General features: G+C 43.3%; 3 protein-coding genes across 4 annotated transcripts in view; 1 reads left to right on the forward strand and 2 right to left on the reverse strand.

The window, feature by feature from the left end:
* Positions 1 to 2740, forward strand: part of LOC124133720 (kinesin-II 95 kDa subunit-like) — a 32672-nt gene extending 29932 nt beyond the window's left edge. Inside the window, exon 24 of the mRNA XM_048387660.1 lies at positions 635 to 2740. Within this exon, the coding sequence (XP_048243617.1) occupies positions 635 to 705 (71 nt within the window). The 3' untranslated portion in view covers positions 706 to 2740. The remainder of the gene's footprint in view (positions 1 to 634) is intronic.
* Positions 2741 to 3268: 528 nt separating this feature from the next.
* On the reverse strand, positions 3269 to 10869 carry LOC124133721 (malignant T-cell-amplified sequence 1 homolog). Its single transcript, XM_046498216.2, has 6 exons — positions 10732 to 10869; positions 8731 to 8883; positions 6501 to 6601; positions 5555 to 5688; positions 4619 to 4686; positions 3269 to 3432 (listed from the first exon to the last, which is right to left on the reverse strand). Exons 1-6 carry the CDS (start codon positions 10740 to 10742, stop codon positions 3351 to 3353), a joined length of 549 nt encoding a protein of 182 aa, XP_046354172.1. The 5' UTR covers positions 10743 to 10869; the 3' UTR covers positions 3269 to 3350.
* An 11712-nt stretch (positions 10870 to 22581) lies between these two features.
* Positions 22582 to 120273, reverse strand: LOC124133722 (transmembrane protein KIAA1109-like). Of its 2 annotated transcripts, none has more exons than XM_048387409.1 (65): positions 120196 to 120273; positions 117199 to 117491; positions 114820 to 114963; positions 113237 to 113393; positions 111376 to 111454; positions 110346 to 110539; positions 108910 to 108989; positions 107542 to 107683; positions 106531 to 106687; positions 104634 to 104804; positions 102508 to 102625; positions 101317 to 101472; positions 100746 to 100843; positions 99841 to 100007; positions 99130 to 99445; positions 98817 to 99020; positions 92266 to 92403; positions 91261 to 91437; positions 88708 to 88953; positions 85539 to 87267; positions 84079 to 84196; positions 82651 to 82900; positions 80313 to 81226; positions 78972 to 79152; positions 76130 to 78392; positions 74225 to 74374; positions 72323 to 72416; positions 71510 to 71725; positions 69973 to 70198; positions 69111 to 69200; positions 68240 to 68479; positions 67432 to 67560; positions 66152 to 66272; positions 65822 to 65895; positions 64501 to 64584; positions 63607 to 63703; positions 62740 to 62813; positions 62500 to 62649; positions 58806 to 58929; positions 57565 to 57711; positions 56897 to 57108; positions 55889 to 56031; positions 54073 to 54196; positions 53767 to 53861; positions 53216 to 53368; positions 52428 to 52589; positions 51060 to 51239; positions 49254 to 49428; positions 45737 to 45994; positions 44524 to 44608; positions 42226 to 42483; positions 41648 to 41830; positions 39501 to 39689; positions 39023 to 39172; positions 36888 to 37085; positions 34382 to 34625; positions 33142 to 33299; positions 32383 to 32581; positions 30888 to 31099; positions 28867 to 29121; positions 28271 to 28471; positions 27708 to 27884; positions 26511 to 26639; positions 24842 to 24986; positions 22582 to 24243 (listed from the first exon to the last, which is right to left on the reverse strand). In XM_048387409.1, exons 2-65 carry the CDS (start codon positions 117413 to 117415, stop codon positions 24030 to 24032), a joined length of 14931 nt encoding a protein of 4976 aa, XP_048243366.1. In that variant the 5' UTR covers positions 117416 to 117491; positions 120196 to 120273; the 3' UTR covers positions 22582 to 24029. The 2 variants fall into 2 exon arrangements, with proteins under 2 accessions (XP_048243366.1, XP_048243365.1); XM_048387408.1 differs by having other exon boundaries at positions 30882 to 31099.
* Positions 120274 to 121896: the final 1623 nt, after the last annotated feature.

Here is a 121896-nt window from a genome sequence, read left to right on the forward strand (position 1 = left end):
CTCGTCACACAGACCCAGCAACTCCGACAGTGTAAGTCATCTCTACCTGTACTACCGTAGTTACTGTAAAAACAACACCACGCTTGTCACAGAGAACCAGCAGCTCCGACAGTGTAAGTCATACCTACCTGTACTACCGTAGTTACTGTAAAAACAACACCGAGCTCGTCACACAGACCCAGCAACTCCGACAGTGTAAGTCATACCTACCTGTACTACCGTAGTTACTGTAAAAACAACACCGAGCTCGTCACTGAGAACCAGCAGCTCCGACAGTGTAAGTCATCTCTACCTGTACTACTGTAGTTACTGTAAAAACAACACCGAGCTCGTCACACAGACCCAGCAACTCCGACAGTGTAAGTCATACCTACCTGTACTACCGTAGTTACTGTAAAAACAACACCGAGCTCGTCACACAGACCCAGCAAATTTGACAGTGTAAGTCATACCTACCTGTACTACCGTAGTTGCTGTTGTCAGAACACTGAGCTCATCACAGGGAACCAGCAGCTCTGACAGTGTAACTTATATGTAAGTTTACTACCGTAGTTACTGTTATAAAAAAGCATACTGACCTCCTGTCATCCATGTCACCGAGGGCTGATGAAGTGTTGTGTGTCTGATGTTACAGATATCGGAGGACTCAAGGATGCTGTGACCAAGTCAGGGGGCAGAATCCCCCCCTCGGATATCATGCTCTAGGTTAAGGATCTGGGATTGAGGAATTCCACTCAAGTATTAAGCAACCAAGATCAAAAATGACCTTTTTAAGCCAAGAATCTTTTTTAATATTTATTACATTTCTGCAACTCATGATAGTGGCCATCCTTAAATAATTGCATATAATTCACACGCCTGTGACTGGCTGGAAAAACAGACCACTCGTTCCTATAAAAATATTTTCAAACATTTAAGTATATTAAAATGCAGCACTTGTGTAGAATTTGATAATCTTTTAATTATTTGTTGATAAATGGGTCTAAAAATCAAAATATTTCACTGATTGCTGTAAGCTTTTGACCTATTAAGATATATACAATGCTTAAATGTAACTAGTGCATATTGTGAACAAGGCCCACAGCAAGACAGCCCGTATTGTCTGGTCGTACACATGGCTGAATGATGACAGAGGAATATAGTTTTACTGCTTATATAATTTTGTGACACTGACATGAATATGTCATGGGAGTGGGCTATTTTTGTTTTTATTTATTTTCATACCTTAGCTTTATATGAATCTTTGCACAATGAATATCAAAATGGTGTTGGGAGAAGATACCAATATATATGCATTTATTGTTTATCAAAGTTCTACTTTGCCAATTTTACAGTCTGTGATATTGAACAGAGGACATTATATATGATCATATGCACAGATTCAGATTTATCACATATGTTCATTCTGTTTTGACACAATTGCATGTCTAGTCTGCCTCTTCTTTGTTAAATATATCTATTATAAACAGAAATATTCCAACTTAAATTTGTATCCACCCCTGCGTATTTTGGGGGATACAGCTACATGTATGAGGACTTGTTCAATATTTTCTAACTTTGTATATATCTGAAGCCAGAGCGTGTTTGTGTTTTGAGAAGATACCTTCAGAAAACTTTAGTATCATGCATATGATCTTTTCAATTTTCACCCCAAATAAAAAATAAAATATTGTTTCAGAAAAATTATCAAACCCATTTAAGAGTTAGTTTCAAAATATTAAAGCATGCATTGTTTTGTTGTGAGCCTTCATAATTCTGAAATTAGGAAGTCAAATCGTAGCATTTTGGGTGAGGGAGTATAAACTGAAAATGTGTTGTGATTAATGTTGGATTGAGGAGACAATGTCATGGCTATACTATATCTCATGTTTGTTATCGCATGCATATGTAGAATTCAAAGAGTTTAAATTTCTACAATTGCAGTCAGTGTCATTGGCTGTCTGTGTGTATTAATGGGATGCGGACAGCATCATGTTCTGTCCCTGATCTCTGGTTCATGAAGAATGCTCATGGTGACACGTTTGGTGATTTCTAACAACCGCTGGCGGTTGTCAATTGCAATAATTTCATTTTGTGATAGTATTATAGTTTACCATATTCTGATGAAATTGAAATTCTAAACATATTGTTCTGAATATGTATGATTTTAATACTCAGATTTGAAATAATATATATTTTATTGTTAAAATTAGTTATGTACCATTGCAGCATTTGTGTGAACAATCAAATTTTGTAACACTTATATATTCGATAGGATGGGCAAACCAGGCGTCACTCATCAATGTAAATACATGAACAATTAGAGAATAACTATGATGAAATATCATCCTACAGGGAAACTTCACAGACTTCATGTTAATCTTCTGATGACCTAGCCTTGTTAATATTTGAAATTATGAATAATGGGGGAGTATAACATCATATTGATTCAACTGCCTAATCAGTTTTGAGACCTGCTCACATTACATCTGCAAATATCAGAAAAATATTTTCACTATTAAAAAGCAAGAATCTCCAGAGTCTGGCCTCATCCCACAAAGCAGATGCCATTTTCAGTCTTGGTCTACAGACATAACAAGCATCATTCCAGTGATATGCATTGTACAATAGGTGTGAAAGATAGACAAAGTGGTGTTTGAACAATTTAAAAAAAATACTGGTTGGGCAATGAATCGACAACCAAAATTGTACTGTGTATTCCGTCCAATTATTGTTATCAAATAAACTTTTTTTTATCTTTTGTTGAGTACTTTTTCTTAGTACAGCTGAATGGAACAGCTCTTGCATATAACGCAAACGGTGTCTTCGGGGAAACTTGCTGCAAAGGGAGACAACTCTATCCAGGCAGTAATAGCTTTACACCCCTTCCTCTGAGTAACTGATTCTACACACTTTACCCATATTGGATATCAAACCCAGGCCTTGTGCTTCAAGTCTTTATTGAAATACACCCAGTATACACATGATAATTTCATTTCAAAATCTTTTGTTTGAGACTACTACCCTGAACTTAGCTCAGTATTATTATGTTTATGATTATTATTAGACTGAACATAATAGACTCAGGCTTTGGACTTGTGGCTAAAGTCGCAGACTGTATATGACCAAGGTTGGTGACAAAGTCGAATTTGAATCCTGCAGAACTGCGAGGTTATTCCCACACTCTATCCTGCCCTGGTCGCTGATGTCACAGATGAAGATGACTGCCCCAACTGGAGCATGCCACAGTCTGGTGAATTGTCCTTCCAGAAATATAATAGCCACACTGTTACTGGCACATATTTATTTTCAGTAAAGTACAGAAAATAAAGGAGACATGGAAAGAAAACAATCTAGTATTTGATTAAAGGTCACTTTACACTTTTCATATTCCATAGACCGTCGTTCAAGAAGTGAATGTTGTCCACGCCGATACCCTTGTTCTTTTGTAATCTGAAACACAAGCGCTGCAGCAGTGAGGGAGTGAGTGAGGGAGTTGGGGTTAAGGCTGCTTTGACCATGTTATGGTGCTGACAAACCTAAAAACAATCCGGGTGAATCTGGGATTTGAACCAACAATCGTAAGTTCTGGCGTGTGATAGGATTCTGCAAGGTGAATTTCAGTACCTTTGACAACGGGGTCACCTGTGCCGCCTAAGAGACATATATAACATCACACATCTTTTGGAAACAACAGTCCATGTTATGGAATGACACAAGCAGACTATTTTCCTGGTCTTAGTGAGTTGAGTGACGTGCTGTGTATTTATATCACATGTCTGGGACTGGGAGAAAACCTGAAAGTGACTATAAAAGTCCAGTTTTCACCCTTGTCCATCTAGCCAGAATTTTGGAGTTATGTTTTGGCTGGACTAACGAGTCTATGCATAGTCAAATCAAAATCGCGGAACAAAATCATCATCCTGTTCGTAAACTGCCGTGCAGATTTAGTTCGATTGCAGGATTTACAAAGCATTTGGACTGTCAACTCGGCGTCTACAGATATTTTTCAAATCTTTTCATGTTTCAAATCAAGGCGTTCAAGTAATTTGATGCATTTTGCGAGGTAAGACTCGTTTTTCAACAATATAGATCTTAATTTTCGATCAAACTGTCTTGGCTGGACGCCACCATTTTGTTTGATACAAATGCACGTATGATTGGTCAATAGGACTTGTAATAGCCACTGGTGATGCTACACTTGAGGCACAGAATTCCAACCTAGTTCGGCAAGTTTGGAAACTGCACTTTTAAGACAGTTAACTCCCTTGCCTCGGGGAAATGTCCTGTTCTTGGTATTTACCACTTCAGTGAGGCCCAGGGGCATATAATTAAACAAAGCTAGAACTGTATTTAATTTGTTTATTGAACAATACTGATTGCTATTGTGTTGGGGTACAATGAATACTATCAACCAAGTCACCAAGCCTGGCCACCTGATCCATTAACTAATGACCAGCACAGGTTGCTGGGGACCTATTCTAACCTAAAATACCCACGGAGTGGACTAGCATAAGTTGCTGGGGACCTATTCTAATATTGAATCCCCATGGAGTGGACCAGCGAACATAAGTGACTTGCAGTGTAAAGATAGATTATTATTGTCATTACATAATATATCACATGACCATCCACTTACATTTCATCTGTGGCCATCTTTGTGAGACCAATGGCTAGTGCATGCTCCTTTCCCTCGGCCATGATCGCCTGTAGAAGCTAAGGATGATTGCTACACAGACACACAGTTGGAAATAATCAGTATTCAGCAATGCCAGTGGGCATGATGGAAAGTGCTGCTTGGTGAAATGTTTTACCCTACATGAGCATGATCAGTGCAGTAAAATACCGTAAATCTATGAATAGAGGCTCACCATTGCTCTTGACCTGACTTCTCTGTGAGGCCAGACTTTATTTGAGGCAAGTTTCAATAACCTTAAATTCGTCTACTACATCCTTAGAACAGCATTAAAGTGAGTGAGTGGGGTCAGTGAGTGAGCATGGTTTTACACCTGCTTTTAGCAATACAATATTGCAGGGGTGGTCGGGCTGCCTGATCATGAAAGCGTTCGCTTGTCCCGCTGAAAGCCTGGGTTCAATTCCCCACATGGTTACAATGTGTAAAGCCCATTTCTGGTGTCATCTGCTGTGATATTATCGACATATTGCTATAAGTGGTGTAAAACCATGCTCACTCACTCACCAGCAATATTGCAGCAATATCATGGCAGAGGGAAACCAGATATGGGCTTCAGACATTGTATCACTGGGAACTGAACCCAGGTCTTCGGTGCGACAAGCCAATGCTTATAGGATAGCCCACCGCTCCACCAAATAGAAGTTTGTATTTGCTATATGGTATATCTAAAACACTGTAATATTTTGGACCTGGGCCCATTTTCACAAAACGATCTTATGACTAGTCTGTTAGCTATAGTGTATGGGAGTAACGTGTACCCTGGCCTCTCAGTGTGGCTGCCTGTTTTCATTGCTTTGATAGACCTTGTCTGTATTAAAGAATTAACAGTAGATTTTAGCTGGGCACCTCTGTGTATACGACGCAGTTCCCAAAGGATACAACAACGGAATCTTTGTCTACTCTCGTCATCCTGGCGCCCGGCGACGTCAGCCCGGGGCACATGATGTTGGCACCGCTCAGTACAAAGCGGATTGCACCCTTGTCCACTTGCATGAGGGGAAGCAGGAAGGGGTCTGTTCATCGAGAAACAATATCAACTGTAATGACTAATAGTAATAATGTAGACTAACCCACGCGAAACGATGACCGTAATTTTTTTATGTTTTCATTGGACTATTACAAAATGAGCTTACTAGACCGGACAGAATGTTACTAGACTCAGGCTTCAGACGAGTGGCTAAAGTCACAGACTGAAACACTTGTACACACTGATCATAATAAAGACAAAACTGAGACATCTCCATGACCATTGTACCAGTAATCACGAAAAGAAATGTCCCTACATTGGCCATAGGCTACAGCTACATAACCCTAGCAACCAACACATTGTGGAGAGGTTAGGACATATTGATATATGGCACAGGTAGTAATGATAAAGCTACATCACTATGACAAGAAGGAACTTGACCTGGGCCAGTAGCGTTGTTTGTTTGTTTCTGTGTCAGCGGTCATAAGCTCACACTCTTTAAATAATCGAGTCTGCACCAGAGAATTAAGGGATTGACATCATGAGCATCGATCTTCGCAATTGGGATGCGATGACATGCCAAGTCAGTGAGTCTGACCACTCAATCCCATTAGTCAGCTTTTCTACACGCATGGGTTGCTGAAGATCAATTAAACCCGAATCTTCACAGGTCACAGACAAGATTGTACTTGAGCTTGGACCCATGGTAAATAGCATGAGCAAATATGATCCATCAAAACTCTGACACAACCAAGCCTATTATAGTCGCCTCTTATGACAAGCATCTGATTGCAAGGGACCACTTCAGCCCCAGGGAGGACAATTCCAGTGATTGACACATGGGCAGGGAATACTTACATTTGTGAATGAGCCTGAGTGTCGGACAGTACGGGCCATCTCTTTGTCGGAAGAACAGGAGGTCACCTGTCTGATTGGCTAGAATTTCTATATGTTCATGACTGTAAACAAACAAAATCTTATTAACCATGTCAACAGACTTATGTCTTTACGTTATGCTGACATTTTTATTACGAGTCATGATAACAATGTTTTGGAACTTATTACACAAGCAGGTAGAGACACCATGAGTATAATTCAACTAGTCCACTGCACAAAATGGACTGGTGGTTTGTGTAATATGAATAGATCTTGCAAGAAAACAACTAGTCCTTCGAGATGACAGACTTGTGCTCATGTGAGTGAGTGAGTGAGTGAGTGAAAGAGTATGGTTTTACGCCGCTTTTAGCAATATTCCAGCAATATCACGGCGGGGGACACCAGAAATGGGAATCGAACCCGGGTCTTCAGCGTGACGAGCGAACGCTTTAACCACTAGACCGCCCCTACGTCTACCACACATACTCCAATGAATTTTCAGCAACAGATCAGGGCCCCAATCCATAAATGATTGTAGCGCAACGACAGTTGTAAGTCTATGTTAAAGTATGGGAGTTTCGATAACCTTAGTGCTATGATAGCTTTGAGGAACTGACCCCAGATTCTTGTATGAAACTTTATATACCTTGTCGATGTAAAACATATTTACCGACCTGACAGCAATATTCCTGCTTTACAATGGCGGCCTGCAAATAACTGAGTCTGGGCCAAATTATTTTTGATATTATGAGCAACCATACACGCTGACGGTGTAGGATGATACGGCATCAACCAAATCACGGAGTCGGACCACTTCATCATGTTGATCTAGTCATCTCTTTTGACCAGGAAAGGTTGCTTAGTAACACTAACCTGTTATCCCCTCTTGAACTTAATTATATCTTCCGGTGTAAACAGGTAAAGGTAAAACAAGCTTGGGTACCTACGAGGGGTGTTCATTAAAGATTTCCCCTAAATCACTTAGGGTTATCATATTTGGTTGAAATTTCACATGTGTAATGATACATGTATCTATGGGTTATGTCTGAATTTGCAGCACTATTAATAAAACTGTTCGCCAGTTAGCACAAGATGTCAAGATCAGTGTAGGGTCTGTGGAAAAAATCATCCATGACAATTTGAACATGCATAAGGTGTCTGCACGATGGATTCCCAGGTTGCTCACACCTTTCCAAAAGCAGGAACGAGTCAATTACTCAAAGGATCTTTTGGACATGTGCCAAAAAAAACAGGCAAACTTTTTTGACAGACTTATCACACAGGATGAAACATGGGTCCATCACTATGATCCTGAGACTAAAGTTCAGTCGATGCAATGGAAGCATGTGGAGTCACCACCCCCAAAGAAGGCACGTGTCCAACCCTCTGCAGGCAAGGTCATGCTCACGGTGTTTTGGGACCAGCACGGAGTAGTGATGATGGATTTCTTGGCAAAGGGTACCACAATTACAGGAGCTTATTATGCTTCACTGCTGCGGAAATTGCGGGACGCTATCAAGCTTAAGAGGCATGGCATGCTGACCAAGGGTGTCCGTCTCCTGCAAGACAATGCTCCAGTGCAACTCTCATGTTGCCCAGACAGAAGCGCGGTCCTGTGGCTATGAAATCCTTCCACATCCTCCTTACTCTCCTGACCTTGCACCATCTGACTTCCACCTCTTTCCAACCATGAAGTCATTTTTGAAGGGAAAACGTTTCACAGATGATGAAACACTGATTTCTGAAGTCAAGTCCTGGTTTGAGACGCAAAATGAGGGCTTTTACAAGCGAGGTCTCCATAGTTGCATAAAACGATGGGAGAAGTGTGTAACTCTTGGTGGTTCCTATGTGGAGAAAGACTAAAACCTATGCCAAGTTTCATTCCACTAGGTCCATCGGAAGTGGGTCAGGGGAAATCTTTATGGAACACCCCTCGTACTTGTTACACTTAGAGGTTCATAACTATACATTTATTACCTACTACATTCCTTCAGTGTGAGAGCTGTTTTCTAAATGACTTATTGTTTACAATCTTTAACTGCTAAATAACAGCATGTAGTAAAATACTGAACCCAAAACATTTGAGCTCATGAATAATTTTGGGGATATTTTTTGTAGTCATGACCTAGCACACAACTTCTAAAATGTCTATAAATATTCACGATCATTAACGATCCCTGTTCTGTTCAATATGTATTAAAACAGATCTCACCATTTGACAACTTTAAGTGGCTCCTTCTTGGGTAAAATCTCATCAATGTAGGATCTGATGTGTGGGAACTGCTCTAGTACTGCGTTGCGGATGCCTTTCTGTACTGAGGATTTGGCATTGTTCACGTTCGATACTGCATCCTTACTATCAAACCTGGCACCGAAATGGAAGACATTTGAAACTATTAATGAGCATAATCACAAAGCTTTGAGATCAGATCATAGTGCTCAGTACTGCTACACAAAGCTTTGAGATCAGATCTTAGTGCTTGCTACTGCTACACAAAGCTTTGAGATCAGATCATAGTGCTCGCTACTGCTACACAAAGCTTTGAGATCAGATCATAGTGCTCGCTACTGCTACACAAAGCTTTGAGATCAGATCTCAGTGCTTGCTACTGCTACACAAAGCTTTGAGATCAGATCTCTCAGAGTTCTGAGAATTGTTAAGCGAAGCCTGCTAAAGTTGCATACAATCATTCACCTGAATGAAACTGTCCAGAATCAGTTCAAAGTTATGCGTGTTCAGAAGAATCAGGGTGTGAACTGCTATGAATTTGTGCCTAAAGAAGTGCTCCAGAAGGCCCAGAAAGCATGTTCTGTGAACATCAATACGGAAAACTGAACTTTGTGGTACTAAGCCATTGTACATTGATAGATTATGTGACTGTTTAACATTTAAATTTCATTGTATGTACAAGGTGATTATGAGTGAGTGTGAAATTTAATATGTATAATGAATATGACAGTATGAATGCAGATTTTATGTTTATTAGAAATGATTATTATTGATGTAAATAATAAAGTGAGAGTGCTATTTATACTAGGGCTGGGAGGAGTCCAAATCTGCTACCCAGGTACCCAACCCCCTATTACCTGACAGTGACACTAACTAGGTTGCCCCTGCAGATCACAAGAGTTGGATACAAAATGTCCGTTTCGGATTTGTTTTACTGGAGCCTTGGCAAAAACGTTTTAGACAGACTCATAAAATGATCTGATCATACATACACTGGAGTTGACTGAAGCTTTATCTTGACACAAAAATAGAAAAGTTTGAAAGAATGTGTGCATTATCAGAGAGAAACACAAATATCAGTAACTCAATTGAGATGTAACCATGGAGTTTTATTGCTATTGTCATTAAACTATATATCATGTGACTAACCACGGTTGTGGGTAGTCCTGTTAGTAACCGGGTCCTCCTCAGTGCCACCTGAGCCGTGTTACCCGTCCCAGCACTAATTTAAATATAATATTTTGTCATTTGTTCTTATAATAAATTCTCACTGAAAGAGTAGTAAGTTGGTTGGTTGGTTTGTTGTTTTACGCCACACTCAGCAATATTAGAGCTATATGTTGGCCGTCTGTAAATAATCGAGTCTGGACCAGACAATCCAGTGATTAATATCATGATCATCGATCCACGCAATTGGGATCAATGACATACATCAACCATGTCGAGTAGAAAGTAGTACTATAGTATAAAAAACAAAGGAGGAAGTCCTCCATTATGTGTTCATTTGAGACATTGTATTCAGAAAATTATAAAAGAAATCTGCCTTTTGTGAACAAAGAATGAGATATTATTCATTCCGAATACAATACTGTCAATAGGTAAGTTTTGACTTAATCTTTCATTACAAACCACAAATATGCAGATGTGATTGATTGTAATTTTTGGGTAAATATCGTATGTCGTATGGACGTTTTTTCACAAAATCACTTTCATTTTTTCGGATTTTGCATACACTACATTAGAAAATTAAGATTATGATATACCGCGTCATGTAGACATAACGATTATCTCGTCTCGTCAGATGGGTCACAGCGACCGGCAAGTGCTGTTTTCCCGGTGTCAAGCAAACATGCCCCAATCAACGTCTATTTCACTGCGATTGCTTCGCTTTTCGGCGATTTCGCAATACGAAACATGATCAGAACATCGTAACAGATAAAGAACAGTTTTGACACGATTCCGTGATAAGTCATATTGACTTACTTCTTAAACATGTTGTAATATTTTGGTTCTTCTGATCAAAGCATGCTCGGCAGAAGTTGTACTCCGTTTTGGGTTTTGTATTCCGTTAGCGTTATGTCTTTGCTCCAATGGTAATAAAACTTCATTGGTATTTACTGAAAGATCCGATATGTACCGTAAATAGAGCATACGCAATCCCGAATCGGCATGAACCCAAACTTGTAAAATTCCGATGTGATAAAATGCGACCATTTTGAAATACATTATTCTAAGGCTATCGTGGGTAGCTAATTTCAAATGATTACAAAGTTATTCTGTCAATATGTTTACTCTCTGTGCTATTTTCTGTGCATACTTTTGCAGCGACAGACCATTGCTCATAGTATCAACCATCGGTTTACCTGGACCATTTGAATAAAAGCTTTGAGGTAAATTTAAGTATGGCGGAATTTAGTCAGGTTTTTTTAAATTATTTGGACCGATATCTCGACTCACTTTGGATGCTCCGACTGTGTCATCAGTGTCTCCTTTGAAACGTATTTTGTGGCTCTATTTCCGAAAGTGTTTATGAATGAACGTATGTTGTGCCCTGTACACCAGTGCACGATCAGATCACTCAAAGTTGGTTGGTTTGTTGTTTACGTCGCACTCAGCAATATTCCAGCTATATGACGGCAGTCTGTAAATAATCGAGTCTGAACCAGACAATCCAGTGATTAATATCATGAGCATCGATCCACGCAATTGGGATCGATGACATCCATCGACCAAGTCAGCGAGCCTGACCACCCGATCCCGTTAGTCGCCTTTTACGACAAGCATAGTCGCCTTTTACGGCAAGCGTGGGTTGCTGAAGACCTATTCTACCCCGGAATCTTCACGGGTCTCAATCAAAGTGAACAGTCCCGATACAAATCATTCGAAAACTCCGTGGAGGTGTGCCTGACTTCTTATCTTGTTATCAAACATTAAACGGACAAAATAGTTTTTTTTAAAAACTGACTTCATTTCGCCAGGCTAAACATTTACATTGAATCAAATTCGCGAAGGTGGTCGGGTGCATCACGTTCATAGGGACCACGATCTGTCTGTCGTCGTACATAGCAAATGGATATAGCTAGATTATTAAATGTCTCTAGTAGCTCTATGCATAACTATTCTAGAATGCAAAACGAATTTGATGGTGTTACTATCTTGTTTGGTTAAGTGTTTGTAAATGTTTTCATGAGATTCCTTCAGTAGTTGTCTTGCAGTTTTGTAGTGGTTTGTTGTTGTTTATCTTTGGTTGTTCCTTTTTGTTTGTTTTTTATTTGATTGTTGCTGGTTTCATTGTTTTGTTCTTTGTTATATTTTGTCTTTATATTGTTTCATTGTTTGGGCATTTTTTGTTGTTGTTGAATGTTTGCTTTGTCGTTTTGCTGTTTGTTTGGTTGGTTGTATGGTTAGTTTGTTGATTGTTTGTTTTCCCGATTGCTTGTTTTGCCTGCCCCAAGAAACCCAAGAAAGAAAGAAAGAAAGAACCAAACAAACCCCCAAAACAAAGAAAAACAAAATTAAAACCCAACAAAGAGGCAACCGACCAAACTACAAATACAACAAGACAAATAACAAAACATCGAAACAACAGCCATTCAAACCTAAGAAAGAAGAAAAAAAAGCAAGAACAAACAAAATAACCAACAAAACAGCCAACAAACAAACAGCTAAACAAATATAGGAAGACCATGCATTACCTATGTGAAACACACACACACACACACACACACACACACACACACACACACACACACACACACACACAAAAAAAGTCCAAACAAACAAGAAAACCAACAAACAAATAACAACATAAGCAATCTAAAAAAACGAAGAACGCAACCAATAAAAGAACAAACCATAAATGAAATGATAAAAAACAACCAAGGAGGCAAACAGCCAGTGTCACAATCAGCCGACCCAACAAACCACAAAAAAAAACCCAAAAACAACAAAACGTGCAGGGAAACGAATAATTAATCAACCATCTGACCAACCCAAAATACCAAAACACGACCTGATATAGAAACAAACGAACACACTGAAACACAAAAAATCAACTAAGCTATGAACCTACCAACCAACCAAATAAACACACAAACAAAAAGAATAACAAACCAATCAAACAAGCAAAGAAAGAAAGAAACAACAAAAGAAACGACATAACAAACAACCAAACAAATCAAATTAGCGAAAAGAACAAGTAAACAAACAAACAATGAAACAAGAAAACAGCCACCCCCCTCCCCCTCCACCACACACACACACACACACACACACATACACCATCAGACTGCACTTGTGGGTATCACTTTGAAGACGCAATTTTTCTTTTACCTGTCAAAAATACCATAATATCAGAAACACTATGTATTCTACACACGTGGGTATAATTCAAAAACGATATTACATTGCAGTAGTTCAGTCAGCAGTTCTACAAACATGACTATTCTTCAATCAGTTCACGATTTCATTGTCAAAAGCAAAGCATTTGAGTAGCTTAATTTTATGCATGTAGTAATGGAAAACTGCTATATCTTATTTCACAGACACCACTTGTATTGGATTCATATATTTCATTTGTGCATTTAGTATGTTCATGTTTAGCACTATCTTACATATAATCTGATATATAACCAGCTGTTGTAAAGTTATTACCTGGAGAGGTATTTACATAAGCAAGTTTTGCTTGTTTACCGATCCAGATTTAAAAAAAAATAAATATATGTTTAAACCACATACACCATAAATTAGGAGAAAGAAACAATAAAAGAAAGCAACCTTCGTATCATACAAAAACAGGAAACTAACCATACAAGCAATCAAACAGTGAAACGAACGAAGCAATAAAAAAACCCGAAACAGGTAAAAAACAGCAAAGAAACAGAAAATTACTAATCAACCAAACAAGAAATAGTGAGTGAGTGAGTGAGTTGGGTTTAACACCGCTTTTAACAGTATTCCAGTCATATCACGGCGTGTCAGCTTAATGTGGGAGGAAAGCCCGAAGTGATGTAGGTCTCAGACGTTTATCACTTCGGTGAAACCCACGAGCACGGGTATGGTGCTGACAAACCTAGAAACATAATCGGGGCGAACCGGGATTCGAACCCACAATCATAGGTTTCTGACGTGCCTAAGGGACGCAACTCTGCAAAGCGAAGTAAAGAGATCGGGATGGTGGGAGACGTAGAGAGAAAGGGCAGAGGGAGAAGTAGGGACGATGGAGGGGAAGTAGGAAGAGAAGATGGAGAAGTATGGAGGATGTTGGAGACATAGGGAGTGTAGAGGGGGTAGTACGGAGAATGGACGGAGAAGTAGTGAGTGTGGAGGGGCCAAACGTTTAGGGATAAAGAAACAGAGAGGGAAGTAAGGTAGATGGAGGGGACAGTAAGGGCGATGTATTAGCATTGGTGGGGTGGGGGTGGTTGGACAGGGGTAGGTGCAGGTGAGGAAATATGGGGCATGGAGACGGAGAGCAGGGTGTGTGTATTGTGGTGGGACGGAGGTGGGAACAGGAAGGAGAGTCTTGGCTATGGGAGACGGGATAGTGAGTGAGTGAGTGAGTGAGTTGGGTTTAACGCCTCTTTTAACAGTATTCCAGTTATATCACGGCGTGTCAGTTTAATGTGGGAGGAAAGTCCGAAGTGATGCAGGTCTCAGACGTTTACCACTTCGGTGAAACCCACGAGCACGGGTATGGTGCTGACAAACCTAGAAACATAATCGGGGCGAACCCACAATCATAGGTTTCTGGCGTTCAAGGGACGCAACTCTGCACATCTAATCGCGGCGCCTTAGACGACTGGGCCACCCGTGCCCCCGAGACGGGAAAGAGGATGTTGGGACGAAGGTAGGGCACGTTGGGAAATGGGGGATGTGGGAGGAAAAGAGGAGGGAAGTATTGAGGTGGGATGGCGGTAGGGGCAAGCATAGTCGCCTCTTACGATAGGCATGGGTTGCTGAAGAACCGTGACTACAGATATACAGTGAGGTATCGAGTGGTGGTAATGGATGAATAAGAAAAAGGAAGGGAGGCCTATTAATGCCTACAGTGACGAATGCCTACAGTGACTAATGCCTACAAAAGTTGTTGTTTTAGTGTACACACTGTTTCACGCACCCCTGCACTCAAGTGGTCAACTCTGCTTAGTGTTCACTAATGCCTTCACTGTAAATACAGACTAATTAATGCCTTAGAAATGTTACTGGGATTGTGAAAATATTTGACCTTTGTATAAATTTATTTTCTTAGATGGTATTGTACTTTGATAACCGGAGCAGGAAATACGGATTTTCTGTAAAATGAGAGTAGAAGAATAATGTAATTGATGATAAACTTTGAGAAGGAAATTTTCCAGTATAAAATATAGTTATCGAAGATTGGCATCTATTTCTGAGAGATGGACAGCTACTCGAACGTATGTAAACAGAGCAGCCAAGGATAAAAATGAAATCATATCAATATAAGAAAATAGAAATCATATCAATACAAAAACAGAAATTATGTGAACACCGAACTCACAATAGATATGTGTACCCTTCTCACACAGGAGTCCCAAAGAGGGACAGGTCAGCCGAAATTGCCTAGGCAGAAGGCGACCTCTTAAACACTTAATGCAACAACAACAACATTGGCATGTTAGAGATCTAGACATGGCAGACCCGAAGAAGGTCCAGTATCATTTGTCACAAAAAAGGTGGTCAGCAAGTCCTACTAGATGGCTACAGGACTTAACAACCGTAGGCTAACGTGTGTGCACTGGAAATGTGTACAACGTGGGTGCTTAGGGAAATGCACAACAGTTGGCCAGTTTGTGAGGAATCAGTCACCTCATAATCATCAACCAGACGACCTTGTAGCATTGCAGACTGTAAGCACACTTCGACAGAGAGTTCAAGCAGAGACAACTCCGTTCCAGAAGATTACGACGAGGAAGTTGCCCGACTCGACGTTCAGGATGCTGCTGTCTTCCCGGCTTACCACAGCAAGAAGAGTGGCCTCTACAAACAGAGAAGAAAGACGATTCCCCCACCTCCACAGTCCATGAGTGAAGTAGATCTTCCTGATATCTACAAGCAGACAACCGATGGAGAGCCCTTTCTCTGTATAGATGACGGAAATGAAGACAAGATTCTGTGTTTTGCCACCAGTGACCGCCTTCACCTACTCCAAGAGATAGACACTCTGTACATGGATGGGGCATTCTACAGCTGCCCTCCTCTTTGGGATCAGTTGTATGTCATTCATGGACTCGTAGGTACCAAGATGACACAGATAGTGTTCTGCCTTCTTCCAAAATCGCCAGCGCCAGACTTACGAGCGTCTGTTCCGTCTTCTCAAGGATGCTGTCCACCAGTCAACAGGTTCCCCACTACAGCCCCAAATAACCCAGACGGACTTTGAAGTTGCAGCTATTAAGGCAATAGAGACATTGTTTCCAGACTGTGATGTTAGAGGGTGCTTCTTTCATTACTCCCAGGCCCTTTGGAGGAAAGTGCAGAGACTAGATTTCAGTGCTCTCTATCAACAGAATCCTGAAGTCAACGCCTGGGTCACTGTGCAGCCGCACTTCCACCTCTTCCTTTCAACCTGGTGCAGGATACATTCATAGATGTCATGGACAGTGCTCCAGAGATCCCACAAACAGTGCAGTTCCATGACTACATGACCAACACCTGGATTGATGACCATGCTCAGTTTCGGTTGGGATTGTGGAATCATCACGACAACATTGGCCCCAGAACCAGCAATCATCTAGAAGGGTGGCATTGTCATCTTAACAAGGTCGTCCAGAGAGCCCATCCGAACATTTTTGCCTTCAAGTGATCCAGAGACTAGAGAAGACGGAAAGAAACAAGCATGCTCAGTATCCACCCCACAAGAGAATCTACCTAGAGATCAACCAGAGACTAGAAAGGCTACAGGAGCAGCTTCGACTGGGTATCAAGTTCCCTCTCCAGTTCCTTGATGCAGCTGGATGTGTTGTTAAACTGGGCTCCTCTCCAGTTCCTTGATGCAGCTGGATGTGTTGTAAAACTGGGCTAACAAAGCAACTAGTTTGTGCAACTCTGTGACACATGAAATATGAGAAATGAAAATGAATGATACATATGGATGATGTATGAGATGATATATGATGAATGTAAGTCTGATATGTATATAATGTACATGGAATATGATAAATGAAACTGAATGAAATGTATATATGGATAATGTAAGATGTGTGATAAAATGGGAGTGTGAATGTGATGTTTGAATCATAATGTACATGAAATATGATAAATGAAACTATGGATGATGTATGATGTATGAAATATCAGAAGAAATGTATGAATAAAGAAAAACCACTAAATATCATTTGCTAGTGTTTGTCATTTGTCACTGTAGGCAATAGTAGACTAAAATGGGCCAGTTCAACTCTGCAGAGAGGTAGCAGGGTATCACATGTAAAACCACTGAAGCATATAAATGTTTGTTTTAGACTGTAGGCATTTGTCACTGTAGGCATTAGTGGACTCCCCGGCAGGACGGAGGTTGGGGCAGGTGGGGGAATGGGGGACAAGGTAGCAGGGAGGAGGGGACAATAGCAGGAGGAAGGAGGAAGGAGCAGGTCGAAACATTGGGGATCCTAATGGGAGGACGGGGATATGTGCTGGGGCACATGGGGAAGATGGGAGCATGAGAGGGAAAGAAGCTACAATGGTAGAACGGAGACAGGGAAGGCAGAGAAGATGGGAAGAAAAGTAGGGTGGAGGTAGGGGCAGGTGGGGACCATGTGAAGTTTTTTTGTTTTCCAAGCAAAGGAGGGAAATGTGTAGTAGTACAGTGTATGTGATTATGTGTATTGTCAAGTGTATTTCAGCTTCTATTTCAATTACTAAGTCTTAGGGACCCGTGAAGATTCCGGGGTAGAATAGGTCTTCAGCAACCCATGCTTGCCGTAATAGGCGACTATGCTTGTCATAAAAGGCGACTAATGGGGTCGGGTGGTCAGTCTCGCTGACTTGGTTGATGCATGTCATCGATTCCAATTGCGTGGATTGATGTTCATGATGTAAATCACTGGATTGTCTGGTCCAGGCTCGATTATTTACAGACTGCCGTCATATAGCTGGAATATTGCTGAGTGCGGCGTAAAACAACAAACCAAACCAAAACCAAAACTAAGTCTTAGTTCCAGTTCAAGCTGCACTATGACAATTTCACATTCACCTCTGCTTGCTTGCTCTATTGTTTCTCTGGCGTTCGACTGTCTTGCCCAGCTTGTTATATTCAGTGATAAAGTGTCAGCTGACTTTCACACTTACATTGCATGCTGTCATGGGTGCAAGTCAGTGTTTACATCACTGCATATATTTAATTTTATGACAGGTTAGTGTTTACAAACCTGAGGTAGTGTATTCAAACCCGTGAAGTTTTGACAATGTATTCACGGGTGGTGGGCTGGTATTTGACGACAATAACAACACTTTTGAGATATTCTATGCATATTTTATTCAATGGAAAATCATATCAAGTAAATTCATCAATCGTGTGCATTTCTATCTATCAATAAGCATGTTGGTGGACACAAGTTAACACTTTACATGATGGAACCAGACAGGGCATGCTTGTACATTGTTAGGCTGAAACCTTTTAAAACTATAGAAAAATATGCCATTTTGCCACATCAAATTTTCAAAAGTACCAGAACCAATTATTTATATTTGAGCTTATTGAACATTATCTGTTCATACTAATCTTTCAATACTTGAAACAGAATCAACTCAAATTGTAATGATATGTCATAATCAATGTATACAACACAAAAGATTTATAGTAGTAATATTAAAAAATCGGGTGTTATTCAATTTTTGAGGATTATATAGGTCTATCCTCCTTTTGTCAGAACAAAATACTGTATTTCCTAAACAGTTCAACTAAAATGTATTATGAAATGGAAATATAATTCATTGAAAAAATGTGAAAGAAACAAATAATATAAACTTACTGGAAATGTAAATTACATAATCACCAAGCAGTACTGAAACTACATCCAACACTCCAGCCTGAAGCTGCTCATGTCAACACAACTCACAGTTTTCACCATTGATAAAATAAATATCTAGCTGTGGAATCATAGCAATGGACTTCTCTGCTTTTATTATCGGACACCCATCAGACAGTAAAGCTGAGCAGTACATAGCTAGGATTTCACAGCTACCAGATATCACATTATTCAAACACTGCATGTGATTCCATATGGGTTTCACAGACGTCATTACACTTGCCCACAAATCATCAAAACAATTGCAATGTACATTGTAACGCTACATTCAGGTTGGCAACATTTTCTCACTGAGTGATTATTGATTAACGCTGCATATCAGCAATCTTGCAGCTATTTGCAGCGAGACAGAACTCTGTCATCAACAACACACACAGGTTATACACTATATACATGCGTACAGTACATGGCAATATTCTAACAAAAAAATTGTTGGTAGAGATGTTTAATTTCATTTAAATTACACAAAAAGTCTAAAATAGGTGAATATTGTGGATTCTCATAACAAGTGCCACCCTGTGCCCCCCACACAGACCCCGCCCCCATCAGGTGGGTGAATGTTAGTTGCTGCAGTCCGTAGTACCAAATGCTTGGTATTATTAAGCATATTGAGTGTAAACATATTACAACACTATAACAAATTTCGTGATGTTATCAAAATTACTTGACTACATGATCAAATTGCCCCAATAAATGCACCCCTCCTCTTCCAAAAAGCTGTATCTGCAATTAGTATCCATCAGTGATACACGTCTCTAATTCTGTACTTCCTATATACAATCACATAAAGACGTCCAACTTTTATGGATAACTACTTTATTGTTTGTAACAATGTTTCAAGGCTACTTCTTGACCCTTGATCAGGTGAATACTGAGTTAACATGTTGGATTAATATATATATACATATAAAGGTAGATAAAAGTAAGATCTACATGTTTCTCGTTCATGACTAAAACCCTGTAACATCTGTTGTACATATCACTCATAACACTCCATCTTCTGTTGCCATGACAACAGCTCCTGACACTGTACTGAATGTCATATCGATCATGCAGGTCAGCTTTAGAGCAATAATATAAGAATTTTATTCAGTATATAATGTTAGCTTAAAGCTTTTCCATGCATCTATGTACAAAATGGTCTTATTTACAATTACTCATTATAAAACTGATTTTAAACATCAGCTCTGCAATAGAACCTTGTAATGAATATGAGGTGCAGTTATTCTGTCTGCATATCAAAGTTTCTGGAACTAAAGCATATCACAGAGCCTGACGGCAAACTTCATCAAATTCAAAACAAAATGATTACTCATAGAGCTCTGCCAACTTTCCCAAATTACATTCAGTATTTTGTTACATTCTGGTCAAGACACCAAAGCCTTAATGTACAATACACGCATGTGATTCCCATCAACTTTATACCAGCCGTTAAATAAGCAAACAGAGTATGGCTAAATATTGACCCTCTCTTTAAGATGTCTATGAAAATGTTGTTCTTGTTATTTTGTTCTAGTAGATTGGCATGTCATTCATATGAAATAAGGAAGAAATCTTATTTTCATATTTTAGTAGTACATTTGTAACAAAAAAAAAAAAATCAGGACAGTTGGCAACAATGACTCCGCCACCCCTCATTAGGAAATCCAAATCCAAATATATCTTACAACAATTAGAACTACAAATACAATATGTTCAAATATGAACTTAAAAAATAATTATCACACTTAAGTTTAAATACAGATTCAAAGATATAAAAATATTATTACATTGAATGACAAAATGAAAATAGAACTAATTAAAAATCCAACCCAAAACTGAAATCTTTTACATATTATTTAACCCCTTAGTTTTGTCCTTGAAACAATTAAGAAAAAGACACAAAAAAACATTGTCTCGTGAAAGAGGTAAAGAAATTAAATAATATATATATATATATACAAAATCAACAATGGAATGAAAACATCTTCCTGGCCATCCCCAAGCTACACAATATTATATTATATAACTGAGTATGAAATGTAACCATAGGTCATAAAGAATAATGTGTAAGAACATCTCAACAAAATTTGTAAATCATAAAACAATGAAAATTATTAACTGAGCTAAGAATAACTGGGAATAACCCAGATGGGACCAAGTTAAACACATTCCTGAGAAAACAGGATTACAGTATTCCTAGCTAATTCACTTTATGAACAATATTCATCTAAACTTTTGCCTTAATTTTTTCATCAAATATATTAATAGGGGCTGATATTGTGAAAGACCCAGAAGTATACATGTACTAAAACACATGTACTCCATGAATTCCATGCCAGGAACACAGATGAAAGCTGGGAAAGGAAGCTGTGAAATCAGGAACCGATTCAAGAGAGTATTACACCCAGTTACAGAGTGTATGGTTTGGTTATTGTCAGAGTGAGTGTACGCCACTTGGCAATGTTACAGCCAGATCATGGCAAGCGACACCATGAATGAGCTGTATATGCATGGTAACCATGTGGGCATCTGTGTCTGGGACCTTGGCTTCACGGGTGAACACTTCAACCACAAGTAATTGATTGTGCAGATGTGATGAAACGATGTACCTGGCTGATGTGTGAAAGTATGCATGCAGTCTGTCGGACATGTCTTTGAAGTAACTGATTGTGTAGATGACACGTCCCTGTCTGATGTGTGAATGTCTTGATTTAACGTGAATGTTCTTATTCAATGTGAATGTAGCAGTGACCTTCACTGCATGTGTGCACCCTACTGCCCCCTCAATGTGTAAATATCCGGATGTAGTTTTGACCATGTCAGTCTGTATGTGTGAAAATATCCCAATACAAATGTAAACCTTTCCATATAAATATTTTTTCATAGCCGCTTATAGCAATAAGAAAGTAATATAACGACAGGAGACACCAGAAGAGGGTTGTACACCTAGTCTGTCGTCCCCCCACCCCCATACCACCTCCACCCCGAACAAGTGTACATTACCATCCACAAAACCCATGGAATTCTGCAGAAAACAACAGCATTCATAACTGACAAAATGGATTTAGTCAGGACAGGGCTACCCTACAGCTGTGGTGAGTCTTAAACTTGAACATATCCCAAGCTTTACCCCAAGCTTATTTAAACAACTGACTTCAGCATTATGGAATGTCATGATGTTGATGGAAACAAATCAGCACTATAAATCTCTATCTAGAACAAGCTACTTCACACGGCACTCGGAAACACCAGGTCTGACTGTGAGGAATACATTCAACTTTCAACATCTACACGTTGTTGGATTATAATTCAAGATCACACGGATATTGATGAGATTTCACCTCCTCGCGAGTATTTGATTGTCATCTAATGCTAGTACATTGCTTATGGATAGTCACATTATCACAGGACCAATTAAATACTGATATGTTCGCATTCAACAATATAGGGTCCTGTTTCACGAAGCAATTGTTGCGCTACAACTGTCGTAAGTCTATGTTAAACTATGAGAGATACGACAATCATAGCGCTTTGACTGCTGTAAGTCTATGTTAAACTATGAGAGATACGACAATCATAGCGCCTTGACTGCTGTAAGTCTATGTTAAACTATGAGAGATACGACAATCATAGCGCTTTGACTGCTGTAAGTCTATGTTAAACTATGAGAGATACGACAATCATAGCGCTTTGACTGCTGTAAGTCTATGTTAAACTATGAGAGATACGACAATCATAGCGCTTTGACTGCTGTAAGTCTATGTTAAACTATGAGAGATACGACAATCATAGCGCTTTGACTGCTGTAAGTCTATGTTAAACTATGAGAGATACGACAATCATAGCGCTTTGACTGCTGTAAGTCTATGTTAAACCATTAAACAGTTGCAGCTCTTTGTGGAAACAGGCTATGTCGTCATCTGCTCAGAGCCCCTGTTACAAAACATGTCGTTAGACCCATAATAACCAACACTAAGTGTTACATCAGGGTGTCTTGACACACAATATGATACAATGTAATTCTCTCTTCTTCTAAGTATATGGAATTGTAAAGTAGGATAGTTAATACAAGTACCGTATTCACCATATTAAGGGCCCCACTCCAATAAACGCCTCTGACCAACTTCCAGACCAGTCTGTAAACAATATTTCTAAGCATCAAGTAATAAGCCGCACGTTTACACGACAGTCCATATATTATTGTTTACACGACAGTCCATATATTATTGTGTATATATAATTGTTAAGTAATCATTAATGAAAAAGTTTAGTTTCATTGACGTTTGAACTAAATTTGTTCTTTACCGCTTGACCTCTGACAATAAACTTAACTTGTGTATGATATTAATCAACACTCAATAATGTTTTAAAGCACCGAGGGAACTTATTACAGTTAATATTGTATATCTTGGTTACACACAAGAGAGAAACTTAAGATATACTCCTATATTTTCAGATCTAATGTTCAATTTCAGATCATGATTAGTATAATATCATGAAGTCAGTGGCTAGAAGCAGGTCTATCTGGACACCCCCATGTGCCATAAGGCTAGTTTGTGCAGGGAGGGCTTGTAGTTTCTATAATGGTATTGACATTGAGTAACAGTAGAAAGTTTACAAAACCTTCTATGTCTCTACCACTGCTGTTGGGGTCTCTACTGACAGACAATTAACTGAAGTTCACACTGGTTATCAAGCTGACAGATCCCAAGGAGAACCTCCAAATAACCAAACTATTCCTTCCCAGAGGAATCTGTGTAGGTTATGGATTAATATTCAATACCGGGACATGCTCCGATACCGGGTCACACTCCGATACCGGGTCATGCTTCGATACCGGGTCATGCTCCGATACCGGGTCATGCTCCGATACCGGGTCATGCTTCGATACCGGGTCACACTCCGATACCGGGTCATGCTTCGATACCGGGTCATGCTCCGATACCGGGTCATGCTTCGATACCGGGTCATGCTTCGATACCGGGTCATGCTTCGATACCGGGTCATGCTCCGATACCGGGTCATGCTCCGATACCGGGTCATGCTCGAGTGTTCAACACAAGGTCACAGTCAACACTGATCCAAAGATCCTGATCCTGCTGGTCCTCGAGTGCACCCACAGCATGGTTTAGGCAATATCCATGGGATTCAACATTCTCCAGGCTCCAGGCTCGACAATATCTCAGTCTTGCTGATCTGTCAGAGCCACCATAAGGCTGTTCCCCAGCATAGACGTGATACAACACCCCTCTCTCAGTCTACATCGTCCACAACATCCCGATCCTGCTGGTCCTTTAGCGCCACCACAAGGCTGTTGACGAGCATGGACAGAATCTTGTCAAGGGGGTCCATCACTCCCCTCTGCATCCACTTGGGGATGGTCACCCTGGCGTGAGAGAAGCCTAGCTTCTGCAGAACAAAGTCCACACCGACTGGGTCGATCTGCTTGCTGGCCCAGTGCAGTAGTCTGAAAACAAAATTTATTTGAAATTTTAGTATCATGTATACACATGTAATTCTAATTTGAGGTCAGATCAATGTTATTTTCTGGTTCTTCTGATAACCCTGTTCTACATTAAGCAAAGTAAATTTGTTCTACAGTGTTTGATTGAAAATATGGTATCTTGTTATTCTGAACATCTTATTCCTTGAAGTTTATAGTCAAGTAATAATTTCCAGAGTTGTATAAAAGATAGTAACTTAAAATAAGACATTTACATTCTTCACAAGTGCCTGCTACATATTGAGATATTGACCAAGAACATCCATAAAAACAAGAAAAAACATGGGTCTTGCACAAGCAGTATTTCTGCCACGGAGCTATCAAGATGTCTTATTCTATTAAGTATCTTGTCCAGGACCATGTCCCACAAAGTGATCTTAGTGCTACGTGGATCGTAAGCCTATGATAAAGTATGGGAGTTATGACCAACTTAGCACTAAGATCACTTTGTGGAACAGGTTCCTGGGCACAAAAAACTTGCCCTGAATTACAACACAACAGTGACCACATCCAACTACCAAACATGGGACCAAAGTGTGAAGAGTTTGCGTGATCTGCTTACCGAACTGTTGGCTCGAGCTGCCAGGTCTTGCAGTGGAAGTCTCGGTAGTCCTGCTTCAAGGCTTCTGTTGGGTCTGTTAACTTCTTCTTGTCCAAGTCAGTGGCCTTGGCGGCCTTAGATGCCTGACCATAGGATGACCGGGCACCTGTGACCGACAAGAAATAGTGAGTGAGTGAGTAAGTATGGTTTTACGCCGCTTTTAGCAATATTCCAGCAATATCACGGCGGGGGACACCAGAAATGGGTTCACACATTGTACCCATGTCGGGAATCGAACCCGGGTCTTCAGTGTGACGAGCGAACGCTTTAACCACTAGGCTACCCGACCGCCCCTCCGACAAGAAATACTCATAAGAGAGTTGAAGACAGGCATCTCATACCGTAGTGAAACATGGTCATAACAAACTCCTAGCACCTGTTGAAATTAGTTCGATATATCTGAAGCGTGTCTTTTACGAAACCTTACCTGCCATTTTGGATTCGCAAACTATATATTAAAGTGCAAATTCTGGTACTTTTGTGGGTGGTGTCCCATCCGGAATTCGAACCAACACTTTCAGAGTAAGGCACCTAATCATCTCCAGCACACAAAGTCAGCGATCTAAACCCACTCAGCCACTGAGGCTTCCACAAAAATGGAACTCCAACAACTGGTAGTCTAGATCACGTACTTGGTGTACCCCTCTGACAAGTGACAATTGGCCAAAGCTATGAATAGACAAAGATTTTTAGAAAGTGGTCAAAAGTAACAAATGTTATATTTAGGATCAGACTTTCCTAGTAAAGTACAAATTCTTGTACTTTTGGGGGGTGATGTCCTAACGGGATTCAAACTCCATACTTATTCTTCACAGTGGAAGAACTTGTGGTCATCTTTTGTAACTAAATTCACTGGTAGTATTTTAAATAATTACAGAATAGCTTTGGCAATCAAAGAAACATGTAAAATCTAGATATTTTTTATATTTGTATACTTATCATGCATTACTCCTTAATGCATTTACTGCTGGTTTTTTTACAGAAAGACAAAGCTGTGTGAGGCCCAGCTGAAGAAGAAGTTGTTCTCACTAGTTGTGCAGCCAATCCCATCACATAGTGCCCATTTGACCATGGAAGAGATGACGTCATGGTCATCACATTACCGACTTTATGTGGCAGAAATCAGGGCAAAGGCAAGCAGTAGGGAAACTACCAACCTCCCCGTGACCGACTCCAAGGCAGAGGTGGTGACCACAAGGAGTAATGCAGGATAAGTTACAAAATTAAATATTACTGTGCTAGAATTCAGTTATTTAATTCACTGCTGATGTTGACTAACACTGTTTGTTTGTTGTTAAACGCAGCACACAGCAATATTCCAGCTATATGACGGCGGCCTGTAAATAATCCAGTCTGAACCAGACAATCCAGTGACTGACATCATGAGCATCGATCCATACATTTGGGATACGATGACATGCATCAACCAAGTCAGCGAGCCTGACCACCCGATCCTGTTAGTCACCTCTTACGACAAGCATAGTTGCCTTTTACGGCAAGCATGGGTTGCTGAAGACCTATTCTATCCCGGATCTTCACGGGTCTGACTGACACTGGCTGACACTGGCACAGACAGATGACCTAGCACAGTGGCCAGGTGGCAGGGACTGGGATCACTGACTGTACAAACCTTTGTCCTTTTCCTTGATGTACGAGGACACAAGGTCGTGGAGGAAGAGGATGACCTCGGCATCCATGGCGACGAAGATGTGGTCATAGAACTCGGTCACAAAGCTGCTTTCAACCACCGGCTGGGGATCTGCAATGTGTCCATCTGGATGGTCATCTCTTACAGTGACACACATATCTAACCAGGTAAACTGTTTATCTTATATCCCATGGTGAGAGGAAGACAATGAAGCAGATTGTAGCATCAGGTAATGGGGTTTAATGTTGCGTCCAAGATTATTGCACTTATATAGCGATGTGCATGCACGTGTGTGTGTGGCTGCTTGTATTAGTCTGGACTAATAGTGAGGTGAAATGGGGTTGCAAGTTTGTGTGGCTGCTTGTACAAGTCCTGACTAATGGTGAGATGACATGGGGTTGAATGTCACATCCATGATTATTGCACTTATATAGCGATGTGCATGCATGTGTGTGTGTGTGTGGCTGCTTGTACTAGTCTGGAGTAATGGTCAGGTGAAATGGGGTTCAATGTCACGTCCAAGATTATTGCACTAAAAAAGTGACGTGCATGCATGTGTGTGTGTATGGCTGCTTGTACTAGTACGGACTTATGCCGATGTTATAGTCCTAGCCCACTGAGATACCATGCCGCAGTTTAAAATGAATATCCCACTAAGACACAGTATACTGACTCCGATCCAACCAGTCCTTGTTTAATCCCTTTAATGCTGAGCACCTAGGTAGGGTAACAACAAGTACCATATTTTAACGTCTTTCGGTATGACACAGACGGGGACAATCTCTGCAGGTTGTAACTTCAAGTAGCATTGACAGCATAATTTTTCTTGTTCTCTTTATTACACTACCGAAAGCCCATGTCCACAAAAAAGTATAGTTTTGTTTCAACCCAAGTTCTTTCAGTTAAAAATGTCAATATTGTAATTCAAGGAAAAACATTAGCACCTATAAGTGTGTCTCTGTCCCTTAATGTAAGTGTCCCAAGGAGTAGAAAATCCTGCCACACTGAGATTAACCACATCGCAGTGATGACAATAACAGAAACATATCAGTTGAACAGCTTAGGATCTGGGAGTTTACATTATATAAGCAACATGTTCACAGATTGCACCAAACTGGCTTTCAATTCAGTGGAAGACAGTCCCTCTGATACCCTGTGTAGCCCATCCCCTGTACTCACCATCATTCTGGGGCTCGTGCTCCCCCTGGTAGTGGAAAGTCTTGAGGTTCATGTACAGCGAGGGGAAGGCAAAGATCATCTCGGACTCATGGTTGTAGGCCTGGGGCTTGCGAGACTTGCGGTGCTCAGTCGGACTCTCACAGTGTTCACGTCGTACACTCGGGAAGGAATCTATGTCTGCAAAGAGGAACCAGTGAGTTTGATGTGACATTGCTTCGGGCTTTACGTCACTTGTTTCAAGGAGTGAATGAGTGAGTTGGGTTTAACGCTGCTTTGAACAGTATTCCAGTTATATCACAGCATGTCAGCTTAATGTGGGAAGAAAGCCCGAAGTGATGGAGGTCTCAGGTGTTTACCACTTTGGTGAAACCCACGAGAACAGTTATAGTGCAAGAAACATTATCGGGACAAAGTGGAATGCAAACCCACAATCATCGGTTTGTGGCGTGCCCAAGGGACACAACTCTGCACAGCCAACTGAGGCACATTCGATGACTTGGCTACCAGTGCCCCATGTCATGGAAACAATATCTGAAGTAAATCATAATTCAAGTGGAGCATACCTTTCATGTCGGAGGAGGAGAATGCGTAGTTGAACCACTCCTGGACACTGGTGAACTGTTGAGGAACGTAGTGACCCCGCGACACTTTGCAGATGGTTGCCATGTGGGGGGCGGAGCTGTTGGGGGGCGGCTGGCTGGACGTGCCTCCCTTCGTCAACTTGTGGCCGATGATGAAGGTGAGATCCTGGACTACATGGGTACCTGCAGCCAACAGAGTGAGTGAGTGAGTGAGTGAGTGAGTGAGTGAGTGAGTGAGTTGGGCTCAACACGACGAAAGTCTGAGAGTGCTTTCAAGCCACATGCATAGATAGTACTAAGAAGTGTATAAATGTATTTATTGAAGAAACATCATTTCTGAAAAGTACTTAAATCTGAAATTGTACCACAGATAAGGGCAGATCCAGCATTTTAAAAGGGAGGGGTCCAAAATATCAAATCCTCTCTCAGTCAATTTTAGTGCCTACAACATACTACATTTGGTTTTGAAAAGGGGGTGGGTCCGGACCCCGAGGACCCCCTCTCTGGATCCACATATGACATGTGTTGACAATATAATCAAAGTCAGAGCATGTCATCTTACAGAGAATCCTTCCTACCTCTGTCTGGTGTTTTTTGCGCCTCCGTGGAGAAATAGATGTACGGCTCTCGGATATTGAAGATGGCCCAGGACTTGGATCTGAAGTTGATGCCGTGGAATGAGGCAAGTGACAGGTTCTCCCCCTGCAGCGTGACGGTGCCCCCGAGGATCATCCCCTCGCTTGGCAGTATCTGCGGCAGCATGCGGAAGTTGCACCCCACCAGCTGCTCCAGCGCCCCCTGCCAGTGTCGGTGGTGCCGCAGCTCGGATAAAACTGTAACAAGGGGGACAGACATGACATGATACCCGTGAAGACCTGGGGTAGAACAGGTCTTCAGCAACCCATGCTTGCTGTAAAAGGCGACTATGCTCGTCGTAAGAGGTGACTAACAGGATTGGGTGGTCAGGCTCTCTGACTTGGTTGATGCATGTCATCGTATCTCAGTTGCGTAAATCGATGCTCATGATGGCAATCACTGGATTGTCTGGTCCAGACTAGTTCATTTACAGACCACTGTCACATAGCTGGAATATTGTTGAGTGCGGCATTAAACAACCAACCAACCAACCAACCAACCAACCAACCAATCAACCAACCAACCAACCAACCAAACAAACAAACAATCAACCAAACAAACATGACATGAACAGTGGGGGAGTATGGTTTCACACCATTTTTAGCACTATTCCAGCAATATCACAACGGGTGACCCCAGACATGGCCTTCACAGTGTATCCATGTGGGGTGTGTGACGAGTACATGCTTTAGCCATTAGGTGACCTCATTGCCGCCATGAAGTGGTACTTTTAGTTGCAGTATCACCATCTGGAAACTTGACCAAAATTTACAACTCATCTTACCCAAGGTAGTATTTGTCCACCAAGAGGATCCGAATATATTCCTCATAATAAAATCAAGAAACAAAACCTATTTGTGAATGTCTTCAAGAGTATATGTGTGGGAGCTCCTAATCCCCTTACAATACAGTAAACTTAAATGCATCTTTTTCAAACTTGTGTGCATACATGTCACAATGTTGTATGATTTGAGACTCCAGTTACAAGCTATCCACCAACTAATTGTTGTTGCTACATTTTGGGTAAGGTGCATATGTACCAGATGAATCCTAGATTGAAATGTGTCTGAAATTTGCCATTCCACATCCGCAGTTAGACAGACATGTTTCTATATTCCCTACACACATACAGACATGTTTCTATATCCCCTACACACATACAGACATGTTTCTATATTCCCTACACACACAGACATGTTTCTATATCCCCTACACACATACAGACATGTTTCTATATCCCCTATACACACAGACTTGTTTCTATATCCCCTACACACACAGACATGTTTCTATATCCCCTATACACACAGACATGTTTCTATATCCCCTATACACAGAGACATGTTTCTATATCCCCTACACACAGAGACATGTTTCTATATCCCCTATACACACAGACATGTTTCTATATCCCCTATACACAGAGACATGTTTCTATATCCCCTACACACACAGACATGTTTCTATATCCCTTACACACACAGACATGTTTCTATATCCCCTACACACACAGACATGTTTTTATATCCCTTACACACACAGACATGTTTTTATATCCCTTACACACACAGACATGTTTTTATATCCCTTACACACACAGACATGTTTTTATATCCCTTACACACACAGACATGTTTTTATATCCCATACACACACAGACATGTTTCTATATCCCCTACACACAAAGACATGTTTCTATATTCCCTACACACACAGACATGTTTCTATATCTCCTACACACACAGACATGTTTCTATATCTCCTACACACACAGACATGTGTCTATATTCCCTAAACATACAGACATGTTTCTATATCCCCTACACACTTACAGACATGTTTCTATATCCCCTACATCACTGTACATACACAGACATGTTTCTATATCCCCTACACACACAGACATGTTTCTATATCCCCTACACGGAATGTCCGTAGTTTTCTGCCTCAAGCTTACACTCACTGTCTTCTGACAACTTCCTCTGCGACGTGGTCCGGTTCCGGGGCGGGATGGGTCCAAACGCGGATAGGACCCTCTTACTGCTGGTCAGCTGCTGTGTGAAGAACTCGTCCAGCTTGGCCACCAGCTTGATGAGGTCAGGCGTCGTGGACCTCGAGATCATGAGATGGAACTGTTCCCAGTGCAGGTCACCATTCACAAACAAGTAGGCCGATCTGGAAAATAATGTCCCCTGTATGTACCATCTGTTGACAAACAAGTAGGTCGATCTGGAAAATATTGTTCCCTGTATGTACCATCTGTTGACAAACAAGTAGGCCGATCTGGAAAATAATGTCCCCTGTTTGTACCATCTGTTGACAAACAAGTAGGCCGATCTGGAAATATTGTTCCCTGTATGTACCATCTGTTGACAAACAAGTAGGCCGATCTGGAAAATAATGTCCCCTGTTTGTACCATCTGTTGACAAACAAGTAGGCGGATCTGGAAAATATTGTCCCCTGTTTGTACCATCTGTTGACAAACAAGTAGGCCGATCTGGAAAATATTTTGCCCTGTATGTACCATCTGTTGACAAACAAGTAGGCGGATCTGGAAAATAATGTGCCCTGTATGTACCATCTGTTGACAAACAAGTAGGCGGATCTGGAAAATAATGTCCCCTGTTTGTACCATCTGTTGACAAACAAGTAGGCGGATCTGGAAAATGATGTCCCCTGTTTGTACCATCTGTTGACAAACAAGTAGGCGGATCTGGAAAATGATGTCCCCTGTTTGTACCATCTGTTGACAAACAAGTAGGGGGATCTGGAAAATGATGTCCCCTGTTTGTACCATCTGTTGACAAACAAGTAGGCGGATCTGGAAAATAATGTCACGTATACCTGCCAAACTGCTCATCAATATACTCCTGACTACACAAACAACACCCATCAAAAGTTAGAAGTTTTACTAACATCAAGGACAACTTTAACATTTGGTATAATTGTTGGGCTCTCCCTCGCACAGTGGTAAAACTTCTAATGCAGATAACCATCAAAGAAATTTTGTGTTATGTTTGTTGAAAGTATATCACAAAATGAGTTATTGGTAATGGTGTTTCAGATATGTTGATACTTGTATAACTAATCACATTTTGAATGTCTTATTTAGAATTGACTTCACTAACGTTTGCATTTATGGAGGTGTACACGCAAAAACCAGTGTGCACATTGTGTAAATACGTGTAGCACAGCAACACTGCTGAGGTCGGATTCTATTGAGGGAGTCATCATTATTAAAGTACATTATCATCATCATCCTTAGAGAGGCTGTACATAATGTTGATATCTTGTATAAGAAAAAAACGACTGCACCCCTCATGCTTTATTCTCCCTGCAGTGTTTTATTTACGATAAACAACTCCGACTCATCGTTTAATTATTAAATAAACTCTTAAGATGCTTTCAAAAGGGTGATGCACCCCTGTACCCACACTGTGGATGTACAGTCACTAACCTCTTGGTGGCCAGTGGTGTGTCGCTGTGTGTGTCGGACTCCACGTGCCACTCGTCTCGCAGCAGCAGGTCCAGGAGGCTGAGCCGGGTCATCAGGACGCTGCTCCCCATGTAGTCCACACGACCCTCGATGGCCTCCAGGGTCAGTCCTGCACGGTGGTCCGGATCCTTGCCCAGTTCAGGGTCCTCCGTTACGTGGACTGGACATCATGGAAATGTATGTGAGCGTTATGGTGGTAATATAGCTGTGAAGATTTGTTTTGTAGTGGGTTGCACAGTTTATAACCGAGTTATCTCCCTTTGTTAATGGTTATGTTTCATAAGCTGGTGCTTCCTTAGTTTCTGCATCTGGGCTTTTACAGCTCTCAAAGACTTTCCACAAAATCAACTTTTCCGAATTTTTGCAATTAAAGGCAATATAAAATAGCTCTGATCATCAACATATTTTTACGATGATCAGTGTATCCATCGATAGAAAAATAAGTATTTGGGGCATTGATGAAACTTGGGGCTATATGTTAACAGAATTAATTCAATGGTACTATGTATTGTGGTTCTACTTTCTGCAGGAATGCTTTCATAACAATTAAGTTTTTTTAGGATGGGAATGTTTATCTCCAATCTTAATTAATTTTCTTTATCCCACATCAAATGTCTGAACTGCCCCCCTCTCACAGCTTCGTTACAAACAGTTCTCATTATGACTTCTTGGTTCTACAATAAGCTGATTCTTTTCTTCAGGTCCATGACGACTACTCACAGAATGTCTGCAGACTAAGTAGATCGATGGCGCCACCTACAACTCCTCCTCGAGACTCGAAGGATGATCCACCCAGTCCTCCAGTAATCTTGAGGTTCTTGTGTCCACTGCTGTCTATAGACAGGCGGCCATGACTCTTCAGCTCCCTGGTGCTCCATCTGCATAGCAGACGGACAAGCGTGAACAGAGAAGACAGACAAGAGTGAACACAGAAGACAGACAAGCGTGAACAGAGAAGACAGACAAGTGTGAACACAGAAGACAGACAAGTGTGAACACAGAAGACAGACAAGTGTGAAAAAAACACAGAAGACAGACAAGTGTGAACACAGAAGACAGACAAGCATGAACACAGAAGACAGACAAGTGTGAACACTGAAGACAGACGAGTGAACACAGAAGACAGACAAGCATGAACACAGAAGACAGACAAGTGTGAACACTGAAGACAGACAAGAGTGAACACAGAAGACAGACAAGTGTGAACACTGAAGACAGACAAGTGTGAACACAGAAGACAGACAAGTGTGAACACTGAAGACAGACAAGTGTGAACACAGGAGACAGACAAGTGTGAACACAGGAGACAGACAAGTGTGAACACAGAAGACAGACAAGAGTGAACACAGAAGACAGACAAGTGTGAACACAGAAGACAGACGAGTGAACACAGAAGACAGACAAGAGTGAACACAGAAGACAGACAAGAGTGAACACAGAAGACAGACAAGTGTGAACACAGAAGACAGACAAGAGTGAACACAGAAGACAGACAAGTGTGAACACAGAAGACAGACAAGAGTGAACACAAGACAAACAAGAGTGAACACAGAAGACAGACAAGTGTGAACACAGAAGACAGACAAGAGTGAACACAGAAGACAGACAAGTGTGAACACAGAAGACAGACAAGAGTGAACACAGAAGACAAACAAGCATGAACACAGAAGACAGACAAGTGTGAACACTGAAGACAGACAAGTGTGAACACAGAAGACAGACAAGTGTGAACACTGAAGACAGACAAGAGTGAACACAGAAGACAGAGAAGCATGAACACAGAAGACAGACAAGTGTGAACACAGAAGACAGACAAGAGTGAACACAGAAGACAGACAAAAGTGAAGACAAATGGTTATAATAAGCTTCTTACAGTGAATATGGTAATTAACTGATTTGTGTTTGATAACATCTAGGGTTACAGTGTTGACCTGAGTAACTCCAACAAGAAATGACTTACAGGGTGTTTCCCATGACGTTGCTCATGTTGACGTCGACATCGAGCCGGGACAGGTTGACAGCAAACAACACAAGGGTCTCCCACTTGCTGGAGCGGCTGGTGGGTGCTGGCGGTGCCGATGACGACCGATGGCGACCTGTATCTGGGGATGAGTAGGCACGAGACTTGCGTGCCCCGGGCGCGCCCAGCTTGGGGGTGACATTGCTACCTCCTCCCTCTGTTGGGGACTGGGGGACTGAGGAACCTGGACACAACAAGCAGAGGATGCTGGACATGTGTAGTTCAGTGTAGTCAGTGGGAAACAGTTGGAATCACACTGAGGCCTTGCCCCACCTGTGCCCCCTATTTGTGTAAGAACAATAAAGTATAGGGTTATTTGTGCTGACAATGTTTCACTGTATCAGGTAAGTGTCAAATCCTGAGTGTCAAATCAACACCAGCTTGAAGCACTTATAAAATTAGGCATGCAAATAAGATGGTAAATTCAAGATGAGAGAAATGTTTTGAAATAAAAGGAAGAAGAATAAAAATTGTAATAGAGAAATATTTAAAATGAATTAAAGTCAAACTATACCCAAAAAACATGAAGATTCAGATATAGAAAAATGTACAAAAATATATCTATTTTATACTACCATCAGTGACAATGAGACAAGTGACAGGTCACATCGAATACAGGACATGGTGGTTAGCATGCTACTTGGTAGGTTTGTTGTTTATCGCCGCACTCAGCAATATTCCAGCTATATGACGGCGGTCTGTAAATAATCGAGCCTGGACCAGACAATCTAGTGAACACAGAAGAGTTAAGTGTGAACACAGAAGACAGACATCATGAGCATCAATCCACGCATTTGGGATCGATGACATGCATCAACCAACTCAGTGAGCCTGATCCCGTTAGTCGCCTTTTACGCATGCTACTTGGGGCGTGGATGTGATCTCCACACAAACACAGGGCTAAACGGTTGGTTGTCACTGTACTTAGGACATACAGATCAACATGAAGGACCATCTCACTACATTGTCGGGGACAATAATGGAAATAGGAATACATGCCATATTTTATGGATAACAACTTCTTTATTTTTGTAACAATGTTTCAGGGATACTTCTTGCCCCTATGTGAATACTGAGCTAGTGTATGAGTAATGAATGAGTAATGTTAATGTGTGACCTGTAAAGAGATTGGTTGACAACATGCAACAATTAACTGAGTCTGTGGTGACTTACAAATGTTCTATTCCCGCTAAGCTGTTACTGAGGTCCTCTCACACACAAAGTGATGTTGTCGAGTCCTACCCTGCCCTACTGACCTCAGGGCTGTCATTATCACATCTGGATGACTTATCAACTGGTACAAATTCTTACCCTGCCTTTAATCAATTCCTGGCACCTTTACCAGTAACTGCACATACTGGTACACAATACCAACTCCAAGTTTCCTGTGCCTCCAATACACCTCATCACAATTCCAGGATTTTGAACAACACCATATTTACGATTACTGATTTATTGCACTCCGGTTACCTGTTGTGTGGATAATTTTTTTCTATTTGGCATTAAGTTTTTTGGGTTTTTGGTTTAATGGAAAAAAAAAATATGCTAATTCTGTTTATTTGATTAGGCTGTTATTAGACGCAGTGGTCAAAGACCCAGTAATACATGGTATATAACCCCAGTAATACATGGCATATAATCCCATTGAGACATGGTATATATCCTTAGTAATACATGGTATATAGCCCCAGTAATACATGGTATAAAACCCCTGTTATACATGGCATATAACCCCAGTAACATAGCATTCATAACCCCAGTAATAAATGGCATATAACCCCAGGAATACATGGTATATAACCTCAGTAACATGGTATCCATAACCCCAGTAATACATGGCATATACCTCAGTAATACATGGCAAAGAAACCCAGTAATATATGGTATATAACCCCAGTAACATGGTATCCATAACCCCAGTAATACATGGCATATAACCCCAGTAATATATGGCTTATATTCCCAGCAATACATGGCATATAATCCCAGTAACATGGATCTATAACCCCAGTAACACAAGGCATTTAACCCCAGTAATACATGGCATATAATCCCAGTAACATGGGATATAACCCCAGTAACACATGGCATATAATCCCAGCAACATGGTATTATAACCCCAGTAATACATGGCATATAAACCCAGCAACATGGTATTATAACCCCAGTAACACATGGCATATAATCTCAGTAACATGGTATTATAACCCCAGTAACACATGGCATATAAACCCAGTAACATGGTATTATAACCCCAGTAACACATGGCATATAATCCCAGTAACATGGTATTATAACCCCAGTAATACATGGCATATAATCCCAGTAACATGGTATTATAACCCCAGTAATACATGGCATATAAACCCAGTAACATGGTATTATAACCCCAGTAATACATGGCATATTACAAGTACTTTCTGAAGTCTAATATCTGTAACCACACCTCTCCTGGATGATTTCTGGTATATTTCATTCTTCAAGTCAGAACTGATCTGGATTTTAACTTTATCTCCCGAGGAAACCCTTCGATGATGAGTTAGCCGGAAGGGTTCATTCTCTTCTACTACGGTAAGGGAAGGGAATGAAAGAGAGGCTTGTGTGGACAAAGTCGGACGGTTTGAAGACAAGGTGGCATCTACTTCTGGAAACAAAGCAACAACACACAGCAAATAATTAAAAGTAAATCGCACAGAAACCACGAGGCTTACAACATTTGAGAAACAATATTTCAGTGCATAAACAATGGCTGAATTTGTAAGGTACTTTCTTGAGCTGAAAAGTGGCCATGCAACAGAGGGTCAAGAAACAGGCCTTTTTTAATATAAAACATAGGAGACAAATTAAGAAAAAAAACATTCATAAACACTCAAATATCACACAATTAACAGGTTAGGCACTGAATAGTGGAAATATACTGACAGAAACAAATAAAGGAACAATGAAAAATATAGGGAAATAAGCTTACTGTCAGAACAATGGAAATACAGTAAACTACGGTTATAACCAACTCAAAGGGACCACCAATTTTAGTTTGTTATAACCGTAGTTCGTTATAAGCATATATACAGCATATATATATATACAGCATATATACATCAAATGGCCGGGACTAAAAAATAAGTTCGTTATAACGGTCAGTTTGTTATAAGTGTGTTCGTTATAACCGTAGTTTACTGTAGTGCGCATACAAATTCAACACATATCAGAATCAGATGTTGAGATGTGTTTGTGTGCATTGTTTCCAATGCGTATTGGGTAGACAAGACTGGGAACCCATGAGAGCATATCATTTAACTGTGTCTAAATGTGAGTGTACCCTTATTTATTTCCATCAGTATACAAAATAACGATAATGTGACATTTATTATATAATGTTGAAAAATAAATCAGCTGGTTCTCAGGCAATGTTTTTTAATCATTTTTTAATCATGTTATCAAGTACATCAATATAATCAACACCAAAAGAAACGTGAACCATAAAAACATATAGAAAAGTATGTACATTGTGAAAAGATATTTCTAATGTGTAGCACTTTATGACAAAACAAGTGTCTCCACAGTGTCTTTATTCATATTATGATATGCAACAAACTTTTCCAAACTTTACACGCTAATCCTGCATGAGACAAATGGTGCATCTCGAGTCACATGTGATGCAATCATGAGCATCGGTTCACACAACATACCAGTATGATCGTTTGTGCATCGAACCAATCTAATATCTTCTTCATATATTAACCAACATGTATGATATTCGCGTTTCTTTTGGGGGTAAGTATAGATAAATGGAGTATGAGAAAACCAAGGTTTTATTCTTCAGCCTTAGAATTATAAGGAATTATCCAACACAAAGAAAATTAAATTGATCACAAAAATAATAAAACAGACATTTATCAGTAAGCAACATTTATGACAATGATCCTTCTAACAAAAACGTGTTCAGATACACCACTGCCCATGATACTAAATCTACACTTCTGATCTTGTTTGATCAAAAACAAAACAAAATAAGACTGAGAAAAAAACAACCACAGAGAAAAAAGTGCAAGCACTGAAATACACCCCAGACAAATGATGAAACAGGAACACTGTGACAGTGAGGAGGATAATTATCAAATTATTGGGATCAACGAAATATTTAAGTGAATCTCTCATATATACCGGTACAACTCCACATTTGATAAAGATATTTTTATCTTTCCATGGCACACAAAACTGATTCTCCTAATATGTCAAGTGTATATATAAATATATCTGACATAACTAATTATCACTTACTGATCCAGGTTACATAAAGACAGTAGGAACTATCACTTTATATTATTGTGCCAAATTGTTCATTCTAATGTCTTGTAGACAGTCAGGATACACATCTCCATGACCACTAACTACCAACTCATGATTTGTTGCTTAGTGATTTTGATTAGCAGAACATGAATGAAGCAATCCCATAAAACTCATGGACATATATTTAATGATTCAGTGTTGATCAAATTGTTTGAGGAACTTGACATTCTTGTTACAAAACCATGCAACACAGCTAGATGCAACATGCTACAGCCTCCATCTGCCTCCTACCTGCATCAGCCCCCGTGTGCACGATGCTCTCGTCTCCCAGGAACAGGCGGCGGGCCAGGTTTCTTCGGTACCAGGCCTTAGGCAGAGACAGTATCTCGGACAAACGTCTCATGTCGTACTTGAAGCTGGCTGTGCCAATGTCACAGATGGCTGAAAGAAGAAGATGGGAATAGCTTGCGACTAGAATTCATCCTGTGAGATGAGTCAAGGTCAAGGTGAAATCGTGTTGGGTGAGGTCAAGATCAAATTCTGCTGAATGAACATCAATTAAGGCTGGATGTCAAGGTCATATATATCTGCTGGATGTGGTCAAGGTCATATCTGCTGGATGAGGTCAATGTCATATCCTGCTGGATGAGGTCAAGGTCATATGCTGTCTAATGAGGTCAAGGTCAAATGCTGTCTAATGAGGTCAAGGTCAAATGCTGTCTAATGAGGTCAAGGTCAAATGCTGTCTAATTAGTTAGTTAGTACTCACCTGAGAACCTGACCACATTGGACTTCATCTGGGCCTCCTTGTTGCCTGACAGGGAGTTCTCTGAGGCTCCCCGCAACTCCATCTTCCGACTCCTTGAGATGTTCACCTTGATGAACTCCACATTGAGGCTGAGTGAGTCCTTGCGAGACATCTCCAGCACCCCTCCGCCTGCATGCTCCTGTATGCTGCCTATAGAATACAGATCGGTGCATCAACATCATTGCTGCTACAGGTCTTAAAGAATTGGGCAAGTCACAATGTAAATAAGTATTTCTTGTAGTTATCTCCCCCGAAACTTTATCCTTATCTCTCTGGGTGACAGAGTCTGTGATATTTTGAAAAAATACAATTGAACCTGGAATAAAAAAATCAGAACTACCAAGAGGTTTCCTTTCCATAGTCTTAAAGAGGTATGCAAAGTCACATTAATCACTAAGATATATATGGCAATATATGGTAGCATGTAAATAGTATCATTATATAGAGAATCTCACCCGAGTGTCTTTTGATATCAAATATATCAACGAGTGTTGATATATTTGATATCAAAAGACACGAGGGTGAGATTTTATGTATCATCCAATATCATTCTTCCAACTTTTTCAATTTGTAGACAGTAATAAGCAGTGTCTTAAGTGTAGAAAGTACTGCTAACAGCTTCAGCAGCAGAGCCATTAGTGATGTCATTTGATTGTGACGTCATGGTAACCAGTGATGTCACAATGGTCTGCAAAGCATTGTGATGTAATTTCATTGCAGCGATATCTACAATGTTGATATCGCTTGATCTCATCCAAGGATATCTCCTGTGGGAGCCAGTTTTGGATGATAAAACGTTTTTGGACAATAGCATAAGTATTTTACAGAAGAATAAAAATGCTTATTTTTTCCAAATTCTCTATTTGACATCAGCGTCCATGTTAATGTCCAGTCAGTGTAAGTATGGTTGTACACAGTGAGTGAGCATGGGTTAATGCCTCTTTTAGCAATACCGTATTCAACGTAATAAGCGCCCAGGGCGCTCTCAAAATAAGAAATAGGGGGCGCTTATTAGAATATTATTTTGAGTTGAAAGATTGTAAATTTCGTTGTTTATGCCAACAGCCTGAAGTGTTTACATACGAAAGATATATTTTTCAAGAATTTAATTGCCCATAATTAACACACGAGTGCGTATTACACACGAATAAATACGTCCTGTGTACATTGATCAATCGGAAGGGGTGCTGATTGGGATTGTTTACTAGCCAATATATTAGCAAATATCGCCGTGGGCGCTTATTAGAGCGGGGCGCTTATTACGTCGAATATGGTATTCCAGCAATATTCCACCAATATGGCAGGGGACTCCAGAAGGGCTTCAAACACTGTAACCCCTGTAGCGAACTGAACCTGGGCCCTCTGTGTGACGACCTCTATACTTCTATAGGTAGAGGGTCCCGCCCAGAGGAGGAAGGTCCGGGGTTCGATCCCGGCCACATCATACCCAAAGATGGTACTTGTTGTTACCCTGCCCGGCGCTCGGCATTAAGGGGCACAAACAAGGACAGGTCGGCTTGGAGTCTGTATACTGTGTCTGAGTGGGGTGTTCATATTAAACTGCAGCACGGTATCTCAGTGGGCTAGCACTATAAAATCAGCATTAGTAAGACAAGTACAAGCAGACACACACACACACTAGTGCAATAATCTTGGACGCAACATTAAACCCCATTTCACCATACCTCTGTGTGACGAGTGAACACTTTAACCACAAGGCTACCCCTCCCAGAGATGCCAACCTTACTAAAGCTCTGGAGTAATGAGTTGGGTAAAATACCGTATTCGACGTAATAAGCGCCCAGGGTGCATATAACACACGAGTGCGTATTATACGCGAATAAATGTCTTGTGTACATTGATCAATCGGAAGGGGTGCTAATTGGGATTGTTCACTAGCCAATATCTTAGCAAATGACCTTATTAGAGCGGGGCGCTTATTACGCCGAATACGGTAAGTGTAATTTTAGGCTCAAACTCACAGATACTATGCCCAAATCGTAATGGTTGGCCTCCCTGCTCCTCACCCCTAAACGTTGCAGTAAATAATGACAGTGTTATGTTTCTCCTCTATGATTCTAAAGACATGACAGAGTGGAGTGACCTACCTAGCCGTCTCTGCCCCCCTCCGTACGGGTGGAAGACATAGAGTGAGAAGTCCGAGAGGCAGCCGGTGACACTCAGGCCCCCGGAGTGGGTGGAGGAGGAGGAGCATTCGGAGAGGGTGCTGCCCAGTCGGCTCCGTGATGATGTAGAGTTGCTGGGCAACCACTCATGGCTTCGTTTTGGGACTGGGAAACAACACAGTTATATAATAATACATCCATTTAAGGCACCGAATTCCATTCACTAAGTAAGTCTTCATGGGCTTCACTATTACCCAGGTCAATGGATCAGAGCGCACTCCATTTTCATTCTCAGCTCCCTGGGGAGTATACAACCTAGGTTGCCAAGGCTGTGAGGCGCTAGAAAGTTAACAGTCACATTACCATCTCATCTTACTGGATAGGATATTCATGCAGTTGATATGCGTTTTCTTAATGTCTGTCTATCTCAAGGCATCTGTTACAATACAAAATAGTTTCAGCAATGATATTAGTATTTAAAATCCTGTTCTTCAGGTTACTTGGATTATTTTCACATAAGCAAAGTAGAGCTTATTCTTTGTCTCTGGCTGGCAACTTACTCTTTGCCTTCATCGGCGGCGTTCCTTCAGCAATGGAGCCGTCCAGGTCGGACTTCTTTGTGGAAAATACAAGCTCCAGAGAGGGCACCTGGAGCAGACACTCCACACGGGATATGGGTCGGCAGTTGAAGCGGATGACGGAAGGCTCCACCTTGATGTAGACCACCACGTCCACGGGGAAGGAGGCCATGCTGACTGGTGACCCGAGCGAGGCCTGGGATGCATCCAGATCCATGTTCAGGACACTGCCCATCAGGTCTGCAGGGACCAAGTGGGTGAGTGAGTAAGTGATGCCTATATTATGTCAACCATCTTACTTTGGGCATCTTCCCGAGGCAAGTGAGTTAACTGACTATAAAAGTCCAGTTTCCACCCTTGCCGAACTAGGCTGGTATTATGGATTTACATTTTGGCTGGACTAACGAGTCTATGCATAGTCCAATCAAAATCGCACACCGAAATCGAAATCCTGTTCGTAAAGTGTCATGCAGATTTCGGTCGACTGCAGGATTTGCAAAGCATGTGCACCGCTAACTCGTTGTCAACAGATATTTTCTAAATCTTTTCATGTTTTTAATCAAGGTGCTCACGTGATTTGATGCACTTCGCTTAGTAAGACTCGTTTTATCACAATATAGATCTTCATTATCGATCAGACCGTCTTGACTGGGCGCCACCCTTTTGTTTGAAGCAAATGCAAGTGATACGAGAGGTTGAATCTGATTGGTCAATAGGAGAGGCATAGAAAGGACATAACTTGTAATAGCCACTGGTGCCGCTACGATCGAGCCCAGGAATTCCAGCCTAGTTCGGCAAGGGTGGAAACTGGACTTTTAAAGTCAGTTAACTCTCTTGCCTCGGGAAGATGACTTTGGGAGGAATGCCAAGTCATGAAAGTGATGCAGGGTGCTGTCAAGCTGAAGATCATAATCACATCATCTGGGATTCAAAACCACAGATCCATGCAGCTAGGGGACACAACTGTGGGTCTTCAGCATGACGAGCTTACCATCAGGCATATGTTGGAAGGGAGGGAGTAAATAGGGTTTAACCCCACTTTGAACAGTTTTTTGGTTTTGGTTTGGTTTGTTGTTTAACGCCACACCCAGCAATATTCCAGCTATATGACAGCGGTCTGTAAATAATCAAGTCTGGACCAGACAATCCAGTGATTGATGTCATGAGCATCGATTTACGCAATTGGGATACGATGACATGCATCAAACAAGACGAGCATCAACAGTGACCACGTTAGTCACCTTTTACGACAAGCATAGTTGCCTTTTACGGACCTATTCCACCCCGGATCTTCCAGTTATATCACTGTGTGTCAGTTTAATGTGATGAGGAAAGCCCGAAGTGATGCAGGCCTTAGTTCACCACTTTACAATTTGGTACTGACAAGCCTAGAAACATAATAGGATGAACCAGCATTCAAACCCAAGATCATAGGTTTCTGGTGTGACTAAGGGATGCAACTCTGCACAGTGAATTGCAGTGCCTTTGACGGGCTACTAACATGGGCTTAAAGGACTGAGTGAGTGTTACCCTGCCTTTGCATGTGTTTGTGATGGGTGCCACCAATTGGACAGGATATGCACACCTTTCAGCAAACACCTAGTATCATCAGTAATTGTTAGTGATTCATAAACACATGCTCATGATACAGTCGTACAATGGACTCTACCTTCAGGAGCAATTTCTTATGAATATGGAAATGGTTTTTGACGCTATTATTTAGCATCAGCTGAGTCATATCACAGTGGAAGATATAAAGAATGGGCTTCACACATTGTGACCATGTTGGGAATCAAACTCAGGTCTTGTGTGTGACGAACCAAAAGCTTTGACGGCTGGACTACCACTCCAGCCTCTTATTGGGCACACAGTCAAGGGTTCCTACTCCTTGTTACACATACTGTATTTGACGTAATAAGCGCTCAGGGCGCTCTCAAAATTAGATATAGGGGGGCTCTTATTAGAATATTATTTTGGTGAAAACAAACAAACAAGGACTTGAGTTGAAAGATAAATTTTGTGGTTTATGTTGACAGCCTGAAGTGTTTATGTACGACAGATATATTTTTCTAGAATTTAATTGCCCATAAATAAGGGTGCATATAACACATGAGTGCGTATTATACGCGAATAAATAAGTCTTTGCACATTGATCAATCAGAAGGGGTGCTAATTGGGATTGTTCACTAGCCAATATATTAGCAAATGTCGCCGTGGGCGCTTATTAGAGCGGGGCGCTTATTACGTCAAATACGGTATGTCATGCTCCGTGCATCTCACCTTTCTTGTGTAAGGGGGCAGAGAATGGGAGAGGCTCCAGAGCTTGTTCCAGGAAGTCTAGCAGGCAAGGACTGATGATCATCTCCTGTGGAGCATTAGCAGTGATCGAACATGGTTCCACATTATCATGACAAATACCTTGGACCTACCTGCTTCATTTTGGAAATCGCAATCGCTCTGATAACGAGACCGCCTCTGGGGTCTAGAGGTAGAGCATCCACCCATATAGCGCAAGTCCCAGAGTTCGATCACCAGTTGTGTCACACCAAAAGTTGTTAGAAAATGGCACTTGTTGTTACCCTGACTGCCGCCAGGCATTAAGGGCCAAAACAAGGACTGGTCGGCTCGGAGTCAGTATATTGTGTCTGAGTGCGGTATTCATGTTAAACTGCGGCATGGTACCTCAGTGGGGTAGCACTCTCAAATCGGCATCAGTCCAGACTAGTACAAGCAGCCATTCACCATTTCACCTCACCTCTTATAATGAACTTTGCACAAAATTTCTCTCGCTCACGAGTATAATTTGTTTGGACGGTTAATTTTTAGAGTTACATAATTTGGTTTCAGCTCAAATAAAAGCTAATAAAGTGAATAGGTACAGGTATTGATCATAATAAATGGAAATGTAATATGTGGGATAACCGAGTGTGGCCCTTCCCTTACATATTATTGAAGTTTACCCATCAAACAGGAGAACTATTGTATCTGATATTACAATAAAGTCAACGAAGCAAATGGTCTTAAATATTTCATTCCTTTGATGAATCAGTCTATGTCTAAACCTGATTTTAATAGTACAATTTTGTACAACACAAATTATTTATTTTGGTTCAAAATTATTTCTTTATTTATTTATCAAACAAATGTAAAATACTTCACTGATGACGATTTTTGTAACATGAATACCCCACTCAGACACAGTATACTGACTCTGACCCAACCAGTCCTTGTTTTAGCCCCTTTATGCCAAGCGTCGGGCAGGGTTACAACAAGTACCATCTTTTAACGTCTTTTTAATGATGCTCTAGGGGCAGATGATCTACCACAAGACCATGGAGGCGGTTTTTGATTTCAGCATTTGCCTGGTCAAATTACAATTTGCCCCAAATAACCCATGCCCATAAAAAAATTAAAATCATTTGCAGACATTGTTTCAATCCAAGACCATTACTGTTTGGTTATATGTTTGAAAGACTCCAATGTCCTGACTTACCTCTGGCAGTTTCTGTAATGACAGCCATGCATACAGGTTGGCCTTCTTGACTGCCCCTCTACGACTGAGGATGGACACGTTGGAGCAGTTGTCGACGCTGTCCCAGTTGCCATCGGACTGTGTGGTAAACACATCGGTGGACGCCTGTGCCGTGAGATCGGGTCGGTCGACGCTGGAGGAGAACATCCTCTCCCCATCAGAGATGCTGCCGGTGCTGTGGACCAGCTCGGCCAGGGTGGTCTTGGAGTAGTAGTGAACCTGAATCGGGACGGAAAGGGTGAGTCAAGCTTCATGATGCAATATTACAGCAACATCCTATTGGAGGCACCAGAAACAGGCTTCATACTGGAATTAAAGCTGTACAGGACGGATAATCTGAAATTCCTTATAACTCAAGCTGTACAGGACAGATAATTTGAAATTCCTCACAGCTCGAGCTGTACAGGACAGATAATCCGAAGTTCTTTACAGCTCGAACTGTACAGGACAGATAATCTGAAATTCCTTATAACTCGAGCGGTACAGGACAGATAATCCAAAATTCCTTATAACTCCAGCTGTACAGGACAGATAATTTGAAATTCCTCACAGCTCGAGCTGTACAGGACAGATAATCCGAAGTTCTTTTCAGCTCGGACTGTACAGGACAGATAATCTGAAATTCCTTATAACTCAAGCTGTACAGGACAGATAATCCTAAATTCCTCATAACTCGAGCTGTACAGGTCAGATAATCCTAAATTCCTTATAACTCGAGCTGTACAGGTCAGATAATCTGAAATTCCTTATAAATCAAGCTGTACAGGACAGATAATCTGAAATTCCACACAGCTTGAGCTGTACAAGACAGATAATCCGAAGTTCTTTACAGCTCGAGCTGTGCAGGACAGATAATCCTAAATTCCTTATAACTCGTGCTGTACAGGACAGATAATCCTAAATTCCTTATAACTCAAGCTGTACAGGTCAGATAATCTGAAATTCCTTATAAATCAAGCTGTACAGGACAGATAATCTGAAATTCCACACAGCTTGAGCTCTACAAGACATATAATCCGAAGTTCTTTACAGCTCGAGCTGTACAGGACAGATAATCCAAAATTCCTCATAACTCGAGCTGTACAGGTCAGATAATCCTAAATTCCTCATAACTCGAGCTGTACAGTTCAGATAATCCTAAATTCCTTATAACTCAAGCTGTACAGGTCAGATAATCTGAAATTCCTTATAAATCAAGCTGTACAGGACAGATAATCTGAAATTCCACACAGCTTGAGCTGTACAAGACAGATAATCCGAAGTTCTTTACAGCTCGAGCTGTACAGGACAGATAATCCGAAATTCCTCATAACTCGAGCTGTACAGGTCAGATAATCCTAAATTCCTTATAACTCGAGCTGTACAGGTCAGATAATCCTAAATTCCTTATAACTCGAGATGTACAGGTCAGATAATCCTAAATTCCTCATAACTCGAGCTGTACAGGTCAGATAATCCTAAATTCCTCATAACTCGAGCTGTACAGGTCAGATAATCCTAAATTCCTTATAACTCGAGCTGTACAGGTCAGATAATCCTAAATTCCTTATAACTTGAGCTGTACAGGACAGATAATCCTAAATTCCTCATAACTCGAGCTGTACAGGTCAGATAATCCTAAATTCCTTATAACTCGAGCTGTACAGGTCAGATAATCCTAAATTCCTTATAACTCGAGCTGTACAGGACAGATTATCCTAAATTCCTCATAACTCGAGCTGGACAGGACAGATAATCCTAAATTCCCCACAGCTTGAGCTGTACAGGACAGATAATCCTAAATTCCTTATAACTCAAACTGTACAGGACAGATAATCCTAAATTCCTCACAGCTTGAGCTGTACAGGACAGATAATCCTAAATTCCTTATAACTCGAGCTGTACAGGACAGATAATCCTAAATTCCTTATAACTCGAACTGTACAGGACAGATAATCCTAAATTCCTCACAGCTTGAGCTGTACAGGACAGATAATCCTAAATTCCTTATAACTCGAGCTGTACAGGACAGATAATCCTAAATTCCTTATAACTCGAACTGTACAGGACAGATAATCCTAAATTCCTCACAGCTCGAGCTGTACAGGACAGATAATCCAAAATTCCTCATAACTCGAGCTGTACAGGTCAGATAATCCTAAATTCCTCATAACTCGAGCTGTACAGTTCAGATAATCCTAAATTCCTTATAACTCAAGCTGTACAGGTCAGATAATCTGAAATTCCTTATAAATCAAGCTGTACAGGACAGATAATCTGAAATTCCACACAGCTTGAGCTGTACAAGACAGATAATCCGAAGTTCTTTACAGCTCGAGCTGTACAGGACAGATAATCCGAAATTCCTCATAACTCGAGCTGTACAGGTCAGATAATCCTAAATTCCTTATAACTCGAGCTGTACAGGTCAGATAATCCTAAATTCCTTATAACTCGAGATGTACAGGTCAGATAATCCTAAATTCCTCATAACTCGAGCTGTACAGGTCAGATAATCCTAAATTCCTCATAACTCGAGCTGTACAGGTCAGATAATCCTAAATTCCTTATAACTCGAGCTGTACAGGTCAGATAATCCTAAATTCCTTATAACTTGAGCTGTACAGGACAGATAATCCTAAATTCCTCATAACTCGAGCTGTACAGGTCAGATAATCCTAAATTCCTTATAACTCGAGCTGTACAGGTCAGATAATCCTAAATTCCTTATAACTCGAGCTGTACAGGACAGATTATCCTAAATTCCTCATAACTCGAGCTGGACAGGACAGATAATCCTAAATTCCCCACAGCTTGAGCTGTACAGGACAGATAATCCTAAATTCCTTATAACTCAAACTGTACAGGACAGATAATCCTAAATTCCTCACAGCTTGAGCTGTACAGGACAGATAATCCTAAATTCCTTATAACTCGAGCTGTACAGGACAGATAATCCTAAATTCCTTATAACTCGAACTGTACAGGACAGATAATCCTAAATTCCTCACAGCTTGAGCTGTACAGGACAGATAATCCTAAATTCCTTATAACTCAAACTGTACAGGACAGATAATCCTAAATTCCTCACAGCTTGAGCTGTACAGGACAGATAATCCTAAATTCCTTATAACTCGAGCTGTACAGGACAGATAATCCGAAATTCCTTATAACTCGAGCTGTACAGGACGGATAATCCGAAATTCCTTATAACTCAAGCTGTACAGGACAGATAATCTGAAATTCCTTATAACTCAAGCTGTACAGGACAGAATTTCAGATTATCTGTCTCGAGGGAATGACTGGTGTAAGCCCCAAGCTTTTGGCGAGGGACTTGCAGAATTCATTTACAAGGGACAGATAATATGTAACAATACATCACACTTTTTTCATTTTCAAAATGTTCCGGTCCTAATGTTACCTCATCCTTGGCACTTTTATTACTAATTCTATGCTTTGTGTTCATTACAACTGAGGACATTTTCCACCATCATTTTACCTTGACATCAACACTAGGTAGATAGAAGACGGTGGTTACCACGGGGACCTGAGGTGGTACAATGCTCTTCTTGGCCTGTAGCAGGGTGGAGGATGACTCCTGTCTCTTCAGCTTCCGTCTCATCACCGGCGATGCCGTCTGCTCTCCTGACAGGTTTCTCTCCCTCTTCTGTTGTCTACAACACAGCATGGAGCGAGTGAGTTTGTGAGTTAAAGTTAAGTCACGGTGACAAGAAGTTATACATTAATAATAAATGCATTAAGACTTTACAAAAACCTGTCGACAATGGACAGTAAAACAACTAGAGTGTCACAGATTTGTATCAAAACTAGCAAGAAACCATTAAAAGATAAGACGACACAATACATTATATAAACAGGCCCAGATCACCAGCAACCAAAGTTAGGCCACCATACTAGGGACTATGAGGACTTGCTATAAATCTGATATCTGCATGGCTCCCTGGCAAGATTTACACCATCCCTTTAGTCCCTAGTGATTATATGACTGAGACACTGGCAGACATAAAAATACTTTGGAATACTAGGGCTTACGTACCCTCACAGTACAACAGTTTTACACTAACACGGCAAGGAAGGAGGATTGTAAAAAGGTTTTGATGCATTGAAGGCAGACATCTTTGGTGAGATATCCAATTGTTTCAGCATGGTAGGAGAGGCCAAGTGAGGCTGGTCATGTGTACCATGCTGGAGGAACCAATGATAATCAGGATGAATCTGAGAATTGAACCCAGGTCAAGCCTATCCTGACACTACCAAGGGACACAACTCTCCACATCAAATTGTGGTGCCTTAGAGTTGGTCTGTTCATCAAAGAACAACTTAAACTTTGCCTCCATAACCCGTGACCACTTGATGTCCACTTAATCGGAGGATCAGGTACTGAGGACACTTCTGCCGAAACTGAAATTTTCACAGGGGTTCTTGATTTGTAATCCTGACTTCATAACTGATTTTCATGTGAGAAAGTGAATGATATATTATGCTGCAGTACATCTAAATCACAGAAACTGTAAACAGTCAAACCTGTATTAGGGAAACCAGTAGTTGACAGCATGAGCACCTTTCCCAACTGTCAGCCAGGTCTCACCCTGTGACTACACTACTCTTTTGGCACGGTCACACTGTCACTACCCGATTCCATCTTCCAGAGGCAAGGGAAATAACTGACTATAAAAGTCCAGATTCGACCCTTGCCGAACTAGACTGGAATAATGGAGTTACATTTTGGCTGGACTGACAAGTCTATGCATAGTCCAATCACAATCGTGTAATGACATCGACATTTGGTTGGTGAAATGCCGATTTGAGGATTTGCAAAACATGTGTACCACCGACTTGGTGTCAACGGATATTTTCCAAATATTTTCATGTTTAATCAAGGTGCTCAAGTCATTTCAGGCACTTCGTGAAGTAAGACCCGTTTTATCATAATACAGATTTTGTTTATCAATAAGGTCATCTTGATTGGGCGCCACTATTTTGTTTGAAGCAAATGAAGGTGATGTTAGAGGTAGAATCTGATTGGTCAATAGGAGGGACATTACTCGTAATAGCCACTGGTGGCCCTGCTACCTAACCCAGAAATTCCAGCCCAGTTAGGCAAGGATGGAAACTGGACATACATAGTCTGTTAATTCCCTTGCAATGGTAAGATGCCGGATTCTCACTGACGATGGTTATAAGGACACTATATATTGGCACAAACACACTTTGACTACATGATCCTAATTGATGATGATTAGGACCGACACAAATCTGGCATGCCGGTGTGTAGCGACCTCACCTCTTGACCTCCTCATCCCTGGCTTCTTTAGGATACAGCACACACTTGCCGCTGTCGATGAACACCTTCACATCCAGCTCAAAGTCGATGTTGGGTTCTGCAGCAGAGGTCTTGGAAGCGATGCCGCTGCCGATGCTGGGGTTGGAGCTTGTCTTCAGCTTCCTCTTCGTCCTGGATGGTCTGGGAGTAGGGGGGTACAGTGTCACACATCAAACTCACCCCGTAACTGTATCACAATGGTGCTTACAAAAACGCTTAGCGCTGTGTAATGGCCCAAATTGTTTTGCTATATATTGCAGGTATCTGTATTGCAATATATTGGGAGCTAAAGTGTTGGACAGTGATTGACACTGATTGTACATTTGTATTCCTAAAGACTGACTGACTGAGTATGGTTTAACGCCGCTTTTAGCAATATTCCAGCAAAATCACGGCGGGGGACACCAGAAATGGGCTTCACACATTGTACCGATGTCGGAAATCGAACCCGGGTCTTTGGCGTGACGAGCGAACGCTTTAACCACTAGGCTACCCGACCGCCCCGTATTCCTAAAGAAGTATTACTCAGCATGGTCTGTTGCCACCATTTTGTAGTCATCAGGGGAGATAACACATGAGAGAAAAATCACTTTCTTCTTGTCAATCAATTTCAAGGGGAAACATCATTTGTGAAGGAAGTTTTGTTTAGATTTCAGGTAAAAAAATACAAATAATAACAAAACTTGTTGCATTATTCTTGACCATTATAATGGAAGAGAGAAAAAATATTTCAATATGTATCAGGGTGCTTTGTTTTAAAAAATTATTGATGTGGTATTGTAATTATGAACAGCAATAAGTCATCCTTATTTGGAAACAGTTTACATTCTACATGTTATATTGTTTGTTTGTTATTTAACGCTGGACTCATCAATATCCAAATTTTAGATGGTGGTCTGTAAATAATCGAGTCTGGACCAGCGAATCCAGTGATTGACGTCATGAGAATCAACCTACAAAATTACGATGACATGCATTACCAAGTCAGCGAGTCTGACAACCCGATATCGTTAGTCGCCTCTTATGGCAAGCATTGGTTGCTGAAGACCAATTCTAACCCGGGTCTTCACGGGCACTGTATGTCCAAATGACATGATTCCTGAGACAATAAATCAGCATGCAACAATCAAGAGATTTTAATCTCAATAGTGGCCTAGGAGCTATCAAATATTTGGCAATTAATAAAGTACAAAAACATAATTATGATCTCCTTTTCGCACCATCTATGATAATACATGATTACAAAATATTCGCATCACTATTTCCCTTAGATACATGCATCACTAGACACCATGGTTGAGTGACTTCCTACATCATTACATCGCTCACCTTCGTCGGAACACTGTGTCCAGGTTGATCTGCGAGTCCGGCGTGTCCGAGTCTGTGGATGATGGCAGATCGGAGTCGGATGTGAGGTCCTGCAGTGACACACTCTCTGGCAGCAACGGCAGGTCAGTCTCGTCAAAACTTGAGGTCATCGCATCTGGGGTTCTGTTGCAAACATCCGTGGCATGAGTAACGAAAATAGATTATGATTGGTTGGTAAGGCTTTGAGATGGTGAGGTGAAATGGGGTTTAACGTCGCATCCAACATTATTGCACTTATATAGCAACGTGCATGTGCATGTGTGTATGCTTGTACTAATCCAGACTGATGCCGATTAAAAGTGCTATCACACTGAGATACCATGCTGGAGTTTAACATGAATACCCCACTCCGACACAGTATACTGAGTCCGAGCTGACCAGTCCTTGTTTTAGTCCCTTAATGCCGAGCGCCAGACAGGGTAACAACAAGTACCATCTTTTAACACCTTTTCGTATGACGCGGCCGAGGATCTCCGGGCAGACGCTCTAGACCACGGAGGCAGTCTGTAAGGCTATGATGCTCTGTGTGTCATTAGGGCTTAACAAATCCCGAAGAGCCAAAGGCACCAGTTCATGGCCAGACTGACATCTGTGCAAAGTGTAATCAACAAATAGTGAATGGCATTTGAGCCACGCCCCAGAAACAAAACTGAGGAAGGACTGACAGCACCCAGTCCTATGTCCCTCTGCCACTTTGTACAGGGGGGATTACTTTGAGAGGAGGGATCCCGTGACTGTTTGGAACTCACCCTGGGGGAGTGTACGTGTTGGACCTGGTGGCCCCGAACTGCACCCTGGCCACATGCCCTGAAGGGGATATTGCAGCCAGGTCGATGGAGTGAGTGCGAGCCTGTCGCCTGGGATCCATGGTGTACGAAGTGACACGGCTGCTCTCGCCTTGACTGCAACAAGAGGAATACTTAGTGCAATCTTAGCTTTCATTCAACTAGACTTCATGTTAACTTTCATTTCAATTATTCCAGATTCAGCATTAATGTCAAAGGGTAAGTATTCAGAAGATTAAAAAGGGTCTCAAATACTATAAAGGTAACACTGAAGGATCCAAGGAACTCCTTTAGTTTCTAAGACTGCATCTTTAGAGCTATTTTCAGTGTGAATCAGAGAATCAGCATAAAGTCCAAGACATCAACATGTCTGGAATTGGATTTTGTCTAAATGTTGGCTATGTCTCTGATTCATTACGTGTCACCAGTACCGTCTCATCTTTGCTCTTCTTTCAAATTTGAAAAACAAAAACATCGCTTTCTTCCCAGTATTCACAGACAAGAGTGACACTCACTGATCCTTGCGTTTTCCATGGTGTCCCCCATAGGACTTAGAACGGCTGTGTGCTGGTTTCGGGTTTAATCCAAGCTTGTCCCTTATCGCGGATGCCTGGCAAACAAATAATACATACATCAATTTGACATTAAAACATTACAAATGTTATGAAAACATTACAGGATGAAAACAGCTGCTGAAACACTTCAATCCTAACCTCCAAACCACAACTATGGCACTTATATCGAATATATAACTATTGAATAACTATCAATCATGGGTGAATAATTTCTGTTCTAAATCCCTTCAAATGATCTGGACTCACCCGTTCACTCTGTTTCTTCAGCTTGTTGAAGACGTCTCGGCGGAAATCGTGGAAGAGGATAGCCTGCAGCTCCTCAAGCTTTCTTCTCTCGGCCTCGATAATGGACAGGGTGGCGCCGAGTTGTCTGCAACAGGTTGGTTAGATACAACAACTGTCTATTGTACCTGCCTATTTTCTTCACCTGGAGCAGACGCTATGTTCCAGTTGAACGTTAAGAATAGTAGTGGGATCATACACCGATGCATCAGTGGATCGCGATTTTTTACTTCTCGACACAAGTATCGATCATAATCGTACACTGAGTAAAAAGTATCGATTAATACATTAAATATATTTTGTAATAAATGTTACACCAAACACTAATTACTAGTGAAAATGAGTAGTGAAAATGTAAATATTTTCATCCATTGCAGCATACTTGACACTGCCAACTGTGAATCATTAGTGTGCCAGGTATTTGGCCATCCTGTCTCTGATCTGAAATAGATGGCTTTACGCACCACAGATAAGAGCACATGCATGTAGGTAAGCAAGGTATCAGATCACTCAGTTGGTGTATCTAGCCAGCCCCAGTAAATAAGTCAGGAATTCTGAGGGATGTTGTCATCCCTTGAACAAATAAAGGCAAGATGAGGGAGGTTGTCATACATTAAAGTCATAAATGCCATAATATGAACATCTCCCTCACAAATCATTTTAAGAATATCAGTCACATAAGGCTAAAAAAAATAATAGTCTTGGTTCTCGGGCACCGCCCGCATCTTGATAAAGTCTGCCGCAAGTTTCGATTTTATTTCCATTATCAAAAAATAAAAGAATCATAATACTTAAAAACAATGCGATCCAATATAGATAGAAGTTACATCCTTTTACATGCGCGCTGCTTTACTGCACATCTTGAGTTATGGTCATGGCAGCAATCAAGAGTTTTATGTTTGTGTATGTACGGAGGCCCTTTCCAAGGTTGATGGTACACAACTGTTTATTTTGTTACATACTAGTTTGAACAACAAAACACACACCATCCGCCCACACTATATTACCTGAGGACCAACTCTTTTATTTTCTAAAGCCTAATTATCCTTTTTAATATATGACTACTGTATAGGGAGGAGATTGGTGGCCCTTTACGAAGCATTTATGAAGTTGCATGGCTGGAAAACTACCATGAACATGATGAACTTGGCTGGACAATAAGAAACTGTTTTGGGCTAATATATTGAGTTGTCTGCCACTAAGATTTTCCACATGCCCATCTTATAACATCATTTCATCCCAGAGCTCCAGATAAGCTTTTGGTGTTGTGGGTATTTTACCCATGCATTTTAAAATCATTGGGTATCAGTAATTCTATCTGGGTATTCAAATTTCTGTTACCCACTTGTTTTTACACATGTGGGTATTTAAGTTAAATATTTAAAAACACTATTCATCCAGTCCCTGCAAACTGGTGTCGTGAGGGTTCGAAAGCTTTATAGGACTCAAACATACCACGATATATACTTCCACAAGAAAGTGTGATGGCAAATGATCGTGATGTAACTGTCATCGTGGAGTTTGGCAAGGTTGGCGGAATGCCTGTTTATAATTTCAAAATAAGTTGCTGATTTGCTAATCGAATACGCAGGGTTACTTCACAATATTTTGATGATACACACAAGTTTTATTTTTGTAGCGTTTCTGTAATGTTCGTTGCATATTTGATACGCTTGGATTTTATTTTAGTGCATATTTCTGCATTTCTGATGTGTATTTTACACAGATACGCAGCTTATCTGGATCTCTGCATCCTTATTAACCCCACTCTGCTGCTTACTTGAGGTCCTGCACCACCTTAGCCTGTTCATTCATCTCCCGTTCAATCTGTCTCGCTCTCTCCTTGGGGTCCAGGTCTTGACTGAGGAGCTCCTCGGGGAGAATGTCGGACACAAGACTCGGGCGTCGCACGGGGTCATCAATCTGCAGAAACAAGGTCGTGTAATTCCCGTGTGCCTTGGCAGAGGGGCTCCCCATTGTGACGACTGTTTCAATACACATGCTTCATGGTTCAGAGACTGCTAATTACTACCTATCTCCCCTGTTTCTAGGTGAAGAAACCTATCAGGTTTCTCAGTAAGGTACTCTCTGTGATTGTTGTCATAATAAAGAATAAAAGAACAAAGAATTTAACAAAAGAACGAAGAAGTATTTTACATGACATACAGCTTTTCCAATGGACGAGAGGTCGGTCACATGACAGCGAAAGTGATGTTCATAAGAGTATGAATGATACAATTTGACACCGATCTTTTTCACGAGACCGTATTCTTGAAATGACGTAACCACTGATGGACTACTTACACACTCCTGGGTGGACTCCTGGAAATTCCCTCGCACAAATACATACAGAAGCGTAATTTCTGATCATTTAGACCCTTTAATCTTGAAGTCAGTGATTTAGCATACATTGAGAAATGTCAGAGAGTTTGACAGTATGATCATTAACGAATATGCTCGCTGCGACTCATCCCAGTGATCAAAACGAAGAAATGCACATCCAAACTATTGTAGTATCAACTCGATCCGACAGTGACAGTCTAAAGCAGTCTATGAATTTACCTGAAGCTTCATGATTTACCATCCTCTCTTTTTTGTGCTATTTAATGTATATTTTGTTTGGGGATAAACAGAAATTAAATTTAAAACAACAATGCCATTGTCTTACTTATAAATTTTGAACCTCATTTTAACACTTAAACATTATAGTCTATTAGGTATCAAATGTACAATAACATACTGAAATGTCAAACATCATATATCTCCTTCCAAAGTCACAGAAACTGACCTCCGTGTCCGTGGCCTCATTATCCAAGCCATCCGTCTCGTCTTCCTGCATCCCGAATCCCGTCCCAAACCCAGCCTCAGCCTCCCCAGCCAGAGCAGTGAGGTTGTGGCCCAAGGCCGTCAGGCGCTTGCCGATGTTGGTGTCGAGGTGGACATCAATGCCCTGCATCTGCCACTGGACGTTCAGGATCCACTTGGCGTTACTCCTTGGATCTGCAACACAAACAGGGGCACTGTATGCTGGTCAGTCCGGCTACTTGCATTGTCAATACCCCCTTCATCACTATATCGTCATGGAAACCAGTGGTAGGATGCATGTCTAAAAATATTGTTTGTTTGTTGTTTAACGCCACACTCAGCAATATTGCAGCTATATGACGGCGGTCGGTAAATAATTGAGTCTGGACCAGACAATCCAATGATTGACATTATGACCATCGATCCACGCAACTGGGATACGATGACATGCATCAACCAAGTCAGCGAGCCTGACCACCCGATCCCTTTGTCGCCTCTTACGACAAGCATAGTCGCCTTTTATGGCAAGTCTAAAAATATTGAATAATATTAAAGCAGTATTAATAAATTCTTCAGTTCGGTGAATTTTCGTTATGTTTATCGCTCTTGACCTTCCCTTTCGTGTCAAGGTGTGATGCAATGTGAGCCCACCTGAGGCCTGTTTGTTGATGGTCCTGGAGCACACTTCGTACGTGCCCTCGGGCACACAGCAGATGTTCATGTTCGGCTCCTCTTTCCCATTGGGTTTCCAATCATCCCACGAAGTCTCGAAGTCATCGGCAAACCGGAAACTGAACCCTGAACAACAGAGATTACATGCTGACAACTGGATATCACAGCTGGATGTTTCTGGTATGTTTATTTGTTTGATGTTCGGGGCCACATGCAACCATATTCCAGCTGAATTACAACAGCCTGTAATAATGAGGTATGGACCAGACAATCCAGTGATTGACATCATGCGTAATAGAAATAGGGGCACGATGTCACCCAATCAACCAAGCTTGACCACCTTATCCATTATGTCTCACGACCAGCATGTGTTGCTGGGGTCCAAATTCCTGCACTGAATCCTCTGATAGTCTGCATATTAAAAGCTTTGGAGATGAGGTGAGGTGAAATGGGTTTAACATCACATTTAAGATTATTGTTGCATGCAAGATTGGTGCAATTATATAGCGATTTGCATGCAGTTATGTGTGTGTGTGTACTAGGCTGCAGTTTTTCGTGGATAACCATGACACCGTATACTGCCGACCAGTCCATGTTTTAGCCCCTTCGTCCCGAGCACCAGGCAGGGTAACAAGTATGCCTTTTGAAATGACGCAGCTGGGGATCTAACCACAAACCTCCTGCTCTATCCACTAGACCATTAAGGTGGTCCTTAAGGCTTGGGAACTCCTGCTAAGTTCATCAATGTACCTTGTGGACAGAACTTGTACTCTATAAGCATAGAGATGCAGGAGATGCCTGATTACCATGTGTGTTCAATTGAAGTAGGTATTGTTTTGAATCAGAGTCCAACATCAAACAGACAAAAAACATTGATACATGAGGCTCAGGTTTCACAACCCTTGATGTCATGAGCAGAACTGACATGAAGGTGCATTAAGTGATGGAACTGACCTTTAAATTTGTTTGTTTGTTTCTTTGTTGTTTAACACCACACACAGCAATATTGCAGCAATATGACAGCTATCTGTAAATAATTGAGCCTGGACCAGACAATCCAGTGATTGATATCATGAGCAATTGAGCATCGATCCACGTAATTGGGATACAATGACATGCATCAACCAAGTCAGCGAACCTGACCACCCGATCCTGTTAGTGGCCTCTTATGACAAGTAGAGGTTGCTGATGACCTATCCTAACCTTCACAGGTCACTTACCTTTGAACCTGCCCTTGCTGACGAGGGAGCCTGATGAGCAGGCTGAAATCTGGCTACTCTCGATCGTGAGCACCAGCGCCGCCCCAGGGTCACTCTCTGCCATGCGTCCCAACCCCGGTCCAGTCTGAAAGTATCATAGAAAAAAGATGAGCATCTACGTCTACACCTCACATACAGTCAGCCCACATCCACCCCTCACATACAGGCAGCCCACCCCCACTCCACATCCACCCCTCACATACAGACAGCCCACCCCCACCCGGCATCTACCCCTCACATACAGACAGCCCACCCCACCCCACATCCACCCCCACATACAGGCAGCCCACCCCCACCCGGCATCTACCCCTCACATACAGACAGCCCACCTCCACCCCTCACATACAGAGAGCTCACCCCCAGGCCACATCCACCCCTCACATACAGGCAGCCCACCCCACCCCACCCCACATCCACCCCCACATACAGGCAGCCCACCCCCACCTGACATCCACCCCTCACATACAGACAGCCCACCTCCACCCCTCACATAAAGAGAGCTCACCCCCGGGCCACCTCCACCCCTCACATACAGGCAGCCCACCCCACCCCACATCCACCCCCACATACAGGCAGCCCACCCCCACCTGACATCCACCCCTCACATACAGACAGCCCACCTCCACCCCTCACATAAAGAGAGCTCACCCCCAGGCCACATCCAGCCCTCACATACAGGCAGCCCACCCCACCCCACATCCACCCCCACATACAGGCAGCCCACCCCCACCTGACATCCACCCCTCACATACAGACAGCCCACCTCCACCCCTCACATAAAGAGAGCTCACCCCCGGGCCACCTCTACCCCCACATACAGGCAGCCCACCCCACCCCACATCCACCCCCACATACAGGCAGCCCACCCCACCCCACATCCACCCCCACATACAGGCAGCCCACCCCCACCTGACATCCACCCCTCACATACAGACAGCCCACCTCCACCCCTCACATAAAGAGAGCTCACCCCCAGGCCACATCCACCCCTCACATACAGACAGCTCACCCCCAGGCCACATCCACCCCTCACATACAGACAGCTCACCCCCAGGCCACATCCACCCCTCACATACAGACAGCCCACCCCACCCCACATCCATCCCCACATACAGGCAGCCCACCCCCACCCGACATCCACCCCTCACATACAGACAGCCCACCTCCACCCCTCACATAAAGAGAGCTCACCCCCAGGCCACATCCACCCCTCACATACAGACAGCTCACCCCCAGGCCACATCCACCCCTCACATACAGACAGCTCACCCCCAGGCCACATCCACCCCTCACATACAGACAGCCCACCCCACCCCACATCCATCCCCACATACAGGCAGCCCACCCCCACCCGACATCCACCCCTCACATACAGACAGCCCACCCCCACCCCTCACATACAGACAGCCCACCCCCACCCCTCACATACAGGCAGCCCACCCCACCCCACATCCACCCCCACATACAGACAGCCCAACCCACCCCGACATCCACCCCTCACATACAGACAGCCCACCTCCACCCCACATCCACAGACAACCCACCCCCACTCCACATCCACCCCTCTCATACAGGCAGCCCACCCCACCCCACAGACAACCCACCCCCACTCCACATCCACCCCTCACATACAGGCAGCCAACCCCCACCCAACATATACAGACAGCCCACCTCCATCCCACATCCACCCCTCACATACAGACAGCCCACCTCCACCCCTCACATACAGGCAGCCCACCCTACCCCACATCCACCCCTCACATACAGACAGCCCACCCCCACCCCACATCCACCCCTCACATACCGGCAGCCCACCCCACAACCACCCCTCACATACAGACAGCCCACCCCCACCCCTCACATACAGACAGCCCACCCCCACCCCTCACATACAGACAGCCCACCCCACCCCACATCCACCCCCACATACAGACAGCCCAACCCACCGCGACATCCACCCCTCACATACAGACGGCCCACCCCCACCCCTCACATACAGACAGCCCACCCCCACCCCTCACATACAGGCAGCCCACCCCACCCCACATCCACCCCCACATACAGACAGCCCAACCCACCCCGACATCCACCCCTCACATACAGGCAGCCCACCCCACCCCACATCCACCCCCACATACAGACAGCCCAACCCAACGCGACATCCACCCCTCACATACAGGCAGCCCACCCCACCCCACATCCACCCCCACATACAGACAGCCCAACCCACCCCGACATCCACCCCTCACATACAGGCAGCCCACCCCACCCCACATCCACTCCCACATACAGACAGCCCTTCGTCGATGAATGGCATTTGACACATCGCTGGAAAGCTTATTCCTTCATCTACACGCTCATTACATCGCCTGGTTTTTTTCTGTAGTTATAACAAGCAATTTCATTGGATTAAAATTGGTTTCTAATGACGCTTTCTTGCTGAAATCTGCCGAAAATTTCATGATTGGTCAATTTTGAGCACGTGACATAAGGCAGCCAATCAAATTACAGCTGTGATACCAAGCTCGTGTTTCATAAATTTCAGAAGTTGGCGAAAGCTTTTTGTTAAATGGTGTTATTCTGAACGTTTTAGGCAGGAAATCACGATATATATTAAAAATATGGAACTTCGTTAATGTATCGTGCTAGGTTACGAGCTGTGACAAAGATTTTTCATGCATATATTTTTACATTAAACATCGTGTCCCAGCTGAGAATTCAAGGCGACGAAAGCCGAGATGTCATTTGACTTACATTACACGCGATCGCAGGAAAAGATTGAAATAATAACTTAGATGTAAGTTTGATTACTTTTAGATATATTTTTGTTGATTTTATTTTTATCTTTGTATAATATATTTTAAAGATTTGTTTAAAACGTCTTTATTTTGCTCTTTGACATGTTCGATGTGGACCTGTTGTCGAAATGTGTGTCCGAGAATTTTATTTTCAATAACATCACGGGAAATAGTGAATAAGTTTTTAATTTATCGATAAAAAATGATAAATTGAAATGGAATACGTATTTCAGACATGTTGAAATGTGATAGATTTAATAAATCAATGATATTACAGGTATGTCCATAAATATATATACTATTTTGACGTGATTACGGCTTGGGTGGTTAACCGGCCTACGGTGTTGAAAGAGTTAATTTATTGCTGACGAGATTGATATTTATCATTAAAATATGCCTTATATGGCAAAGGTAGTTTATTATTTCCTATTTTCCAAGCATGCCATCTAGGCACGAAGATCATGATTTAGCCGTGCCATTTTCATTTTAGGCGTGCGATGGCACGCAAAATACGGTTAATTTCGAGCCCTGACCTGGTAGGAGAGGGTGTGTTGTATACTGACCGGCACTTGGTAGGAGAGGGTGTGAGTCATACTGATGGGCACCTGGTAGGAGAGGGTGTGAGTCATACTGATGGGCACCTGGTAGGAGAGGGTGTGAGTCATACTGATGGGCACCTGGTAGGAGAGGGTGTGAGTCATACTGACCGGCACTTGGTAGGAGAGGGTGTGAATCATACTGACCGGCACTTGGTAGGAGTGGGTGTGAGTTATATACTGACCGGCACCTAGTAGGAGAGGGTGTGAGTTGTATACTGACCGGCACCTGGTAGGAGAGGGTGTGAGTTATATACTGACCGGCACCTGGTAGGAGAGGGTGTCGATGGGGACACAGATGCCCATGTCGTCCACCGTCAGCTGGAGGAAGAGCGTGCTGAGGGAGGGTGCCGCCGCGGCCTGGGCAAACTGTGGCAACTTGTTGATCACCTCCTGTGTGGCGGTCTGAACCTGCAGACATAGAAACAAATCGTAGTTAGAATAGGCCACTAACTGCACCACTACTTAAGCTAATTCTGACTAGCAAAGAGCAGCACCCACCTCCTTGTTGAGGGACATCCTCTGCTCCGTCCAGTACTCGTAGGCATTCTTGTAGTTGAGCCACACCAACACAGCTGCAAGGAGAAGTCAGCTAGAAGACCAGTCACACAACACATGGCACTGTACAAGCAATTCTTGTAAAGCCAGGCTTTGGAGGTGGTGGAGGGTGTGTGTGGGGGTTTTGGTAGGGGTGGTGTGTGTGTGGGTTTTGGTAGGGGTGGTGTGGGTTGTGGTGGTGGTGGTGGAGGGGGTGTTGTGTGAGCATGTATGCTTTATAGGCAAAAATTAAAAACATAAACATTAAATTTCAAATATTTGTATTTTATTTCCTCAAACTGTTAAGAAGGGAGGGAAAAGAAGAAGAAAATTGTTGGGGCGGCAGTTAAGATAAATTTTCAAAAGTAATACAGTATGAAAATTGTTCACTTATATTGATAGCCACAGTAAATGAGGTGTTTTTTTAAAGATTTTCCTTATTTCAGGTTGGTGAAATTACAACCCCTACCCCCACTACTTTTCATTTTTGTTTTTTTTCAACATCTAAATTTTTAGAGTCATTGGATTTGTGAACCAAGCTTAACAAAAAGTCTGGCCTAAAGGAAAATGAGAATAGGACAATGTCATCGGAGCAGGCAGGCAGCCCTTTCTTTCTTGTAAAAAAATGTTTTGATCAAGGAGTACATTGTGATGGCATGAATGGGGAATATAATATGAAGTCTGTTCAGAGCTGTGGTATATGTGAACCCCAGCACATGAATTGTGGTGCAAATAAGGTTCTGAGTTCTTCAGGTCAGCATAACAGACTTTAAACATCACTCACAATTGAGGCCTTTGTGTCTCATCATGTTACAGTAACTACATGCTTACCCTTGTCGAAGGCGAGGGGCTGGGCCAGCACGATGGGTCGGCTGAGGTTGATGATGAGGGCCTCCTGATTGGTGGACACGCCTGGGATCATCTCGTCCTGAAAGATGGAAGTCAGTGAGTGAGTGAGTGAGTGAGTGAGTTTTGTTGTGTTGCATTGCGTTGTGTTGAATTCTACTTCGAGAAGTATTTCAGTTACTGTAATCGACGTAATAAGCGTCAGGGGTGCTCTCAAAATTAGAAATAGGGGGCTCTTATAAGAATATACTTTTGGTGAGAGAAAAAAGTTGAAAGTTGAAAGTGAGTTGAAAGATTGTAAATTTCGTGGTTTATGCTGACAGACTGAAATGATACAAAAGAAAAGTATGTGTGTATCATACACGACAGATATATTTTCCAGAATTTCATTGCCTATAATTAAGGTTGCATATAACACACAAGTGCGTATTATGCACGAACAAGTAAGTCTTGTGTACATTGATCAATCGGAAGGGGTGCTAATTGGGATTGTTCACTGGCCAATATATTAGCAAATATCGCTGTGGGCGCTTATTAGTCGAATACAGTATATTACAGCATGTAAGCTTTTATAAGGGAGGAAACTCTGAAGTGATACAGGTCTTGGACTTCTGTGAAAGCCATGACAAGGGTATGGTGCTGATGAACATAGAAACATAAGGTTGAACTGGGCACTGGGAACAACTGTGTGCTGTAATGAATTTTTGTTGTTGCCAAGTTATTGTAAAATACCATTTAGGGGTTGGAAGCTAACCAAAATAACAAAAGATTATCTGCCGTCGTGTGAAACTGGGTTGTTGAAATTGAGGCGTGTTACATCAGAAACCAAACAAGTGTTAAAGCAATGACAAATGTATCCACATCGACACCCTAACTGACCTGCAAGGCATTCCGGATTCCTATCTTGGTCTTGAAGAAGGCCATTGTCTGAAACTCAGGCTCAGCCTCCTCAAACACTTGGTTCTGCAATGTGATAGAAACAGTCAGTGAGTAGGGTTTACAGCTGCTTTGAACAGTATTCCAGTTGTATCACGGCGTGTCAGTTTAATGTGAGAGGAAAGTCCGAAGTGATGACAGACTTAGGCTAACCACTTTGGTGAAACCCACAAGCATGGGAATGGTGCTGACAAACCTAGAAACATAATACGATCAAACCGGAATATGAATCCACATTCAATGGTTTATATCGTGCCCAGGGGAAGCTATTCTGTAGAGTCTTCTGCCTTGGCTGTTACGGAAAGGGGCGAGGTTGGCCAACTGTGTCATAGCCATGATCATGTGACCTTTGACTCTTTTACAACCCAAACTGGTGAAGATCCAGGGTGCTTGCCGTAAGAGGTGACTATTTGTCGTAAGAGGCGACTAACGGGATTGGGTGGTCAGGCTCGGTGACTTGGTTGATGCATATCATCGTATCCCAATAGCATGGATCCATGCTCATGATGCCAATCACTAGATTGTCTGGTCCAGGCTGGATTATTTACAGACTGCCGTCATATAGCTGGAATATTGCTGAGTGCGGAGTCAAACAACAAACAAACTTTGACAACAGAAAGAAATCACCTTATGACCTGTGTACAAACAGTGAAACTGCATCGGGTTGAAGCTGGGCTCGGATGAAGACAGGGAGTACAGCTTACCTTCAGCAGCTGACCAAGTGCCACATTCAGGTATATCTGAGCTCGGATGAAGACAGGGAGTACAGCTTACCTTCAGCAGCTGACCAAGGGCCACATTCAGGTATATCTGGGCTCGGATGAAGACAGGGAGTACAGCTTACCTTCAGCAGCTGACCAAGTGCCACATTCAGGTATATCTGAGCTCGGATGAAGACAGGGAGTACAGCTTACCTTCAGCAGCTGACCAAGGGCCACATTCAGGTATATCTGGGCTCGGATGAAGACAGGGAGTACAGCTTACCTTCAGCAGCTGACCAAGGGCCACATTCAGGTATATCTGGGCTCGGATGAAGACAGGGAGTACAGCTTACCTTCAGCAGCTGACCAAGGGCCACATTCAGGTATATCTGGGCTCGGATGAAGACAGGGAGTACAGTTTACCTTCAGCAGCTGACCAAGGGCCACATTCAGGTATATCTGGGCTCGGATGAAGACAGGGAGTACAGCTTACCTTCAGCAGCTGACCAAGGGCCACATTCAGGTATATCTGGGCTCGGATGAAGACAGGGAGTACAGCTTACCTTCAGCAGCTGACCAAGGGCAACATTCAGGTATATCTGGGCTCGGATGAAGACCTTCTGGTTATCTTCATAGTCTGGAACAGTGATAATAGATGCACTTTAATGTCTTGAATATCTACTGGTAGAAAAATGATGATACACCACAGCTTAAAACTAACTTCCATATTTTCCAGGACATAAATTATTTTGTAATATGTAATAAGCAAGTGACGTCACATCAAACATCAAACGTCCGAACAGACAGACGGGCAGACTTATATGGTATTTCCAGGACCATAGACTTGTCTATATGGTAACAGTCTGTACATGAGTCGGTTGGTGTGTGGGTACCTAGATCTGGCTGACTCTCCCTGGCGGCCATGTGCACTCGGTTGGACACCTCCAGCTCGATCTCCCCGGTTTCCAGTCTCACCGCATTTGAGGTCGGGGTTGTGGCTGTGATCTGGATGCCCTGGAAGCACCACAGATATCGTTAACCCTTGATATGTTATACAGCAGCAGGAAATGTACAAAATATTACAAGGCAGAAAAACTTGAGGCATTTGTAACATGTGATGACCCCATACTAATAGGGTGTCCTACCAACTCTCCACATCTGCAGTATTGCTGTGAGTTTGGTGTGGAATCGAACCCAGGTCTTTGGCATTAGTTGGTTGGTTGGTTTGTTGTTTTACGCCGCACTCAGCAATATTCCAGCTATACGACGTCGGTCTGTAAATAATCGAGTCTGGACCAGACAATCCAGTGATTAATATCATGAGCATCGATCCACGCAATTGGGATCGATAAAATGCATCAACCAAGTCAGCGAGCCTGACCACCCGATCCCGTTAGTCACCTTTCAGACAAGCATAGTCGCCTTTTACGGCAAGCATGGGTTGCTGAAGACCTATTCTACCCCGGAATCTTCACGGGTCATCTTTGGCATTAAGAGCCAAGGCATGAACTACGAGACTACCCCACCAACCTATCTGTCCTTGAACCTGAAGAAGCAATTCAGCAGGCATACAACCTTTTGCTTTTCATACTTCTGGCAAATTAACCTAGCTTGTCTTTATAACAGAAGTAGGGTCAACTGATATGGCATGGTGAGTGAGTTGGGTTTCTGCTGCAATGAGCAATATTCCACTTTCATCATGGCAATGTCTGAATCATCCAGCCACGCTGCCAAAGTACAAAAACACACAATCAGCAAGTCACAGAGTCGGACCACCCAATATAACAGCTCTGTTGAGTGAGTGAGTGAGTGAGTGAGTGAGAGAGAGAGAGAGAGTGAGTGAGTGAGTGAGTGAGTGAGTGAGTGAGTGAGTGAGTGAGTGAGTGAGTGAGTGAGTGAGTGAGTGAGTGAGTGAGTGAGTGAGTGAGTGAGTGAGTGAGTTGGGTTTAATGCCGCTTTAACAGTATTTCCGTTATATCACGGCTTGTCAGCTTCACAGGGAAGGAAAGCCTGTAGTGATGCCTGTAGAAGTTTAACACTTTGGTCAAACCCACAAGCAATTCAGGGACTCTTTGAGTAAGTGGGTGAGTTGGGTTTAACATATTCCAGTTATATCACGACATGTCAGCTTAATGCAGGAGGGATATCTTTACAACAAGAAGTGGCACCTGACCTTGAACCTGAAGGAGAAGGAGTAGAGTAATGGCTCAGGGTCACCGGCCTGGGTGGACTTCTCCTCCTCGGACCACAGTCTCATGGGCTGATCCGACCCGGACACCTTCTGGACAACCTCGTTCACCTCCTGACCACAGACAAAGCATCATATTCTTGTTTCAACAAAGCAAGTGAATGAGAACAGGTCAGCAATGTTCTAGCCACATCACTGTGGCTGGTAAATGATTGTGTCAAGGCAAGCCATTGACAATCCATGTTGTTGATACAAATAGTGAATGATTACATGATAGGGATAAATACAAACATACAATCCCTTGCATTATATTTTTGTGCTCAAAATCTGCAAACCTTCGCATCACATGCTAAAGCACAGTATTATTAACAGATAACTACTTCACACCAATTTTCACATTTTAGCAAGGTAACTTATCTGGCAAGAACTTCAAAGTTGGCTTCAAGGTACAATTGAATTAAAACTCATTTTACAGCCAGAATTACAGTTTAAAAAATTCAGGCTATATGTTTCTGACGAAATTTGGGACATATTTTACTTAAATATTTGGTTGCAAAAGTTGTAATGATTCTGCCCAAATTGTAAGAGTTGACATCTCTGCTGCAACAATAATGAGTGAGTATGGTTTTTAAGCCGCTTTTAGCAATATTCCATATATCATGGCAGGGGACACCAGTAATGGGCTTCACACATTGTACCCATGTCGGGATTCGAACCCGAGGCTGGTCGAGCAAACGCCTTAAACACCAGGCTACCCCACCGCCCCGTAACAATAATGAACAATGAATGTTACCTTCATAAAGACTTTCTGTACAAACACCAGATGGTTGAGGAGGTCCGTTGTAAGGCTATGTTCCAGCATCCCCACCTCGGCCACAGCGTTCATGTAGCTCCCCGCCTTCAGGATGAGGCCCTCCGTCAGCGTCTCCGACACAGGAGCTCCGGCCTTGTGCTGGCGGTAGTCTGCGTACACGTGGATTGGGGGCAGCTCGATACTCGCTGACGAGGGGATGGAGGTCTCCGTGGTAACCACCTAGAGTCATGACATCACAAATGTTGAGGATTACAAGTGCTTTTAACAGTAATTCAGTTTAACGTTGGCTGAGAGCCCAGATTCACATGGTCATGATGCTGATGAATGAAGTATTTAAGCTGGGATGAAGCTGGGATTCAAACCCCTGGCCAGTGGATGTAGGCAGCTGGTACCAATGAGCCACCAGATTACCATCACAACTCATTGACTTTGTTGGGGTTTAACACTATTTCAGTCATATCACAATTCGATCTTAGATTTTGCCATTAGCAGACCGTTATAGGTTAACATTACAGACACTTCAATGAGCCGAGGGCATTGTTAGCTTGTTTTTTAGCGCTGCACTCAGCAGTATTTGACCCCTGATGCATGCTGACAGTGCTACATTACTATTATCCATGTCAACAGATCCGCACTCAAATTTCATTCTCAGCTCCCTGGGGAGCATATAACTCAATCTGTCTATGGTCTCCCATCATATGAATTCTGCTGCCATGAGAGCAGATGTCACAATTTTGTGGTCAAAAGGTGCAACAAAAGGTGGAAACTGTTCCAACATCTTTACATTTGAATACATATCTATTCCTAGACTGTGCTAGGTTTCTGCGAAAATCAACATCCAGGATCTCACCTTTGACCTGAAACTGAGAGTATGCTTGGGCAGGACGACCGTGAACCTTGCTTTCTTTCCCGTCATGCCAGCTACAGTGATAGACCCAGTCTGAAACACAATACTTGACTGAAACTACTGAGACAGGTAAGGATTAGACATATGGATGAACAACTTCTTTAACACAATTTGGAGAGACGTTTTGGTGTAGGTTCTAACATCGTTATCAAGCAAGAAAGAAGCTACACCAAGATATCGCTCCTAATTGTCACAAAGAAGTTGTTCATCCATATATCTTATCCTTTTTTAGTACACCAACTTCTACTGCCCCTCAAAGAAGTTACTGGGGCAGGGCCAGCTTAAATTAATCATTAGGTTATCATTTCTGACCACCGCCCTCTAACTCGTCTCACCTCTTTGGTATTTGTGATGTCGGCAAGACACAATATAATTCACAGTGGTTTGAAGAACAAAACCAAAAAATGGGTGGGGTGGCAGAATTGTGTTGAGTGAGTGAGTGAGGTTTTACCCCGCTTTTAGCAATATTCCAGCAATATCACGGCGGGGGACACCAGAAATAGGCTTCACACATTGTACCCATGTCGGGAATCGAACCCGGGTCTTCGGCGTGATGAACGAAGGCCTTAACCACTAGGCTACCCGACCGCCCCTACATGACATGAACCCCTGATGGGACTCAATGAAAAAAGTACTAGAATATGTCCATTTGTCCAATTTGACCACTTTCTAATAGCATATAACATTTGTTACATTTGCCCAGGTTCTAAATGGCCTTGTGTATTCTAATACCACTGGCCCACCAGTGCTGCAAAAGTCAAGAACACTACTGTCGACCCAACATTTAATCAGTGAATGTGTTCACCTTATGTTGAGCTTTGAGAGAAGGGAGTATGGAGGCTGCAGTGGTGATGCCCTGGAACACCGTCTTGAAGTGGATGTGCAGGGTCACAGGCTTGCTGACGGAGGGAGGGGGAGGCTGCCCCGTGCGGCGGGGTTTCCCCGGGGCCTTGTTCTCCGACTGCTCCGTCTGTTCCTTCTTCACCTCCTCCTTCACCTCACCATCCACAACGTCAGGCTGCGGTGGCTTGCTGCACACACACAATGAAAGAGAATGAGAGAAAAACTTAATCTACTACATGCTTAATTGCATTTGTGTACTTTCAGTTTTGTTTGTTTGTTGTTTAAAGTCGCACTCAGCAATATTCCAGCTATATGATTATGGTCTGTAAATAATCGAGTCTGATCAGACAATCCAGTGACTGACATCATGAGCACTGATCCATGCAATTGGGATATGACGACATGCATCAACCAAGTCAACAAGCTTGATGATCCGACCCAGTTAGTGGCCTCTTACGGCAAGCAAGGGTTGCTGAAGACCTATTCTAAACCGGATCTTCATGGGTCATTTTCAGTTTTAGACATGGTAGGGAACTGAAAATTCCAGTTGGTAGTCTGACAAGTGATGTACCTGGAGGATGAGTGATAGCAGTTTTCTGTTACAGCCCATAATCAAATGATCCTGGATAGGACAAACCAGTGGTTGATAGCAAGAACATCTATCAATGACACATGGTAAGACAATGCAGCCAGATAACTCCATGCCAATGGTCACATGTGAGATCACAACAATCCAATCACCAGCATTGTCATTGTAAACCCATCTCTTCTGTGTGTATGTCCAAGGTTCATACAGACATGGAACATCACAATTCAAGGCCTTTTCAAGACTTTTCAAACTGCCATTTTCAAGTCTTTTTTAATTGGGTTATTAGCCCCGGTCTGTCATTATCTTACTAAATCCAGCCAGCAATAGAAACAAACTGTTTTAGTCCACTAGTCCTGATAATAATGACATATAGCAAAACCCTCATAAATGGCAAATTTCTACTCGTCCTTATGATACCTTACATACTGGGCAGTTTGGCAAGGACTACAGGATTAGTGCCAATTTCTAACGCTACAAGCATACTATACTATTATATTATACTATTAAAAGCAGTATGACTATTAGACAACCTTTATTTTCACACCCAACAAAAAATTAAATTAAGTTTGTCATGAATTCTTCATTGTTTTTTGCGGGACTAATTCTTCACAAATACCACTTGAACAGTCACTCATGTGGTTACAATCACAACAAACAGACACCTTGAAACTTCTGTTTAAGGTTGTTTACTGGGTATCAAGATGTGAAAAGCCATATACAGATTTCCTCAAAGTAAAATACTGGAACACATTCTGAAGTTTATTTTCTCTTTGAATCTTGATAACGTCTTGAGTGTCTGTTTGTTGTGATTGTAACAGCATGAGTGACTGTTCAAGAGGTATTTGTGAAGAATTAGTTCTGCAAGTTTGCCAAACTCCTGCAGTGTTAATCCCAAGTTGTCCTAGCTTACTTGGCTGTTCTGGACAGTGGCCATCCAAACTCCTGCAGCGTTGACGTCAGTTGCCTGGAGCTGCGAGTCATCATGCCGTGGAGCACCACAGGGTGTTGTGGGATGTCGATGTCAATATGGCCGATAGAAGCCAGCGCGGAGTTGTGCTCCTTGGCTCGTCTCATCACCGTGGTGTGCAAGGCCTGGGACTTACGGATGTTCACGGTCACCACAGTCCTGGAAGACAAGCAAACATTTCACTCGAGCTTGCACGTCTGGCAAAAGATGGGAGATATGGCACTGATGAGATTTAAAACGATAATAAATGGGATGCCCCATTAGTTTGGAAACAATATTTGTGTGCTTTGTTTGTTTGTTATTAAACGCTGCACAAAACAAAACTCCTGCTATATGACGGCGGTCTGTAAAAAATTCAAGCCTGGACCAGACAAGTCAATAATTTGAGCATCGATCTATGCAATTGGGATAAGATGACATGCATCAACCAAGTCAGTGAGCCTGACCAACCGATCCCGTTAGTCTGCTCTAATGCTAAGCATAGTCACCTTTTACAGCAAGCATGGGTTGTTAAAGAACTATTCTAACCCGAATCTTCACAGGTTTTGGAAACAATGCCTTTCACATGATTACAAAGATCTCTAAAAGTGAGAAACTTAAAAAATCCCAAATTTAAACAAACAAAATGTTCTCTAATTTGACTGCCAAAAGCACTTAGTTTGAAATCCTAGATAAATCACAGGCATTAGATCAATGATGTAATGTGGTAAGCTGTGTATAACAGCAACTGTTGCAGGTTGTGATCGGTGCACTCACTGCATGCTCGGTGGCACCCCCTCCAGCAGCACAATCATCGTGTGTCCCACGTGGGCGGTGAACGAGGAGTCGGATGACTTTCGGTGCAGGAAACCTGCACACACCAGGGTTATCTCAACACACAGCAACAAGTAGAAGTAAGACAATGGACATAAGATATCAGAATATGTTTAGCTTTTGTTTGGATTCTATGTTTGTTTGTTGTTTAACGCCACACTCAGCAATATTCCAGCGACATGACTGCGGTCTGTAAATAATCAATCTGGACCAGGCAATCCAGTGATTCATGTCTTGAGCATCAATCTATGCATTTGGGATACGATGACATGCTTCAACCAAGTCTTTGAGTCTGACCACCCGATCCCTTTAGCAGCTTCTTACGACAATCATAGTCGCCTTTTACGGCAAGCATGGGTTGCTGAAGATCTATTCTAACACGGATCTTCACAGGTAAAATATGGTTAGCAGTTTCAATGAAACTACATAAATGCATTTAATCCAGTAATCCCTGTGAGTCCCTTTGATTTAGTTACATCACACGTGAGGTGAGGTGAAATTGGATTTAACGTCGCGTCCAAGATTATTGCACTTATATAGCGACGTGCATGCACGTGTGTGTGTGTGGCTGCTTGTACTAGTCCGGACTGATGCCGATTTATAGTGCTAGCCCACTGAGATACAATGCCGCAGTTTAACATGAATATCCCACTCAGACACAGTATACTGACTCTGAGCCGACCAGTCCTTGTTTTAGCCCCTTAATGCCGAGCGCCAGACAGGGTAACAACAAGTACCATCTTTTAACGTCTTTTGGTATGACGCGGCCGGGGATCGAACCCCGGACCTTCTGCTCTCCGGGTGGACGCTCTACCATTAGACTACGGAGGCGGTTGTTACATCACAGCTTGATGTGGGAGGGAAGTTTTGCAAGTTGGTCCTAAACATCGGGGATGGTCACATCCATAAACACATCTATCAGTATGACTACAGGTATGGTGCTGACAGATCGCGGATCATTATCAGGGCAAATCTGGGACCTGAACCCAACAACTACTGGAGGTGAGGTGAGGTGAGGTGAGGTGAGGTGAGGTGAGGTGAGGTGAGGTGAGGTGAGGTGAGGTGAGGTGAGGTGAGGTGAGGTGAGGTGAAATAGCCTACTGAGATACCTTGCCACAGTTTAACATGGATACCCCACGCAGACACAGTATACTGACTCCAAGCTGGGCAGATGCTCTTTCCACCAAAACACGTATACGTAGGTGGTCAACAAACATTTGATGCTGGTATTAGACATTTACCTAAAGTATTGTGCTGGCAGACCAAAGGTCATAATAGAGGTAAATCTGGGATTCTAACTCCTCTGATCCTGGCATGACTAAGGGATGCAATTCTGTACAGCAAATTGAGCCACTTAGACCCACTGGATCACTCGTCCCACCTCCATGTTGAAGGAAAGGTCATGCAAATCAGATTTGAACATCTCCAAGTTGTGAATTACTTTCCACAACCCTCCCTAGACGCTGAATATTATATTGTGATTCTAGGCCCAAATGAATAAGCATGAAATACTTATACCCCCGCCAATATGACATGTCCGGTTGTGTGCAAGACAAGTAATATTGTACGGTCTTCAAGATCTGCTCCAGAAAGGAGCACTTTTCTCCATTTTCAAAGTTGTTGCTGTGGAAAAATAATTTTTTCAATAATTCCAAACTGTCAAAAGGCACCAGTTTGCTACTAGACCTGTCTATGTGCCAAGTTTGGTTAAGGGATATCTCTCATGGTCTTTGAGTTCTGCTCCGGAAATGAAACATGACGGATGGACAGACAGGACAGACAGACAGCACCCATTCCTATATCCCCCTTACACTTTGTGGCAGGGGATAATAAAGTGATTCTGACCTTTAACCCGTTCCTTGTACGTCCCGCTGGCGTGCACCCTTCGTAGCTCGGCCTCCAGCTTGAGGCCAGACAGCACTGCCAGCACCTGCACCTTCTCGATCTTGGCGATGCCGTACACCACCAGGGGGATGCTCTCTCCGATGTAGATACCTGCAGGGCAAACTACAGCATCACAACAGGAAGCAGCAGCCTGGCAATGGTACATCCATTCAACATGTAGAGTAAGGAGCAAAATGAATGCAGATATTTCAGCTGATGAGTCTGATTTACAGAAATTACACGGCCCATGTAGAACATGAGGATTAGTTTCAGCTTGTTTGTAAGACTATAAAAATAATCAAAATTTCCTACTACCGTATTCAACGTAATAAGCGCCCAGGGCGCTCTCAAAATTAGAAATAAGGGGCTCTTTTTAGAATATTATTTTGGTGGAAAAAACAGAGCTGAAAGATAAATTTCGTGGTTTATGCTGACGGCCTGACTGTTTATATACGACAGATACATTTTTCCAGAATTTAATTGCCAATAATTAAGGGTGCATATAACACACGAGTGCATATTATACACAAATAAATAAGTCTTGCGTACATTGATCAATCGAAAGGAGCGCTAATAGGGATTGTTCACTGGCCAATATATTAGCAAATATCGCCGTGGGCGCTTATTACGTCGAATACGGTAATACATAAACTGAATTATTACCCACAGAAATAACTGTGTTCATAAAAATCGTATGTGCACCAGTGCAAATATCACTTCTTGCGCACCAGTGTATTGTTTCAGTCATCAGAATGTCATTGCTGACGTCATTCAAATCTTATTGTGACGTAAGGTTGATGACGTCACACTAGAAATGACGTCAGACCTGAATATTGTTGTCATAAAAATAATTGTGGTTTTCTAGGACAGCGGTGGTGATCAGGGCATTTCCTACACAGTTGTGTGAATGGACATGAAGTAAATAGAAAATTTTATATGAGCATATGTCATACTGATTTTACGAAACTCGAGTAAGAATTCATGTATTACCCTCGCTCTCACCGGGGAAATACAAGAATTCTGACACTCGTTTCATAAAATCAGTATGAGACTAGAGCTGGGATGGGTAACTCGGGTACCCGGGTCAGGTGGGTATTGAGTAGGACCCAGGTACCCACAGGACGACCCGGACTCGTGGTTCGTCATATGACATATTGTTTAATGACAAAAAATATCTAGAACTCTATGGTTACACTACAGGTCACTAATGTTCCCACTTCTTTCTGAATATGCACCCATTCTTTCTAACTATGATTTAATAAAGATGTAACTTAAGTCAACTTCAGTGTATGCATGACCAGATTGATTGATACATGTATCTAAATACGTTTTGCCAGGGCTATGGTAAAAAAATTCCCAATCGGACATTTTGTACCTATCTCTTGAGACCTACAGTGGGTACCAGGTAGGGTTGTGTAATAGTGGGGTGGGTACCCGGGTAGTAAATTTGGACTTGTCCAAGCCCTATATGACACACATTCTTGTATAATAATCTCTATTTACTTCATGTCATTGATAATGTTGATCTGGTGAGGTGAGGTGAGGTGAGGTGAGGTGAGGTGAGGTGAGGTGAGGTGAGGTGTGGTGTGGTGAGGTGAGGTGAGGTGATGTGATGTGAGGTGAGATGTGGTGAGGTGAGGTGAGGTGAGGTGAGGTGAGGTGAGGTGAGGTCGTGTTGAGGATTCCTGCACTGTTATAGCATGCACGTGTGTTGTGGTGTGTTGCATCTATGCTGAAATACACTTGAACACAGCCTGATAATTCTGCAGATCAAGAGAGGAAAAGTAAATGAGTTTAGTTGAAAGCTGCTTGTAAGCTTAAAGTGATAAGATGTACGTGTTTGTTGTATACCACAATATGGCTTACTCTGTTTGAACCTTGTCCTGATGAAGGATGTCTGTGCAAGGGAAGGACCCTTCACACCAATGTCCTGCTCCTCATTGCCCATGTCAGGAATCTTCCCATCCTCATCCTGCAGGGTGATGCCAGACCCCATCTTGCTGCTGTCTCGCTTCAGACTGCCCGAACCCAGTTTGCTGTTGTCCCGCTTCATTTCGCTCTCTGGCTCCTCCTCCTCAATGATGGGCAGCTTCTGCATCCCAGGCTTCCTGAGGACAGTCTTGGGTTCGGGCATGGTGGAGTAGAGCTCCAGGAGGTGATACAGATGTCGCCAGCACTGGGGTGTGCTCTCCTTGATCTCATCCACGATCGTCTTCTCGGCCAGGGCTGGAGAGGAAGTGTCCACCAGGTCCATGGTCACCGAATCACTCAGGTTCAGAGACTGAGGTGGAGTCAGGACTTCGGAATGTTGACTCGGAGTAACAGTTATGTCGGATCTACGTTTTGGTTCTTTGGCGAATCGGAGTTGGGATTTTTTGGATGAACTTGTTAGAGGGAGTTTGTCTGGCCGTTTAGAATCAAGGGCAAGTCGGAATGAGGATACACTTTTAGGAGTCTTTGCAACATGTTTTTCTGATTCTTGGATTAGTGTGTCGGAACAAAGACTCTGATCAGGTGTAGATATTTGAGTCTCTGCAGATGGCTGGTCAACTTTTGACAGATCCGATTGCTGTGTGTCTGCACTGGATGTAGAGTCCTTGGACTCCTGTTTCCTGTGGGTCTTCACCCATTCAAAACCGGACCTCCTCTGCTTCAGTTCCACCTGAGTTTCTTTGATATTATCCACCATAGTGACCACTTGGTGGACCAGTCTCAACAAGGCCATGTCCACATGCTGAGTGATGGCCTGACATTTGATCAAGAAGTTCACTTGCAGGGTGGTCGGCTTAGCCTCAAGTTTATGCATTGCAAATTTCCATGGAAATCTCTTCGACCTTCCACCAACACCGGCATCTTTCTGACCAAAGTCCACAACATCTTTCATGGAAATATTCACCCCGAACCCTTCACAAGAAAATGCTGAGTTCCCTGCGTTCATGTTGAGGCGATATTTCTTACTCTTCCCTTTCCCCTTGTGACTACCCTTGGAATAGGAGGCTTCCGATTCAGCTATCTGGATCTTCAGGATATCAAGATTGGCCTGAAGTAGCAAGTGCCCCCCAAACTTTTTCATCATCGCTGAAGGTCTGACTCCTTCAACATGCAACCCAAGGCTCTGCAACAGCGGCCGGAACAGCAGCTGTGCATCAGCCAACTGCATGATGGAGGTCGCCATTGTGAGGTACTCCTCATTAACGTCCGTCCTACTGTCATCCTGGCTCCAGGCGCTGCCAAATCCAGTTGACATGTTCTCATGCGTTCGCCCATAGTTGGTGCCATCATCGAGAGGATCCTTGAAGTCTTCTTGCTGTGCCGTCATCCACTGGTACATGTCTGTGATCTTGCTGTACCTGTTCTTCAGGTGCAGCTGTTTCTGGCCGCTTGTCCTCAGAGGAGTGTGAGGAGGGGTTGAAGCTATGGCTTGATCTATTGAAGATATACTATCTGCGGCTGATATGAAGCTGAAGTTGCTGTCATTCCTCGGAATGGCTGTAGGAGGGCTCAGGGTAGCTGCTGTTTGCGTCTGTTCAACTTTGCGATCGGGCGAGTCCATGCAGCTTAACACTGGATTAGGGAAAGCTCCACGGCCCCGAGATCTGACCGTCGCTAGGAACTTCTTTGGTTGGAATGATGAGGTTGACACAGTGCTCACACCATCGTGTCCGTGATCCACCCTCCCAGCTGCACTGCTAGACGGCCCGCCTCTGCTGATGAGACTTGGGTTGGATGTAGACTTCATCACCAGACCCCCTTCAGCCTGCAATAGGGAGGTCTTCTCATCCACAACATCAAACTGTTCAATCGTTCCTTCGCCATCATCTGTACACAAGTTCTCCGAGCTCTCCGGTTTGGGGATGGAGAACGTTACATTGTAGGGTCGGACAGATTTCTTGGACTTGAAGTGGATGTCGGACATGTAGGGCATGTACAGCACGTTCTTCCACTGACGGGTGAGAGCCAGGATGCCCTTCTGCATGGTGATGAGTTGAGGGGCGGTCTCCGACAACACGGCTCTCTCTATGCTGCCACAGCCGTGGATGTGCAGGTATTTCCGCAGCACAGTCAGAAGCTGGCTGGAGGGCTCATCCTGCAGGGTCTTAGACAGGCTGGTCATCTTCCCAAACTTACTCTGCAATCAAGGACAGGTTCAAGGGATCATCATGGAAAAAAAGAGTTATTTCGATTAAAAAATTGATTACATAATGAACAAAATAGGTTAGGGATCATGAATATTTATATTAAATTGTGTACTTAGTCTTCACTACAAAAAATATTCCCAAAAATATTCATGATCCCTAATCTTATTTGTTAAGTATACATTCTTTCCAAATAGAATTAACTGATTCAGTGACAAATGGTTTTATGACCCCCTCAGCAATACTCCAGCTTTTGGTGAAAAACATCAATAATTGGCTTCATACATTGAAATCAGATTCAGATCTGGAGCATGATGAACCCATCACCCCAGGCAAAACCACTGACCTTCAGTAATCATGGATAAATATATGTTTACTTCTAGACTATGACCTTGCTGAACAAGAAATAAACTTTACAGTCTTCACATGAAGTGCAGGCAGTGTATGATTGTGAAAACACCACAGTCTAACCATGTCATTGATGCTGATCCAGTTATTTACAGACTGCCGTCATATAGCTTGAATATTACTGAGCGCGGTGCTAACAACAAACAAAACTCCATGCTGTTCACCTTGTTGCAGACGTGGATGCCCTGCTCCTCCAGGGCTTGTGTCATGATGCAGGCCATCACTGAACTGTTCCGCTTGGTCAGCTCGCTCACGAGGTGCTTCACCGACAGCATGGCGCGGTCACAGGGGTTCAGCCAGGCATTGATGGCTGGCGTGGCTGTGCTCAGCAAATTCCAGTCCAGTCTGAAATGGGGGGTCATAACCTAGTTTGTAATCACGAACATACAACAGCATCTCATGAGTGAGTGAGTGAGTGAGTGAGTGAGTGAGTGAGTGAGTGAGTGAGTGAGTGAGTGAGTGAGTGAGTGAGTGAGTTGGGTTTAATGCCGCTTTTAACAGTATTCTAGTTATATCTTGGTGTGTCAGCTTAATGTTGGAGCAAAGCCTGAAGTGATGCAGGTCTCAAATGTTTACCACTTCAGTGAAACCCACGAGCACGGGTATGGTGCTGACGAACCTAGAAACATAATTGGGGCGAATCGGGATTCAAACCCACAATCATAGGTTTCTGGCCTGCCTAAGGGGGTCAACTCTGCGCAGCGAATCGCGGCGCCTTAGACGACTGGGTAGCATCTCATAAAAACTTACAAGCTGCATGTATAGAATTTAACTTCACATTGGAAAAGGCAGATGAAACAAGCATATGAACAGTTAGAAACATCCAGGTCATATCACAGCAGCTGTAAATAATGGAGTCTCAGTAAAAGAGAGGCTTAAACATGTACTACTCAAGATTGCCTAAGGACCGCATGTTCGACTAAATATAAATATTGTGTTCCTTTGCAAATGTTGAGGAGTATAGCAGTATCCATGATCCTTTCTGTCTGGTTTCGAAGACCAACATTCCTATTTGTAGTAAATGTTATATTTGGGATAACACTTTCTTAGTAAAGTACAGATTCTAGTAGTTTGGGTTGAGTCCCGTCTGGGATTCGAACCCACACTGCCAGTGTGAGGCACCTAATCACCAGCACACAAAGTCAGCGATCTAACCAACTCAGCCACCAAGGATTCCACATCATTTGGAAGCCTCGATGGCTGAGTGGGTTCGAATCCTGGATGGGACTCAAATAAAAAAAGTACTAGAATCTCTACTTTACTGAGAAAGTGTTATCCCAAATATAACATTTGACCACTTTCTAAATGGCATTGTGTGTTCATATACTCCTAATGTAACCACTCCATCCCCACATGAGCAGTTGTGTGGCAAGTGGTTTATTCTGCTTTGGAATTCTTCGAGGGGAGATCATTATGATTATCACTATAAAATGATGACTACACAATCAAGTTATAATATGGATATTAATAATGGTCTAATCAGTGGATCCCAAACATATCAATACCTTGTGAAGTCCACTTTCTTCTTTATCGATATTGGTGGTGGCGCAGCAAAGCTGAGCCATATTGTCTTGAGTCGGAGTCTCCCATTGGATGCATCTCCTTGCAGAGGTTCTGGAGTGGGCGGAGGGAGACCAGAGACATTGGAAGCCAGGGACAGGCGGGAATCCCATGACGACATGGACTCTGATGAGTGATGGCTGGAGGGGGAGCTCATCGGCTCGTGGTCTGTTGGACTTGTCCCGCTCTCTGTCAGCTGCTCGATTTCCTCGCGAGTACATTCCTGCAGCTCCTGCAGCGCCTTCTCAATGTTGTCCATCTTCTGCTGAAGGTGCATGTCCATTGTGTCCTTGTACCCCAGCCTCCGTACCGCCGTCACAGACACCTCCTCAAGGCCACATTCGAACATGATCACACCAATTGTGGCGTCAAAGCCTCCATCCCGTGAGTCCCTGCTGGCTTGTCTCGAGAGTCTCTTGCGTGGTGACACTGGTACATGTGACACCGAACTAGACCCGTCTTGATCAAAGGTAAATAGTACATTGGACCTGTGTTCAGGGATAGCTGTCAAGACAACGTTATCAGAGAAGTTGCTGTGTTTTAACAACCTTCTCAACTGACAATGGATCCGGTTCAGTTTGAGTGTTCCGACGTTCTCTTCTCGTGTGTGTTCAATGGACTGTTCTGTGTCACTAGAGTCATGCCTGGTACGTTGCTGGACTGGGGTGGTACTGGTCCGTCTCGGGCCAGGGTCACCGGTCAGCTTCTTACAGTGGTGGGTGTTGGAAAGCAGCTGACACTTGATGCCATCCACACAGACGGCCATCAGCGACACGGCAGTCAGGTCGTTAATGTTGTCCAGCACGGCAAAGGATATCACCTCCTCTACCAAAGAGGCTTGCATCACACATAGGTTAATCTGAAAAAAATCAGCCAAATTGACCATAAAAATACTGCAGTAAATGAGATGATATTTTCCTGAATCAGACCAGACAAGTGTTTGTTCATGCTGATCAATATCTCAAGAATCAGGAAGCAAAATAACAAAAGTTTTGTAAGTGTCATAAAGAGAGTGTGGTTTTATGCCGGTTTTAGCAATATTCCAGCAATATCACGGTGGGGGACACCATAAATGGGCTTCACACATTGTACCCATATTGGGAATCAAAGCCAGGTCTTCGGCATGACGAGCGAAACGCTTTAACCACTCGGCTGCCCGACTGCCCCAATGTCATAAAGAAAACAAGTATTTGTCACAGAAGTGACGAAATGTCCCCCGCCTGTATATACACCATAGTACCAAATATGAAGACAATCCAGCGATTACTTCTTGAGATATCGCGGCAACACTGTTTTCCAACTCCAAAAGCAGATTTACCTGCTGTGACCTTGAAAATGGGGTCAAGGTCACCAAAACCGACTGGTGTCTGCGGAGTCTGTATATACACCATAGTTCCAAATATGAAAACAATCCAGTGTTTAGTTCTTGAGATATCGCGGCAACACCGTTTTCAAACTCAAAAAGCAGATTTGCCTGCTGTGACCTTGAAAATGGGGTCAAGGTCACCAAAACCGACTGGTGTCTGCGGTGTCTGTATATACACCATAGTTCCAAATATGAAGACAATCCAGCGATTACTTCTTGAGATATCGCGGGAAACACCGTTTTCCAACTCCAAAAGCAGATTTACCTGCTGTGACCTTGAAAATGGGGTCAAGGTCACCAAAACCGACTGGTGTCTGCGGTGTCTGTATATACACCATAGTTCCAAATATGAAAACAATCCAGTGTTTAGTTCTTGAGATATCGCTGCAACACCGTTTTCAAACTCAAAAAGCAGATTTGCCTGCTGTGACCTTGAAAATGGGGTCAAGGTCACCAAAACCGACTGGTGTCTGCGGTGTCTGTATATACACCATAGTTCCAAACATGAAGACAATCCAGTGTTTAGTTCTTGAGATATCGCGGCAACAAACAGGTGGGACGTACGGACGGACGTACGGACGGACGTACGGACGGTCGTGAATACTATATCCCCCGCTTCGCGCTTTCGCGCGGCGGGGGATAAAAATCTTAAAACATTCATTACCAACCACAAAATCTTTCAAAGGAACATATTTCAAATAAACACTGAATTTTGTTTTAGAGAAAACATTTTGATTAAAGACTTTGCAATGCTTAGCACAAGGCAGGCGTATTCCTTTAACAAGAGAAAAATAGACTAGACTTAAGTTCAGTCCAGACTCAACTCTGTTAATGGTATGCATCTGCCCAAGTGAATATTGCTTCTTATTCTACAGGAAACGTTCAACAACAGTGTAGAATCAGCATCAAAATATTACCTTAGGCAGTGAGAAGAATGCCTGGAGGGAGGAGGTCTTCACGACATCGCTGGTTCTCCTGTCGGTGCTGCTCTTCTGGGAGAGCGTGGGGTGGAAGTCGGCGGGCTGGTCCTGGTCGTCCGGGTTCCCGGTCTGGCCTTTCTTCAAGTTGTTCTGCTGCTTCAGCTGGTCCAGGCAGTGGCTGTGCAGACGGTCGATCAGGGCAGACGGATGCATGCTGGCCAGGCAGGGTGTCACAGCTTCAATGTACCTGCGTAGATGAGGTGAGGTGGAATGGGCTTAATGTCACATTCAAGATTACTAATCTGACTAATGTCAGTATTACAGTGGCTGTGCAGACGGTCCATCAGGGCAGACGGATGCATGCTGGCCAGACAGGGTGTCACAGCTTCAATGTACCTGGGTAGATGAGGTGAGGTGGAATGGGCTTAATGTCACATTCAAGATTACTAATCCGACTAATGTCAGTATTACAGTGCTAGTCCACGGAGATACCATACTGCAGTTTAACATGGATACCCCACTCAGACACAGTATATTGACTGAACCGATCAGTCCTCTATCCCCTTAATGCCAAGGAACAGACAGAGTAAGAAGTTTCATCTCTTATATACCTATAGGATGATGCGGCCAGGGAACCACCGACCTTCTTCTCTCTGGGCAGAGGCTCTATCCCAGGACCACAGAGGCAGTCCCTGGATAGATGAACAGGTTTTGGTTCTTGATTACATGACAAACTTATCTGTTTTGATTAATTCGAATCTTGACTTCTACCTTGTGGAAATACCAGGAGTAACTTGTGTTGAGTTACTGTTGTTAGCTTTGATTGGATTTAGACTATAAGCTTCTATTACCATGGCATCAGAAAAATCTCACAGCAAACACAGGACTCAGCTCGACAAAGCAACAGTAGTGCTATGACTATCATAAGCCTATGTTACAGTATAGGAATTACGATCATCTTTGTGCTGAGATAGCAGGGTTCTACCTTGACTTACAAAAGTGGGGGTCCAGGGGACCCCAATTATTAATTTTAAGGGTCCTTGCCGGCAGTACGAGGGTCCAGTAAAGTAATGAAAAGGTGTAATGTACTGTACCTTTTGATAATTATTATAGAACCTGGAATGAGTCAATGATCATGTGGACAGTGGTCACGATTGATGGATGAAATGACAGACACTCATAAGTCTCGATGCGCTGTAGGTTAAATGAATATTATTGTGCGTTCCTTGGGATGCATTATATTTTTGTCTGCGTCCATTCTCTACATTTTGTGTACAGGATGAACATTTGTGCCTCCAAGACAGCTTTGCAGAACGGGGCCGAGATCTTATTCTAGAAGTACATATGTGTATGAAAAAATGGTACAGTCGGCTGGTCCAACTGTCTGCCAGCTACACAGACGCCAACACCTCGTGGTCTCCTCACCTCTGAAGGGACTCCAGCAGCAGAGGTGTCACCAGGATGTCGAAGGTGCCGGCCACCTTGATCACCGCGGTGGTCTTTGATGTATTCTCCAGGTGCTTCTTGTCATCATTGTCCTCCTCTGCAACACAAGGCAGAAGCAAGGGGCATTACTTGCAATGAACACTTCAGCAACAGAGGAATTACTGAATGCTACCCTGTAACTTGTTCAAATAAAGCCTGACAAGTTCAATAACATGATGCAGTAAACACACTGATGCAGGTCCAATACCATATTCTGGTAAACATAATGATATGTACTGTTATTATTACAACTGGCTTTCCTTGACATAACCCAACTTCCTGAGGCAAGTTAGTTAACTGACTATAAAAGTCCAGTTTCCACCCTTGCCGAACTAGGCTTGTATTATGGAGTTACATTTTGGCTGGACTAAGGAGTCTAAGCATAGTCCAATCAAAATCGTGCACCGAAATCAAAATCCGGTTCATAAAAGTGTCATGCAGATTTCGGTCGACTGCAGGATTTGCAAAGCATGTGCACCACTAGCTCGTTGTCAACAGATATTTTCTAAATCTTTTCATGTTTTTAATCAAGGTGCTCACGTGATTTGATGCGATGTAAGACTCGTTTTATCACAATATAGATCTTGATTATCGATCAGATCTGGCGCCGCCATTTTGCAAGCGATACGAGAGGTGGAATCTGATTGATCAATAGGAGAGGCATAGAAGGGACATAACTCGTAATAGCCACTGGTGGCGCTACGATCGAGCTCAGAAATTCCAGCCTAGTTCGGCAAGGGTGGAAACTGGACTTTTAAAGTCAGTTAACTCTCTTGCCTCGGGAAGATGGACATAACCATGACACAAGTACATCGCACAAAATTGCATTGTGGAAAATCAAGTCTTCCACTAAATCAAAGCCTCGGACACATGGGAGTGACATTTTTGTGAAACAGCAAAGAACAATTATTTCAGCCAGGTGGATATTGCTTCATAAGTGTGTAACATGGATTTATAAATTTCATTTTGACATAAAGCATAGACAGCTGTATGGCATAAGTGTTTTGGTGTTGAATTGGAATTTTTTAATACTTTCTTGTCGCATGATGAGGATATGTGAAAAGCAAACCTTAAGACTGAAAATGCTTGATTTTGTCCATAACATACATATGCAATCAGAAGATCATCATATTAAACAGGTGATTTTTGTCTTTAGTAAAGACATTTATTTTATTCGCTTTGCTAGACCAATCAAATGCTTTACCATCATCCCTTTCTTAATTATTTCTGGACCAATCATACACACTTACTATCAAGCCTGTTACTGGTAATTAATTCTGGACCAATCAAACACACTTACTATCAAGCCTGTTACTGGTAATTAATTCTGGACCAATCAAACACACTTACTATCAAGCCTGTTACTGGTAATTAATTCTGGACCAATCAAATGCACTAACCTTCATGATTCTGTTCATCAATTCTGGACCAATCAAATGCCTCCGACCGCCTGGGACCTGGAGGAGAGGGCAGCTTCAGCTCGCTCTTCTCCTTCATCACACTGGTGCTGAAGCCTTGTCGCACCTTGCTGAAGTGTGGGATCCACAGCGCTGCCGACCCATACACAGACTGACTGGCCGAAGACAGGGAGTGCTCCGACTGCAGGGAGTGGATGCTCTTCCCAGCCGAGTGGATGGGGGGAGGGGCCACCCAGTCATGGCAGTTGTAGTGCGAAAGGTGACTGGAATATCGGGACAACAACAGCGGGGACTTGGTGATTGGCTGGTTCATCTGACTGTGAAGGTCGATCAGAGAGAATTCCTCAGGAGCTTCTCCAGACATTGTTTCACTCTCGTGATCTGTGGGAGCAGAAGTGTAGGACAGTGTAGATGTTGAGCTGCTTGCAGAGCTGGCATAGTCCAAGTCATTCATGTTTGGGTGATAACCTTTCTGCTCCAGCACTGTTGCATCAATGGTCTTGTCATGACCGAAGGGGAACCCGGGAATATCAAAGCATGGAGAGTTAGGGGAGTCGGTTATCTCGCTGAGAAGGGAATGGTACTGCTGCTGAGAATCTGCTTCCGACAACGAGAGCACATCTTCTTCTGCTGAGTAGTACCGGTCACTCTCTAGTGACACCGTGGACATCAGCTTGTCCATGGCTGTGGCAGACCCAGCAATGCGATGAATAGGAACAGGACTTGGTATGGAACTTTTGGATGTCGTGGAGTGGATGAGAGTCGAGTCCACACTCCCGCCACTGAGAGTGGAGCCCTGTCTGGGAACCGATGGGGATGATGGGCTACTGGAACAGGTGGACGCAGTGATGGATGTCTGTCTCCGTAGAGTGGCACTCTCGATACTGTGTCGGTCCTCAACGAAGTGTATGCTGACGGAACTACTGTCTTTCACTTTTGGGTCAGCATAGGCATCCATGTTCCTTCCATCCATCCAACTGCCTCTTATGTTGCTCCTGACACTGGTGATGTCGCTGGTGAGAGTGTTGTCTCGGGAGGAGTCCAGCTCCCCATGGTCAGTCGTCCCCCCTATCAGGAGGCTGTCCATCAAGGTGGAGCTGATGACCCCGGGGGTGTCGGGACTTGCCACGTCACTCATGTACCCTCTGGTGAATGAGAACTCGGTCGGGGACATCTTAGGCGTCATGGATTTCAGAGAGTGTCCCACATCAAACACAAGCTTGTCCTTATGCAGCAGGCTCTGGGCAAACCCTGGATCGACACCTTCAGGGAAGACCTGAGGAATGGCAACATTGGTATGTTCTCTGTGTCGTCTAGATTTGAAGAAGGTTGTGCCATTCTTGTTCTTGCCGAAGAACACGCAACCACCAAGACATCCACATTTTCCAGCAATGTTTGCATTCTGTCCTGCGTGGGTGGTGGGTACGGGCCAAAGGAACCACAGCCGTCTCGTCTTCTTGTCATGCATGTGCAGGAAGTGGTCCTGGATGTAATGGAGTTCGGAGTTGGGCAGGGCCATGGCTGCCTCCACGTTGAGGGGGCCGAAGGAGAAGCCTCCAGCATCCAACCACATCTCGGGGTGCCCGGGCTCCAGACGGAGGGGGGCGCATGAGATGTGCTGCTTCAGGGTCACCTGATCCACCACGCATGTGATTCCTGATCGGGTGTTGTTGCCATGGAGATTACAGGTGGAAATACGCACAGAGGACACCTGGAATGTACACGGAAATATTCAATATGAACATTCCTGAAACCTATACAGATTCATAAACTATCGTGAGTAATTGTGAAACCTTCAGTAGAAACACAATCCTTAGGGTTTTGACTTTCCATTTCAGTCCTAATCATGTTATGCACGAATTGTGATTTTTACCTTCATAGTAAATTAAGGTTTTGAATTTTCAGTCTCAAATAATTAATTAAAAACATTTTGTCTTTTAATATTTTTTGTCAGGCAAATTAAAGCTAGACTTATGCTACTCACCCACTTTCACGATGTTGACCACAATATATCGCGATGTGTGAAATATATTACTGGGTATAAAATCATGTATTTAAATGAAGAAAACGTGACACTAGCATGATGTAGAACGAGCACATCACGAGCTTACTATGAATATAACACATGTTTAGTACGATGAACATGTCCAAAATATCTCTGACATTGTGAACCAGCCACGATCTCTCACGATGTATCACATCTTCCTGAGACATGAGAGTTAGAGGACTATAAAAGACCAGTTTCCACCCTTGCCGAACTAGGCTGGTATTATGGAGTTATATTTTGGCTGGACTAACGAGTCTATGCATAGTCCAATCAAAATCGCGCACCGAAATCGAAATCCGGTTCGTAAACTGTCGTGCACATTTCGGTCGATTGCAGGATTTGCAAAGCAAGTGCACCGCCAACTCTTTGTCAGCAGATATTTTCCAAATCTTTTCATGTTTTTAATCAAGGTGCTCACGTGATTTGATGCATTTCGCGATGTAAGACCTGTTTTATCACAATATAGATCTTGATTATCGTTCAGATCGTCCTGACTGGGCACCACCATTTTGGGTGAAGCAAACGCAAGTGATACGAGAGGTGGAATCTCATTGGTCCATAGGAGAGGCTTAGAGGGGACATAACTGGTAATAGCCACTGGTGGCGCTACGATCGAGCCTAGTCATTCCAGCCTAGTTTGGCAAGGGTGGAAACTGGACGTTCAGTATCATGAGTGCATAAGAAACCAAGTATGAGTATATCACGACTTAATCACGATGTATAACAATCTTTCACATGAGCTTAACATCCTGATATATCTCAGCCAACATCCCCCAAAAATGGCAGCCTTACACACTACATTTTTACATCTGTATTACCACCAAAGTGATGGAGTGAATACGTGAGTTAAAATGTAACATCAAATCGTCATTATTTTGGCCATAGAGGGACGAGTGTAGATGGGACTTCAGCATGTCTCGGTAGGGTTGGCTTATTCAAGTCGGAAATACGTAATCCCTTTGTAACATGACATCAGGACTATAGTGACATAACTGAAGTCGTTCTGGCTGTTTCCTCAAACTGGAAGTAATGTCATTTAACTGAAAGAACTTACAACCTTGAGTATAACCTCAAATATGACGAATTATACAAAAAAAGTCGTACCCATAGATTGAGAGCTGCTCCCGACTCTACAATGAAGAGGTTGACGGAGTCGACGGAGGCGCGCACCAGCCGGTACTTGATGTCGTCGCTGGAGGGGCAGGGGAAGGGGCAGGAGGGCAGCATGCGGCAGGTGGGCTGGGGCAACATGTGCTGGCACAGGCCCCAGGGCGTGGGACGCTTCAGTTTGTTCTCCGGGTCGTCAATCAGCAGCACAAACGTTTGCAGAAACTCGGCAACGTTCTGCACCTGAAGACAGAAAATGTTGAAAAATGTTGACTTTTTGTCCGGCTGTGGGTAGAAAATATTTGTACCATGACAAAGAAAGGCTAGATTGGTATAGAAGGTACACTGGATGCCTTCCACCAGTTGGATAAGGGTCGTGTGCGAGCTTCTTCCTTAGGAACAGTTTCTTAGGTTTCAGCTGCCATTTTTAGCCTTGGCCCCTTCTTCTTCTTGCCCCTCAAAGTCATTGTAGTAAATTTTTGTAAGTAAATATCATTTTCAGCCAAAAAGTTAATAAAAAATGCTATATGTTTGTTGAAATGTGACCTCGACGCATGCAACTGATGAGGTTGCCGCATTATGGAACTTCTATTCTCTAGTACTTTTTCTATGTTGATGTCCGACTTTAGATGTTCATGAATTGCTTTGATATTTCAATTTCGCATTAAAATCAGATCAAACCATACAAATGCTTGCGGGGTCATATTTTCTGCTTGTTATGAGCTTTATCCCCCTATTTATTAAATAGACACTCTGTTGCATGTGCTTGTATAGGAAGCATTAAACAAATAAAGCCTAGAGGTATCTAGTAGCAGAATGCAAGGGCACTCATAAGATTTACTGTAATCAACATTGCTGGCGTAAAATATAAAACCAGTGTTAAGGAAGTCTCTTGCTGGGATGCAATTTGGGGGGAGCACAGTTCGGGATATTGCACAAATCCACTATTCACTGAGATCGTTGGTGAACAAATGTTTTGATATTTATGCATAATGGTTATTGCTGACTCAAATAATGAGGGCGAATATACCATCATCATATCCTGGCACGACTAAGGGAAGCAACAATTATGGCCTGTTTGACTGTGCCATCTCTGATCCCCTGCAACTTACCTGGGGAGCTGTGAGTCTGCCTGTCACCCCCTCCTTATCCCCTCCAACTAACCTGTGGAGCTGTGAGTCTGCCTGTCACCCCCCTCTTATCCCCTCCAACTAACCTGTGGAGCTGTGAGTCTGCCTATCATCCCCCTCTTACCCCCCCCAACTTACCTGTGGAGCTGTGAGTCTGCCTGTCACCCCCCTCCAACTAACCTGTGGAGCTGTGAGTCTGCCTGTCACCCCCCTCTGATCCCCTCCAACTAACCTGTGGAGCTGTGAGTCTGCCTGTCACCCCCCTCTGATCCCTTCCAACTAACCTGTGGAGCTGTGAGTCTGCCTGTCACCCCCCTCTGATCCCTTCCAACTTACCTGGGGAGCTGTGAGTCTGCCTGTCACCCCCCTCTGATCCCTTCCAACTTACCTGGGGAGCTGTGAGTCTGACTGTCACCCCCCTCTGATCCCTTCCAACTAACCTGTGGAGCTGTGAGTCTGCCTGTCACCCCCCTCTGATCCCTTCCAACTTACCTGGGGAGCTGTGAGTCTGCCTGTCACCCCCCTCTGATCCCTTCCAACTAACCTGTGGAGCTGTGAGTCTGCCTGTCACCCCCCTCTGATCCCTTCCAACTAACCTGTGGAGCTGTGAGTCTGCCTGTCACCCCCCTCTGATCCCTTCCAACTTACCTGGGGAGCTGTGAGTCTGCCTGTCACCCCCCTCTGATCCCTTCCAACTTACCTGGGGAGCTGTGAGTCTGACTGTCACCCCCCTCTCATCCCTTCCAACTAACCTGTGGAGCTGTGAGTCTGCCTGTCACCCCCCTCTGATCCCTTCCAACTTACCTGTGGAGCTGTGAGTCTGCCTGTCACCCCCCTCTGATCCCTTCCAACTTACCTGGGGAGCTGTGAGTCTGCCTGTCACCCCCCTCTGATCCCTTCCAACTTACCTGGGGAGCTGTGAGTCTGACTGTCACCCCCCTCTCATCCCTTCCAACTAACCTGTGGAGCTGTGAGTCTGCCTGTCACCCCCCTCTGATCCCTTCCAACTTACCTGTGGAGCTGTGAGTCTGACTGTCACCCCCCTCTGATCCCTTCCAACTAACCTGTGGAGCTGTGAGTCTGCCTGTCACCCCCCTCTGATCCCTTCCAACTAACCTGTGGAGCTGTGAGTCTGCCTGTCACCCCCCTCTGATCCCTTCCAACTTACCTGGGGAGCTGTGAGTCTGCCTGTCACCCCCCTCTGATCCCTTCCAACTTACCTGGGGAGCTGTGAGTCTGACTGTCACCCCCCTCTGATCCCTTCCAACTAACCTGTGAGTCTGCCTGTCACCCCCCTCTGATCCCTTCCAACTTACCTGTGGAGCTGTGAGTCTGCCTGTCACCCCCCTCTGATCCCTTCCAACTTACCTGGGGAGCTGTGAGTCTGACTGTCACCCCCCTCTGATCCCCTCCAACTTACCTGTGGAGCTGTGAGTCTGCCTGTCACCTCCCCTATGACGGCCTCCACCAGCCAGGCGTACTCCAGGGTCTCACAGTCTAGTGGCAGACCAACGTGGGAGAACATGGCGTGGCCTCGGACTTGGAGACCGGACAGAGCCAGGTGACCTTCCTTCAGGTGGTCCTGGTCAGCGTCCCTCTGGAACACAGAAGTTTACATGAACACCATCAGAATCTTTTATGTCATATATGATATACTAGAGCAACCAACAGCAACAAGCACAGAGGAAGGAGACAGGAGTGAGTTCACTCTACACTAAGTTGTCCCTGGCAATAAGCACAGAGGGAGATAGGAGTGAGTTGACCTACCACTAAGTTGTCCAGGGCAATGAGCACGGAGGGAGGTGAGAGTGAGTTGACCTACCACTAAGTTGTCCCTGGCAATAAGCACGGAGGGGGATAGGAGTGAACTGACCTACCACTAAGTTGTCCAGGGCAATAAGGACGGAGGGAGGTGGGAGTGAGTTGATTACCACTAAGTTGTCCAGGGCAATAAGCACGGAGGGGGATACGAGTGAACTGACCTACCACTAAGTTGTCCATGGCAATAAGGACGGAGGGAGGTGGGAGTGAGTTGATAACCACTAAGTTGTCCAGGGCAATAAGCACAGAGGGGGATAGCAGTGAGTTGACCTACCACTAAGTTGTCCAGGGCAATAAGCACGGAGGGAGATGGGAGTGAGTTGACCTACCACTAAGTTGTCCAGGGCAATAAGCACAGAGGGAGGTGGGAGTGAGTTGACCTACCACTAAGTTGTCCAGGGCAATAAGCACGGAGGGAGATGGGAGTGAGTTGACCTACCACTAAGTTGTCCAGGGCAATAAGCACGGAGGGAGGTGGGAGTGAGTTGACCTACCACTAAGTTGTCCAGGGCAATAAGCACGGAGGGAGGTGGGAGTGAGTTGATCTACCACTAAGTTGTCCCTGGCAATAAGCCCGTAGGGGGATAGGAGTGAGTTGACCTACCACTAAGTTGTCCCTGGCAATGAGGACAGAGGGAGACAGGAGCAGCTGCAACTTGGTCTCCAGGTAGGACTTATCCAGTTCAAAACATAGCCTCTCCACCCTGGCACACGGGCTGGCTATGTCATCAGGTCCACAGTTCTATAAACATACAAGGTCATACACAATAAAGTAGAGATACGTGACAAGCCTGAAGGGAAAATCTTGCAACTTGAAGATTGAATTCTCAAAAGGCCTATAAAAGAACAGGTACTTCTTAACACTTTATTAAAATTTACTTTCAGCATATATTTATTTCATGATTCATTGATCTAATTATTCATATTTCTTCCTTCACAAGTTTTATTTGACAGTTACAAACATGCTAAAAAGGAATTTGCTGTGGGTGAGATGAAAATGTGGTTAGCCAGAGAATTTGTAGAATTTTCCTATTCGGAATATTCTATAAGTAATACGTTGCCACTGTTATACCGAGGCTGTTGTCTCCCACAACTGCTGCTATAGCGAAATCTACCACAGAGATCTCAGTTACCTCATGCAGCACGTGCGTAGCCACCAAGCTGCCATGTGACACCCTTCACTCTTGTCTCTTGCGAGAGCAAGTGCTCAGGGGACGGACGGGTGGGCAGCAGCCCAGTGGTAACGTATTACTTATAGAATATTCCGAATAGGAAAATTCTACAAATTACATTAAGTTACACTGTTATACCGAGGCTGACTACCAAAGTAGGTGGTGGGGAGCACCTACAACCCGAAACCTGACTGCTTGTGTTCCTTCCGACCAGCGGAAGTAAACAACAAGGCGGAAGCACTGGATGCGCATGCTCCTAGCTAGGCATTACCCTGTAGGAATACCAAAGCACTGTCAAGCGCATACCGTAAGGCTCAATCGTCACTGCCAAACGATTGGTGACCCCAAACGGCCCCACTGGATAGGTATTTCATCGCCGCAGAGGATGAGAACGCAGTATCCGTGTGAGCTAAATCTTAGATCAGGTTAAACAGTCGAAAAGAGAGAAATTAATTTCATTCAGACTGTATATCCCCGAGCAAGCCTACTTAAAGTATGCATTAGGCGCGTGACCTAATTCCAGTATTCGTAAGCATGTATCACAAGGTTGGAATACACAACAGACAATTAAATACATAATTGTCAAAATACAAATAAGGACAAAACACACAAAAAGCTGCCTCACCTGTGGTGTGAGTGCGCTGGTTTGCGGGACCCCAAATCCTGTACCCACGGCGGTGGGAACATTGGAGACAGCGATCAGCGGCCCAAGACGGTCCACCCCCTCCACGTCTTCATCAGAAACCTTTCTGAGGTAATGATTGGCAAAAACCGAGTCAGAACGCCATTAACAACCTCGTAATATTCTGTGAACAGAGATATTCGGGGTAGGGCAAATGTTGCCGCTAGCGCCCTGATCTCGTGCGGGTTTGACCCCGCTACCGGTAACCCCCGAGACCGGTACGCCAGATTGATGACAGAACGAAGCCATAACGCAATCGAGTTGCGAGTTATGTCAGCAGTGCGATTAGGGTTACACGATATGAACAGACGGTCACGCCCTTGTCTGCATTCATTCGAAGCCTTAAGATAATACTTAAGGGCCCTAACCGGACACAGCGATCTGTCCTCAGTATCAGCAGGATGTAAGATTTCCTTGAGTGATCTTACAGTGAATTCTCTCTCCGTTTGCCCAAATTTCTGATTCTTGGCGACGAAGCCCATGAGCAGGCCCAGGCGGACCGCTCCTTCGTCGCCCCTATCGAATTGTACTTTAGCGACATCGAGTGCATGAATCTTGGACACTCGTGCCGCCATGGCAAAGGAGAGGAGAAATGCTGTTTTCAAAGTCACATGCCGAAACGAAGCACTACTCAAGGGCTGATACGGAGCTTCCGTAAGTGATTTCAACAGATCCCAGGCCGGTGCCCGAAGGCGGCCCTTCTTAAGATCGTGCTGTTTGAAACCCTTGATAATACCCCGAATTAACGGCTCTTTTGAGAGACTGGTACCCATAGCAACGTCCCGTACCGTAGCAACGGAAGAGACATAGTTGGCAATGGAACCCCCGGAGAGTTTCTGGGTCTCTCGTAAGTGAGACATGAAACGAGCAATATCCTGCACAGATACCTTATCTGGCGAATGAATGTGATGTTTACAACACCACTTCGTGAAAATAACCCAACATGCATTATACACCTTCTGCGTAGAATCACAATGCATACTAACGTATGCCCGAGACGCCTGTCGAGAAAAACCTTTACTCCTCAGACGCTCGGTGACAACATCCACGCGTGCAGATTGAACTGCCCTGCGTTTGGATGAAGCTGATGGGTGTGAGGGTGGATCAGGAGATCCGGTCTCACAGGCAGTGGAAGTGGCAACTGCGTGACCTGGGTCAGCAAGTCCGGGTACCAAGATCTGTTCAGCCACATTGGCGCGATCAGTAACATTCGACAGCGAACTCCTCGAAGCCGGCGTAGAATGAGTGGTATCAACACCGTCGGTGGGTAAGCATAAGCGTCCATGCCCGTTCAGTCTAACGCGAGAGCATCGTGATCGATGGCCCTCGGGTCCGGGACTGGTGCTACAAACAACGGGAGTTGATTGTTGAACCTGGTTGCGAACAGGTCGACCATCGGACGACCCAAACGTTCGCACAGCCACTGAAACACTACTGGGTGGAGCATCCACTCTGTGGGGCTCGGATCCCGATAGGCCTCGGCCAGTACGTTCCGCACACCTGGGATGTGACGGGTGCGTACCTGGCACGGGACACTGCCCACCAGAGCGGAAAACTCGAACGTGAGATCGAGTAGCGAGTGACTGTGGGTTCCCCCCAGTTTGTTCACATAGGACACTACCGTCGTGTTGTCGGTCGCCAGCATGAGCCGGGCGTCGACGAGACGATGCTTCCAGTGGTTGACTGCGTTGATCACTGCCTTGAACTCGAGACAATTGATGTGAAGACCTAGTTCGTCTACGCACCACAGCCCCGAGCTCATCTCCCCCCTCTAGATGGGTGCCCCAGCCCGTTTTTAGGGACCGTCCACCACTCCAGATGCGGTCAGAGCCGATCTTGGAGTGTGACGGTCGCACTGTTCTCCTCCTGTGCTAACAACTGGATTAAAAACCGTTGCAGCGGGCGGAGTTGGAGACGACCCCAATCGGTGCAGTCCTGGGCTGACACAAGTAGCCCTAACAGCTGTTCCCAAAAGTGAACAGTCTGTGGTACCGCTAAGACTTTGGCAATCATCGCCTGAATCTTGTGCCACCGGTCTGGGGGGACAAAGAGGCAATGGGTCACCGTGTGGAACTTCAAGTTCTGTGAGGGGGTTAACTCACTCTTGGGGAGATTGACAATCCACCCCAATTGCTCCAAGAGCCGACGTGCGAAATCGAGATCGCGTGACAGGGTGTCCGTCATTCGATTGGCCACTAGCGAGTCGTCCAGGTACGCGAAGTACCTGACACCCCACCTGTGGAAGAACCCAACTATGGGGGTGGTTAGCCAGGTGAACAGCCAGGGCGCGGACGAAAGGCCGAATTGGAGTACAACCCACTCGTAGTGCCTGCCTTGAAAGACAAACCTGAGATACTTGTGATGGTCCGAGTGAATCGGAACATGCAGATAAGCATCCTCCAGGTCGATCGAAGCGAGCCAGTCGGCCGGCATGATCAGAGCTTTCAGGTCCGCCAAGGTCAACATTCTGAACTTGGGTGGCTTGTGCAGGTACAATTCGTTGAACGATTTCAGATTGTGAATCATTCTGAGTTCGGCACTGTCCTTCTTGGGAATGAGCAATATCCTGGAGTAAAACCCCGGTGTTATTTCTGGTAGAGCTAACTCCCTTACTGCCCTCTTCTCCACCAACCTGCCGATGGCATCGACGAGGATGGGAAGATTGGTTTCTGAATAGAAACCTGCCAACAGGGCAACGGTGAGCGGCGGATTCGCTTTGAGATCTAGCCGATAGCCGTACCGGATCGTGTTGACCACCCACGGGTCGTTGAACACTTGTTCCCAATTCTCCCAGTAAGTCTGGAGTCTGGCTCCCACTGGGGAAGGAGAGGGGGGCCTGACAGGCTGCGGCAGGCACAGCTGTCCAGGGCCAAGTGACTCGGGTTCGCCTACGGGCCAACCGAAGTTGGCGGTGTCGGCATACGAACCCCTCCAATGAGAGTCACCTGGAGGAGCCCTTGCCGTCCTTAGACGACTAGGGCTTCCCCCAATTCCCATTCTTCCCGTGAAAGGGCTACTGATGGCCCTTACCGGAGCCCTCAGGGCGGGGCTTCTTCCCGGAGGAAGAAGAACCCGACCCCTTAGACCTACCTGCCGCAGCATCCTGGGGCGCGCTCCGCTTAGGAGCAGCACCCAGGCGCCTATGCAGGGACCCCACAAGATCAAGTGAGTGCCGAGAGGCCTCGGCAGACACAGCAGCCTGTTGTTCCTTCAGAACCCCAGGGATCTTGTTATTGAAAAGGGTCCGCGCAGACCAATGCTGCGAAAGGAGCACTTCCTATTGGCAGCGTCCAACCCCGAGTCGGCAAGATACGACTGGCGCCTGAGAAAATGGCACGTGCCGGAAATGAAGGCCGAAGCCCCGGCAACGTACTCCAGGGAAGCATTTAAACCGAGCAGGCAGTTGTAAATGCGCTGGTCACAGTCCGTGGGAGAACCTTCGACCAGGCTGGCTGCTGCAGTGAGACATGGCAAGCATGGAGTGCCGAGCGAGAGTGTCCAGCTGCTGCAAGGTAGCTTGCGTTACCGTAGCAGCCGGTGGGGCACGGACACCCAACCGCTCAGCATGGGCCTCCGTGGTAGGACCAGCCTCGGGAAAGGCAAGGTCATGTGCCGGAAATGAACCCTTTCTCCACGACGGTGGAGGCAACGGGAGACCCCGACCGGAGGCCGCCGCGAAGGCATTCTCCAAGGAAGGCTTGATCCCGCGCAGCAAGGTTGATGCGGGGAAAGCCTTGTCGGAAGACTCATTGTATACCTCAGAGGAACCCACAGAGCCCTGGACTCCCCGCAGTACCGGCAGGGGCTTGGGCATGTCCTCAAAGAGGTCATAAACCATGGCCACGCAGTCCTTAACCGATCGGGGGAAGGACCGGTGACCACCGGTGGACCCCGTGTCCGAACCCGCGTCCACCAAAGAGGCCAGGGATGAAACAGCCAGAGGCCTATCGTGAGATAAGGCCGCCAGCTTGGAGTCCACAAGATTAGAAAGCAATGCAGCGACGGAATCCCCGGACAGCCCGAGACCGCCAAAGGATCTGCCGCAGCCATGGAGGTGGTACCCGCAAGGGGACCCCGACCGGACGAACCGGCCACCACAGGGGTGGAAACGGACTGCACATACAGCCGGTAGCGCTCGAACGCTGCAGGCCCCAGACCGTCACACAGGACGCACCGGGTGTCCCCACAAGGAACCCTGGACCGCGGGGAACGATCGTGGGGATCCTGTGACGATAAGAACTTGTGACACACCCCGCAACACCAGGTTGCAGGGGTAGAGGGGGTGGACAACGGCGACACATCCATGTTAGACATTTTGGTACTATGAACAAAAGAGCAAAACATGGTAAAACACACGCACCACAAATATTCATAAACGTGCGTTTTCACAAGGAAAATAAACGAGCAATTTGAATATAGAACATACACATAGAACATATAGAGAAATAGTGATGTTAACCCCCAAAGCATACTATAGCAGGGAAACGTAAGACACAACGTGCATACGAGAACCCCGCGAGTATATAGAAAAAAGGGCGGGAAAATTATATCCAAGCAAAGCTACCGCAAACGCCCCGTACAAGCACAGTTTATTAGTTTAATAAACCATAATTAATATCACCGAATTGGTCGAGGAAACAGGAATGCTTCAGCAGTCTATAACACGTCTTGCGAGCGCAAGCGAAGAGACAAGAGTGAAGAGTGTCACATGGCAGCTGGGTGGCTACGCACGTGCTGCATGAGGTAATTGAGTTCTCTGTGGTAGATTTCGCTATAGCAGCAGTTGTGGGAGACAACAGCCTCAGTATAACAGTGGTAACGTATTACTTAATGTAAGAGAGTAGTTGTACTAAGGATCACATGAGTGAGTGAGTGAGTGAGTTGGGTTTAACGCTGCTTTGAACAGTATTACAGTTATATCCCGGCGTGTCAGCTTAATGTGGGAGGACAGCCCGAAGTGATGCAGGTCTCAGACGTTTACAACTTCGGTGAAACCCACGAGCACGGGTATAGTGCTGACAAACCTAGAAACATAATGGGGGCGAACCGGGATTTGAACCCATAATCATTGGTTTCTGGCGTGCCCAAGGGACGCAATTCTGCACAGCGAATCGCCGTGCCTTAGACGACTGGGCCCCCGTGCCTTCCAGGATCACACGAAGTTTCTATAGTTTACACATACAAGCTGTTTCATATGTACCAAACATAAATGAGCATACCAATGCCATTTTAATAAAACAAGGGCAAGCATCATATTATAAGAACTCATACCTCCAGAATGGCCATAAACAACTTGCTTACCCGGACAAGGTGTGCCTGAATATCCTGTAGTATCACAGAGACGGTCACAGCAAATGGCCTGTAGGCCCGGGGGTCGAATGACGTGTTTTTCTCTGTGTTGGAGGCGGTGATGTTGACGAAGCTGGAGTCCCTGTCCTCGGACTCAGGTGAGCTGTCATCGGCCTTGAAGTCCGCCACCTTCTGGTCCTCACCGAGGTAGTTCTCCTGGAGGAACAATGGACAGACAGAGAATCAGACAGAGAAAATCTCCCGTAGGAACAATGTGACAGTGTGACTCATACTCGGACATTAATCATAAATGTGGTTTGTTTACCTTGACATTGATGAGATAGCGGAACAGAGAGCCATAGAGACACAAGACAGAGGGCGCCACCTCCAGCTCCACGCTAAAGACGTCTGGGTCCCATTCTGCTGCATCGAAAGTCTCCGGGGTCACCCTGGAGTTGGAACACTCGGGCTTGCACAGTGGACGCAGCGGCATGAGCAGAGACTCTTCCCGATCTGGGGTAGGGAGGTCATCCAGTCCCATCTTGGAGCTGACTGGGGTCCCCAGGATGGCCATGGGGTGGTAGGTGTACCTGATGGACAACAGCACGTGGGATGTGCTCCAGCAATCCACCCATCCCGTGCTGGAAGCAGTGAAGGATTTTAAAGGTTGTCGCTTTTATTGTTTGTTTGTTTGTTGTTCCGCACCGCACTCAGCAATATTCCAGCTAAAAGATGGCTGTTGTTATGATGGCTGGACCACACAATACAATTAAGTCAGTGAACCTGACCACCCGATCGCCTATTATGACAAGCATGGGTTGCTGAAGACCAATTCTAACACAGATCTTAATGGATACATGCCACTTTTAACAATATTCCTTAACAATATTCCAGCCACATTCCACAGGGGACACCACAAAAATTCATTTTGTGTTCATATGAGAAAGAGCAAAATGTCCTTCACGTGAAAAAAACAACAAAGACTGTCAGTGAAACAAGAATCTTACTTCTACAACAAAGATGTGCATGGGTTTACCTCTTTGTGGTGACTTTTCTCCAGGGCTTCTGTTTTCCATGGGCGAAAGGTTTGTCTGTAGGGTTGCCGTCCCGGTCAAATATCTTCATGTTTTCGGCCAGAGCTATGACGACGTGTCTACTGGTGTTACTCTCAGGGAGGTACAGGCGGCAGTCTACTGTCTCACCCTATGGGGAACACACAGTATGTACTCTCAGACATGTTACCATGGTAACAGAAGTTTACATACCGATTCTACCATGAATTTGGAAAACACTGACTTAGATTCAGATTGGTTATTCATAGGTTTCAAATCACAATAAGCACCTCTGATTGATACTTAAGGATAATTCAGTGCAGGTTTGTTTCCAAATTCATATTTAGTGAGGTTAAATCTACAGGTGACCTAGCTCTACAGTGAAAACACAGTTGATCTTCTCAGTTTATCAGTATTCCATCATAATGCTGGCAGGGGTCTACATTGTATTTTTGTGTGGAATTAAGCTGAGTGAAGCTCCTCTTCCCAGGCACCTAACATCCGAGGTTGACTCAAGTTTATGGATGCTTCAGACACAAAAAACGAAAATTTGCATCCAAACTACAAATACCATTGCCTTAGAAACCATTTTCTCAACATGTTCAGCAGGGAGAAATGATATCCCTGTATTACCCCTACAGCTTCCGACACATGTCTGTGTTTGTTTGTTTGTTTGTTTGTTTGTTGCTTAATGACGTACTCAGCAATCGTCTGGAGTCTGGACCTGACAATCCAGTGATTAATGGGGTGGGCAATGATCCATGCCATCAGCGCACAATGACAGGCAATCATCCAAATCATATACCCTGTCCATCCGATCCAGCTGCTCGCCAGCATAGCTTGCAGGGGACCTATTCTAACCCTGAGACGGTGCTAGACACAAGTGTACCTTAATGACGAACTGGATGGGAAGGGTGACAGGGAGAAAGTCGACGAAGGGCAGCTGGAGTGACAAATCCATGTTCTCGCCACAAAACGCAATATGAGCTGAAGATTAACAAAACAATATCAGGTGTCACGTAACACATATTCAGTAATATACTGCACAGTCAGCAAGTTTGCGGCCTTTCACTACTGGAGGTAGGTGCTTTTGCTGAGGTGTGAAATGTTTTAATGCTTGTTCTACTCGATCAATAACACACATGGAGAGAAAATTCTTCAACTTTTGATAAAATATGAAATCCATTGAATAAGTCAGTACTTGCAATAAAACAGTATCCATTAAGAGAGTTATATTAAAATATTCAGTAATTGTATGTATTGTATATGTATATATAAAAATAAATATCAAACACTATTTTTTATTGCTACATGATAAAATACATACATAAGCATAGCTTTAGAACTCATGTCAATATGTTAATATGTTCCACGTACATAAATAACATTATTATTCTCAGACAAAATAGACTGTGACAGTCCTCATTGTAGTCTACAGGCAGAGTGCAGCCAATCCCTACCATTCTCTGGGTGTTGAGAGGAAGTGTCAATCCAGTTGTACTCATTGGCCAGAGTGAGAAGTTCGAACTGCTTGACCGTCAGATTGACCGTCCATGTGTAAGGAATGAAGCTGTAGATGTCGGGACGCGACTTGGTGGACCAATCATCAGACAGGTCTGAAAGCATGACGCCATGGCAACAAGATGTGAGCGAGCATGGTCATATGTTCCTTCCAGCGATATGAGGTGAGGTGAAATTGGGTTTAACGTCGCGTCCAAGAGTATTGCACTTATACAGCGATGTGCATGTACGTGTGTGTGTTTGTGTGGCTGCTTGTACTAGTCCGGACTGTTGCCGATTTATAGTGCTAGCTCACTGAGATACCATGCCGCAGTTTAACATGAACACCCCACTCAGACACAGTATACTGACTCCGAGCCGACCAGTCCTTGTTTTAGCCCCTTAATGCTGAGCGCCAGACAGGGTAACAACAAGTACCATCTTTTAACATCTTTTGGTATGACGCGGCCGGGGATCAAACCCCGGACCTTCCGCTCTCCGGGCGGACGCTCTACCACAAGACCACGGAGGTGGTTCCCACGATATGAGGAACCAGAGAATGCATGTTGGACTCAAACGTGGAACTTTCGTCAAGTTGCATTTGGATTTAGGGCTGCTAAAGCTGTTGCTAAGAACATCTCAAGCCATGAAGATGGAAAAATGTGAATTGAGGTTAGACCAGGAAACTTGTGGACGATAGAGTGAGTGAGTCGGGTTAAACATCGCTGGTTAACATAGTTGGCCCATTGCTATTTCCATTCTTTTACCTATCAGTGCTAATTAACCCTGGCCTCCCGTTTGGCCATTGTCCACTGCCAGTTACCAATCAGTGACAACTTAAGACCTGGCTTCCAGTTGTCCATTGCTATCAACACTAATTACTGTAAAGTGTTGGTTTCCATTGTCTACTGCTAATCACCCATCAGCGCCAATTATCTGTTGGCTTCCCTTGTTAAGTTTCCACCTTTTGTTATCTTTTTACTATATGTTGTTCTTACATGTACATATATATGCTCTCTGCCTCCTAGCATTCATTCACCTGATGAAGGAGTAAGTATATACTCCGAAATGTTGTGTTCCTCATAATAAAGAAGTTGACATCCATAAATTCTCTTCCTTAATAACAAGATGATTTAAAATGCAATACATACCTCGAAAGAAGTTCTTGTGTTCAAATATGAGGTAGACGATGGCCTTACAGGCAGTGAAGTCCAGTCGCCAGTCCTGGTGCTCATTCCAGACGATAGGGTACGTCCCACTCACCTCAAACTACAACACAACACTTAGAAAATCACTTACAGTGGTGAAGATTCAGTTTTTCGTGATGAATACTTGTCAAACACACCACCGACAGTCCCAGGAATATGTATGTCATTAGTGAGAAACTATTAAACCTGGTGGTGTGCCTTGTGCTATACAGACTCTCACACACTGCAGGACCGGAGACACTCATTTCTCCATCTTACACTGTGTGTGTATGCGTGTGTGACTGTGTGTGTGAGTGACTGTGTTTGTGACTGTGTGTGTGTGTGCATGTGTGAGTGACTGTGTGTGTGTGCATGCGTGTGTGTGCATGCGTGTGAGTGACTGTGTGTGTGTGCATGCATGTGACTGTGTGTGAGTGACTGTGTTTGTGACTGTGTGTGTGTGCATGCGTGTGATAGACTGTGTGTGTGTGCATGCGTGTGAGTGACTGTGTGTGTGTGCATGCGTGAGTGACTGTGTGTGTGTGCATGTGACTGTGTGTGTGACTGTGTGTGTGCATGCGTGTGTGACTGTGTGTGTGTGCATGTGTGTGTGCATGCATGTGACTGTGTGTGTGAGATTGTGTGTGTGACTGTGCGTGTGTGACTGTGTGTGCATGAGTGTGTGAGTGACTGTGTGTGTGTGTGCATGCATGTGACTGTGTGTGTGAGATTGTGTGTGTGACTGTGTTTGTGTGCATGCATGTGACTGTGTGTGTGATTGTGTGACTGTGTGTGCATGCGTGTGTGTGCATGAGTGTGTGACTGTGCGTGTGTGACTGTGTGTGTGCATGCATGTGACTGTGTGTGTGATTGTGTGTGCATGCGTGTGTGACTGTGTGTGTGTGCATGCATGACTGTTAGTGACTGAGTGTGTAACTTAGTGTGACTGTGACTGTGTGTGTAACTGTGTGCATGTATGTGTGACTGTGCATGCATGTGTGACTGTGACTGTGTGTGTGACTGTGACTGTTTGTGTGACTGTTAGTGACTGTGTGCATGTGTGTGTGTACACATTTGATGTTTATACGGTTTTCATGAGACCTTATTCTTTAAATGATGTACACACTGATGGATGACTTTCACATTCCTGAGAATTCCCTACCAAGAATAAATACAGTAGCATTATTTCTGATAATTTAGACCCGTTAAGCTTCAACTCAGCGGTTAGCATACATTGGGTGTTACTGCATGCCCATGCACAAATATGTTTGCTACGAGCCATACCTGTGAACAAAACAAAGAAATATGCACCCAAACTATAGACTTGATCATGCCTGGACTGACTCTCTGGCACTCACACAGAAAGAATGTGAAAACCTGCTTCTGATTTGACAATCAGAAAACTTTCCTGGTAATGGCACTCTCCCGATTAACATGGCCCAGTCAATAGGACTGCACAGTATCACCGATATATTGCTGTACACTTTTCAAACCGTTTTCGATACATATTGCTAAACATTTTCTGAGTTTTGGTAAATTGGGTAAAACATATATACAAGTTTTGTACTTGCATTATTTAACCTAAAATCTACACAGAAATCCATTCAAAAATGATATTTCCCTTTGAAATTGATTGACAAGCGTTGGAAAGTGATTTTTACCTCACGTGTTATCTCCCCTGTATCCATGACTACAAAAAGGCAACGACAGACCATACAGTGAGTGAGTGAGTGAGTATGGTTTTACGCCGCTTTTAGCAATATTTCAGCAATATCACGGCGGGGGACACCAGAAATGGGCTTTACACATTGTACCCATGTTGGGAATCGAACCTGGGTCTTCAGCGTGACGAGCAAACGCTTTAACCACTAGGCTACCCAACCACCCCTACAGACCATACAGAGTAATATTTACTTTAGTAGGTGGAAAATAGGATCTGCATGTACAGTCAATGTCAATCACTCTCAAACACTTCAGCTCTGATAATATATCGCAATATGTATCGCAATACATATCGCGATACAGATACCTGTATCACAACATATTGCAATCATTTTTGTGGCCAATACACAGCCTGCTAATCTGCTTACCTCGAATGTCTCGCACTCCACCAGCGATCTGAAGGTCATACTCGTGGTCATGTCCAGCAGCATGAGTTGACCCTTGACCTTCGTGGTGTAGCCTTTCTCTTCGATCATCCAAGGAATGATGGCCTCTATGTATGACCCTTGACCTGTGTTCATGTGCACGGCCTGAGTCTCCTGGAAGGGGAGGGAGTCAATATGGTTGAACTTTGGTTTTAACAGAATCACTGCTCCACTCCCTTTCCTACCGACAGTTCCTTGTGGTCAACCGAGCATCTCTGCCAAAGGCCAGCGAGACGTGATAATTGTCAGATCTCAAACAGTTCATCCAGAAAACTACATTCGTTTTTCATTGTTTTTCTTTTTGAAAAATCTACACATTCAGATATACATACTGTATTCGACGTCATAAGCGTCCCGCTCTAATAAGTGCCCACGGCGATATTTGCTAATATATTGACTAGTGAACAATCCCAATCAGCACCCCTTCTGATTGATCAATGTACACAAGACTTAGTTATTCGTGTATAATACGCACTCATGTGTTATATGCACCCTTAATTATGGGCAATTAAATTCTGGAAAATAATATCTGTCATATATAAACATTTCAGGGTGTCAGCATAAACCACGAAATTTACGTTCACCATTTACCAAAATAAAATTCAAATAAGAGCCTCCTATTCTATCTTTGAAAGCACCCTGGGCGCTTATTACGTCGAATACGGTATGTCATGAAATGGTTTAGTTTCATTGAGATATCCCACAATGTGAAGAACATTTTCCTTTTGCATATTTATCCCTTGTTTACACTGGTTGTACAGCTCCACAAAGCCCAACTGAGAGCAGGGTATGGTCACTTTTATATGTACAGATATATTGTCATAGTCCTCACTGTTGCCGTTGTAGTAACATATCTTTATTATTATCATAAAACATCTGCAAAACACCTTAAGGCTTCCATAGGCACATCTGCTGTGATTTCAGGATAGGCTTCTTTGTTTACAATGAGAGAAAAGTCTGTTCACATGATATGCAAATTAGCTTGTGGGCAGTAATCTCAGCTTTTATCAATCAAACTCTGGGGGGGGGGGAAATTGGGACTAGACTTGCTTGACTAACCACCCCTAACACAAACCATGTCAGTCTTCAAATCAGCTATTTTGTGACAGCCTATAATTTGAGCCTTGGGCAGGCAATCTTGTGCCTGGTATGTTTAACGACACACTCCATACATTAATAAAAAAAACCATAAAAACATTCCAGCACAAGTGGTGAAGATCTTTAGTCTGATCTGGCTTCAACTAATCCTGCTATTGCAAGCTGAGATCTGGATTTTATTTGTCTGTTTATTTGTTGCCTAACGCTGCAGTCAAGTAAACCGTAAACCTGTAAATAATCTGGACCATTCAGTCCAGTTATCAATATCGTGAGCAAAGATCCAAGCTGTCAGGATACAACGAAACATCATCTACCAAGTCACCAAATATCAAAACCTGATCCATTTGGTAAGATTGGTTGGTTGGTTGGTTTGTTATTTTACGCCGCACTCAGCAATGTTCCAACTATATGATGGTGGTCTGTAAATAATCGAGTCTGGACCAGACTATTCAGTGATTGATATCATGTGAATCGATCCACGCAATTGGGATCGATGACATGCATCAACCAAGTCAGCGAGCCTGACCACCCGATCCCGTTAGTCGCCTTTTACGACAAGCATAGTCGCCTTTTATGGCAAGCATGGGTTGCTGAAGACCTATTCCACCCCGGATCTGCACAGGTCTAATTTGGTAACACCAGCAGAGGTTGGTGGGGACCTATTCTAACCCTGAACGCCCACAGAGAGTGACCTGTAAAAGCCACTCGAAAAGTAAACGTGACACAGACAGATCATACTTACCGAGTTTTTGGTAAAGAGGATATCAAATGTTGCAGCTGAAATGATTATGAGTTTGACCTCAAAGGTTTTGTAATTGCGTTTTTCCCCTGGTTCGGAATCGACTGACGGAACTTGAGCTTGGTAGTCAGGTGGGTAGAAGAACTTCCATAGGTGTTCCCTGGCAACAGAAAACAATGTATACGACTCAAAACAATTTAAGGACACCGATTTAATCATGACTGTAGTCAATCTGTCATGATCGGGTGTTCTGTAACTTTTTTGAGTAGTATATTAATGACATGACAGATTAACCATGTTATATGAAAATTTGCTTTTTTTCTTTAACTTGTGTATTGTTTGTAACAACATTTCAGCCTACCTCTTGCCATTCTACATTCAATACATTCAACTGTTAAATGGATCAGGAAGTAGCCATGAAACATCTTTCCAAACAACAAAGAAGTTGTTATCCATAATAAGTTTCAAGTCTACACATTCTTCCAACTTCTAAAGACCGCCTCCGTGGTCTAATGGTAGAGCGTCTACCCGGAAAGCGGAAGGTCCGGGGTTCGATCCCCAGCCGCGTCATACCAAAAGACGTTAAAAGATGGTTCTTGCAGCCACAAGCAGCCACACACATGCACGTCGCTATATAAGTGCAATAATCTTGGACGCGACGTTAAACCCCATTTCACCTCACCTCCAACTTCTAAATGCCTATCAAAGACTATGTAACACTAAGTTCTATTTCCAGCAAAGTAGACATAAGCCTTTGTTTGCTTGCAGCTTCAAGCCGACTCAGCAATATTCCATCTGTACGACGGCAGCCTGTAAATAACCGAGTGAGCACCAGACAATCCAGTGGTTGATATTGTGAGCAAAGATCCACACAATAGGGGTACAATGACACACTAAGTCACTGCAATCCATTTGGCTACCTCGTACGGCCAGCATAGGTTGCTGGTGACCTATTCTAAACTGGAATGACCACGGGGCAAATTATCCTCTGGACTTTGAAACGGTCACGATTACCTCTGCCTGTCGACCCAAGGGCCGTAGTTGAAGTCTGTGTTGCGTCCACACTTAATGTCCACCCCCATACAGGGGTATGTCCGCCGCACGACCACCTCACCGTCTGCCATCTCCATCAGCTCGGGCTCATGGGGGACAACTCCTGCCAAAGGTCATGTGACAAAAGTAAAACAAAAACTGGGCGAGGAAATATGGAACCCTTGCTATCCTTCCTACTAAACAGTGCAATGAATATCTTGTGGTGTTTAACCCTGTATGGTGTTTGATCATGTTGAAGGCTTCATCTCCTGAACATGCATCTTTCCGAGGCAAGGGAGATAACTGACTGTAAAAGTCCAGTCTCCACCCTTGCCAAACTATAATTTCTAGGTTCGATTGTAGCACCACCAGTGGCTATTACGGGTTATGTCCCTTTTATATCCCTCCTATTGACCATTTAGATTCTACCTTTCATATCACTTGCATTTACTTCAAACGAAATAGCAGGGATCCATTCAAGACATTCAAATGAATAATCAAGATCAATATTGTCTTACATCAAGTGAACACCTTGATTAAAAACATGAAAGGATTTTGAAAATATCTGTTGACGCCGAGTTGACGATACACATGCTTTACAAATACAGCAATCGACTGAAATCTGCATGGCAGTTGACGAACCAGATGTTGATTTTGTAACAAGATTTTGTTTGGACTAGGCATTGACTCGTTAGTCCTACCAAAATGTAACTCCAGAATTGCAGCCTAGTTCGGCAAGGGTGGAAACTGGACTTTTACAGTCAGTTATCTCCCTTGCCTCGGGAAGATGCTGAACATACTGAAGAAAAGACTAATTCCCATTTCCATGTAGACCGGGATCAAAGGGCCAATATTCAACCCAAGTCAGCAGCAAATGTCAGCAAAAATTCCCAAATTGGAATTACAAATTTCCCAACTTATGTCATAAAGTAATAACTTAAGTTATTAAAATAACAGTATTTTCCTAAATTTCCTGGCAAGGACACTTAGTTATGAATACCGGAAAATCCCTGGTAGACAATGCAAAACATACATTTTTTACTATCTTCTAAATTTACAATATACCTGTCAGCACTTCAAAGGATACTACCTCTATTACATCAGTGCGGGATTCCCAGAATTGTACAGAAAGCAAGGGAGGCAAGATACTATGACTTGCAAAACTAATTATGGACAGTTGACGAAGAAGAGGTCTTCTGTTGAAACTCTGAAGAATTTTTTAGTGTGAAGACAAATCAAATTACAGAAATTAGTCATTGATGTAAAAGAGGTAGAGTATTCACAAGAACTAGATAAATTATCCAAAGGAAGTGTCAGTTACAACTGATATTCCCTGTATAATTCCCTCACCCGGTTCATCCATATAGAAGTATATATCGACGTCTCGAGACTGCAGGATCACAAAACCTTCTCCCATAAACCTTGGAGGCCTGCAATACAATCAGTCAGTGCCATCACTTTTCTGTTTAGGATAATGCACTGTTTAGGATCAGTAACTGGATAATCGTTACACATAATGAATGAGCCAGCGATTATTATTTGTAACTAATGTCCAGTTATGTGTCTGTCATCTGATTTAAAATACAGCATCAAAGTAACAAAATATATTATTATCAGATTTAAAATAACCTGAAAGTTAAAATAAATAAATAAATAAATAAATAAATAAATAAATAAATAAATAAATAAATAAATAAATAAAGTCGGCCACATTCTCTTCAATTCTGCCAGCTTTTGTAGTCTCCGGATGAGTCTTTCCCATATTGTTAGACAATTTTTTACTTGTTTTTTTGTTTGCTGTTTAACATCGTAATCAGCAATATTCCGTCTATATGACGGCGGTCTGTAAATAATCGAGTCTGGACCAGACAATCCAGTGACTCACATCATGAGCAATATGATGACATGCATCAACTAAGTCAGCCAGCCTGCCCACCCGATCCTGTAAGTCGCCTCCTACGACAAGCATTGTCGCCTTTTACAGCAAGCATATTCTACCCCGGATCTTCACAGCTCTGTTAGATAATTGAACTGGCAATGACATAATACATCAACTACCAATTACTTGGATAAGAACTGAATTCATCAACAGTAATTATGGCGAGCATTTTATACAACTTCATTAAATACTCACGTCATTACCTGACAACTCATCTGCCTCATCTCCAGGGCTGGCATTTCGGGATACCTTCACTAACCCCTGGATCCATTCCTGTGGTTCTCGCGATTACCTACCCTTGGCTGTCATGAGTCAGTTTGATTTGCTATGCTACTCAGCTAACGGACCAATCAGAATGTGAGTTACACACCAGCCTCAATGTTGGGTTGGCCATATCAACAACATGGTGGCCAGTCCAATTGATTACGATAGAGTCTGCATGAAATTCAACATTGAAAAAGTGACTGACACACAAAAGAAAACCCTAAAAAATCTTTTTGATGTAAAGGATGTCTTCATGTCCTTGTTTAAGAAAATCAAAGGCGGGTAATTTGAGATGGCGATGACCTTGGGAATGGATCTAGGGGTTAGTGTAGGTTTACTGAAATGCGAGCCCTGGAGTGAGTGAGTGAGTACGGTTTAACGCCGCTTTTAGCAATTTTCCAGCAATATCACGGCGGGGGACACCAGAAATGGGCTTCACACATTGTACCCATGTCGGGATTCGAACCCGGGTCTTCGGCGTGACGAGCGAACGCTTTAACCACTAGGCTACCCGACCGCCCCGCGAGCCCTGGAGATGCAGAGGATGCTGATTACTTGGATGGCGAGCGTATTATGCACTTACTCATCATCCGTGGGTCCGGTGAACTTGGGACTTGGCACCAGCATCACCTTCATGTTGTCCACCTTACACTTGAGCACATGCATGAACTTGTCGAAGGGGGTGGACGCAGGCTTCGTGGTGTAGATGAGATGGCCCTCCTCGAAGCTGCCGATCAGGGTGTAGGGGACGAGGTAGTTCCCAAATATCACCCGTCCCTGTGTCAAGCAGGTATATGTACATGATATCATTTCCTTTAACAGTGAGTGAGTGAGTGAGTTGGGTTTAACGCCACTTTGAACAGTAATCCAGTTATATCACAGCATGTCAGCTTATTGTGGGAGAAAAACCAGAAAAGATGCAGGTGTCAGATTTTTTTAACAAGTATGGGATGGTGCCGACAACATAATCAGGGTTAACCGGGATTTGAACCCACAATCATAGGTTTCTGGCATGCCCAAGGGATGCAACTCTGCACAGCTAATTGCAGTGCCTTAGATGGATGGGCAAACCGTGACCCCCCCCAGACAACACAAACTCAAACTCTGCTTTTTTATATTGAGTTTTTCTGTAGTTCCGGACAATTATTGTTTAGCGTCACACTCAGTAATATTCTTGCAATATGATGGCTGCATGTAATTAATCAAATCTGGCCAGACAATCAGGTGATTGATTTTATGAGCAATGACCCAAGCCATCAGGCTACAATGATATATTTGGTCCAAACAAGCACAGATTGCTGGCGACCTATTCTAACCCAGAATCAAGGTAAGCAGACTAGCGATATTAACATAGTCATGTTTCTTCAGTGATCATAAAGTTCAAATATCTTTAATAACATATCCAGTTAACTGAATTACAATAAGAACATACAAACATACAGCATTACCTATTGCAACTCATTTGCCCCTTAAAGCTTTGATGTATTCAACACGGGGATGAACACATCAGAAGAGACATGTTGAATGTGCAAGACATTTCAGAAACATTGGATAAACTATTTCGTAAAAACCATCAGAAGACAAGATGGGAGCAGACCACCCCAGGGACTCACAGAGTTGATGGTTATCTTCGTGACAGGAATCAAGTCTCTCCAGTGCAAGCCGTCAGCATTTTCAGGAACCTTAATTCCGCTGTAAACAGTTGTTGGTAAACGTTACATTATAGGAACATGAGACATTCTTTCAGGTACTTTTGCAATAAATACACTATGTAATTCCCCAATCTATACTCCTATTGCTACCTCATTACATACAGAACTTAGCTTAGCTTCCCTATGCCCTTGTGGAACCTCGGTTCCTCTCAGTGTCCCCCTCATACAATGTACCCCCTTGCCCTTCTCTTGGAGAGCTACCAGCAACACCCGATGTCCCAACCAACTCATCCCTGGAACTAACCTGCCTGTGCCTTCCCCTAGACTTGTGCTTCTTCTCCAGCTATGTGCCCACTCCCTAACACTGTGCCCCCTTTTCTTGTGTCCCCACTCATAGCCCTGTGTCCCTCCCCTAGACTTGTGTCCCCACTCATAGCTCTGTGTCCCTCACCTAGACTTGTAACCCTTCTCCAGCTATGTGCCCACTCCCTAACACTGTGCCACCTTGCCTTGTGTCCCCACTCATAGCTCTGTGTCCCTCCCCTAGACTTGTGTCCCCACTCATAGCCCTGTGTCCCTCCCCTAGACTTGTGTCCCCATTCATAGCCCTGTGTCCCTCCCCTAGACTTGTGTCCCCACTGATAGCCCTGTGTCCCTCCATTAGACTTGTGTCCCCACTCATAGCTCTGTGTCCCTCATCTAGACTTGTGACCCTTCTCCAGCTATGTGCCCACTCCCTAACACTGTGCCACCTTGCCTTGTGTCCCCACTCATAGCCCTGTGTCCCTCCCCTAGACTTGTGTCCCCACTCATAGCCCTGTGTCCCTCCCCTAGACTTGTGTCCCCACAAATAGCCCTGTGTCCCTCCATTAGACTTGTGTCCCCACTCATAGCTCTGTGTCCCTCACCTAGACTTGTAACCCTTCTCCAGCTATGTGCCCACTCCCTAACACTGTGCCCCCTTGCCTTGTGTCCCCACTCATAGCCCTGTGTCCCTCCCCTAGACTTGTGTCCCCACTCATAGCTCCGTGTCCCTCACCTAGACTTGTAACCCTTCTCCAGCTATATGCCCACTCCCTAACACTGTGCCCCCTTGCCTTGTGTCCCCACTCATAGCCCTGTGTCCCTCCCCTAGACTTGTATCCCCACTCATAGCCCTGTGTCCCTCCCCTAGACTTGTGTCCCCACTCATAGCCCTGTGTCCCTCCCCTAGACTTGTGTCCCCACTCATAGCCCTGTGTCCCTCCCCTAGACTTGTGTCCCCATTCATAGCCCTGTGTCCCTCCCCTAGACTTGTGTCCCCACTGATAGCCCTGTGTCCCTCCATTAGACTTGTGTCCCCACTCATAGCTCTGTGTCCCTCATCTAGACTTGTGACCCTTCTCCAGCTATGTGCCCACTCCCTAACACTGTGCCCCCTTGCCTTGTGTCCCCACTCATAGCTCTGTGTCCCTCACCTAGACTTGTGCCCCATCTCCAGCTATTCTCCCACTCCCTAACCCTGTGTCCCCACTCATAGCCCTGTGTCCCTCACCTAGACTTGTGCCCCTTCTCCAGCTATTCTCCCACTCCCTAACCCTGTGTCTCTAGGCCCTCCCCTTGACTTCTCCTACTTCTTCAATGCTTAAGTTGGGAATTTAACGTGCGCTTTCCGACATATGCGGATTTCGCGCACATGCATGTCCGCCGTCCTCATCTTTGTGAAGAGCCTGTGCAACCCCATCCTGCCTCTTATTCCATACGTAGCCCTGACCTCTGACTGCTAATTAACCTCACCTCTGACCCCTGCCCTCTACTGCGTGCTAATTAGCTCTGACCTTACCTGCCCGCTCCTGGTGCTGTGGACACCTGCTCCGACCCGGCATCAGGACTCAGCCCGAACAGCTTCTCCATCTTGGAATAGTTGGAGGAGCGGTTGTACACGTGGAACTCCACTCCGTCCAGGAACAAGGACATCCTTGTGTCCGAGTGGGAGAAGTCTGAGCAGAGAAACACCATTACCTCGCTATGCAATACGCTAGGATTTGTGAACATAGACTTGGGTTGAGAGCTCAATAACTATCACACCTAGTCTTTACTAACAACCTTTCTTCACAAATATGACTGAGCTTTTGATTTGTTGCCAACATTTGAGGACTCAGTAAAGCTTTCAAAACATTTTATATTATGGAGACATGTGGAGGACATTTCCAAATTTGGCACATCAGCGACAAATATGATATCCAATGCAATTCCCTATTTTGACATTTACCACATGTTCCAGAAAACAGAATTTTACTAGACAGAGACTAGGGTGTGAGTGAGTGAGTGAGTGAGTTTGGATTAACGCCGCTTTTAACAATATTCCAGTTATATCCCAGCGTGTCAGCTTAATGTGGAAGAAAAGCCAAATGTGATGCAGGTCTCAGATGTTTACCTACTTTGGTGAAACCCACGAGCATGGGTATGGTGCTGACAAACCTAGAAACATAATCGGGGCGAACCGGGATTTCAAACACACGATCATAGGCTTCTGGCATGCCCAAGGAACACATTTCTGCACAGTGAATTGCGGCGTCTTAGGTGACAGGGTCACCTGTGGCCCCTTGTGGTTAAAGTCTCCCACTGCCGGCGGTCTTCATTCCAACCTGATGCTCATTAACCAGACATTGTGACCATCAAATCCCCACTTAGATGCATGAGGTGAAACAGGGTTGAACGTCACTTTCAAGATTATTGCACTTCCATAGTGACATGCATGCAAGCGTGTGTTTGTGTGTGTGGCAGCTTGTACTAGACCAGACTAATGCCAGTTTTATAGTGCTTGCCCATGCTGCAGTTGAACATGAATGCCCCACTCAAATACAGTATACGGTGGGTTGGTTTGTTGTTTAACACCGTACTCGGAAATATTCTAGCTATATGACGGCGGTCTGTAAATGATCGACTCTGGACCAGACAATCCAGTGATTGAACTCATGAGCATCGATCCACGCAATTGGGATCGATGACATGCATCAACCAAGTCAGCGAGCCTGACCACCCGATCCCGTTAGTCGCCTCTTACGACAAGCACAGTTGCCTTTTACAGCAAGCATGGGTTGCTGAAGACCTAATCTACCCCGGATCTTCACGGGTCACAGTATAAGGACAATGAGGTGATCAGTCCTTGTTTTATTCCCTTAATGCCCAACCCCAGGCAGGGTAACAACAAGTACCATCTTTTAACGTCTTTGGGTATGATGCAGACGATTGTATCCCTGACCTTCAGCTCTCCAAGCATCCGATCCACAAGGCCACAGCAGTAGTATTCAAAGTACTAAATACCTATTCAGAGTTTTTAATGTATTTTAACAGATTTTATGCACTGTTTCTTCAGTGAAATGCTGCCATTTGTAGAAGGCACCGAATCTCCACAAAACTGACCTTCGGACAGTTCCTTGTAGATATAGGGCCTCCACCACCTGAAGATGATCCACCCAAACTGAACTCGAAATGAGAAGTCCTCGGTGATGAGATGTACTTCCCGGAACATGATCTTCCCCGAAAGCACCGAGAAGGAAAAGGATCCTGGAACATATAACAAACACATCCTGTATTCACTGTATTTAGTAACTCTCTCCAATAGCATGAATAGGTGCCCCTTGGCAACATCTAGACCAGTGTGTGAGTAATATTTATAAGTGTCCCTTACTCAGCCTATACATGACAATCATATTTTCTTAAGGAACAGAATTTTTTATGTCAACTTCTTTATTATGATAATAAAAATAATCTTTATTATGATAATATAATCATAATAAAGAAGTTGACATCCATAAATTCTGTTCCTTATGTGTATCAATTCTAAACGCAATTTCCTGTGCTATATTTTCTTATTTTACATATTTTTAACAGAAAACACAGCAGTGTAGGAGTACATAATTGTCATGTAACTATAATAAAAAGAGGTACATCTACTTTTGAATTTGAATTTGTTTAGCGCCTCCTTTGTAAATATTTATTTATTTATTTATTTATTTTTTTCTTTTATTGTTTTTAGAAAGACGCACCTGTTACATAAATGGGCTTCCGCCCAGGGTAGCAGAAAGCCCATGACATAAAGCACAACTTATCAGTACATCTTACTTTGTTGTTTTTTTTACAGAAAATAACATACTTCTCACTCACACATTCACTCTTGTTTATATATCATATTGCAGTTTAGGAAAGTACATGGTCTCAAACATTAAAATCTTAAGTACAAAACTAAAATTAAATTGAAAGCTGCTCCTCATTTTCGAAAAGTTGATGATACAGCATCCAAGCACCATAGAATTTCTGTTAATTACCTGTCTTGAAAGCAATATCTTTTTCAATGTTGTATCGTGAGTGAGTGAGTGAGTTAAGATTTTACGTCACATCGGCAGTATTTCAGCCATATCGGTTGTATCGTGAAAAAGCTTCCTTTTTATAAACATGAAAATAAGGTTTTGTATTTTGGAATTTGCATCTATAAATATAGTATTTTGCAATTAGTAAAAGTCAAACACTTTATCTGTTTTTATGTTCTCTTTAACTCTCCTTTGTAAATTTGCTCAATACCCAAGGCGCTTCATACTAGGGCTGGGACGATACACCAATATCTGATACTTATCATGATACCACGCTCATGGTCTGATATGTATCGCGATACTGCATGTGCATTTATCTGTGATGTGTAAGCCATCTTTTTTATAGACAGGATGGCCAAATACCTGGCACACTAATGATTAACAGTTGGCAGTGTCAGGTACGGCACAATGGATGAAATTATGAACGTCTTCACTACTCATTTTCACTAGTAATTAGTGTTTGGTGTAACACTTAATCAAGAAAACATTTAAGTTAAGAATAGATACCTTTTACTTAGTGTGTGACTGTGATCGATACTTGTAACGAGAAGTAAAAAATCGCGATCCAGCGATGCATCGGTTAATGCGATGACCATGATGAGTGTGCCTCTTCAATATTACTGATATTGTATTATGCAGTTTCTGTCACTCATTGTTTTACTTTTGTTTTCAATGAGATTGATCACACCATGTCATGTCTGAATACCCACATTTATTATTAGAATCAAACTGTGCATCAAGCATGTTCAGTGTTTTCAAATGTTCATCATTATCAATGTGTTTGTCACTTTGAATAATTGATGGTACACATAATACATTGAGCACCTCGGCATGCAGTTATATGCACAGCAGAACAAGCCGATTAAACTCGGAATGTTTCACAAAATGCAGCGCCTTCTGGTGTTCTTTATTGTCAACGTCCTTTAGCAGTTTAGTGTCCTTTCATGCACACTGACATTCTTTTGTACACATTGTTATTTCTTTTCACATGACGTCTTTTCGTAACATTTGATTTTTATATTGCGTACTTTTGACCTTTATCTTAATTTTGTATTTTTTAACTGGCGTCTGTTTTGTATTTTGACCTTTATTAGTACGATTTAATACTTTATATTTGTAACATTTGACCCATTTTGCGTACTTTTGTCCTTTATTACAACTTTGTACTTTTTTACCAAATGGCTGCCCATACATCAGATACATATGCTTTACTAATCATGCAATCGACTGAAAACTGCAAGGCAGTTGACGAACCAGATGTCGATTTTGTTATGCAATTTATATTATATGATGCATAGGCTTGTTAGTCCAGCCAAAATATAACTCCATATTTCCAGCCTAGTTCGGCAAGGGTGTAAACTGGACTTTTATAGTCGGTTAACTCCCTTGCCTCACGAAGATGAACATTCATAGATATGTAGGGGAACATTACCAAGTCTGATGTGTCCATATTTGACGAACTTGTTGATGAAGGCAGTGATGATGAGGCCCAGGACACGGGAGTGGTAGTAGGAGAGGTACACCGTCCACGCCTGCGCCATCACTATGGCGATGAGGAGGTAGTACACTGTAGACTTGGGCAGCTCATCCTCTATCATCTGGATGATGGAAGAGTTGCTGTTCTTGATGTGATCCATGATGGCTGTCATGTGGTGTGTCTTCTCGATACACAGACAGAGTTAAGTGTCTTCAAACGGGAAGGACGTTTGCATGGTGCCTTGACACCTAAGAGAGAAGAGAAGCAGTTCTATTTATAACCAGACTTGGATTGGTTCAAAATTGGAAATCCCAGCAAGTTTGAATCAAGTTGTTCAAATGAGGGCTGCGAAGAGTACAGATTTATACCCAGGTACCTGGCCCCCAATGAACCAACCCTAACTGGATACTCGCTGTAGGTCTCAAGAGTTGGGTACAAAATGTCTGATTGGGAATTGTTTTACTGGAGCTCTAGCAAAAACTAGACACATGTATAAAACAATCTGATCATGCACACACTGAAGCTTTATCTTTATTCAAACATATAACGATATATAAGTCAGCAGGAATGCGGACATTAGTGACTTGCAGTGTAACCATGGAGCTTTATTGATATTTCCCTTAAACAAAATATCACATGACATGCCAGTAGTTTAGGTAATCCTGTGGGTACCTGGGTCCTACTCAGGACCCACCCAACCCGGGGCCCTGAGTCACTCGTCCCAACCCTGATCCAAACACACATTTCATAGTCTGTCCGCTAAGAAACAAATTGCAAGTGATTACAAGGCATTTGATTGGTGAACCAAACAAATATTTTGGCATTATGTTTCAATAAACCGAAGAAACATACTGTTTCCCGATTGGCTGAAAATAGAATGGGCGGGGCTTGTGTTGCATTATTACGCTGGACCATGTCACTGATTTCGTAGTGACATCTGTACTAGACAAGAATTCCATTGAGTTGTATTCATGTTGATTACAAAACGTCATGAGATAAAAACTGTCCTACCAATAACCGCCTGGGACCCCCGGTGATGATAATGAAGACATATTAATTACCGTAAGTCATCCAATATTTTTTCTAAAAAATATATGAACCTCCCAAATACGCCTGAAATGGCTTGTGTCTTTGTATATAGCTTGCAGCTCTGGGGTGAATGTTCACTGCCAGGATTTTAACAATACTGTATTCAACGTAATAAGCGCCCCTCTCTAATTAGCGTCCACGGCAATATTTGCTAATATATTGGCTAGTGAACAATCCCAATTAGCACCTTTCCGATTGATCAATGTACACAAGACTTTTTTATTCGTGTATTATATGCACCCATAATTACGGGAAATTAATTTCTGGAAAAATATATCTGTCGTGTATAATATGCACAGACTTTTCTTTTGTATCATTTCAGGCTGTGAGCATAAACCACGAAATTTACGATCTTGCAACTCTTTCACCAAAATTATATTCTAATAAGAGCCCCCTATTTCTAAGTTTGAGAGCGCCCTTGGCGCTAATTACGTCGAATACACTTCTTTTAATGACAGAGTGACAGACACAATAAAATATCAAAGTAGGAATACCAATGACCTTGCAGATGCATTCAAGGATATTGCAATATCTAGAATAAATTCAGAAATAGCATTACAGGCATGATAGATCCCACAATTCTACAACGCAACAAGTTTAAGGAGAGACAACTTGCAATTTCATCTGTACATCGGGTGAAGTGATGGCAGAAATGAGCTTCTACGTAAAATTTCATTGAATTACACGGAATAAATGACACTATACTGATCACAGTCTACAATTTATTAAAAAGGTGGGTAGTATAACATAGTATAACAAAATTTCTTTGAAGGCTGCTGAAAAATTCTTGTAGTTAAACAAATTAAGCAGGATTACACTTGCCGTATTCGACATAATAAGAACCCAGGGCGCTTTTAAAATTTGAAATAGGGGGCTCTTATTAGAATATTATTTTGGTGAAAAAAACAGATTTGAAAGGTAAATTTCGTGGTTTATGCTGACAGCCTGAAATGTTTATATACGACAGATATATTTTCCAGAATTTAATTGCCCACAATTAAGGGTGCATATAACACACGAGTGCATATTATACGGGAACAAATAAGTCTGGTGTACATTGATCAATCGGAAGGGGTGCTAATTGGGATTGTTCACTAGCCAATATATTAGCAAATATTGCTGTGGGTGCTTATCAGAGCTGGGCGCTGATTACGTCGAATACAGTATATATGCTGTGTGCAGCAAGGCAATTGTAAATGTCAATAAACAAGAATCAACTTTTAATGTCATATTATACTATTGAAAATGTATCAGGGCGCTACATATTCACTCCAGACAACCGTAATGTAAACTAATGTCCTGGTGGTTTCAATTCAAACATGGATGACCTCAGAAGGAGATTAGTACTACAAAGATCTAGTAGACCTGGTACAGCTGTAGTTGTTTTTACTACTATTCTCTGAGTCAGGACCACTTTTCACTAATCTAGGACTCATTAGCAAGTGGTCCTATCATACCTTCTTTAGTCTTGTGTCCAATTTGGATAATTTAGATTACACTTCTAGGTAAAATTGATCGCCCACCATAACAAAATGTACACATAACAAAATTTTATTGATATTGAATAATTTACATGTCTCGGTTATTCCCTGCACATTGTCATCAGTTTTAACCGTACAATTTGTTTCATTACTATTACATCAACTGCCAAATATTACAAATCATGGCTCTTGATTATCAATACAAAATTAATTTGATGGCAAGTCGATGATATAAACATATACGCAGGGTGGAGGCTTGGCGACGGAGTGAGTGCAGGAACAATGCTTGTACGAAAGTATAATATGGGAAGATGGCTGTTTCTTTAAATATTTCCACACTGATCAATACAAGGTTGACACAATAAACATTATACACATTTACCTGCATCCAAATGTAAAGACTTTACACCGGCTCACAAGATAATAATACGGAATATGACATAGCTACGTGAAAGCTCATTTCCGGAAACCTTCCAGATCTGCACTGTACGTTCACGTTAGATCAGAATACTTTTCGATTTCTTGTCGCTTCAGTCAGAGACCATATAATAGATCTATTGTATGGTCTCTGCTTCAGTCAAGCCAATATTACAAATACAATGATGTTTTTAAAATATACATATTGTTTGTATGGCATGATATTGATGATGTATCAACAATGAAACATATCACCAGCATATATGGTAAATAGAGTGCACTTTTCGAAGATTCTAAGTTTACGAGACGAGAAGTAACACTATTACTCCCTACAGCCTTTGTATTTTGCGTAGTATCAGAAAAGGGGTCGCTTCATCAACACGCGTTGCTTATGAGCAATCGTGTCTGACCGGTTCACGAAATTCAGTACCGCGGACCCAGCTTATGAAATGATCTGTTTGTATGTTTACGCCGAACTCAGTAATATGTCAGCTGTATGGCGGCGGTCTGTAAATATCTGAGTCTGGGCCAGACAATCCAGTTATTGACATCATGAGCATCCATTCTAACGCAGTGGGATACGATGACATGCATCAACCAAGTCAGCGAGCCTGACCACCCGATCCCGTTAGTCGCCTCTTACGACAAGCAAAGTCGCCCATTACGGAAAGCGTTGGTTTCTGAAGACCCGGATCTTCACGGGAAGCTTAAAAAATATCAGAGACCATATAATATTATATGGTCTCTGATAATATAAAATAAGAGCACCCTTAATTCGATGAATTATGTGGCACGTTTAGTAAGAGGACCTTAACTGTTGTTAAATGATTGTACATGTTCTCAGTGCTGTAGGTTAAATGCTACTACTACAACCACTACCGGGAACCATTCGTACCTTAGTTATTTGCAGGACTCGTAAACAAGTGTTGGATAACCCGTACCCACCCGTACCTATTCAACTGGATGACTCGTACTGAAAAAAAGCGTATTTGTACACCATGAATGTTTATGATTTTATAATGGTTTGACACTTTCGTATTCAAACCGTCACAATATCTAGAATTAGCCTTGTGGAATTAGCTCGATCGGGATCGTGCACCACCTTCAAAGAAACCAAACAATAAAGTACGTGTCAATGGTCAGCTCCTTTATTGGGGATTTTTCGACCGTCGTCAATTTAGGAGATAAACCTACTGTGTTTTGAAATTTGATGTATTCCCAGTGTGGAATAGATACCTCTTTATTATAATTTTGAACCGAGCGCTTTGGTAGAATCACATTTCTAATAAGAAATATTTTTACATATAAAGTACAAAGTTAAGTCATATAAAACATTTACAGTTTCCCTTAATAACCAGTTCCCACAATAGTGTGTGATATTAAACAATTATTATATATAAGAGTGAACAAAGTGTCGATGGCCAGCTCATTTATTGGGAATGGGGTGGGGTACCCCCGGGGCAAGCTTGATAAGAAAATTTGAGTTCGCGCGCCAAGAATAGGGATTAAGGCTTTCCTAAGAAGTTTGACCAAGTGATGTCCACATAAGTTCAATAATAATTGATGAGTAGTCCGAAAATATTGATATGAGTTGGACGTATCAGCAAACGTGTGCCAAGCGGTCATTGCGATAGAGGCCGAGACACGTACAGACACTGACCATGCT

The sequence above is a fragment of the Haliotis rufescens genome, unplaced genomic scaffold, assembly GCF_023055435.1.
Source record: "Haliotis rufescens isolate VD_foot unplaced genomic scaffold, xgHalRufe1.0.p SCAF_7, whole genome shotgun sequence".
In the NCBI taxonomy this organism is placed as follows: domain Eukaryota; kingdom Metazoa; phylum Mollusca; class Gastropoda; order Lepetellida; family Haliotidae; genus Haliotis; species Haliotis rufescens.

Bases quoted from the DNA above. Each gene is read 5' to 3' on its own strand.
- LOC124133721 (XM_046498216.2), bottom strand. The intron at 6,602-8,730 runs GTGAGATCTGTT...GTTTGTTTACAG, and splicing joins CCACTTAAAGTTGTCAAATG to TCATGAACATATAGAAATTC. The intron at 4,687-5,554 runs GTATCCTTTGGG...TAGCTTCTACAG, and splicing joins TAGACAAAGATTCCGTTGTT to GCGATCATGGCCGAGGGAAA.
- LOC124133722 (XM_048387408.1), bottom strand. From the start codon at position 117,415: ATGACAGCCATCATGGATCACATCAAGAACAGCAACTCTTCCATCATC. The intron at 114,964-117,198 runs GTAATGTTCCCC...TATATGTTCCAG, and splicing joins ATATGGACACATCAGACTTG to GATCCTTTTCCTTCTCGGTG. The intron at 51,240-52,427 runs GTGAGCGATGTA...CCCTACTCCCAG, and splicing joins GACACAGTGTTCCGACGAAG to ACCATCCAGGACGAAGAGGA.